The sequence below is a fragment of the Motacilla alba genome, chromosome 1 (assembly GCF_015832195.1).
Source record: "Motacilla alba alba isolate MOTALB_02 chromosome 1, Motacilla_alba_V1.0_pri, whole genome shotgun sequence".
Lineage (NCBI taxonomy): Eukaryota > Metazoa > Chordata > Aves > Passeriformes > Motacillidae > Motacilla > Motacilla alba.
The window spans coordinates 102,405,389-102,544,729 of NC_052016.1; the positions used below are offsets into that span (position 1 = coordinate 102,405,389).

General features: G+C 35.6%; 1 long non-coding RNA gene across 3 annotated transcripts; it reads right to left on the minus strand.

Annotated features, from left to right (window-relative positions):
• Nucleotides 1-27,924: 27,924 nt before the first annotated feature.
• On the minus strand, nucleotides 27,925-97,469 carry LOC119704513. 3 transcript variants are annotated; one of them, XR_005257984.1, is made up of 6 exons: nucleotides 97,377-97,469; nucleotides 55,988-56,067; nucleotides 41,764-41,827; nucleotides 40,391-40,483; nucleotides 37,958-38,120; nucleotides 27,925-30,909 (listed from the first exon to the last, which is right to left on the minus strand). It is a non-coding gene; the product is annotated as an uncharacterized LOC119704513 (long non-coding RNA). The 3 variants fall into 3 exon arrangements; XR_005257983.1 differs by lacking the exon at nucleotides 40,391-40,483 and adding an exon at nucleotides 58,943-59,044 and having other exon boundaries at nucleotides 97,377-97,464; XR_005257982.1 differs by lacking the exon at nucleotides 40,391-40,483.
• Nucleotides 97,470-139,341: the final 41,872 nt, after the last annotated feature.

The window sequence follows — 139,341 nt, forward strand, 5'->3', positions numbered from 1 at the left end:
CTATCCCATCTGAAATCAAGACATGCAGACACTCAGAAAACCTTTACTTTGTCTGCTTATAAAACCATCTTGGTAGATTACTATGGTAAACATCCGGAGATATGTTTACCTAGATATGACCTGTTGCATGATGTTTTATCAGAACTTTGCCTGCTTTCAAGCAGCACTTGTTACAAAACCTGTCAGCTATGAAATTATACTTTTTTTTTTGTCATGTGAGTGATAGCTTTGGAAGAGTTTCAGGTTGAAAACACCACCTGCTCATGAAGATATAATACAGACTTCTTGCAAATGTATAAAACCACTGATGTAGCAGTATGATGTATCTTGTTGTGACTGTCACATCATTCACTTTTTAAATGTCAAACCTGTCATATTTCTTGATTGAAGTGCTCTTAATGTAAAATACCTGATTTTTTTTTCCTGTTGTTCAATCAGGACAAGGCCATGCCAGTGAACATTCAGCTTTTTAAAATATCACCTAGAGAAAACAGTAACAGATACATCCTGTACCATGATCTCCATATTTTGTCTCTGTTTATAGTTGTATCCCTCAGAGGAGTCACATTCCTACTATGTATTTTAAATCTGCCTCCATGTGATGGATATGACAACACAGTGGTTTCTCAACTAGCTCCAAAACAGACTTGAATTGAGGACATTTTAGTCAAGATATAGAAAAGCATACTGCCTGTGAATTTGTGCTGGAATTCTACCAATATTTTTTACATTTCAACACAATTTGAACAGAAATACATTAAAAATTGAAAGTAAAAGTATGGGGGTCTCCCTTCACTTTCTGACTTTCTAAGGAAGATATTATTTTGTGTTCCCTGTTAGGTTGCCAAGTGGCAAAAAAGCAAAAGAAAGAAAAAAGAAAAAGAAACACAAAAGAAGGAAAGAAGGTAAAATTTTACTGAAGTACTGTAGCGACCACATAAGCCATAAGGTAAAGACAAGCACTGTAGAAGGGTGTGATAATTTCTGGGTGATATTTAAGGTAGAAAATAATCCGAGGAAATCTATGGATTCAAGGCAGTTATAAAGGGCCAAGAAGGTGATTAGAGGGATGGAGCGCCTCTACTAAAAGAGAGAGTTGGACTTTTCAGACAGGAGAAGAGAAGGCTCAAAGGTCACTTTGTTATGGCCTTTCACTGTCTAAAGGGGCCTACAAAAAAGCTGAAGAGTGGCTTTTTACTAGTCTGTGCAGTAATATAACAAGGTCTGGTGGCTTTAAATTGAAAGAGGGTAGGTTTAGATTAGATAGTAGGTAAAAATTCTCTATTCTTAGGGTGGTGAGGCACTGAAAGACGTTGCCCAGAGAAGCTGTGGATGCCTCATCCCTGTAAGTGTCAAAGACCATGTTGGATCAGTCGTTAAACAATCTGATCTAGCAGAAGATATCCCTGCCCATTGCAGAGGGATTGAAACTAGGTAATCTTTAAGGCCCCTTTCAGCAAATACCACACTCTGATTCTATAATTTGATGATGGTGGTATCTCTGAGACAGGTATATGTATAAAACCACTTTTTATACATTTATACATTTTATATATTTAAAGGAGGGGTAAAGGAAAGTTCCAAGAGTGAGGGTTTGGGGTTCATATTAATATTTATTAACTCATTCATTTATCAGATAATTTTTACATTTTTCTTGCTGAATTTCTTCAAAGAATGGAAAAATATAATTTTAACAGGTATCTTTTTTTCCCCTTTTATTTGTTCTAAATAAGTAACTGACACTGCCTCCAGTAACTCCAAGGCTGGGATTTCATCATGCCCAGGGAGCCAGGGTGTCTGCTTAGGCTGGGAGGTGTTTGCAAGATCAGTTGGTAGAAAAGCTGAGCGTGTATCCTAAGGACACACAGATATGTAACTCACAGACACACAGGTCTGATTGCACATACTGCTTCAGACAAGGCACTGCTGTCAGCAGTATCTGGATGTAGAGCTCATACTAACAAAAGTGCAGACAGCTAATGGTGTCTTGGTTGGGATTGAAGGTCATTAGTACATGTAAGGGCATATGCACACACACACACACACACACACACACACACACACAGACACACACACACACCCACTTCTGTCACTCTCCAGCCACAAGAACATGCACATTCATGGATACCTTGAGTACTGATGTTGCACCTCAGTCCACCTCGTACCTGTTCATGGACCCTGGGACCCCTTAGTTGCCCCACAGTTTCACATGCAGGTGCTCAGCCCTGCTGTCTGACTGGTGCCCCTGCCTAGTACCAAGGTTAGTGGAGATCCTTGTCTCCAATCCCAGCAGCCAGCACCAGGCACCTGGCCCACAGCCCTGGATCACCTGGCCTGCCTACAGTTGATTTTCCTAAAACACACCAGTAACAATGCATTTGGGGCCAAATCCCCCATCTACTTCTGGCTGGTGTCCCTGAGATTCGGTTGGCTCCAGCCACTGGCATCACCATCCCAGGAATCCTTCAAACACATCTCAGAGTAGTGTCTGGTCCCAGTCCACTCACACCCACAGCAACCAGCTTCTCATAGATTCACAGAGTGGGTACATTTGAAAGACACCATTGGAGCTCATCTGGTCCAACCTCCCCGCTGCAGCAGGGTCTCTCCTAGAGAGATTGTTCAGGGTTGTGTCCAGACAGCTTTTCAGTATCTCCAAAGAAGGAGACTTTACTACCTCTCTGGACAATCTGTTCCAGTGCTTGTCATTTGCACAGTAAAGTTCCTCAGCATCTTCAGGTGAAATTTTCTATGTTCTATTTCTGTCCATTGCTTCTCATCCTGCTGCTTAGCACCAGTGAGCGCACCCTGCCTCCATCCTCTTGACACCCTCTCTTCAGGTATTTCCATACCTGGATAAAATCACCAAAACCATTCAGTTCTTACATTTGTACAGGATAACAGATGAGCTGGCATGGGGAGATCTACCACAGGATTTAAGGAGAACTCAGCTACAGGGCTGGGAGATAAACCTGCTGATGGGTCATAGCCTGCACTCAGCTGGACCATTCTATGCACAGCCTTGTCTGTCCCTTACCCCATTTCTCCTTCCCACCTCCTTCCACCCGTGCTCCCTCCTAAGTCATGTGTGGTCCCATAGAGACAGGCCTTGAATATCACAGATCCCCATGTGCTTGTTTCCCACTTATGATGGAAAAAGCTCAGGCTGTTCCTCTCCAAAGCTACGCCTATAGATTCTTAATGGGCCTTTGGCTTATAACTGAAGGCTTTTTGTCCTTGGTAATGACTCTGCTGTCTCTTGTCTCTTGGCTTTGTGTCTCTGTGTCTTCTTATTTGCCACTTCCACCTTTATTTGTTATACTCTTTGCACTGAAGAGGTCCTTCATGGGATCACTTCCATGAAGCAGATGCTCTCACCTTGCACATATACTTACAGTCTGCCCTGATAAATTTCTTTTCTTCAGCAATAATGAAAGATAGAGATATCATTTCAAGTATTGTTCAGAAAAAAAAAACAACACATTTAATAATAGTAACAATAACAGCAACAATAAAAAAAAACACCAAAAACCAGGAAACTGAAGAAAAATATGATTCAGAAATTCTGGAGGGGCCACTAGTGAAACCCTGTTTCTTACAAAGCTGTTGACAGCTTTGCCATTGATTTTATTAGTGTTATGACTTCAAACAGTGTCTTTTGCACGAGGTATTAATTAAATGTTTATGGTCTTGGAGAAAACAGAAGAAAAATGTAATATAAACAGTTATGCCTAGATGGGATGGCAGGTTGTTTCAGTCTTCTTCAAATCTTCATATTCTTTCCTCACTCTTTTTCACATTCAAAGTATTCATACATGTTCAAACAGTATTGCACTTCGCTATGATTAGCTCAGTTTTATTTCTGAAGCATTTAAACAAAAGTTTTAATTTGCATATACCAATGATTTTCTAACATGGATATCCTATCAGAAGACTAATTGAAAAGATTAATGTGGAAGAGCATTCTTCCTTCCTTCCTTCCTTCCTTCCTTCCTTCCTTCCTTCCTTCCTTCCTTCCTTCCTTCCTTCCTTCCTTCCTTCCTTCCTTCCTTCCTTCCTTCCTTCCTTCCTTCCTTCCTTCCTTCCTTTCCTTTCCTTTCCTTTCCTTTCCTTTCCTTTCCTTTCCTTTCCCTTTCCCTTTCCCTTTCCTTTTTCATTTCCTTTCCCTTTTTCCTTTCCCTTCAGGAGCTACAGTGCATTTACACAGGAAGCTGGTCTCTCTCAGTGCTCATTCTTTAAGGTTGAAGAAACTGATCTTCATTGGGAGGGTGAATATCATGGTGTCCTACACTCCTACACTTCTGCTGAGCAAAATGAGACCAGTGGAATCATTTTCACACAATGTAAAAATATTGCTCTTTGGCCACAGGAAATGGAGGAGAAAGCATTGTTGATATCAAAAGGGATCCTTATTAGTTAGGTGATTAGTGTAACATACCCAAAGGATTCCCCGCTGCATTTAGGTTGTTAGACATAATAAGAGACAGTGCTGCTGTCTTTAGATTTTGGCCCACAAAGAATTCTTTTGTCTTTGTCACCATTTCTGAGTGAGGCTGTGATTTATGCTTTTGTCATTGTTAGACTGGGGCTTACTTTCCCACTGCATTACATCTTTTGTGTTCAGTTCTTCAATATGAAGAAATTAGAAGAGAAAGGAGACTCAGATCTTGACTCCTGTGGTGCAATTTACTTTCTCAGAAATAGATAAAAGAAGTGCATCTTTTTTTCTAAATGCATAATTTATCAGTAGTTTCTATTGCCAGAAGGTTGCAGTGAGGCAAGGAAATTAGTAGGATTTAAAGATATTTAAACTTTTTTAAAAACAAAAATAATATTTTATAGAGGTTTTAAGAAATTTGAAGCTGTTCTTTAAAGTACAAACCAGGCATTTGACCGGTCAAAGAGGAAGCTCTTTATGAGGTTAAATTACATCTTACCTGCCTGTTAAAGGGCTTTCTAAACTTGATATGGATTGTATCATACTGATTGAAACAGTTCTCTTCTTTTAAGATATGGTTTTAGACAGACATCTAGTCAAATATAGCATTTCCTTAGTTCTTAAGAAAGCCTTCCAGAAAATGGGTTTAAGACCAAATCAGTGGAGGCTGAATGTAAGCACTATTTAAATTTAAAAGAATTTAATAATAAAAGATATCATGCTCTTATGTTATAAAATATCTCTAATTCAGATACCAGTGGCTACTTAAAGGTCAAGTGGTTCCAATTAAATTCTAGCCCAAGCTTTTAAAATTAAAATTGTAAAGAGAAATTAAATTGTACAAAAGGGTAGTTCTGTCTTAGTTTTCTTTTTTATGAAAAGGCAAGTCACAGTGGATACTGGTATTCAACACACAGAGGTTTCCAAGTTTTTCTTTTTTTGAAGACATGTTGAGATGGAGTGGAAGATACATTTTCCTCTGATACTAGTTTTGCTGTGGAATCTGCAGTTTGTTCTTGCCTTGGCTATCTAACTCTGTGAAAGTGGAAGACAAGTATGGTTGTATATGTGCAGCCCAGAATGAATGAGGACTCTGTGGCTTATGTCCTAACATTTTATTTAGTTTTTGTCCACAGTACTGTGATCCTGTCCTCTCTGCCTTCAGTGGACAGAATAAGTCCTGTTTGAGTGAGAGATGAATAAGTGGGAATGAAGTTTGTGAAAGTATGAGGTCAGCAAAAATATAAAAATATTTTTCTTGTACTGTTAAATGCACAATATAGTTAGATCAGTGATGAAAATGAGACTGAGTGGTACTTAGGAAATTTTAATTAGCATTTCATTCCTCTTAATTAAAAGCAATATAAGCACATGAAATAAAGAGAGAACTCTCTGAAAAATGTTAAAGAGAGTAGTGATGTTATTATTTAAAATATGCAAAATCATAATTTATATTTTATATTCAAATTATATTATCCCCTGAATATTATATAGCATACATTTTATGTTATGAATTATGTTATTTTATGTTATGAATTACATATATGTTACATAATTTTTATGCTGTGTTGTATCTTTTACATATATTTCTGTCACTCCTCTGCTTTCAAAACACACAGTGACAGAAAAGATTATTCTGACTACACAAAATAAACACTTCTCCAACAAAGAGAAGCATCACAAAATTATCTGAGTTGAAAGGGACACAGAAGCATAACCACATCCAGCTCTTAAGAGAATGGCCCATAATAGAATTGAAGTCACAATATTATTAACACCATGCTCTAACTAACTGAGCTAATCTCAGGGTCATAGTTTTCCTTGTTTACTTTTGAATTATCTGATAGTTGTTGCATCCATGTAAAATCAGAGATAAAAGTAATAATATCATAGTGACACTGACTTGTGTCATTTGTGGTACAGTGAAAATGAGGTTGAGAGAGAGATGCTGAATTCAGTGATGCTGAAGAGGGTCTCTCAATACTGTTGTCTCATCCTCTTGGGTCCCACTTGCAGAAAGCAGCTCCTCACTGAAACTCTAACATACGTTTGGGTCACAAGAAAGTGAGTACCTGGCTTCAAAAAACAACAGTGTTTGAAAGATCTTCTTTTAGAAACTCAATATTATAGTGACACACAAGGCGACAAAATAGTTTTAAAAATGAAACAAACCTGTGGCCCATTTTCACAGGTGGATGCTTTTTTTGTCTTTTTTTTTTTTTCTCAGATTCTTCTGCTCCAAACATCTGTTCCCCTTAACTGGTATTGCCAGCCTTTGGAGCTTTAGCATAATGAGGCTGTTGCTTACAATTTTAATATGGTGTCATTTTAGTCTGCTCAGAGCAGATCTAATTAATGCCTAATTAAGAATCCATCCAAGGTCACTGATGTCAATAAAGCTGAACAAATGTTAGGAAGGATAAGAGTTTGGGGAATTAATCTGTCCAAGTACTAAGCCTGGTGTAAGGCTCTGAACTCTGTGTGTGTGTCTTAAGGAAGGTGCCAACTTCATTTTAGACACACAGCCTCAGCCATTTCCTGTTGACTGATTGCTTGCCTTTTGGATTAAAACTGTAGCACAAAAACTGCAGGAATTAGAGGAGATTCCAGTATCTGGTATACAAAATTATCTGTATCTTTTACATATAATTTATTTTGTAGTAGAGCATACCTTTTAGCAACAAAGATATTTGCAAAAGTTTCCCATTGTAGGAATCATCCTTGACTCACTAGATTATAAAGTGATAAAATGGCATTTGTTTCTTTATTACTTCCATTAATTCAGACTGGTAATTTGCTGCTGCTGCCAGGAGCTGCAGGAAGCAAGGAAAGCTTACTATTTGAAATTTAAATTGATCCCTTTTGACAGGTAAGGAAAGATTGAGCTCGACGTATAGGAAATGTATGTAGCTTTTTATTACTGCTTATAAGTATTTGCTCACACTTGCTCTTGAAAGTGTGCAAATTATGCAAAATTTAACTGCTTATTCCCATGCATAATACAAATCCTAAAGAAGTTCTTGTAGAAAGGATGACTACTACCTTATTTGGAAAAGTGTTTATTACACACTAGAAAAATTTGTATATCATATTTTGAGTTACTAAACAAATTTCCTGCTGGGAAAGACCACATATAGATATCCTAAATCAGGGGCAGTTTTTGTACTTTGTTCTGAAGCAGCAATTTTCAGCTGCCACACAAATATAAAGCAATAAATGATCTAGTTATCCTCTTGCAGAGTGGTGATTGCCCAGTAGTTTTACCTTTCTTAGATTTCTTTTCATCAAAAGAAACTTTTGAAGGAAATTCCTTTATCTTTGTAAGGGGTAGTTGCATTAAAAAAAAAAAAAAAAAACCAAAAAAAAACCCAAAACAAAACAATTTTGTCCAATTGTACTTATTCTGACACAAAAGACAGAAAAAGTTAGGTCACTAACCTTTCACATAAAACCTGTGGAACTCACTGTCAATTCACACGGAATATTTGGCTCTTGTGTAAATAAAACAGATAAACCTTAATTTCCTTTGGATTTTAATACTACTCTCAAATTGTTTTTGTTTTTTTTTTATATAGAGGGGATTTGGACATAATACTGGTTTTGATCATAAGTCATTTTATTGTTGAGGAAAACAGTGAGTTCCATGAGAGAATGAAAAAGGCACGGACTGAGAGATTAAGGGTCAGGATTAAAGGGAGGGCAGAATCACATGAGATTATACTGGGGGTCTGCTATAGGTCCCACGGACCAGGAAACTGATCATATGAGGCCCTCTATGAAAGATAGGAGTAGCCTCACATTCCTAAATGCTCTTGCTCATGGGGGACTTCAACCACCCAAGTATCTTGTTGGAGGGACAACACAGCAGGACACAAACAATCCAGGAGGTTCCGGGAACTTGTTCATGGTAAATTGCTTCTCCAAGAGATAAAGTGGCCAATGAGGAGAGGTGCTATGATGGACCTTGTTCTCACCACCAAGGTCATGAGGAATGATGAGGAATATGAAGATCAAGGGCAGCCTTGACTGCAGTGACCATGAAATGGTGGAGTTCAAGCACCTTAGGGCAGCAAGGAGGGCACAGAGCAAGCTCACTAACCTGGACTTCAGGAGAGCAGATTTCAGCCTCTTTAAAGATCTGCTTCATAGTTATTTGGCATAAAGCCATGAAGGGAAACTGATTAATATACAAGGATTAGGAGCAATAAATTGCAACAAAGAGGAAGTCAGGTGAAAATGCCAGGAGGCCTTCACAGTTGGGCAGGGAGTCCCCAGACAATACCATGCATCTGCATCATCTGGGCAACAACCTCTCAGTGATGGCCAGCTGTGCGCTGTGTTAGCTGCATTAGCAAGAGCATGGGTCAAGAGAAGTGATTATTTATCTCTGCTTAACACTTCTTAGACCACGTCTTGAATGCTGTATTCACTTCTGTACCCTAGATTGAAAGAGAAACATTGACAGACTAGAGACTTTGCAAGGGGTAAACTTGAAGTAAAGGAAACTGGACTATGTAAGAGTTGCAAAAAATTACAATCAAGTGACAGTATTAAGGTAACAAATGAAAAACAAGTAATAGATACGTGTTTCCACTGAGATAAGACACAGGTAAAACTGTAGGAAACCATAATGATCAATTCTGCTTACTCTGTCTTGAAGCAGCAAAGCCCAGACAGTTACTAATTTATGTTGCAATCTCATAAAAGCAATCTAAAGACAATTTCATCTATGTTATCACTTTTGGAAAATCAAAAGTTTATATAATCATAATAATATGTTTTATTTATTATGATTAATATGTCGTTTAATAAATAATATTTTAATTATTATTACTTATCTAATATTTATTATATACTTGATCTTGTTGAGAAATACCAATACAATCATAGAGAGATTTTCCCAAAATAGACTTCTGATCTGCACTCTTCAAGATATGGGTCTCTGGTATTATTTCTGTATATGTCTCCTTTAGCATTCAGGAAGATTTAATTCCTTGATAGCACATTAAAATTTCTCAAATGTGTCTTAACATTTCTTTTAAGATGCTTCATCTTGCTATCCCAGGATTGGCTTTTAGCTAGCCCCAGGGTATTCCAGTATCTTCTTCTTCAGTGATTGAACCATGCATACATTCTTGTTTTATGGTCATTGAAAATTCATTCTACAGAACAGTGATTCACCAGAAGTGTTTGTGCGTGTATGTACATTTGTGTGCATGCATGCATGCATAATGGATTAAAATTTTGTAAGTATTTTTCAATTCTCTGCATCCACCTATGGCAGTGATACTGTTTTGTATCTGTTTTGATATCAAAGGTAATTTCCTAAATTTTGTTGATTCTGTTTAAGATGCAAGAGCGCAGTGAGAGAATGAAGGAAATAAATTTGTATAGAGTGGGGAAGAGAAGGAAATCTTACTGTAGTTTTCGTTTACCTAATAGTTGGTTCTAAAAAACACCGTGCCAGATTCCACTCAAAGGTGCACAGCAAAGGACAGATGGCAATGGACCCAACTTGCACAAAGGAATATTTTGGTCGGATATTAGAAAATTCTTCAAGGTGGAAGTAGGTAAGGACAGGAGTTTCCCAGAGAGGGCAACAGTTGAACCTAACTTAGCAAAGTAATACAGTAAAGAGTGGATATGGGGATATATAGATATAGTAGATGGGACAGTATTCTAAAATATTAAAAGCAAAGGAATCCTTGAAAATGCTAAAAATTACCAAATACAGAACAAATTCTGTACCAAATACAGAATATGTTGTGTGAAAAACCATGTTACAGAATTCCATGGGAAGTACTAAGTCAAGAGTTTAGAATTCAGAAGGGTTCTTAATAAAGTTACAGCAAAAATCCTCTTTAAATCAAATGGAAAATAACAGACTTTGTAACACAAAGGTTTGAATCAAAGTCTGTCAGCAATGAAATAAGACCTATCAAGGGAAGACTATCTTTTCTTTTTATTATTCCCCACACACACTCCACCCTAAAATGACTATAGTTAAAAGGAAAAGGAGTGAATAATGAATAAAGAAAGACAGCACATTCATTTCAGGCTAATATCAGCAGTGGGCTGCTAATACTCCTCAAGAATGTGAGGAGTGTTTCTTGTGCTAAATCTTCCATCTCTGCAACTGAGCCACATGCTTTGTTGCAGAATGAATGGCTGCCACATTATCTGATGGCCTTGAATTGTTCTCAGAGAAGACAATGAATATTTAAAGGTCGGCAAATCACAACAGTTCAAGCATGCTTTGGCATGAAGAAACACAAATTGCATCAATTCAGCCTGGAAAGTGTGCATGTGAGTTAGCTGCACAATACTGAAGATTTCACTAACAAAAACATAATACTAAAAATCCTTTGAGTAGTATGCTTGTATCCATATTCAAAGACTAGACATGTTCAGGCTCAAGATAAAACTGTTTTAATTAAGCAGTACATTCCGTTAAAATTTGCATTAAAATAAATTAATCTGCTATATTATTCACATGGTTTTGTAGCAGAACGTAAACCTTACACAAAGAATGCTCTCCAACATCTGCAACATGTGAAGAATGAAGAGCATTACTAAAATAATCTTGCAGATAGAAAAGCTGTTATTCCAGATTTTGACAAGGAGCTGAGCAAGAGGGTAGATTCACTCGGGTCTGTACATCACTAACTTCCTCAAGTTCAGTCTCAGTGGGAACATAAATCTGTTGCAGAATAGAAGTGAATCTCAACCAAGCAGATTAAGTGACTTGATTTTGTAACAGAGGGAGGACTACAACATATTTCTTTTTCAGTCTAAATGTTATCAGAAGATTATTTTATCAGAAAGTCATATTACACCTCTTCAGGAGTTTTACTTTTTGTCACCTCTGTTCCAGAGACAGAAGGTCAAATTCTGAAGTGTAAATCAACACACCTGAACTGATTTTAAAAATATAGTGCTCTATACAACTAAGCACATCCAATGCTGTCCTTTATAATTTAAACTTTACAATGTTTATACTTTCAGGTCACAAGCAAACTATAATTTCTGATGAACAATGCAGTCCTTTTTGAGATTCTATAGACAGAAATAGCCCACCATTTATTAACAGAAGACACAGCTAGCGTGAAATATCTTTAGTTCTCCTTTCCATCCAAGAGGATGGTCCTTGTAATCTGTCCAAAGACAAAGAAACCCATACATCTTGTATGTACACATAATAATGATTTATGTCTCCCTGATATTTTGGTGCTTCTAAAAGTAAGTGTATGACCCTGGTGACGCACAAACAGCTTTCAACGCAGCTCTTTAATTTTCTGCTTTATAGGGATTCATTGTAATGAACTGAATCTGTTCTGTGCAAACTGCAGTAAGTGGTGATCTAGCAAACAAATATTCAAGTTTTCTATGTTTTTTGTGTAATAAAATTTTGTTTCAGAATTATAAGAATAGCTGTGTCCGTTTGTGTAATTCTGTTGCCAAATGGTTCATCCATTCCTCATGACTGATAAACGACAGATTTTTGAGTCAACAAAGATACTCAAGTGACAATGTTGTTTAACTCAGTGGTTGACTATATTGGATTTTTATTTTCTATGCAAAATTATGTCACCCAATTGCCGTGCTAGTTTTCTTCAAAAGTAAAACTCTGCTTTATAATTTCTAGCAGCATTCTCAGCTGCTATTATTTGTCATCATTTTCAGCCCCTGCCTAAACTATGAAGTTCATCACAGATGCTGGCACCAGAATGTGATCACCAGCTGAGCAAGGTGGAAAAGGGGAACATAGGACTTACAAATGCTTCAAGAAGTTATTATATTATACATGCCTAGCTGAAACTGGGAGAACACTTGTTATTGTGTCTCTACACGTGAATTATAGAATCTAGTAGTGTACTCTCAGTTCCTTCTGCTTCCTTTCCCAAATACACATCAGCTGTGTGAGACTGCTCATTTTCTTCCAAGGAGAATTGCAGAAGGTATGTAGGCAGTGTGCTGCAGCACTGTGGAAAATATTCTATTCATCTCCATATGAAAAACAGGAACAGTCAGTTCTTTAAGCTTGGAATTTATATGTTGACTGTTGAACTTACTCATTACTGAGCCTTCTTTTTCAAAAGTTTGTCTGAGGTAAATGGGACAAAAAATATCTATATTTCAAGAAGCTGAGCAATAGCTCAGGATTAACATAATGAATAAAATTTTTTCCACATATTTGAGCAATAGTAATGGATTAACATAATGAATAATTTTTTTCACTAATTTTAGAGGAAAAAAAGGAGTATTTTCATATTCCTCAGTATATTTTCCATAATTCTTTTCTTTTTTTTTTTTCTTTTTTATCCATACTCCAGGAGATAGTAAGGTCTTGTCATATACCTAGTATATCTATTTCTTTGTCTAATTAAATATTTTAATTCTCTGTCATTTTCTTTCCATGAAGACATTTCATAATGATGGTTTCAAAAGTTCTTTGGAATGTTAAGAATTTGCCTGAAAAAAAAATAATTCAACAAACCACCTTTAGTCCCTTTGAAGGTCTATATCAACACATACAAGTACTTTTATTTATATATCAATTGATAAATATACCAATGGACAAATCTAATCTCAAATTTTAGAAATCACGCAGCTATTCACAAATGCTGTCCAGGTTGTGCCTACCCCATTAAGCAAATAAATCTCATGCTTCTTAGTTCCTTGCAGTCAGCATAAAGAAAAATTAAACCCCTCTGGAAATTACCATTATTATTCATAAGATGTCTTTCATCTTTCTCTTTGCTCCAAACCAAAGAGCAGAAAAGGTCTGCATTTGCTGTGAACTCAGGAAATCTCAGCTGCTCTCATGCTCATGAAACTGAATTTATGAAACACTAAGCAACACATCTTAGGATGGAAAAAGTTAGTGTCCTTGGCTAGGTTTTCAAGTTCAGGGACCTGTGGTCTTCTATTTTTCTTCACAGGGTGCCTAAAATGTCTTAAACTGTGTAATGCTCAGGGTTTTCCATGTGTAGCTCTGTAGTCGGTCTTTCCTCCAAGCTTTGTAACCTTCCACACAAGTTGATGTAGCTTTTCCTTTTCTGTAATTTTCCAGTTTTTTCATGCTGTTGGTCTTGTGCTAATATTGCTATTGGCCTGATCTGCAAACCCTGATATTGTTATGTTACTTTGCGATTAGTGAAAAGATTGCCACAGGCTTGAGTATTGCGTCAACCTCCCCTTGACTCTTCCCTATCCCTTGTTTTTCAGTTTTATCAAAAAATATTCTGAAACAACATTGATTGACCATTCAGCATGACAAAACCTCATGAACTTAAACAAGACTAGTTGCAAGCCCTTGCACCTGGGTTGGGGCATACCAAGGCACAGGTACAGGCTGGTAAGAGAATGGATCAAGACTAACCCTGGGGACAAGCTAAGCATGACTCAGCAATGTGTGCTTGCAGTCCAAAAAGCCAACCATATCCTGGGCTGCATCAAAAGAGGCGCTGCCAGAAGGTAAAGAGAGGTGATTCTGCCCCTCTACTCTGCTCTTATGACACCCTTCTGGAGTGCTGTGTCCATCTCTGGGGCCACCAACCATAAGAAATATGTGGATCTGTTGGAATGAGTCCAGATGAGGACCACAAAAGTCATCAGAGGGCTGGAGCCTCTCTCCCATGAAGAGCAGCTGAGACAGCTGAGTTTATTCAGCCCGGGGAACAGAGGGCTCCAAGGAGACCTTCTATCAGCCTTCAAGTACCTAAAGAAGATCTAAAAGAAGGCTGGGGAAGGGCATTTCACAAGGACATGTAGTGATAGGACAAGGGGAGTGCCCTGAAACTGAAGGAGGCTGGATTTAGGTTAGATATTAGGATGAAATTCTTTACTGTGAGGTTGGTGAGACACTGGAACAGGTTGCCCAGGGAGGTTGTGGACTCCCCATCCCTGGAAGTGTTCAAGACTGGGCTTAACGAGGCTCAAAGTAACCTGGACTAATGGAAGGCGTCCTTGCCTACAGCAGGGGAGTTTGAGACAGATGTTTTTAAGCTCCCTTGCAACCCAAGCCATTCTACGAAACCTTGCCCCTTCCAGCTTGTGTCACAACCTGCTACAATCATCATTAATGATCAGAAACAATCATGAGGGACTTTAGACAGATCCTCAAAAAACCTTAAAGTTAATACAGAAAAAACTTTATAGGTAACCACTTTTTAGACTGTAGGGTGGTCCAATAAGGAGGCTTGCCAGTTGCATCTCTTCTTCATTGGCCACTGGGGTGAACTTTATTTTTCCCTTTGAATTTTTTCTAGTCTTTTCTTTAAAGTCATTTTTTTGAATTATCTCACTCTCTCTCTTTACCTAACTTGTATTTTTATTCTTCCTGTAAAGTAAGACTTACCTTTCCTATCAATTTATGCCAGAATCTACGGATCCAATGAAGAAATATTTGTGCACAAAAGCCTCTCTCAATATTTTCTGTGCAAAAACTTGCAAAAACTCTTCCATACCAAACCCTTTTTAGATCTCCTTGGACTTCTAATACCCTCACATATTCAAAGGGCATCTTGAGCACCTAACTGGGGACTGAGAACTCAATCAACAGCAGTATGCATAGGTCAACTTAACAATTTATAAGTTTTTAGACATTTTGCATAAGCTTATTACATAAAAATATACTGGACCTGTATCTTTACCATGTTTTAAGTGTTTCTTCATTAATTTTTCATTGAAGATTAAAGTAATCCAAATGTTTCAAGAAAATATATTATCATTTCAGGCTTTTAAAAAGTTGTTTCTACCTGCTCAAAATGAATGCCTTATGATAGCACATGAAGAACAATGTCTTGTTGTCCTTTTTTGGAAGAAAAAAGGCTTATGCAAGAAAAAAATTAGATGTTGAATTGGGTAGCAGTGATAGCATATCCCTTGCTATTTTGTACCTTCACACATGAAAAGTGAAGAAAGATAACTGACATGTCTTTAAATGTCTGTTTAAAGCAGTGAAGTTAAGGCAGGGCAAAGCAGGATCTGGAGTATCAATGAATTCCAAAGCATTTTTATGCCACTAGCTGCCTCTTCCGAAAAAAACCCAACAAAATACAAAATTAAAGTAGGAAATTCATCTAGTTTTGAGCTGTGAAAAAGGAACGAGTAAAAATTCTTAAAAAAACCCCTAACTTTATACTTTTCATTTCTCAATTAAAAACTGATTTTGTTAGGTTTTAACTGTTTCTCCTGTACTTTTTTTTTAATTTAATGTGCACAAGATTAATTATTTTAAAAAACAGCAGTTCAGTTGTATTCTATCAGAGTCTGGAGCTCGCTATGACCCCTTTATTTGGCTTGGCCAGAGGGAGCTGATGAAATGAGGGACAGGAATGATGGTTCTGCCCAGAAAACAAAAACTTTAATAACAAAAATTACAAGCGTGGAAACCGTGAGATACGGCAGGTAAGATCCAAAGATCTGTGGGCATGGAAACGCAGTCATGTATGGGGGCATCTGAGGGCAAAGGTCCAATCACGAACACGACTTTGGAACATGACCTTATTTGTGCTAGGTACTGAAACAACTGAGAACAAGAACCAGAAACTTGACCAAATATAGGATGGTTTTATTAGCATACTACTAATTCCCATGACCCCACTCTTCCCATCCTGGCCTGGCTGCCCTGGTGTCTCCCCTCAGTATACTCTCTCCCATGGCCTAAGGTTGGTGCTTTCTGTAAATGCTACTGAGGCCAAGTTCCAGCTGGATGCTATTCCATAGTGTTCCCTTGTCAAGGATTGTTGAACCACACAGTTTAAAAGAGAGATTGAAACAAGTACGATTAAGAAATTAAGGAGGAAGTGAGAAGTCAGCTCAATAAATAAAAAAAAAAAAGAAAATATGTGAAACATAGACAAGAGGAAGTAATACAGATTTCATCTAGTCTTATGTTCCTCCCTGGCATCTTTGTAATCCTCTTAGAGGTGGGATTTTCACTTAAACAAGCTTATGAAAACTCCCTGACGGTATTTTTATACTCCTTTCCTGCATGTTGCCATGCTAGTGGTTTGAGAAGATAATAAACAAACATTCTTTTTGTGGTTTCACTCCTCTCATAGAAACTGACAGAATGTGTAGCTTCATATTCTGAACTTTTTCAGTGGTATCACTTACTGTACCTATAACTAAAAGCTGGAGCAAGAGACCCTGTTAGAGAACAATCCACATCATCCTAAAATAGAACAATTCATATAATCTGTCCTAGATGCTCCCAGAGGTGTCTGCTTCTTTCTATCAGTAATGGGACAAGCTATCTCAAATTCTGCCTAAATTTAGACATTTGAAGCCAAGGAAAATAATAACAAAAATCACAAAATTGTTTAGGTTGGAAAAGATCTCTAAGATCACCCAGTCTAACTGCTAGCTCAACATTACCGAGTCCACAATAAACTCTAAATGCCACGGCTGCAAGTATTTTAAATGCCTTTAGGGATGGTGGTGAATCCATCTTTTTCCTAGGCAGTTTATTCTAATGCTTGATAACTCTTTCAGTGAAGAAACTTTTCCTAATATCCAATCAAAACACCTGGTGCAACCTGAGGCCATTTGCTCATGTCCTCTCAGTTGTTACCTGGGAGAAGGGGCCAATCTTCACCATTGCACAGCACAATAAGGTCTTCTCTGAGCCTCATTTTGTTCAGGCAAAACCATAACACCTCCCTCACCCTCTCCTCATAAGACTTCTGCTCCAGACTCTTCACCACCTCTGCTGCCCTTTTCTGGACACACTCCAGCCCTTCAATGTCTTTCTTGTACTGAGGGGCCCAAAACTGAACACAGATTTCAAGGTCTGGCCTCACCAGTGCTGAGTACAGAGGGGCAATTACTGCCCTGGTCAGCTGGCCATGCTATTTCTGATGCGAGTCAGGATGTCATTGGCCTTCTTGGTCTTCTGGGCACCCACTGGCTCATGTTCAATTGGCTGTTGGCCAGCATCTCCAGGTCCTTTTCAACTGGGCTGTTTTCCAGACGCTCTTCCTCCTGCTTGGAGCACTGCACGGAGTTGCTGTGACCCAAGTGCAGTACCTGGTACTTGACTTTGTAGAACCTCATATCATTGGCCTCAGGCCACCAATCCTTCTGCAGACTCTTCTACCCTCTAGCAGATCACTCCTGACTAACTTCATGTCATCTGACTGAGGGGGCACTTGGTCCCACTGAATCTGACTGTACTTGGTCCTCTTAACTACATCACTGATAAAGGAACAGTTATATCAAATAAGTCCATTGCAGTAAAAGACCTACTTTGCTTAAGCTGTCCAAAATGGAAATATTTTTTACCAGACTCTGGTAGAGTAGAATGAGTAAGGCTGGAAGGCATCTTTAGGATTGGTAAACCCAAACTCCTACTCAGAGCAGGGTCAGCTAGAGTACATTGCTCAGGACCTCATTCAGTTTTGTTCTGAAATCTCCACAATGGAGACTCCACAATCTCACTGGGAAATCTGTTCCTGTGTTTGACCACTCTCAAAATAAAAGAGAGACTTTTTATGTTCAACTAGAATTTCCTTCATTTCAGTTTGTGCCTATTGTTTCTGATCCTGTCACTAGACACTACTAAAAAAATTCTTTCTCTGTTGGAAATAATATAAGGGTAACAAATTGAATATTTACATGACACTGCAGACTTGGCCAAAAGTATCTGTGTAGTTCCCTCAAGAAATATATGAAGAAATTGTTAAAATAAGGAACTGTCAAATGCCTGACCAGCTTTTTTTCAATGTTACTAAAATGAGTTCTCTCTTCTCTCTGCTTTGGAATAAACATTGGTCTTCATGCAAAGCACTGTAAGAAACAGAAATAACTTTCTTGGCAATTTTATGCTAGAAAATAATATTTGTATTTTAGATGTAGTACTGAGGTATTATTTTTTTTATATCCAAGTTGTGAGAAGCTAGTGTTTTTTATAAAAACTTACAAACATATTAATTTTTAGCAGTCAGAAAGGAGCAATCAAAAATTATGCACTTCATGCTTTAAACCACAAAAATTATTCAATACTCTACAAGTTAAAAACTTTGAAGTCAGATAGCACATTATTTTTCCTCTTATTTATGCTAAGTTTATTTATGCATTTATTTGTGCTACTTATGCTGTTAAATACAGATGAAGACTTTCTGAAAATAAGCTCATTTTTTGAGCATATTTATTTTTGTGAGTATTTGCTTATATGAACAGTTCTAAAATTTAAAATAGGCAATATAAAAAACATTTCTTTTGGTATACATATGTATACACATAGGTTTGCCTTTTATCCATTATGCTTTCAAAGTTTAAAAATCTGTTCTTAAGAATTGTATATTTGTTTTAGCAGTGCATGGCCATTTGTGCAAAATGAAACAAGCAGAATTTAGAGACTAGTATATTTGTACATAATGTTCTGTGATCTAGTACACTGCCATGTGCAAAGTCTCCCGATATCATTCAAGTCTAAAAAAAGAAATTAGAAGTATAATTCATCTTGAGAAAAGAGAAGAAAAATTGAGAGAATATTCTGTCAAATCTCAGGAACAGCTTTAGTGAAGTGTCTCCTCATTTATTCCCAAGCAAATGAATAAAGAATTATCTCTGTGTGTACATGCATTAAATATTAGTGTGTAATTTCCACTATGTATCAAGGAAAGAGGGAACCAGTGGGTGAAGTGTCTAAGTCAATATCTGTCATATTTGAGATGTTTTGGCAGTCTAGTCAAGGTACCTCTGACTGAAAAAGGAAAATGTAATCCTCATTTCTAAAACAGAGTAAAAAGGAAGACTTGGGGAGCTACAGACCAGTCAGTCTCACCTTGGTGCATGGCGAGATGATGGAGAAGATTCTCCTAAGGCATATGGAAAAATAAGGAGGTGATGGGTGGCAGGCAGCATGGCATCACTAAGGACCTTCTACAATGCAGTTACAGCATTGGTGAATAGGGGAAGAGTAACTGACGCATCCTGCCTCAATTTTTGCAGTGCATTTCACACTGTCCCACATCATATCCTTGTTTCTGTACTGGACAAACATGGATTTGATGGATGGATCACTCCGTGGACAAGGGAATGGTTGAATGGTCACACTCAATGGGTTGTGGTCAATGGCTTGGCATCCAAGTGGAGACCTGTGACAAGTGGTGTTCCTCAGGAGTTGGCATTGGGACCAGCACTATTTAACACCTTAGTCAGAGACATGCAGAGTGGGATCATCTGCACCCTCAGCAGGTCTGCTGAGAACATCAATTTGTGTGGTGGGGCTCACACACTGGTGGGAAGAAGGACTTTGATGGGCTTGAGGGGTGGGCCCATGTGAACCTCATGAAGTTCAACAAAGCCAAGTGCAAGGCCCTGCATGTGGTCAGGGCAATCTCAAGCAAAAATACAGGCTGGAGAGAGAATGGACTGAGAACAGCACTGAGGAGAGAGACTTGGGGCTCTTGTTGGATAAGAAACTTGATACAATTCAACAATGTGAACTCTCAGCCAAGAAGGCAAACCATATCCTGGAATACATCAAAAGAAGCATGGCCTGCAGGTTGAGGAAGGTGATTTTTCCCCATTAATACATTCTCAGAAGACCCTGCCTAGGGGACTGCAGCTGACTCTTTGGCCTTCTGCATAAGAAGGACAAAGATCTGTTGGACTGAGTCCAGAGAAAGGCCACAAACATTATAAGGATGGAGCACATCTCCTATGAGAGAGTCGGAGTTGTTCATCTTGGAGAAAAGAACTATGGTGAGGACTTGTAGCATTTTCCAGTACCTGAAGGGGGCTACAAGAGCTGGAGAGGGATTTTTTTTACAAGGGCATGTAGTGATAGGACAAGGAGTAATGGCTCTAAACTGAAAGAGCGTAGGCTTGGATCAGATCTAAGCATACAACTCTTTACCGTGGTATTGGGGAGACATTGGAACAAGTCACCCAGAGAAGTTGTGGATGCCTCATCACTGGCAGTGTTGAAGGCCAGGCTGATGGGACTGACAAACTGGTCTAGGGGGTGTTATCTCTCCTTATGAAGGGGAGGGTTCTAACTACATTATGTTTAAGGTCCCTTCCAACCAAAGCTCTTCTATAATTCTGTGATTCTATTGTTTCTTAGTAGTCTTCAATAATTTGTTTTATTTGCTTTGTTCTGACATTGAAAACTATAATTTTGACTAATAATGATATTTTATTAGGATGAATTACTCTGGTTGTGAAAATTCATTGTTGTTAAATGAAGTAGCAAAAATAGGTTGGATATTTAACATTTTCATTCACAGTGTAAAAATGACCTATCTTTAGTTAGTCAAATCAGTATAAATAATACACATAATAAAACACATAATTGCCCCAATTTAGCAGCTATCTCATTTGAACTGGTACTTTGAAGGATGTCACTGACAAAAATTACTATTCTAAAGTATCTTGTAAAAAAAACCAACACACTACAAAAAATGTAGCAGACCTGTTAAGAGGGAGAGGAACAAACTATGCCATATCTATATTAAAAACAAACAGACAAACAAACCTCATACTATTGATTCAAGGCAATTCTTTTTTTTTTACTTTTAAAAGAATTATTATTTTGTAGTGTAAAACACTAGACCTGAATAAAAAATTTTACTTTACATTAAGGACCCTTCTTTAAGTATGTATTTAAGAGCAAAATTACAAAGACACAAAATTATAAAGATACAAAATTACAAAGGCTATGAGATCCTTAAGGCAGATAAATGTCTATGAGCACCTACAATCCCCATCTTTAGCAAAGAGAATTCGTCATCTAGCAGTCCTTTGTTTTTCATGTGGCTTCCACCCCAGGATTCTGCTTTGCCATTAGTAGCAGTGTTACACTGGCAGATGGATGGCTTTCCAAAAGTCACACAGAATGGTGTGTGACTAGAAGTCACACTAGAATTCACTTCTAAGATGGGAAAGTCCAGCCCATTTCCCAGAGCAGAAGCAGTTTATTGTGTTTGTGCAGCAAGCTTTTGGTAGTGAGGTGGCTACAAAGGTGTCTACTGTGAGAAGCTCATGGAACCTTCCCCTGTGTGCAACAGTTGACACCAGAATTTCAAAAACCATGCCTTAAAAAGGTAAATAGCTTACTCTTTTATTGTAGTCTTTGCCTTCTAAAATTATTGATGTTGAAGTCTATCCATTGACATGCATGTTCTATATACTGAAGATATGAGTCTTGATCCACTTATTTTTATTATTTTCTGAGTGGACTGTACTGTTAGCTAAACTGTGAGGGATGAGCTGAGATCATCTTTTCAGGCTGTTAATTCTGAGATGGCCTGTGTAGAGCAAATCCTAAATTACAAGTAAAACCAAAAGAGGACAGTTAAGCCTGTAGATTGATCATTGATGTCTTCCTAACTGATGGACCAGAGATCCCAACTTCTCAGAAATACCTCATCACACTGTCAAGATTTTGCATGTGAAAATGTCTCAATATTGAGTTATTTCACTACTGTGATATTTTATTCCTTACTTTCTTGTTTCATTCTCTCTTCTCTCTCCACTCCCACCATTATTAAGAAAGAAGTGCTAGGATAATTTATTATCTGATAACTTTATTTTTTTATGGACCCAATTAGGTTTGCAATCTAGACAAAACATAGACATTAATCTAGATTTAATGGTTAATGATTTAATGGTTTAATGGTCTTGTGGTATTTATGACACTTTTTCAAATGCATTGGAAGTTCTTCTAATCATCAATCATGATGTTTCACTGTTTGCTGTGAAGGTTCTATGGTGAAAACGTCAGAACTGTGTAATTTCTTCCATTTAGTTCCCCACAGAGAATTGTTAGATTAAAAGACATATGAAATCATACCTATTTCTTCATTTCACAGGTTTCCAAGAAATCTGCTTTCTACTTTTCTAACTGGTCTGTAAAGCAGTTTTTAAAACAGTAAGCAGGCGAGAGCTGATGTTTTCTCTTTTTGTATTTTAATGGATTGACCATCCTGCAACTATGCAGGGACATGGTACTTTGTTTGAGAACGCTTGCATTTTTCAGTAGTAAGTTCATTTTTTTCAGTTCATCCTGGCATAACAGTTACATATTTCTGCTAGGATGCAGGCTTTATTATATGGTGTCATCTGCCTGCTCAATCACTATAATTTGTTGAACATCAGCCAGTCTTGAAATGATCTTAAAAGGTGGTTCAGATATAAAAAGTAATGAAGGACAGCTAAGAAAATATATTGTATAAGTCATTCAAAACCTGAACTTGTTATTCAGAAAATCTCAATATAATTTGGAGAGATTGTGGAAACCATATTCATATTCCTCTCTTTTATGAAAATCAAAATCACTGTTAATGTTTTAATTAATGTGCCAGATGGCATTTACATTTTCTGGGATGATTTGATATATGAAGTTTTTGTAGAAAATTTCCAACTGGAATTTAACAATACAGTATTCAAACAATGAATGTACTTTATTTTTGTGAATGGAGTGGTATGGGAACATAATTTGAGTGTAGTCAGCTCCAAGCAATGCTAGGATTTACCTATTAAACATATAGTCTGTTAGCAGTCCTTTTATATTGTACTTAGCTTTTTTTTTTTTTTTTTGACATCTCTGTTTGTCAAGTCCTTTGTTTTCTAAATACCAGATGTCTTCATTCTGTTGTTAATCCGTCTTAAGGACTTCTTGGTGTCGTAGGACTTGGATAATTGTTGTCTTAAGGGATGGAATGAGAAAGTTATTGTCATTAGGAGAGTCAGAAAATCTTTACAGTATTTTGTTCAACACCAAATGCCAATACCTATGGAAAATGGGAATCTGGGTGCTGTAACATTAGGTGATCCTAATCAGCTCTTGGGGTGCATGTAAATTTTGTATAAAAGTTTGATGTTGTTACATTTTCCAAAGTATTTAAAAATAAACATATAGGTTTTTTCACACTTTTTATACTTAAATATTTAGCTTGTTCTGCTTCTGATATAGAGAAAATGTATGAAAAAATGTGTCAGGCATGTCAATAATACATGCAAATTTCACTCACGGTAATAAAATGTTCCCTTTTTACTTATGAATGTTTTATATCTAGCACTTTAAGTAACAAGCTCTTCTTTCTACTTTTGGCTGAACAGTAATATTACAGCATGAGTTGCTTTTTGCTAATACATTTGAAATAAAATTAAATAATTTTATAAATTTAAAAACATATTTAACTGTAGTTCAGAATGATTAATTATATAGTCAGATTGCTTTAACTGTTGTTCCAGCTTTTTATAAAATTTTGAAGGTGGGGATTTGAAAATAATATTTTCTAGAAGATTTTGTGGATTTCTTTGAATTTTTAAATTCCAGATATAGTTTCAAAATCCTTTTTTTATATTCAGAACTCTACCAGTTAAGTTAAAATTTAAACCCCCAAACCTTAGACATTGAGTACTATAAAAAATGTTATTTTAAATTCAAGATTTAAAGACTTTTAAGAATGAGAAAATTTAAATAACAATTTTAGCAATTTCCTACTCTTATGTATTAAAATTAGATTTTTGTCTTTTACAAAAATAAAACTTTGATGATTGTTTGTTTTACTCTTAACATTGACCCATCAGCTGCTTGCCAAATAGCAGCTAAAGTAGACAGGAGAGGAAATAAAAGAACCAATTATAGCTAATCACGCCTTTAACAAGATCCTGATCCTGCAATGAGAATAATGTGAAGACATTCCTGACTCCACATGCCTGGAGTGTTTCTCTGTAAATGAAGATTTCAGGCCTTGAAATTTTCAAAGCTGGACTGTGGTTCCTTCTCAGCATTAAGAGATGTCTAAGATTTTAGAGGCTGAATAAATATGATTAGGAGCAGTAATAAACACTTGATGTGTTGTAGATTAAATTGCTGTGATAAAGTAACATCTCTACAGACGTTTCATCTTGATTTTTAAGAGGTTTCTCACAGTATTGGCAGCAAACTATAGCAAAAAGGTCTCTGGGACAGGTACTTTTGCTTTTCATTATACAGAACTCACTGTATTACAGCTCAGATCTGAAACGAACCCAGAAATGCCAATGTAGTATAAAAAAATAGAATTAGCACCTCAAAATATTCATCTGTGGGTTTTTATGTTTAAACACTTTTCTCTGACAGGAAATTGTTGTGGGCTTGACTGTCTTAGTTAGGAGCAGCAAATAATATTTAACATTTAATCACTTCATATTTTTATAGATGTTATATATTTTATAGTAAGAACAGGGCTAAAAGTACAATTTCAGACCTTTATAGTATAAGTTAATCTACTTAAGTGTAGCCAAATAATGCTCTTAACTATTTTTCATTCTTCAGACAATTACTTGCTTTTTGTTAACTAAAGAATAACTGAGGATGTAAATTACTGGCTAATAAATCTCTATTTAATCTTTGTTCTTTAGTTCCATTGGATAAACTAGAAGAGTATCAGACAAATAACATCCTACTTTTAAACTGGAGGGTTTTTTGCTAACAGCTTAAATTTGATTGAGAATAGATTTATGACAATGAAGATTAAGTAAATGCAACAACATGTTCAGACACATGACACGTGGGAATAGACACGATTTAATAAATCAAGGCTAAAGCCAAAAAACTAGATGGTAGACAAGAGGTGAGTGCATGTACAACAGTCAGAACTGCCAGCTGCTTTTAAGAGTCTCTTTGAAGACATTTTCTGATTATTTTTATATTACTTTTACTTATGAAAGTGAAGAGAGCTTTTTGGCCTCTGGCGATTTTTCTGGGTTAAAACTGAAAAAGATTTGAACAACCTGTTATAGTGTCTGTGTGTAGTGACCAGTTATAATTGCCACACTTTTTGAAAGTATTTTCTTAAGAATTGATTGCAGTTTCTATAGAATAAGAACATCAAAAGAGAAAGTCTCCTGTGTTTTGGATTTGTGTCACGGTACATCACTACCATTGACTAGTCAGTGTTTTTTTCTCTATTAAGTTATGATGTGTATATTTAAGAGAACAATGACTGCAGAGTGGCAAGTACCATTAATACTAGCCAGACACAGATTTTGTCTTGACTAGGCATTTGGGCAGATAGTTAAGTGGCCTGTATGAACACCAAATTATTTGCTTAGAAATTGCCAAGCCTCTAAATTATTTTCCCTGAATGCACCTTGTTAGTAAAGAATATCATGTTTTACACTGCTTAGGAACTCATAACTCTCAGTAGAACAGGTAAAATACAAACAACAGTATACACAAAATCACCCAGTTGCTCATTCTCAAATACTAAAAGAAGCAGCTACAAGGATAAAGGAATAAATTTTAGTTTTCTTGTGCAGTCACTGTGTATCTTCCCTGAGAGCAGATTAGGAACGCTTCGCCAACTCCCTGAAAACCTATTTGCGTAAATCACATCTAAATGTAACGTTGTGATACAATTCAGACACTGTCTGAGAGCAGAGGAGCTCCAAATCTCTTCAAGGCTGCAGTTTGAAGTGTGGAGATAACAGTGGGAATACAAAATCCATAATTACGGAGAGAACAGTCACCTCAAGCAATTAGGTCTGGTTTGTTTCTTGAGTCACCTTTCATGTTGCCATATATTTCAGTTGTGAACATTCATTCCATAGATTCCTGGAGCTGTTTTCTGTACCCTTCCTGCATCTATCCAGTATGAATTCCCAGAGCTAGCCAAACACATCCATAAAATGTTTCATACAATATGCAACTGGTGGCTGCTTTCTTGTGACAGAATTGCTGCTCCATTTGACATAATTCATCATATTGATCTGTGCTGAACAGGCAGACAATTTAGATGACTAGCAGAAAAATGGTGAAGTCAAGATATTTGAAAGCATCTCACTGAAGATTGTGGGCATTGTTTGCACCTTTTTTACTTTGCTTTGAAGCCCACCACCCAATTCAGAAGGAAAATCTTTCTGATTTATTTTGACATATATAATCTGAACAAAGAGTCTAAATTAGCTGACTTCTTGCAATAAACTCAATGGGGATTTCTCTTTCATGTTTAGCATTTTTATTAATATTTCTGTAGCCCAAGTAACTCGGCCTCTTTCAAACAATTCCCAGGAATTGTTTGAAGGGCAGTACAGGCCAGCAGCTGGTCACAGTCAGCAGTATAGGTGAGACCATGCTATAGTATAAGAAGCAAGTTTAGCCTTGCAGACACAGGCCATAATGTGGCAGTTGGACTGAAGATCAGAGAATGTTTCAGGCTGATTTTATCTAAAAATGTGAGTTCAGACAAGCTGATTAATAGCTAAGTGTTTAGGTCAGCACTTCACTATCTACACTCTTATTCAGATTTGGAAGATTAAAATGTGACACCACCTATGGAATATAGCCCTCAGGTTAAGTCTTCTGAAAAATTAAGTGACTTTACCACTTGTGAATGTCTTTGTTCCCTTCCTATATAGCTACCAGCCTGTTTGTGTAGAAGCGTTTAATCTATTTATTAATTTCTTCAGAAATTGAACATAGTGTGTTAATGTATGCAGAGAAATCAACATCTTAAGACATCCAGTTTTTCAGCATAACTCTTTGATACTAAGTACCATAGAAATAACCTCTTGTTCAGTTTCTGATTTTACCTGTTGAGCTGAGCCTTCCATCTCAATATTTCCTATATGAGAACTTATCTTTACAAACATGAATTCCAATGCCTACATTCTGTCTAATGAAAATGTGATGGTCTTGAAGGGATTCAGTAGTGGCTACTAATGGTTCTGGAACATAGAATTCACTTCAGCTCTCAGGCTTCTTCAATTCAGAGGAGGCTGTGGACGCTTCAAGATAATTGAGATGACAATACATTAAAAGCAATATCACATCTGTGCAGTATTCCATGTATTCTGAAAAATTTTACAAACCCATTTTCTTAATCCTCAGTTGACACCAAATGTGATTTTCTTTTCAAAACCTGTCTTTAATTGAGAATAAAGCAGAAGTTGCTTTCCTTGCTTGCATCACTGCTCATCCATATATTAGGGATGAATATTCAAGTGTTGTCTTCCCATTTCTACTTCTAATGAAAACTGCATTAACAGCAATCCATTGCCCAAAAAAATATGTTGTTCACACTTCCAAAAAACTCCCCTAAATAATCTGAGACTATAGATTAAACCCTGCAGAATGTCTCACCCTTGCTCAAAACCTTTCAGCTTAAAGTCTTGCTCTTAGAATCTGCGGTTGCCAAAATCTAATTTCTGAATCCTTCCTTAGTCCTAGGTTTAACACCATACTAAAGGAAATTGTAAGCTTTTAATTGTGGCAAGAAAATTGTTCATTCAAACTAGTTAGGTCACTATATTGCCAGATATCTACTTACCATCTTGATTGCAGTTCTATCCAAACAATACATCATTTTCATTGAAGAGTTTTTATATGGCAAATACATGGCAAAAGATTGGTTCATTCCTATATTTTATTAAAAATTCCTTAAAAAACAAACAGAAAAAAAACCCTTGGGAAAAAAACCCTTAAAAATGTTAAGAACCTTTAAAAAACATAGTCTTTACTGTTAGAATTTAGTATTGCTATCAAGAAGTCAAATGATTCAGCCATGACAAATTTGAAGAAAGAATGGAACATCAAAACTGAGACTACCTATCATTTGAAAACTGTTCATTAGAGATCATCTGCAGGTATTGATTAGAGATTCACAGTCACAAGGGCAAACTTGCTGTCAGTTCTTCGGTAACTTTGTAACTCTGACATTTGATAATGATAACTAAAAGTTCCTGGACCACTACAGGAAATTAATATCCATAAGAAAGAAAATTTCACTTCTAGGAGCCCCCAATTAGTGCAGATTGAAGGCATATATCTCTACAGCTACAGCAAGAGACAGGCATATGTCCCTCTACATTCACTGATGGTTCATCTACCTCTAATTTCTGTCTTTGTCTTTCTGTAGTATTTAACATTAAATGTAGAAATATGGATCTTTGTTCAAAGTAACTTACTAAAGATAACTTACTAAATATAAAGAAATAAACATCTAATAAATTATATCCTAACATATAATGCACCTTAAGCCTTGAGCTCTTATTTGTCCTTAATTTGCCCCTCCATAGCATACAGAGGCTTGTTTACAGATTGCATACAATGCACTGGATTGAGTTTTTATGAGACATTACTTGAAAGAGATATAGAAAAGAATTTATATTATTATTAATAAATCCTTAGCTGGAAAAATTCCAATAAAATGCATACAGCTTCTAAGTATCTCATAGGATTTGTGGAGTTAGTTAGCAATTTCAGATGAGTTAATTCTCCTATAGTGATTTTTAAACTCCCTACAGTTTTCTTTTAAGGTTAGCAATTTCAGATGAGCTAATTCTCCCATAGTGATTTTTAAACTCTCTGAAGTTTTCTTTTAAGGTATACATTTTGCTTTCATTCTTCTGTGTTGTTAATCACACTACTATTCTTTTGATTATTATTCAATTTTTTCTATGTGAGTCATTTGCTTTGAGGAATGTCCAAGTTTTGACAGACATTTTTTTACCAGTCTTCAGGGAAATCTGACAGACAATTGGAGCATGAAAACAGGCACATTGGTGTTGTGGAGAGAAATTGCGTTACACTAATCTTACACCCACTGGGCATTTCAAAACTGTAGCTTTAATGAAATAGAAGCAACAAATCTTGGTAACATTCTCTGGAAAGTTGCATGTTTCTTGCATGAAGCACACTGACCTGTTTTTTAAACCAACAGAAACCAGTTTTGATCCTAGTTTTTGTTAATGGAGAAGGATTATGGTATTTTATTCAGAACCGTGATGGTGTTTTAAGGTGCTACCAATCTCTTCCTCCTTTCCATAGTCATTTATTGCAACTTCTTGGCAGGGGATCAATGACATGGAAAACTGAGTCAATAGAACAAAACAGACCATGTAAGCACATCTAGTCTTCTTCAGTATAAACTGAGTAAGTTTAATTTATAATTGTAAAATTGGTATGGAATTAACTAATTTTTAATCTGGTTTTTTTTAATATCAATCTTACACATCAGTTTATATGTAGATACATGACAAAGGGCAGGTCAATATGATCTAATAGTGTTCTAGTAAGCCCCATTTTACTCTTATTATGCTGCCTCAATCATATAGCTCCTTGTTCAAAACTCTTTTCAGGAAGCTTTACTCACTGAGGTATCTTCCATTGTACCCAGTCACATAGCCACTTCCTAAGGAATTATAGGACCAATGAAGTATACATAAAAAAAGTTCCATGTAACACTAAGTTTGTCAATTTATGTCACTAGTACCATATAGATTTAATCAAAATAATTTTTGTATATGTCTTTCTAATGAGATATGTTATAACATGAGCAAAAAGGGTCAGTGACCAGGCTTTTCATCCATGAAAAATTTGCAGTAGTTTGATATTTTCTTTGTTTCACATTTGCACAAAAATAATAAATATACATTATTTTTAAGCAACCAACATCTTAAAAGAAATCTAAATAAAGTTGTGATTTTGACATTTCATATCAAATGTTTATATGTGAACACTGTTATAGTAAAATTTCTGGTTAAGCAATGATGTTATTCCTTAGCAGTATCCAAACAATCTGCCTCACAACCCCCTCTGCAATTAAAGCTCTGTTGCCCTCAGCTGCCCTTCTTCTTTGGTGCCGATCTTGGACCTGCACTTCAAATGTATTGGCACAATGTCCTGATGACATATGGTTGCAAGATCCATATTCAGGTTTTCCTAGTCGGGAGAACAGATGTGTGTGTCTGGCTAGTCTTAAGAAAAACCAAAACTTGCCAACAGATGTGAAGTCTTCACTTGCTAAGTCAAGAAATGTTTATGAAAAGTTTTTATGAATTCTGCCACGCAATTGTCAAGTTGACTACAGCTTAGAAAATCTCATACTGGTTGGTGAATCCTGAATTATTTTTCTCACCCAATAAACAAAATATTATTTTTACTATGAATATGAAAGACTCACAGTCTCTTTTTTATTATTATTTTTTTATTATGAGAGTATTTTTATCTTTCATGAGCATTTAATTTATGCGATCCAAAGCATGAGAGAGAGAAGGCACTGAGAAACGTTGTTTTGGGCTGTGGAGTTTTGATACTGAATCTATTTTAGATCTTGCCTAACATTTTTGTTTTCAAGACTATAAGTGCTTTGCTTGCTGTTTTGGCAACACCTGACACATATCACAAGATGTTTTATTTCATGCTTTTCTCTGATGTAACAGGAAGAGAAAGGATCAAAGAGTAAGTTCTCATTATTAATGGATCAAATGGATTCTTTTCCCTTCAAGGATGGTTCTTTAAGGTCCAAATATTTGTCTGTTGCCATCTTGCACTGGACATTTATTTTATGCGCTGAACTATTTGTGAGGCATTTTCATGTAAATTAGCGCAACTAGAATGATTTGCCATAGAACAGAGGAAGAAATGCTCCACATCAAAGAAGTGTTAACATCTACCTCAGGTGCCAGCATCTGTTCATTTCAGAGTCCAGGATGACTGCCAGAAGTTTATTGGTCTTCAAGTGCTGATATTGACACAATAAATGAGAGGAAGAGACTTAGTGATGCCCAGAATTAGATGGTAAAAAGGCACTTACCAGACAGTCTCCCTCATTCATCATTTTAAAACCATTCTTAATGTTTAAACACATGCCTGTAAGACAAATCATTAGTTGCAAGGACCTCAGAAAGATCAGAGCTGTAAAAGATAATGCATCACCCAATAAAAAAAAAGCCAACAAAACCATAAAGTTCAGAATATAATTATGCTTTTACACTTACAGCTGAAATTCAGCCACATAGTCTCTATTTGAATATGAAATAGAAATTCACAATTTAAATTTCTAAATCAGTAAATAATTTTACAAATTATGGGTAGAAAGCTATCCAGCATAAGTTATCATGAGATTAAACTGCAAGGAAATTCTAGTGTGGATCAGATTGGTACTCCTTTCACACTTATTGCCATCTATTAAACATTTTGGATTTAAGAAGCAAATCTTTAGGTGAGGAAATCTTTCCAAATGCTACAGAAAAGTTATACTCTATTATCTCACAAAGTAGATTGGCAGTGTACAAATGAAATAAAATCTAGCACCTTTGAACTAACACCACTTTTTTACAAACCTTAATTTAATTTTGTTAACACTAATGCATGACACTGAAAAACAATTTGAGAGTGGCTACAAGGACAAATTAATCTTTTAGTGGATGGACATAAGTTTTCATTCCAATTGAAATTTCTCTCTGGAAATTTAACAGGGCTGGTATACACTGGATTTAAAATACTTTATTTTTCATTGATTTTATAAACTGTTTGTCTACAGAGTTGAATACACATTTTAAAATTTTAAAAAATCTGACTTTTGAAGTTTCTACAATCTATGAAGGCAGTCTGCTCTAATGCTTGATTATCCTTGAAGTAAAAAGGCTGTTTTTCTGTTATACTCAGTCTGGATCACCCTTGTTTCAACTTGAATCTGTTGATGGGTTCCCTCTCACTCTGCACCAATGTAATGAGCTTATATCCATGTCTTTGATGACCCTTCAAAGAGGCTGGGGAGGTGTTAGGCTCCCAAAGCCATGCCTTCTCCAGGCTGACCAAGCTCAGCTTCCTTACTGGGAAGTGCATTTCTCAGTACACCCTGGGAGCTGTTGGACACATTTTCTTCTAGCTCAAACATGGGCTCATGTCCATCAAGCTGCCCACGACCACCCCAGGGCCTTTCCCAGAGAGCTGCTGTCCAGCTCCTGTTCTGGTGCAGAGGCCCTACTTTCCCAGGCACTGAACTTTGGTTTTGACTTTTAAACAATTAAATAAAACCATTTTATTCATCCCTTTCTTCTTTTTAGGAGAAATGATGATATTGGGTAAATTTCTTCTTTCTTAGAAGAAATTAGGAGAGGCTAAATATGACACAAATTAAAATATGCACATGTCTTTTGAGGCTATTTACAAAATATTTGAATCTAATCAAACATATTTGGGTTATTTAGGTGAAGCTATTTTTCACTCCAGAGACATTTTATAGAACTTGAATGAAAAAGTTGTTGCTACTCCTCTCAATAATACCTGTGAATTTTAGCTGCCAGATGATAAGAATTGTTGGCTGGCGAGAAATGGAAATTTACACTGCTTCAATTTCAGGTCATGCATATCCTGTTTCCATACTAGAAATGAAAAGGAAAACAACAGGAAGGAGTATAGCCCTGTCTTCTTTGTCCTGTTGGCAGAACACTTCCATATGGAAGTGTAGGAAGAGTAGGAGAGTATGTGCAATCATAGATCTAGGAAAAAGTAAACTTTTATTAAAGCATCAAAGTCTATCAGTTTGAAAGAAATAAGGAGTTTTAATAATATTTAAAAATTATTTGATAAATGTTTGTAAACTTTCAGCTCTGTGTTGTGACAGTTTTGGGGTTTTTTTGAAATATGAAGCAGAGTCATGGCATATCCTGAATTGAAAGGAAGCCACAAATATCATTGAAGTCCAACTTCTGACCCTTCACAGGACAACCTCAAGAATGACAGCATGTCCCTGAAAGCATTTTCCAAACACTCCTTGAACTCTGTAATTCTTGGTATTGTGTCCAGTTCTCTGGAGAGCCCATTCCAGTGCTAAGCCAACTAGGTGAAGGTCTTTTTCCTAATATCTAACCTAAATTTTCCCTGACACAATTCAGGCCATTTACTCAGATCCTGTCATTGATCACCAGAGAGGACATCAGTGCCTGTTCCTGTGCTTCCCCTCAAGGGGAAGTTGTAACTCCAATGAGGTCTCCACTCAGTCTCCTCTTCTCCAGGCTGAACACACCAAGTGACCTCAGCCACTCCTCATACAGCTTCCCCTCAAGGCTCTTCACATCTTTGTTGCCCTCCTTTGGACAGTCTCTAATAGTTTAATATCTTTTTTATATTGTGGCACCCAAAACTGCCCCCAGCACTTGAGTGAGGCTGGCCCAGTACAGAGCAGAGCAGGACAATCCCCTCCCTTGCCCAGCTGGCCATGCTGTGCCTGATGCCCCCAGGACAGGGTTGGCCCTCCTGGCAGCCAGGGCACTGCTGACTCACGTTCAACTTGCCATAGCCTTGGACCCCCAGGTCCCTTTCCTGGCACTGCTTTCCAGCCTCTCATGCCCCAGTCTGTCTGTACATCCAGAATTGTTCCATCTCAGGTGAAGAACACAGCCCTGTCTCTGTTAAACTTTATACAGTTGGCGCACAGTAAACATCTTATAGCTGCTGATTGCCCAGGCCTCTAGTATGGCAATCACAATGGAAAATCGTCCAGCTTCCTCAGATACTATGCCTTCACATTCTTTTCTCTTTGAATTTTTTCTAATAGGTCTAACAAAAGGCACAAGCCAGATGAAGAAGTCTTCAGACACTTGTTAGAATACATTGTGGGGAGCTAAGAGGGTAGACAGAAACATTTTGAATACTCCCTGTTTGTATTAACAGTTTCTTGTTAATCCATTTTGAGGTGAGATATTTCAAGCTACTTTTCTAGTCCAGCCAAATTAATAAACAAATTGGAGTGCTCACATTTAAATTTTGAGTAATTAACAAGAAGTTTGTATTGTTTCTATTTTCTTAAAGATAATTGCTAAAAATGATTTTTTGTTTCAATTTTAGAATAGAAAAAGAAATAGGAAATAATCTAGTTTTTCTTTTAAAATTAGAGGGTTCATTGTATTTATTTCAGAGGACAATAATTCTTTGGTTAGAGCAGGGTCCAAAATGACTGATTTTAAAATAAAAATTTTATTTGTTTTGAAAAGGAACTCTGTGTTTTATTTGATAACAAAGGGTAACTTTGTGTGCCAATTTCTTTGAGATTAAATAGAGATTATATCATGTTTGCTTAACTGGATTTTACACAAATAGAATCCACTGATAACAAAGAACTAATAATCACTGTTTATGTTGCTCAAAAGTAGTACTGAAAGGTCAATTGTATTATATTTTTCTGACACTTAAGAAGCATGTATTTTTTTGAAAAAATCTGATCTATATCCATCTCAGAGAGATTTCTCAAGTCTGTGCTAAATGAAACAATTATTCATGATATAGCAAATAGAAGAAATTGTATGCAAGTAGATGTGTTAATATGCATCTTTATGTAGACTTATTAGAACACTATTATCAGCCTTATATTCCAAACACTTTAATTCCCTCAGCAAAAATGGAATATTGAAAACATTCATTACATTATCAACTGACCAGCAGGGAAGTTACAATGAAGTGATTGTATAATTGCTTTAATTGATCCTTTTGAAGTAATATTGTGTGCATCGTAATTTATACATATTAGTGAATTTTAGTACCACATTCTGATATGGAATTACTCATGATTATTACCAGGAGGAGTTTGGATTAGTGCCTTTTTAAAACTTAGTCAGTGAAATCTCTCTTTTGTAGCAACGCAATCAACAGAAGACATAAACTTCTATGCCTCATTTAAATGACTTTTTTCCCCTACCATTTGGCCTCCTGCCTAAAGGAGACAAATATTAAAAATGCTCTCTTTCCTCCCCACTCTGGCAGAAAAAAAGAAAACCAAAAAAGAAACCCCACATGAACTAAGTTCTTCATAGAATCATATTTGGTTGGAAAGGACCTTAAAGAACATCTGTGCAGGGACACCTATGGGCCTTTATAAAAGCCACTCAATCAGTTTGCTCAGGGCTGTAACCAACCTGGCCTGGAACATTTCCAGGGATGCGGCTTCTCTGGACAGCTAGTTCCAGTGCCTTCCTGTCCTCTCAGTAAAGAATCTCTTCCTAACAATTATTCTAAGTGTTCTTGTTGTTCTATTGTCGATTTTCACATGATGCCAGTCAGCTAAGTCATGGTGGTTGTGACCCTTCTGTTTATTTCCAGGTTAGGAGTTCTGATATTTCTGTCAACTATAAAGCTGCCTTTCCACTGACATGTTTTCTAAACACTTGTTTTATTCTACTGGAGTAGTTCCATGCTGATGTTGTGGGATTGTGTCTGTCTCAGGATCAATCCTAAAGCCTCCTAACATGCAGTAGCAGCATTAACCCTACTTGGTTGTTCTGCAATCTATTTCTCTTGCTAAGGAAGCAACTAATTTACTAGACAGTTACAAGCTCAATTTACAAGTTACCAAGTCAGGAAATAGTATTTTCCAAAAAAGTCATCATCTCTTTTGAATTACGGTAGGATTTCAGAAAAGGGAACAAAATATCTTGGCATCTATTAGACATTAGCAGATGATCCCTAAAAGAAAAGTTAACAAGTCTCATTACTACAGAGAAAAATATTCACAGAAAGCAGATATATAATAATATATTAAACATGAACTTATTATTAATATTGATGTTAGACTGAGGGTAGTTTAAAGGAAAAGCTGCATTGGTATTTTTCTGTGAGTAAATCTTATCTTCTGCATATGGCTGAAAGAAACCCATTTGGCTTTGATATGATTGAGGTATAATTTACTTTTCATTATTAGACATCTAGATACCTTCTGGAACCAAAGCCGTTAACTGATCTGTAGAATAGATGTAACTGATATTTGGAATAATACCATCTTTTTTTACTTTCCTGAATAATACCTCTTGTTTTCAGTTTTTCTGTCTGATTTCCTCTGATACTTTTATTACAATAATCAATGTACTTGATTATTGGATTTTCTTACTCTGAAGTCAGCTTAAAAACCTCCAGACCTCTGCTGATCTTTCAACACCACCCATCAGCTGAATTCACCATTTCAGGAAGACAGAGCTCTAATCTGATTCTGGAATAGCACAGTCTGTAGTCTGACTATTAAATGAAACATTACATCATACACAGAGGATTTGATACTTTCCATTTTTCTATGATTTGGTCAGATGGTCAGTCATCAGAGTTTCACTGTAGCTGCATAGTACCACTGTTTTGATTGGGTTTTTTGGGCTTTTTTTATTGGAAGGCTTATACAGGCTTCTTGATAAAGTTATTTTTGGTTTAGCAGGAGGAAAGCAGACTTTCTGGATTCTCTGAAGAGTCACTTCATCAGAGAAGAGGGAGTAATAAGGTTTCTTAAGGACTCTGTCTGACTAGTGAGTAAGCTATGAGCCTCTCTCTTGTTTTTGTTCAGTTAGGACCTCAAGCTCACCCATGCATCCGTTTAAACAAGGTTTCAGTGTAGAAGCTAATTAATTTCACAGAATAGTAGTCACAATTCCAACATCTAATTCCTCATTTAAAATAAGACAGTGACATTGTCTGTGAATGTCACAAAGAGACATATTTCAGACCCTGCTGATATTAATTTAAATTATAAACCAGCGATGAATATTCCACACAAAAGTATTTTAAAAATAATTTCTGTATACCAGATGTCTGTCTAATTTCAGTTTCTCCTCTGTTTCAGTCAAAATATGGGACCATAAAATTATGATATTGCATAATTATTTTTTTCAGGCATAGAAGAATCATTGATGACATCTCTAGTTTCCAATTAGCAGGCATTTGAACTGAATATTCTTCCGTTAATTGCTTTTCAGCAAATTTGAGCCCCTTCATTAAGTGTGCAATTCTGCCTCCCAGTAGCTGGTCTCTCATCCAGCTTCTCAGTAATACCTGACAGCTGTGTCTTTCTTCATCAAGATTACACCTTTCTCTCATTTCTTTGTCATATTATAAAATTGTGTGGATAAAATATGATGGAGTAATGTCAATGCTTTAGCCTATGTACCAGGAAAAAGCCTAAACCATACTCTGACTCAGTCTTTCTCAAAGAGTTTCTAGTGTTTAATGCTCTCCTCGTTGCTCTTCTAATGACAGGTCTATCTAAGCACAGTGAGCTTTCACAGACTGTAACAAAGTACTTCAATAGTATAATAAAGCTTCAAGAAACAATTACTTTATTACAATTACTGTGCATCATTTTCTGTCATAAAAAACACTAGCTAATGAATGAAATGATAAAAAGATGAAGATGATTTAAACATAGCAGCATGTATTTTAAAATTGAATTTTCAGTGTAGGCTTGAGAGACCCTCTATAGATGTGGCTTATGTTGTCTTTAAGGGTTTTTAAACAATATTCTTTATATTTTGCAAATGCAGTTATAGTGTAGTGAATGGGACTAAACAGAATGGCTCTGCCAAATGGGATTTCTGGCAGTCTAATGCAGAGGCTGAATAGTATTTTAGATATACAGTAGATCATAGGGAACTTTGTTGACATTCAAAGGAGTTGTTTTAGTGGGTTCCCAAAAGTCATAAATTTAAAACATTGAAGAAATAGTCTCTTCATCCCTTATTTTCTTTGGATTACAAATTAAAGCTGTTATTTTTCTGGGCCATGAAAGAGAGATGGCTTTCAAGGCATTGGAGACAATGCTTGAGGGATATAGATGTTACAAGTGTATGGATTCTGTACTGCTTGCCTAGACTGAAAAGACCTCTTAAGCTTCATTAAAACAAAACAGAAAAAAGAGTGTATTTGAGAAAAGATAAAAAAAGGGAAAAATCTATTCTAAGTTTCACTCTGAAATGTGGTTCTTAAAATTTCAAGACAAACAATTAGGCTATATGCTAACTTCATTCTATACAGACCTTTTAATGACAGGTGATTAAGTACATGCAGTTAGTTACATGACCTTAAGAATTCTGCTTCCTTGTTTCTACAGCTCCTTGTCAGTGTGTATAAACAGGCTTTGAAACATTTTTTCTTTGAGGATTCCATAATGTTTAACCTCAGGAATAGTAACAGCTGCACCTAAAAATAAAAGTAACACTGTAATGGTAAAAAATTGGCAAAAAGAGCTGTAGAGAACACTGAAACAACGACAACAAAAATATAATTACGGAGAACACTGCACGACAGTTTTGAACAGGAAGACAGCAGCATCTTTTAAAAATGCATTTTAAATAGCATTGTGAAAATTCTTGTTTTAATACTTCACTAAATATAGAAACAAAATAAATTAGTTTTTAAAATGCGTAGAAAGTATTAGCATTTGCTGTGATAATTATTACCCTTCTGTAGAGAGGATTCACTCTGAATCTCTTGGACTTCAGGATAACCCAAAAAAGTGCTTCCCTGTTTGTACAGATTGCATCAAATTCTCACATTGTAGAAGCATTTCTTAACTTCATGGACAATATGAGGGACTAGTCTGACACAGAATACTGAACAAAGCAGATTAATGATACCGTGCAGAATGGCTGTCTCTCTAATATATACACAGTGGCAGTGTGTATTTGATCTTACACTTGCTCTACAGCATTACATAAATCATTAAAAATCACTCTTAGTGAAGACTCACTAAAGGAATCACTCAGATAGTCCAGTGATCTCAAGGAAAGAAGATTTAAAGGTCAGTGATTAGCACCAGTGTTAACAATTGCCATTATTTGCTTCCTTGATGAAAAACTGCAATCCATATTTCAAAATCCCACCTTTTAAAAAATAAAACCTAAACTTTATAAAATGTATGAAATAATTATCTAATATAAAAAAATTGCAATTGCCATTAATCTATTCAAAACAGAAGTCAAGATGTCATTCCTGTTAATATAATAATTTTTGGGTTTGTTTCTTTTAAGACAAAAATACTGCTTCTTTTAATTAATCACAGAGGATATCACTTAAGAGCTCAGAAATCTCAGTCTCAAATAAAACTGCAATGTTCAGTCATTTTGTTCTGATAATAAGACCTACGTGCAAAGGATTGTTCTATAGTGAAAATTTGAAATAAAATCTGACTCCTAGAATTATATGGAATAATCTTTTTATTTGTTTATATATATTTAAAATAGCTCAAATTAATGACTGCTGATTTGTTCTGTGCTGAGAAACTGCTGTTCCTGTTTCATCCTGTAATTGTTATGGATCTTTTTTATATCTAACACACAACTTCCTGGATAATTTCCCTAAACATAACAGGCAAAAATCTGATCAGGGATAAAAGCAAAAAGCACAGTTTTGGTTAAGTAAAAAGATTGCTTAGTTTCCTAATCAATGACAATAGCATACATTACTCTCAATTGATAACGCAGCTGTCAGGGCCATCTTCATGTATAAATCAATGAAATTTTGTTCTGTACTCTTTTACTCTTTACTTTCAAATCTCTTCTGATCTCACTGAATTAGAATAGGTAGGCAGCTCACATGGTAGCCACTTCTGTAACGCAACACAGAGGATAAGAAAAATACTGTATACTTGCAAAAAAAAAAGCTTATATGGAATGAATACAGACCATATTTCATGACTATAATGTTTTTTTAAAAAACTTTAGGAAGTAATTGTCTTCCTTAATAAATATGTATGCCATAATAATATCTGAATTTTACAGGGTAAGGCAGTCTTTAATTTCAAAGTTATGTAGTTTCATTTTCTGTACCTCTGATATAGAATAAATTACAGTATCAGATTTGGGAAAAAAATAAATGTAGCTTTCAATTTATCTTCTGCATTTTCTTCACCTACCCTCTATTTCTCACATTCTACATTTCTCTTTTTTATCTTTATTCTTATTTTTATTAGCTTGAAAGGTGGAAGCTAAAGGATAAAAAAAAATTACATAATTCAAATTATCCCCATTTTGGCTAATAATATTTATTTTTCTTTCTTCTTAGTCATCTCAGTTTATTCCCAGGAACAATGAGCTAGGAATAGGAAACTCTCTTATCTGAACTTACTTGGTGGTCTCCTGAGAACAGTTCCTTCCAGAATCAGAGAAAAATTAGACCAAAGGACTGCTCAGATCACTAAAAGGGCATTGCATCTCTCTTGCTCACTCTTTATCAACAAAAGCAACAATCTTGAAGAAAGTCCATCCAACCACATTGTTCAAGGTGGGGTAGGAGAGATGGAGGTTGCTGGGTCTGGGCATTTGGTCTGAGTTGGAGAGGGAAGGAGGAGCAAGGCTCATACCCAAGGAATAGGGGGTGTTTATGGCCAGGGCAGAACTTGAAGGTCTGTGACACTTCCCCCACCCCAGGCCCTCCCCCTCCCACCATAGGAAACTGTTAAACATAATTACCTCCCTACACAGGATGAGCAGCTACCTGAACCATAGCTCTCAAAATCACTGGTAAGCTGAGAAATCTCTCCTGATTGTTTAGTTTTATGCTATCTGAAAAAAAATCAATAAAATAAATCATTCCATCTGAAAACTAATTTTAAAAATCACTTCCCTGGACCATCCCTAGATTACAGAAACTGACTCCAAGTTACCTCCTTTCAAAACAAGCTATTCTTTTGCTGACCTTTACTATATATTTTAAATTCTTTAAGTATAGAATACTTTGATTACAGAATATCTAGTTTGAATTTTTACAGTTTTTGACCTTGTTCCTTATTTGAGGAATTAGAGTGGGTTTCTCTTTTAGTATGAATTGAAGGCAGTTCTGTAGTGAAAGGACTGGGGTTTTTTTTCTGTTGTCTATATTAATTTCTATACTGTTATTGGATTTTCTTTTCTTCTCCTTTTTAGATTTGTAATAAGGGATATCAAAAGTATAAGTAAAAATTATGAGCTCTTGTGCTTTCATATAAAACTTAAGTTCTAAAAGAGAAATTAGAAAATTGTACCAATATATTCTAACTAAATTTTCACAATCTCAGTTATATTTCTTTAAGAGAGAGGGTCTAGGTTCAGTCTGTGGCAGATTTAAATTCATTAGTTTCTCAAATCTCTTATTTTAAGCAACTTTAATTATACTATCCAATAATTTTTGTCAAAAAAATTGGTTGTGATTTTTTTATTGGTCTCTTTAGTAAAAATAAATACTGATTAAGTTTTCTGTACTTCATATTCTTATTTTTCCATATTAGTCCTTCAAATATCTGTAGCAGAAGTATGTTATGTGGAATCCATCTCACTTACTATTGTCTTCTACATCTTAAAGGAGCACTTTCCATTTTCTTTTCACTTTGAGAAGATTTATCTTATTAGGAAAACCCAAAGTCCTTAATAATTGATTGAACAACAAAAATCCTACATATTTCAGTCCCATTTTCAAAAATATGGTGGCTACATGTTAAGATTTTACACTGCTTAACGTAAAAATCTTAATCTTTGGTCACCAGATTGTTACGTAAAATCACTGCTATTCCTCCCTCCTATATCTTTGCCAATATATCTCTGGCAATGTTATCACCAGCCCCAATACATCCTGTTTTCACAAACTTATCAATTTCATCTAAATCCTCACAAAAAGCTGTTCAGAGATTTTCCACACTGAGTTTGTTGGAGGCATAAAATTGCATGCACAGTGTGTGAGGATCACAGGATGGGAATCTCAAAAGCAGCACAGCAATCAAGGTAAAAGATCAAGACTGGGAAAATTACAAAATAACCACATGCAAGATAGAAAGACTGTGAAAGAATGTAATTCTCCTTATAATACTTACATATACTGTTACTGTAGTGATTTCCAGTTTATCAGAAACAAAGATATCTCATTACATTCACGGACTGTGAAAGAAGAGAGATATTATGGAGACTTCTTTTTTATATGAGAATTGTAAGGAAAAGATGTATTGAATTTGATAATTGCAGCATACTAGTAACTAGACTACTAATACTAGAAAACCTCCAAGCTGGCAAATTATCATTTCTACCTCACTCTACAGGTATTAGATTGCCTATTAAGAAAAGACTAAAAATTAGCCATTTTGTGTAACAACTTAGAAACTTTGAGATCAAGAATTTTTCTTTTTGTGCAATCCTTCCAAAGCAACACTTTCCTAAAAGTTATTTCTTGTAGTATTACTGCCATTAGGTATAATTAAACTTGAAATATCCAAACCTCTCAATAGTTAAGGTGTTAATCATCAAGAGAGATGTAAAAAATGAGGCTGAAATTTCTGAAAGGACATTAGCCCCTTAGCTACTATTTCCCTGTAACAGTAATTAAATATTTACATCTTTTCAGATACTTTGTGTATAATAATGAGACTACATAGTTCACTACTGAGAGACTGTTTATTTATTCTGAAGTTATTTTTCATCATTACCGTCAATTTTACCTAGGCAATAAGATCCTTTATTTTTAAAAGTGTAGATTCTATTAACTGAGATGAAAATATCTCCATAAGTAATTTTATCTGGAAAATTCTTAGATGCATATAAAAGACTTCAAATGTAAAACCATTAGCAATGTTTAAAGGAGTTCAAAATGTAGTCTCTAGAAATGTTTAAGTTCTTAAGAATTTTGTTGTTATTATTACTGGGTATTGATACAGTTTTTTCCTATAGCTGAATTATCTTCCCATGACTCCAAGAATAGTTGAGGTTATAAGGGACCCCTGAAGAGTATCTTGTCCAATCCTCTTCATGGCATAGAAAAATTTCCTCTGTTGTTGAGTGTTATGCTCTTTGGAGACTCAATGAATCCAATCCAATTTACTGGTTGCTTTGCAAATGGAATATGTATGAATAACGTGGCTAAGATAAACATGGAAGAAGGAAGACTAAAATGTGGAATTGAAATCTAACTATGAAACTCCACTATATAAGATAAGCACCTTGAGAAATACAGAATCACAGAATACCAGTGTCATTAATGAAGATATTAAGTAATAAGGTCCTGTGGGACTCCTGAGGGACAACACTTGTCAGTGATGTCCAGTGGGACAATGAGCCATTGAACACTATTCTCTGGATATGATTGTCCCACCAATTCCTAACCTACTAGATAATCCACCCATTAAATCCTTTTTTTTACAATTTTGAGAGAAGCATGTTGTGGAGAACTGTAAAGAGGCCTTACAGAAGTCCAGATAAAGGGGATCTATAGCCCATCATTTTTCCACTTAAAATAGACACTCCATTGTAGAAGGGCATTAGGTTGGTAAGACAGACCTTACCACTGCTGAAGCCATACTGGCTGTCTCAAATCACTTCCCTGTCCCCCATGTGTCTTAGCACAGCTTCTAGGAATTTCTGTTCCTTCTGTTCCTTCCCAGACACAGAGGTGAGTCTGGCGAGTTATTAGGGTTCTCCTTTTTTCCCTTTTATAGACAGGGTAATGTTAATCATCTGGTTATTGGGAACTTCACCTGAGTACCTTGACCTTTCAAATGTCATGGAGAATGGCTTGGCAAATATATCAGAGGGATATGTTTTGCCTGACCTTCCTCTTCTGGCTGACACACCTACAGAAGCCCTTGTTATTCTTTGCATCCCTTGCCAAGTTTAGCTCCAGCTTCTCCTTAGTCTTTCTTCCTTCCTTGAGAACACCTTGGGAACTAAAGAGAAGTAAGCCTCACCTCTGCCTGGGAAGATCATTGAGTAGATACTCCTAGAAGATATGCTAAGACACAAAAAAGACAAGGACGTGTTCTAAGGCAGTCAGCACAGCTCTGCTGAGGGCAAATTGTTTCTGACCAATCTGGTGGCCTTCCATGATGGAGTGACTGCAACAGTTGCCAAGGTAAGACTGACTGATGTCACCTAGCTCGATTTCTGTAAGGTGTTCAACACCGTCCTACATTGCATCCCTATCTCCAAATTGGAGAGACATGGATTTGAAGAGTGGGCGAGCTGTTCAAGAAGGAATTGGCTGGATGGATGCAGCCAGAGAGCAATGGTCAGTGACTCTTATGTCCAGGTGGAGACTGGTAAAAAGTGGTGTCCCCTCAGGGCTTTGTCTTGGGACTCTGCTCTTGAGTACCTTTTTCAATGACATAGAGAAGTCAAGTGCCACCTCAGTGAGTTTCCAGATAACATGGAGCTGAGTGGTGCAGTTGACACAACAAAAGGAAGAGATGCCATTGAGAGCTTCAGAGAAATCTGGGCAAGCTTGAGATTTGGGCCCAAAAGAACCACTGTGTTTTTTGGGGTTTTTTTTTGGTTTTCCATGTTTGATTGTCTGTTTTTCTTTAAGCCATATGCTAATTTTAATACATCTAAATAATACAAAATAAACATACTATACAAACGATGTTTTGGCTAATGATTAGCTTAAGTGCCATTTTTTACATCTTTTAATTTTCATTTATTTAAATTTTAACGCCAGCTGTATTTGTCATAATTAGATTGAATTTTGAAATGTCACTACCTCCACAGTCTATTTTCAATACACTTACTCCATAGATCAATTCACAAGAAACACAGAGGGTAGCACAAGAAAAACCCTAGTTTGCTTCAAAAGAAGCCAATTAACAAATCTCATTTAGTGTTAATTGCAACAGCAGTTCTCATCATGGTTTAATCAACACCTTGCTAAAGCAAGCTAGGAGAAAGCAAAAGATGGACATTGATTTCATGCACAGCCAGAACTGTACTGACACATTTCAAACACTGAACATCTCACAGATGGGAAGTCATTCCCAACAGACTGGAGTGGTTACTGTCCACAAAAATTGTTTTACAAAACTCAGAGGCTTTAGCCTTAGGAAAATAAAGACATATTTGATATATATTCTCTCAAGACACTAAGGAACAAAGCTGTATCTTGTATTGAATTCCTTCAAATGGCACATTTTTAGAACCTGTTCCACTGTCTTAGCTATAAATCTTGACCTTAGGTAGAGGTTCATTCTATGTCTCAAAGTAAAGTCAAGTGATCACATATTTCTGCATGTTAATATTGGCCTCTATAACCTGTAGACATGAAAAAAGCTAAACAAGAATTTCATGTGAGTGCATTCCTGTTTAAAAACAGTTGCCAGTTTGCAATTGTGGCTGCCATTCAGACTAAAAAAGCTGCAGTTGACAAGACATCAGAGTTGCTCCAAAGCAGAAGTTTTCTCATTTCACAAATGCATTAGTGATTCTATGAAGCTCTGAAATACTGCTTTGTGTGTTGGGCTTTAAATTGAAAAACTAATTTTTTTTTTTTTTGGTGCCCTTAAATGTTGGAAACATTGATGGTAAAACACATATGTGACAACAATGATGTGCACTAACAATCTGTAATGAAAGCTGATCTCAACAACTTTTCCACCTCTTAAAACACCTTACTTCGGAAGAGCAAGGCGATATTTTTCAAATAGCACCTGCATTAAATTCTTTAACAGTGTATGGTTAACTGAATTCAATTTTTGTCCCTCTGAAGTGTGTGAGTCTTTGTGACCATTGGAAAAGTCAAGAAAATTGAGAAAGACCTGATGTAATTTAGATATATAAACATCCATTTCAAAAGTTTTCAAGCAGAACAGCTGCATTTTATCCTATTCTCCATGCAATCCAATCCCATTTTAATTCTGATTGGACTTTAAACAAGAAAATGCAAAATTTGCCATTAAAATTAACTTCAGAATGGAAAAAAATCAAGATGTACAGTAATGAAAAGGTTGATATAACATTTACAATTTAAAGATCTTTCCATAAATTAAATCAAGATACAAAATGCTGGGTAGATCAAACCTAAAATCTAGTTTACTGATGCTGTTTACAACTGAGCCAGAACATATTTATAATCCTTTAAATTGCTTCAATGTTATTTCACCCCTGGGTCTCGAAGAGTTAGAGACACAGCCTCTTACTGTGTCTCTTTTAACTTCTCCAATCTGCTCTTTCTTAAAATTACCCAGTTTTTCTAAAGCAAGCAGTACAAAAATAACTTTCCACAGTTCAATGGCCATTTATGAACGTCTAAATTTTTGGAACTATCTGCAATTTTGATGGTTTGAATAGTATCTGAAGGGGGGGGAATTATTTGTTTGTTTGTTTGTTTCCTTGATGTTTGGTTGTTGGTTTGGTTTTGTTTCCTTCATATTCTGGATGTTTTAAATGCCTTTTCTTAGAACATTTGGATCTTTATTTTAGGTTGCCGGTTCTTGGCTTCTTTTTTCTGCCTCTGTCAAGGTCAGGATTGAAAGTACTCAAGATGATATTTCGTGTTGAGACTCAGATGTTTATTTTTTGTTATCTATATCACAATCTTACAAACCGTGAGTTCTGCAGTATTTCACTGACAAGCTACAAAATGGCCCCAAATATATCACTACAAGGTCTCTCAAGGAAAAACTATCCAATTATGAAATGACATCTAAATTATTTTCCCTTTTAACCCAATAACTAATCACTTGTATCTCACCATGTGGACTTTTCTGTCCAATTATGAAATACCACCCAAACCCATGAAGAAGAAGGTGAAGAAGAAGGACCAACCTCTGCCCTAAAACCTCCATCTTGCCTCATATATATCACTATATTTTTAAACCTTAAACCCAAAGTTTTCTACTGCATGATATTGCACACTTCTAATCAAACTGCACACCCATAATCTTAGTTCTATCATTCAATTTTGGAAGCCTTCTCCATGACCTCAGGTAAAATGCAGTGCTCTCCTGGGGGCCAGAGTCTGTCAGCGCAGAAAGCCTAAATTCTCAGCATCCAGGACTCTGGTATCAGATCACTTAGAGAAAACGAAAAGATCAATATAGTTTCTTGTGGAAGAATAATGTACCAGAAGAGGCAAATAAGTCTGTCATGTCCTAGTTAGCATGAGATGGATCAGAATGATGTAACAGATGAATCAAAAGCTGTATTTGTTTAAAAGAGCCAGTCACAGGAATACATAAATGTGACTCTAGTCTTTGCATTCAGTTTTAGAGTCAACCCCACACAGCCCTGCTTTTCTGCTGCTGAGAAATCTGAAACTACTGCAACATGCCTTTCCCTGCTTAATCTGCTCAGTTCAGCAACCCCTTATTTCATACAGAGAATCTTTATTATTATAGAGTGTTCCCATCCTCCTTTTATTCTGCTATACCAAGAAAATGTTGCCAGCACTTGTACTGAGGACTCCCTGTTGAGCCTCTCTAGGGAATACCTTGGTCTTTCAGAACCTGAAGCCAGCAAAATTTGAATACTTGAAACACTCTTTAGTAGTGGCCTTTTCCTTTATCTCTCTACCATCTCTACCTACCAGGTGTTGGGTTAGTTGGGCTTACACTTGGGACTTTTTTCAGCTATGAGCTCTACATAAAACCTTATGTACAACTATACAATATGGTATTTCTTTCTAGATCAAATCGGTGGCTAATTAATTCAAGCTCATTTCATTCTTCATGTCTGTGTATTTCTTTCCTAGTCATTTTATTACATATTGAAGCAGGCTGGAAGATCTTGTAGGATAAAGAGGATTTATTTCCCCTTTCTCTAGTGGTAACCATAGCTGTGTCCCCAAAATCTCAGCACCACAAACAGCACACAATACTAGGCCAACCTGCCCTTGTGATCATGATGTATCCACTTCCAGGTAGAATAGCACCTAGAAAATAGTGAAAATCTAGAGAATAAAAAATATGAATATTCTTTGTGAATAGGTACTAAATTCTTACGTGAACTTTTCTAAAAGGAAAGAGAAAGAAAAAAAAAACCAAACATTTGGCCAGTTTCTTGCTTTTCCTTGCCAATCGGAAATCTTTGAACGGATCTATGTTTGAACAGATCTGTGGAACTTACTCCTACAATTGTCTCTAGAAAGTTCATGCAAAACTGAATTTCAGAGGCTTAGCAATATTTTATGCTGATCAGCAGAATTATTTCCTGACATTGTGGAAAGTAACATGACATCTCAGCACTTTTAAAGAAATGCTGAAGACCCTATTTTTTATAAAACTGCATAATTAACAATTTGTGTCCATTGGTGCATCATTGTGAAGGAAATCTCAAATTACAAGAATTTGAGATTTTTGTGAATTGATATAAAAAGACTGTGATGAAAGTGTTTGTGGATTCTTTAAATAGACGTAGTCTAGAATAGGGATACAGGTAATTTGGAAAATATTAGCAAAGTATGGGGCTAAAGTATTTTCTGGTCATATGATATGTAAAATTACCTTGTTCATAAATTTCATCACAACAAAAACATTACATTGAAGAAATTTTCCAACAGATCAGTTAATATTGAAAGATGAAACTGATATCTTTATTTTAAAACAACTCAGACATGTTTTATAGTAGGCTGTAATATGAAAAACTAACAAGGTGTTTATCTTGTACTCCAAAGGGAAAATGATGCAGAGATTAAAATAGAGAAGTCAACAAAGCTTGAGGTTCTTAATTTAAATTTGGAAAAAACTTGGATTAATTTATATTTTTTTTTCTTAGGACACAACTTGTAAAAGCAGAGATAATTGCATTTATCAAGAGCTTGAGCTCTAATGATGCTTATACCAACATAATTGTAATCTAATTATTTTTCTGCATTCAGGACAAATGGTTATTGTTTAAATCAGTAAATTTATTCCATGGGGCGAGAGAGATCCTAGCAATTACTACCTTCCTGCTCTGTGTGACACTTATCTTGAAATGAAGTTTGTAGCTCATGGACTCATTGTCTAGTTCTTCTGGTCCCCTTTAGGTCTTTTCCTTATTGTTCCCATGCACATATTCTTCTGAAGCTGGCATTTTGTTCTAATTTTTCATTTTTGCAGACAAGTTTTCCTGTGTCTTGCAGACTCATACAAAGCCCAAAGTCTGCTCCAGTAATCCTGTCATCTTTTTGGGATGGCCTAGGGTAAAAGTGGGTCTCAGGTTGGCTCTCAGGGTTTGGCTCTGCTGGCTCTGCTTTGTACCAGACAAGATTTCTACTGAGGACCCCCTGTTGAGCCTCTCTGGGGAATACCTTTGCCTTTCAGAACCTGGGGCCAACAAAATTTGAATACTTGAAACACTCTTTAGTGGTGCCTTTTCCTTTATTTCTCTACCACCACTACCTACTGGGTGTTGCATTTGGTTTGCCGTCGGGGCTTTTCTCAGCTAAGAGCTATACATAAAATTTTAGTACAACTATGGATGAGTGTATAACTGAAAAAAACCCATCAATTTAAGAAATTTGTAAAACCACTTCAATAGAAAATAATTAGATAGGATTTGATGGCAATTTATAAGGTTGACTGAAAATATATTACTAAGAAGCCAATGAAGTGGAAAATTATACATACACTTGAAAAAATATTAAAATTATAGTCCATCTGTGTTATCAATGGTTTTTCAGTTGAAGGCAATGTGATAGCATATGAAAACAGAAGAATCCTGGTGATCCTTAGTCTATGAAAAATATATACACTTGAGTTCAATGTGTCATAGTATATTTTGTCTGTTATAGCAGTAAACAAAGGACCAGCTTTTGCTCTCACTGTGCTCTACATGTTGAGTAATCACTGGAAGCTACCATTCCACTCTCTGAAGGAACTGAGATAAACATTCAGATTTAAAAGTATTTAGAAATATTAAAATATTCTTGTGTTTGTCCTGAGCAATCCCATGAAGATGCAGGTATAGGCATAATAACTCATCTATAACTCAGCATCTAGACCAAAGCTGACAACTGTTCTGAAGCAAAATGTGTTACTATTCCTCTGTAGTGTTCTATCTTTATTATTTTTTCCTGAAAAATTATGCAGGATATGCTGAAAAGCTACTTAAGGTTGTTACCATGGTTAGAACCACAATTATAGAAATCAATGACTTTTACCCAATAAGGGTCTGTTATACTTTAAACTCATCTGGAATTTTGAGGCTTTTGTTTAAAATTCCATAGTCAATAATGCATACACAAAAACCCTTAATCCATTCTTTAATTTCTGAATTTAAACCACATTGTTTCACTTCAAAATTCTGTTGAATCTTGTAGGCTTCAAGAACTGAGCTTCAAGAAACCCAAATATAAATTTTTTAGTATATTAGAAGTTATGTTACATACTATATGAAGAGTGGGGAAACTTCGGCACAATTCCTCCAGTAAAAAATTTAGATGGACATCTCAAACCTTTTTTTTAATCAAGTGAAGGAAATAGGTAATTTTAGGGTATGAGTCAACTCATCCTCAGTTAGAAATTAAGTTCATCAGGTCTGATAAACTACATCTCCAAATGTCCATTGACTATAAAGTCATTTTAGAGGAAAAGTTTAACTATAGACAACTAAATCCAAGTTCTATCATTGAGGAAAATGACCTCAGCAAATGTGTACTTCTGCTTAGGGCACATGCTGAATACACTGACTGAGTTCTGGAGTAAAAATATTTGTGAGTGTTATTTTTTATTAAGATAAAGGTAGGTAAACTGGTTTTGGGTCCCACTTGTTTGGCAGTAGGTCAGTAGGGGAAGGTGATTCAATTCACTTTGCAGCTTATGGTCATACCCATTTCTTTCCTACTCACTGGGTGATGGAATAGTTAATTTATTCAGGAGCTAAGCATATTTCAGGCAAAAAAGAAAAACAGTTACAAGAAATATGATGCTGTAGTTTAAGTGGACATTTTTTTAGCAGACAGATGCTTAGCCAAATGTTCTAATAAATTTTTAGTATTAAAGAGTCAGCACTGTTGTGCTTTGTTTGGCTGTTTTGTAAAAGTAGAACTCAGAGAGCGCCAAAATCAAAAATTGAAATCAAAATCCAGGTGTGAGAAACAGACAATTAAGAAAAATGTATTTATTTTTTTAGGAAGGCACATACATATGTGAAAAAGAGTTATTCAACTCTGTTGAACTTAGGCTATTCTAAACCTTTCCTAAGCAAGTATTTAAAAAGACTTAAAGGTAAACACACTATCAGATATTTCCTAGGGACTGCAGGAACATTCAAGTAATACATAAGTTAAACAAATTTTAGAATTGACACCAAAAATTGGTCCCGTGTTGGTGCTAGTCAGATGAACATAGTAGAGGTGCATTGTTCACACTACCTGTTATATAACCCAGAAAGATAATGAAGATTTAAGCTAGAGGACTGCATTAGAAAGTGATGGTGGCTTTCTCATGTTTTTGGACTGACAGGTCAGATATCCAGGTATATACTCTTTAAATTTTTATTAATAGAAACCCAAGCAGATTTTTCGAAGTTAGACAGTTGTAGATAGACTGGAAGAAAAAGGAAGGAATCTAAGAAATGCTAATCTTCAAACACAAAGAAAATTATTATTTTATTTATATCATTTATTTAAATAGGCAATTGCAGGAATATTGATAAAATATCAGGGAATACTGATAAAATATTCTGGAGTATATGTGAAATGAAAATACTACTTCTGAAGTAAAATGGTGTTTATGAGAAGCAAACCATTCTGACTTGCTAGGAAGTATCTTTAAGTGAATATGCGGACTGTGCATTCCGCAGATCTAGTTTCTTAGATTTTTTAAAATGCTAAAGATTGATAAAATAGTTTTTCAATACATCTGTATGATGATATGAAATCAAATTTAAGAAATCCAAATCAGCTATTTTCTTAGGGGCGGCACATATCATAAGGTCTGCCTGCGAAGCACTAGTTCAACCAAACAGCAGATGGGTTTGTGGATCATGGTTAGTTAATGTACATTTTCAAACTGAGCATATCAAAGCTCAGACAGGGAGACAGATAACCCATAATCCTTTCTTTTATGACTTCATTGCAGAAAGATATGAGCATGATATCACCTGAAATAAATACCTTTGTTACTGAGGCACTCTCCAAGTTAGAGTTCTGTGACCATTCACTCTCAAAATGAGAACATAAAACTCAAGCTTTCAAAACCCAGAGTAAGACTTATAAGACTACTGCATAAAGATTTTCTATAGACCCATAACAGCAAGCAGGTTATTTATGGTCAGAGTTACTAAGTCTTGGAATAGTTTAGGCAGTCCTGTCAGTTGTTGGGATACAAAGTGAGAAGCAAGCCTGTCTGTCCAGGATATATTATTACATCTATGTGTGATGGAAAACTTTGGAGTTGGCACAAATACAGATCTGTAAGTGAAGGAAAGTGAGAGGTCTGGATTTTTGTCAGAAAAAAAGGTCTTTTTAGGAGGGATTTATGCAGAATGCACCTAACCTTTTTTAAAGAAACTTTTAGTCAAAAAAAAAAATTTAGAGAGGTACCAGTGCTGTAATTCTGTTTTAGGTTCCCAGGATTACAAGTACAAAAACTGTTGACTGAAGATACATCCTGCATTCTAACCAGGGAGTTTACACTTTTCAGTAGTATTAACCTTGTCATATAATTAAAATTTCAAAGGTCTGTGTGATGGCAGTTACATGTCTGATCATATTCACCAAAGGTGTCAGACTTCAGGCTTATTAAATAGTTAACTAATAGTAGACATACATACAAAAAGTACTTTAAGAAAATCAGTGGCATTAAAAAGCTTATTTATAAAAACTAGTTTAATCAACATATCATTCAGAGTTGAAGTCACAACATACATAGAGCTGTGCAAGACAAAAAAATAACCATATACACTACTTTTTACATTTATTGGTCCCTGTCCACTGTGGCAGGATTGGGGGTGGGGTCAGGGAAGAGCACAGCTTCTACACATTTTGTCTTAATCTAATTGCTGCTAGGATGGTCATTTCTCTATTGCAAAAGTGGCATCTGTCTGCCCCTTATGGTTATGCACCATACATCCCTCCTACTTGAGTTACATTTTGTCAGATTTTTCTGTGAAATCAAATTTTGGTGTTACACAAGCTGCATCAATTTCTGCTGTTCGTAACTCTTAATTTTGTACTTAGACCTGAAAAGCTTTCAGTTTAATGGGGTGAAAAAAAGTTCTGGATCCTTGATGCTGGCAAGATTTAGAAGTAAATAACACAGGTTCAAAAGTAAGCAATGAGCAGCATGGAAAAGTTACATGAAATTTATTCCTAGAGAATCAAATCCTGGTAGGTATCCTTATGTCTCATCTGCTTTTTACACCAAAGATTTCACAGAAATAAAGTGAGAAATATACTGTGATACATTTTGAGGAGAGAAAGGTCCATTTTATGAAATATTGCTGTAAACTTTCAGATTAAATCTTAACCTGCTGCTCTCCTCTATGAAGAAGTGACAGCCTAATGTAAGTAGTTGTTGAAGTATGTTTTTCCCATTTCTCTCTTCTATTTCCCATTGCAATTTCCATTTTTACAGCTCTTCAAAATAAGCACAGCATGTCATCCCTTCACAGAATAGAAGAGAATGCTGCATGTTTACGCTTTACAAGTTCTAACTCTTATGTTCTTCACTATTCTCCTTCTCTGAAAAAAAGCAAAGAGCCCCAAAAACTGTTATCAGTAAGGAAGGTTACCAATATTATCCGTGAGATTTCATTGCACTGGTGATTCTGATAACTTGACATCTAATCTCTAATTGGAAACCGCCATAGGAGATTCTGAATGTAATTCAGCAACAGAAAATCTTTCACTGACTTCAGCTATGTATTTTTAAGAGAGAATATAAAACCAAAAATTTAAGAGGATTTTTAGTGAATCTTAATTTTAAAAATAGCTAAAATTATTATAAGTTTTTTCAAATGTTTCTAAAATATGAACAAAAACTATAGAGACTATCTAACATACATGGTTTCTTTTTAAAATTTAAGTATTTACTATCAATGAAAAGAATTAATAAGCAGTTTATAAAATAGTACATGACTTCTTAAACAAAAATTAATAAAAAAGAAATTAAACTAGATTATTAACATTTGATAACCTAACACTATTGCTTCTAAGGTACATTTTATGTCTTCAATAATAGGTATTGAAAATGGTATGCCATATTTTGAGTATTTTAGTATATTTAATATATAGTATAAATTTGACAAATCCAATTGAGGGTAAATCTGTACATCTTAAATATATTATAGTTAAAATAATAATGTTATATCATAATACTATTATATATTATTATATATATACATCTCCAATAGACAATGAGCAAAATTTTGTACACAGATATTGCTTGATAAATAAAAATCTGGATTGCATTTATTCATTATGTAAATTACCACTTATTTGTATTTTTCTTTAAGAAAGGTGCACTTACCATGTGGTAAATTTTATAAGATGGGACCTTTAAATTTTGAAGATATTAAAAAAAAACTTCCTAAATTTCTTTTCTTTATTTTAATAAAATTAAACTTTCCATATTGAAATATCCTCATCATACCTTCCTTTAACTAATAAAGTAGAAGGATGGGAACAAATATAAGAACTGAAGAATTTAAGAAAAATAATGAGCACAAATCAGAGAACAAAGAGGGTCATGAGGATACGATTAGCAGAAAAAAGTTTGTTGAGGGAATAGAGGAACAGTACTGAAGAATAGAGAGAATTTGGGCAAGAAAGCTTCAAGTTTCAGAAAAATGCAAAGACATAAATAAAAACAGACAAAACCCTTTAAAATTAGGATATCTTATGATGGAATTAAAAGAAAAAGCATTTTTAAGTAAATGTAAGTACTATGAAATGCTGATACAAGATTAAAAAATGAAGCCCAAATAGAGTGCAATATTAATATATCAGTAAGAAGCAAGATTTAAGGAAGGCAAGCTAGTGATATGGTAATGATATGCAAAGGATACGATGACATCTTTCTGTGCTACAAGAGATCAGAAAGAGCTTATGGAGTTTTCACCCAGCATCTATTGGAGACTTTGGCATACACATTTAAAATTCTGTGTGAAACCTGAAATGTGAGTTCTGAAACTGTAACCATGCAAATTTCTTGTGTATTACAAGGAAAAAGATAAATTCAACATAACCTTTAGTTTATGAAACAGATATATATGTTTTTAATGTAAATCTTACTTTCCCCTCCCTCTTCAATCAGGTATTTTATTATTCAATCAGTGCTACTTTTACTATAGTCATCTTCAGTTGTTCAAGGCTGTAACTTTTCCCCAATATGCTTTTATTGCGCTTTCCTCTACCACACAGCACACATTTGCAAGGCAAAGACCTACATTTTCTTCAGATGGGAAAAAAAGGAAATTCACAAGTCCACTCTTCCAACATAGATCAAGAGGCACCAGGCGAGAGTATTCTCAGTGTAAGTGTTCTCCATCTCCTCACCCATTGGAACTGGGTTATGGTACACTCAGGATTGCAATGATTGGTGTCACCTCAGGGTAACTGGTACTGCAATTGCTGCCATCACACCATTTTAGCTTCTGGAGCCTTTTGGGACATACACTCTCATAATTTCTGCTTGGTTCAAATTACTTGATCTATACTACAACCAGTAACTTGGTTTCAAATAGCCAATGCACCAATAATGTCAGTATCTGGTCTTCTACCCAAGTATTTTTTTTTTTTGTCAGTATTATAAAGAATGGAGGAGGAGAGAAGCTTTATATAGTCTCACCAGGGAGAATGAGGTTAACATACCAAAGCTTCTGTACACCCAGGACATTCACAAGAGGGTGATCAACCAAGACAGAAGGCACTAGAGCATACATGCAAGACGGTAACGGAGTAAGCAGTAGACTGGGGACTAAAACGTGCCCAGACTTCAAAGATGCATTGCAAATATATCCAGTGCACAAGATTCAAGTCCAGCTCTGGATGAGAGTACATGAGACATTTTACTTTTTAGCCAGAAGTTTAGTAGTTTCATTTTTCTCCTTAAAAGAAACTGAATAACAGTAAAAAATAAGACAAAAACCCCATTCCCAAAATCCCTCCCAAATCTCCAAACAAACAGAAAACATAAATCCTTGCAGTCACTATGACTAATTTTTACTGTCTACGGAAAAGCATAGGATTTTTTTTAAATACTTTTTCTACCATCAGATCTGAATGCTATTTTTTCTGTAGAAATGTTGAATAGTAAATGTTAGAATGATAAAAATTATGTGTTTGTTGATTTTGCCAACATTGACAATAAATACCAGCAGTGAATATTATGTGTTCAGACACCAGTCCACACTTACCTGGGATAGACTGCTAATTTGTTTATCACAGATCATCACCTTCAGGCAGCAACAGTTTCTTGTTTGCAGCTGAGTTTAGTCTGTGCAGGTAGGAGAGGTAAGGGAGAATTATGGTAAAAATGTATTAGTAGCATCACTAATCAAAGACAGAAAATACAAACATTGTGGTTTTAGGGCTCTTGCCTGTCAGTTTTATGAGGCTAAATTACTTATCTTCGTTTATATGACCTAGATTATATTTTGCATCTCAACACTAACCCAATTTTTTGCATTTCAGCTACCATAATATGAGCGTTTCCAGCTGGGCTCTGTCAGCCTCTGTTCCACCATAAATCATATCTGCCTTCTCATTCAAAGATGCTGACTGATGAGGCAGAAATAACCCAATCTCAGCTGGCTTTGTGGCCTAGTTACATCACAGCTACAGCAGGAATGCAGATTGCCTCTCTGATCTTTTGGATAAAGCCATAAAAAAAGTTATATCTCTTTCAACTTACTGTTTTGGAACTCTTCCAACTCCTCTAACTCTTTTCACTGAGTACAGAAAAAGTGCTTATTCTGCAAAATGGTCAACAAGGTCTTACCAATACTAGAAATTGGAAAATGGTAATTGGTCCATTGCCATAGCCATGAAGCACAAATATACAGGTTAAAAAGAATTCAATTTTCAACTGAACGTCTTGTTATTAGGCTAATATTGAAAACAAGTTAGCAAGTTATGCAGTTAATGTCTCAATATTATACTTTAATATCGAACACCAGCATTCAGGGTTTAGGTTTTAACTATAAAGGATTGAAATGAAACATGAAAGGGATGAAAACATAAAATCACTACATCTGTGACTGCTGTAGGACTGATCAATACAATACTCGAGTTCCTGTGTTTTACGATTGCCTTTCCCTGGTAGTGAAGAAGGTAAAGCAAAAGCACGGAAGTTTCTTCCTACTTCTAAGCTTCAAGTTTGTACACATCTTGCCCTTAGTGTCTTACATTTTGAGCTAGTAAATGTTACTACATGTCCTACAATTATTAGTTTATCTTTCTTAGTGTATTTTTAGAGAGAAGGTATATAAAGGTATATATTTTTGGGTTTGGCTTTTTTTTTGGGTGGAAAAAAAGATATTTTAAAAGTAAAATAAAGGGTTGCTTAGATGTAAAGATGTGCATGAATACAAACAGTTATATACATAGACAAATATATAAGATGCATAGTACACTATTCATTTATATGATAATGAGGCTATGAATACAAAATATCTAGATATGATTTTTAAACCACAAAAATTCTTTACATCCTCCTGTTTATTCTTGAGGAAGAACAGACTCCTGGAACCTCCTTTTGTAGATACTTCCTGATATGACTTATTATCATGTATATATAGATTTATAACCCACAGCCTGTGATTCAACAGGGAAGAAAAAAGAATAAAAAGAAAGCTGGTGAAGTGGTAGGACTGTTGGATTCCTTTCTAAGATTTTATATCAAGTTTATAACTTTTCCTCAATTTTTCCTTTATCTTAGTAACTTAAAATTCAACTGATTAAGGGGTTGATCATCATAAAGTTAATTAGCAAAAGAAAATACTGTGTCTACTATGACTAGAAGATAACTGGTGTGATTATGGAAAAGGAACAAATGCCTATCAGATATGCAAGCCAAAAAAATATGTTCAGTATAAATGGTCAAAAACTACTATTATTGCATAAGGACTTAGGATGACCTCATCTGGAACACTACATACAGTTTTAATTGCCTCTGATAGGAAGATTAATGAAGACTTAAACAAATGTGGAGAAGGCTGCTGCCATGGTCAAAAGAATGGGCATCCTTTTGTTTAAGAGCATATGTTAAAAATTGGCTTGTTCATCCAGAGAAATTAAAAATCTGATAGGATATGACTGTTAAGTATTAAAAAGACATTTGGAATAATATCACAGAGGCAAAAATCTGTTTGAGGTAGAAGACAATGCTGACACAAGATAAGTGCCATAAATTATCCAGTAATACTTTTTTGCCCTTGATGAAACCATTCTTATTTCCTGTTTTGTTCTTGATTCATTTAACTCTCTTTATCACTCTGAGCTCTTCTTAAGCATTCCAAAGAGGAAGAAGCAGGACTTTTGCTTCCATTCATGTGTGATGATCTGTGGAGTGAAATTCTGCCAAGTATGAATTTTAAATAGAAATTATATGGAATTGTTTGTCGTATTCTTTTCAGAGCGCTTAAATTAGTATGTTAGAACTTAGTTTGTTAAACTGGGCCACATCTAAATCTCGTAATTCTTCTTTGTATTTTGTAGAGCTTCCCTTGATACCTGCATAAGAGCTAAGCATAAATTTTTGCTTACCATATAGTTGTTCTGTTACCAGCAAAATTCTAAGCTTATTATGAAACTGAAAAACTTACAGAGGATATGCCAAGCGTATCTCATTGAAAATACAGAATTTTCCCTGATTTCTCAGTGTAAATTTTCTACTGATTGCTTTTCAATTATTTTGGAATCCATAATTCCTAAAAGCAACGTGAAAAATATCACATTGTCTATTTTGATGAAAGGACGCATTTATAGAAAGCCTGGCCAGCAGGTTATGTATCATATTTAAACCCAAAAGAAAAGAGAATGTGTCCACTGGTGATATTTCTTATTCTCTATGGAGTTTCATTTGTACTTTATTTTGATTTGGATGACTACCGAGATGAGGACGCAAATATGATTTTAGGTTAACGCTGTTTATCATTCCCATCTTTAGTAAAGCTGCATTTATGCATAAATGCATAAAGTAATGCTTTTACACATGTTACTGGGGCTGACTGGGATGAGGCAGATTGTCTTCATAGCCATATGCATGGTCCTGTGTTTTGGATGTGTGGCTAAAACAAGGTACCAATATTTTGGCTGTTAATGAATCCTGCTTTTACAGCATCATGGCTTTGCTTCCATCCTTCTCTTACCCGGCAGGTGATGAGGCTGGGGGTGCATTAGAAACCAGGAGGAGACTCAGCCAGGGCAGATGACCCCAAGCGAACAACAGGATATTCCATGTCATATGGTGTCTTCCTTAGCAATAAAAGAGAAAGAAGAAAAAAAAGGAGACCTTTGTAGTTATGGTATTTGTCTTCACAAATAACCATTTCATGCACTGAGGCCCTGCAGTCTAGGGTTGGCTAATCTGTCTACTAATGGGAAGTAGTGAATTAATTGCATTTTACTTTGTTTCTGTGCTCAGTTTTAGCCTCACTTATTTAACCACTTTATCTCAATCCGTAAGACTTCTCAGCTGCTTTCTACTATCTCCTGACCCCGTGGGAGAGGGAAGTTAGGCTGACTGAGGATCTCTGTTGATGTATGGCCATGGTCAGCTACTGTACGTATGACAGTAAGATAAATTTAATCCTAAATGTCTAGGATAGGGTCTCAAAAAACCAAAGGGAAGTGAAAAGAAGTGGAGTGCAAACTACTGAGAGTACATATAAAAGACAAGAAGGAAGGCTTCTTTATACTCTTCACTCTTTTGTTTTTTTTCTTTTTTTCATGTAATAAAAGGTACAAGAATTTTCCTTACTTACAACTGTAAAACACTTGGACTTCAACATTATTTCAACAGAGGTAACAGTGACAATGATTTTGAGATTCCCCATGGATTAAATTGTACCAATGACAGAAATTTAAGAAAGGAGAATGCAGAAATGTACAAATCTATGGGACTTCTAATGTTTCCATACTGTAACTGATATTTCTTGGTCTTTTTGATAATATTTTTCTGTCTCCAAAATCGTCCTATTTTCACTTGTTTTTAGGGGTTCCCAAGAATAAACATCCTAGGCTTTTGCTCAAAAATTGCAATTAGCAATACTAACAATTAAGTGACATTTTTTTAAAAATTTTCTATGGAAGAAATAAAGATAGAAATCTTTACACATACACACACACACACACACACAGAAACAAACACCTAGGAAGTCAATACATAGTGAAATAAAATGCTGTACTTCTGAGAAGTTGTTGAAGAGAATGAGTAAATGATGTGTTATGTCTCCTTTTGTTATAAAGTGCAATTCAAAGTATAGGAAAAGAGAAATATCATTGTGAAAGGTAAAAAATTGAACTGGAACATCACCAAAACACACACTAAGGTCATAGAAATAAATATTTCATGTACCGTGACATGTGTACAACACAATATTGCTCAGGGGATAGATCATGATCCCATTTATAATTCCTGGGAAGAGAAGAAAGCCTATTCAATGTACACAAGGAAAAAATACCTGAAGAACAGAAGAATTAAAAAGTTTTCAGAAAATGGCTATGTAGAAAATGCAGATGTTTCCATTTGCTACTGAAATTTTATTTTAATTTTAATTGTTGTCTTCTATATTTAGTATCATAAATATCATTTGTCACCTAATTGCACTGTAGAAAGAAATAGGTACACTTTTGATAATTTTATTACAGGCTATATTTTATTTCAAGGGGGAAAAAAGAAGAAATAGATGACCTAATGTAGTAATGGATCTTACAGCAATGATAAGGAAAGAAGAGAGAGACTTTTGATTTAACTACTGTTTCAGTTGCAAAATTGTCCCATAAAGTCAAGAGAATAAAAAAATTAACATAAGTATATGGGATTATATCTGAGATTTAACCATAAATTCATGCATATTTAAATGTAACTATTTGATGATTTAAAAAACAAACAAAAATCAGACCAACAATGCACAGAGAAAACCACAGATCACCCACAATAATATAAGCTGCTTCGAGGAAAAATACAACAATAGTCAGCAGGAGATTATCCTGTATATCCAATTGGATTTTTCCATTAAATTTACTTTTTTTTCAATGCACTAAAGCTTAGAGCTTGGAGCATTTCCTTTTCTATGATGCATAGATACACAAAAAAGACCCATATTATTGTCATCCACATCTGTGATGCGAGGAACATCATGAAAGAAAGATTTGTGTTAGAAGCAAGTAATACTACGCCTGACAAATGACACAAAGCACTTTTTTATTTTTAAAGAATGCTGTAATATGAATGAGCTATTGGACAAAAATGAAATTATGTAGTTTAAATTATTTAGCTAGTCTGGGTGGTTTCAACTGAAATGAATTCAGGAGTAATTTTATGAGTAGGTCTGCTCTCTTCTGTAGAAAGATCACATTCTGAAGAATGTATATGCAGGTATATGCTTTAACCATTACTATAAAATCACCTTTCAACACTGTTAAGTGGTTTTTTGGCTTGTTAGTGGCTTGGGCTGGGGTCTTTTTTTTGTTGTTGTGGTTTTGGTTTCATTTTAATTAGAGCAGGCTTGCTAATACCTAGGGCTGCCTTTTTTACTTATCTTCTCTTTTTTACTTCATCTTCTCTTGTAGTTAAACACTCAATTTTCATGTGACACAGGGGTAGATCATATCAAACCTGAAAATGATTAGTTTAAGTAAGCAGAAACACATTAACATTTTCCAAACTGTGACACATGCATTGTTGGAAAGTTAAATGTGCATTAAATGTTCATTCAATTTTACATATCTCTGCAAGTTTTTATCTCATAAGTGTAGAGTTCTTCCTCTACTTTCCTTTTCCTGTTAGCCTCCATCCCACAAAAGAATAGATCATTATGGAGATGAAGAACACACTATTTTGTTAGTTTTTATCAGAATGTACCCAAGTTTTCCTCTGTTTCTGGCTTTTCTAAATGAAAAATTACTACTCCTGTCCTCAAATATGTTCTAAGGTGTGTATGCAATTGTCCTCTAATATATTTCAGTCAAAAAGAAATGGGCTAGCTTAAATAATTTAGACAGTAGCTACTCTGACTGATTCCAACTGAAATGAATTCAAGAACAATTGGATTAGTAACCCTACCATAAAATCCATGAAGGTGCTAATCTGCAACTCAGGGCCACATATACAGCACCAGTTTTTTTCTGGCATGCCTAGAACAAGAAGTAATCTTAAGTGGTGCACAACTGGTGCCCCCTCTTCCAGTTAGTGAAATGACCCAATTTCTGAATAAAGAAAATAAAATAAGAAATAAGAAAATGAAATAAGATTGAATAAATCAAAAATACTCCCACCTAGATGAAATTCTCTCAATTTGCTTTGTTAATGGGTATAAATCTGATCTTTTTCTGTGATCTTTCGTTCATTTCCCAGAAAACACAGGAAATTGTGATCTTTCAGTAATATGACACCAGGGAAAGTCCATTTCAAGGTGAAAAACTCCTCTGGGTGGAATGCTGTCCTTTGTGTTCATTTGTGATCTGCAGGTGCTTGACAGGAAATGAGCATGGTTGTGGCAGGACTTCTCTTTGAAAAATGTCTCAAAGCATTACTGATGGGAAATTTAAAAAGCTGGGATCATGTCTGAGCTGCAGTACAGTACTCAGCTCACCAGATCTGTTACTGTCTATCAAGCTCAAGAACAGAACATTATTTTCATTTCTTCTTCTCTATGCTCTCAGGACACCTTTGAACTTACTGCAGCATGAAAGCGGAGACTGAAAACTTTGCAAAAACTCCCAAAGTATGAAGAAACAACACAATAAACAATTAATATATTTTGTCTGTGAAGATGTTAACAAAAATTATGACAAAATTCTGTCATGTTTGCACCTGTTCAGTTCTTCTCTTGAAAAGTTATATTAATTTTTTGTATTGTTACTGTTTAATGTTGACATTGATTTCTGAGGAGTTTAATATATTTGAGACAAAAACCTGTTCTTTTAAGCAATAGTCCACTATTAAAAATACTATGAGAAATGATCCAAAACTGCTTGTAACTACAGCACAATTAAATTTCAAGTGCAATTTTTCTGTTGACTTCTAAAGTGTCAGTGATAGTGTAGTTAATAACAATAAAAAGATAAGTTGGGAGACTGAAGGGACATCTAGAAAATGCTTAGGAATATTAGATATTGTAGTAGTATTTTTTTTAATACATTCAAGGAAAGATGACCAATTCTGAACTAGCTATCACCACTACAGTTTATTTATTTTGGTTTTGTTTTGTCTTCTTTTATATTAAATACTCCATGCAGAAACCTTACAGAGAGAAAACTAATATTGAATGAAAATTTCTATTTTGCTGAAACCTTTTTCTTAATCAGAAGCAGTCACTGAAAAGTATTATCTCGGCCACAAAAAAGAAAATGCTAAAATTTCTTCCTTTCACATTTTTTAATCCTTACCTCATTCGCTCTGCAACTAAACCTATTTTTAATAAATATCTTAGACCTGGATCTACAGAAAAAGAAACAGAATTTCTGTCAATATACAAATTGATATATGAAGTGGACTATGTGTCTGTATATATAGGACTTGGAAAAAAAATAGATATGGAATAAGATAAAGGCTATAGAACTACATTTAGTAAGTACACAATTACTTTAAATAACATCAGTTTGCCTATAAATCTCCCCTTAAATGATGTATTGCTTTAGTGAGTCATTCTTTTGTTCTGACAGAACAAAAACCACCAGCATTCATATTTTTATATTAAGAGACTTAAATAGAAAAATCAAGTCAGTCCACAAAAGCAGTCTTTCAAAGTATTAAAATGGCACCTCAAGATCACACACGGGAGGTTGATGTTTTAAGTATGATGATCAAAGTAGTACTTCTAACATAAAAATTCATGGCCTTACAGAAATAAATTGTGAGCAACAGTGACTTGTTGAGGCCATATAGTTTGACCTTCTCTCGTTAAATATCAATGTCCTCCAATTCCCTTTTGCTTCTTTCTTCACATTTTGGGACAAAATATGCAGGTTAGCTTGATGTGCTAAAGGAAGAAAGTTTTTCCATGCTGATGGAAAAACTGCATAATTTAATTCTGCAATTTTGTTGTCACTGTGATGCAGAATTAGGAAATCAAATCAATATAAAAGCAAAGAAACTATTTCAATAATTCTCATCATAACTTCAAAATTATTAAATACAATTTTTAATATGAATATAATGCTTTGATTAAAACATTGCATTAAGATAGTTGCAAGATAAAAATGCAACTCTTTCAGAAAAAGTAAGTAACAATAGCAAAATGCTGAAAACTCTTCAAACTCATTGGTAACTTCTTAGCATTCATATAGAGTACAATGAAATTATAAAGCTGGTGACACATGTAGCTAGTCTCTGTAGCTTTGGGTGAAGGGTATATTATCTTGAGAGCAAGTTGCTGGGACAGTTACTTGCAAGTCACAATTGACTACACTCTCTGTTAATAAATAACGTTTCTGCTGGGAAGCTAATATAATCTTACAATAATCAAAAATAGTTCTCCAAAAGCCTATTCTATGCGTCTTTGCCTCCTACGGTTAAATGAAAGTCTGTTCTTTTGAAGATTTTTGATAAGAAAATGCTGAGGAGGAAGGATTGTGACATTTACTTAGTCCCTTAGTGAAGTAGCCAAGGGTATTATTTTTTGAGTATTGAAAAAAATTGCTTTGAATTCTAGTACCACTTCATGATAAAAATTTAAAAAAAATACAAATATTTGCAAAGCAGTGATTTAAAGAAATAAAAGTGCAGAATAGTTTTGTAAAATATGTTCACAACCCTTTTACAAAAATATCACATAGTAACTACTTGGATTGAACAAATGTTTTGTTCATTAATTAGTAAAGTAATTTTCAACATCTAAAATACAGGGTATTTCTTCTGGGTTTTTTCTTAAGATGATAAAGCAAAATGGTTAATGGAAGTTAGGGATGTAATCATTATGGCTTCACAGAGCCATATTCGGCTTCAGAGATAATGCAGAGATACAAGATTTGGAAGTTCTGTTCAAACTACTTTGCATTAAATAAATGCCCTAAATTACTCTCTACAGAAACCTATATTGCTCACAACTATCACGGATGCATGGGGAACCAAACCTTGCATATACAAAGTTAGCCTTTTAAAATACTGAACTCCTTTACACTCTCCCAAGGGAAATTCTCATTCACTGATGGGACACTTGAAAAAAAGAAAAAAAAAAAAGAAAAAAAAAGAAGTGTTTTACATGAGTTAAACAGTGGAGCTACAGCACACACTAATTTCACTTTAAGGCTGACCTTTGGGCTGTTGAAAACAGTGTGCTGTGTCAAATGTGATAAAATGTGTCACCTTCAGTTCCACAAGAAAAACAGATCTCAAAGTATATTGAGGTGCAGTGTCTAAAGCAGCATTATACCCACTAAGATTTGCTTCCTCATTACAAACATGCAAAGCCTCAAATCTAGGTATGCTTTTAGTTGTCAGATTTCCTAATAATCATGAAATATACTGTATTGCAGCATGTGAGAATTTTATTATTCACTACGCAAATATGAGACAGAACAAAGAAAAAAATCAGCCTTTTATCCCTAGTTGAATTTCACCTAAAAATAAAATATTCTTACAAAGAAATTATTAATTTTACTTCAGCGTGAACTAGAGAGTGGTAATCTGTAAACAAAGCCTGGAATTAAACTTCATTAAACAGAAGAGGCTTTCACAAGTTGAAAAATCCAAATATGTTTCAGTCAATTTGTGCAGGTGGTAATTTTTGGTTTGTTAAGTTTGGGGTATGTTACTAGGTCTTGGAATAGGGGGATGATTGCTTTGAAACCCCTGGAGAGAACCAGATGACAAGAGTTTCAGAAAAGCTAAGAACCTTTCTAAACAAACACACTCCCTGCAGAGAGAATCAGAGCTGTTGATCTTCTCAGCAAAAACACTACCTAAATGTAGCCACAGTTAATTATATCCTGTTGACAAGAGGCACCTAAAACACCATGCATTTTATCATCATGCAATAGCATACAAATGACAAGTTTTGACAAGTATCTATTTGTTGTTTTCAGAATTTGCATTGAATATGACAAGTGTATTTTAACTATTATGCCTCAGTGCTATTTAGTCAATCATCCTTTACTTTTGAAGTTAATTTTAGATCAGATAAACATGCCCAGATCTGCAGCTTGTGTGATATCAATAAAGGTTTCAGGTCTTAGGCAGAACATTAACAGAGTGGTTGTGCCCAAAGCCATCAAACACTTGATTAATGCTTTTACATCCCCAAGAATGATAGAAAGGGAAGACTTTTGTTTCATGCTGTAACTTCATTCATTGCAGGAGAACTATATAATTGTCCTTCCCTTTGGATATTGTACCTCTCTCCATTACTCCTGAAAGCTTTTTTTTTTTTTTTTTTCCCATTTGAAATGTTTATGGCCTTAGGTGCTATTAGAATTTGGTACGAATTCCAAAATATGCTTTTTTTATCATTGGACAAATATGATTCCTAGCTCAATGATCTACTTTCTAGGGGAAAAGAAAAGGAGTTCAAACCCAAATCCCTCTTCTCTGAACCAAGATCTATTTTAATACTCCTTAAAACATGGGTCTTTGGATCGAAATATCATGAAACAGTGTATTTACCTACTGAAAGTCAAACAAGAACAGGAAAGGTAAGCCCAGGTAATTTAACTTTTTGGCCTAAAGAATAAAGAAATATTCTTTCAGAAGAGGAACAGAGCTGGCTAACAGTGAAAAAAAGCACAAGGCTTCAAGAAGACTTCATGGACAATGCAAAGTTAACCTCCAGAACATTGTGGTCAATCCAGCACAATATTTTCATGTTCTTTCTGGATATGGAAGTTAAGATCTGAAATATATAGAGAAATTGTCCTTAAGAATGCAGAATTATTTCTGAAACATATGAAAATGAAAATATATCTAACTTTTTCAGACAGCTCTAAGCACCTTGGGGTTTTGCACCCAAAATATTTTTTGGAAATTTTTATTAAAAATCCCATTGTCAGAAGGATTTCTAAGATTTTCTGTCAACATTGACTTTCATATGGGTTCTTTTCTTTTTCTGCCTTCTGTATTCTGATGAAAGCAGAAACTGATGTTGATGGCAGAGATGACTAAAGGAATAATATTCATGATCAAAGGACCATTTTGAGACTAGAAAACTCAGGCTCACTTTTTTTTTTTAAGACATATACTCAGAAAAGCAGAGGAAGAAGGAAAATTATAAAGATGAAAGAAATCTCACAGTATTGCACTTTACTATATTGCATATAAGAAAAACAAAATAAAGCAAACAGTCAAAGTTGAGGAATGTAGCATAGTTTAGCAATTGTTTGCATACTTTCTTTAAAGAACGATGTTCAGCCCCTCATGAGGGCTTGAATTTTCTTAAGTAGTTGTGTTGGTATCATAGTGAGATGGGAAAGGACCAAAGGATAGTCAGATAAACTTCTTGACTTGCATTTCATGAACATATTGTTTTCTCATATATATGAGACTGTTTCACAGTCTCATATATCTCTACCATTGTCATGTATTTTAATGAAAGATCTGCTGTGTCACTTCTATCAACCAGAAGCCCCTCTAAAGCACTAAAGTCCTCTCACTCACTAAGGAACATTGAAATTGATAGATTAAGTTGATTTACTATGCAACTGGTGATTTTTAGCACTGTGAAATTATTGTAAAATAAGATAAAATCAAAATCAAAACCTAAACCTGAAAAAAACCAGTATGGACAATTGCATGTAAAAAAATTCCAAATGATACAACATAATAAAAGTCACCTAGAAACAACAGAAGCTCAGAAGTCAGAGGAGGAGATCTCCCTGTTTCCTATTATTGGTAACCTGAGCAATTCTCTCTGGAAGGTAAAGTGTACATGCTGTACATATAAGTAGCAGCAACTTATGCTGTGTGTAAAAATCAATAATTATCAGAGTTTACACTCTCCACTTACACAGCTTAAACAAGAAAGGCTGTCCTCCACTGTCAAGCATTGCCCTCGAAATTCCAACCTCACTTGCAGGTGATTCTCCTTTATGTCCTTCTAAAAAAATATTCTTTAATGAAAGGTCAATAAAATGGATATCTGTCAGCTTATAATTGGCACATACAAGTCTACAGTTCCAAAAATAAAATAAGATTCCTGAAGCATTAACATTTAACCTGTTCATGTTTTATGTAAGAAATATATTTAGTATGTTAATAGATTTAAACTAAATTTACCCCCTTTTTGTACAATATGGTTTCAGTTCCGGCCAGGACTTGAACTATTGTCAAAAATAGCCTTGTTTCAGTATTTCTGATGGGCATTGAAACAAAAAATGTTAAAAAAATTGTTTATTACAGGTTCTCCAGTTAGAGCTGGAGTTGAAGCAAGGTTCAGATAACTTTCTGATAATCATATATATTTCAATAACAGAACTGAAATACTAAGGCATTTATCATTCTCCAATCACATTGATCCCAGGTGAAAGAAATGTATATAATCATTTAAAGACCATATTTTAAGCATCTGTTTTCTTGTGTTACAGACAAATAAGTTTGGGGATTTCTGGCTTTGTTCCACTGTTTCTAGTAAAGATACAATTGAAATGTTGTTCAGTTCTGTGTTTCAGAAACTATCGCCTCCAACTGCCTGTGGGCAATTCTTCTACAGTGGCAATTGTGCTGCTCATACAGCAGCTGAATCTGATAGAGAGGTTTTGCACTCCAATATTGGCTTTGGCTATTTTCCTATGTGATTTTCATTCTCTCTTTTCAATAATACAGTCGTGGTTTAGAAAGATATAAGCTAACAAGGCTAAAGGATGCTCCAAAATCTCTCTGGTACCCATGCTGCAGTAGCGATAGGCATGTAAGCATACAATGGTGGTTTGCTACGTATTTCAATTCTTGTTCAATAGAGCAGGATCCAACAGAAACAGAATAGGCAGCAGATTTTAAAGTCAATATTTTAAAACCCTTACCTTGTTTTCGCTTGCCCAGTATCTGTTTCCAAGGAAACAGAAGGAGAAGCCGGAACCAGTGGCGAAGCAGCAATAAAAGCAAGCTCACCAGCCTTCAGTTGCTGGCTTCTTTCCTGTTTTTCCAGCTCCTGAACCCACATTTGACAAGGCCCCTGATAGTTTAGAATAGCATTAAAAATGAATATAGTTTTATTCAACACCTCTTTGCATATAAACAAAAGGGAGTTGGCAACACGGTTTTCAAGATGGAGGTTTTTAACTGGCCATGGACTGGGGAACAGTTTGAAACAGGAGCACGTATGGACCCAAGAAATATTATTTTGGTGTGTAAGTCAGAGAAAATTCAAGCAAAATAGTATTAAAGATCTTCCATGAAGTACAAAACAGCGAAACAGGAAGAGAATTGGAGACTTAATTATTTATTATTTTTGAACTGTTGTTTACTCTCCAGATGTCTCTAGGCTAACCAGGGGGATGTTGTTTCATTTCTTCACCTCTAGTGTATGCACAGTCTAAGATGAAATAAAGGGATTTATTAAAACTTGACTAGTTCAGAGTCTGCTGAATTTTCAAACAAAATATAAATTTAGGAATTCTGTTGCAAACTGAGCCGCTTGGTGTGCACAGGACAAGGTCAACAGCTACTCCTACAACACCTTTGCTTCCAGAACACACACTGAATATCAGAAAAACTGTTTAGACATTTTACTGAACAAATGGGTTTTATTTCAGACTTTTTTTTATGGATAATTAGTTTTATACAGAATAGCTATTTATTATTCCTCTCACTATTTTTGGCTAAGGAAATTTATCTTGCCTTATATAGTATACTGCACTGTACAAAGTTAAACAAAAGATAAAACAAAGTTTGTAAAAATTCAAATATTTATAGTTTGGAGAGTTTCATGGTAGTGAATGTAGTTATATATGATACCTAAATACATATATGAATACCAATATATAGAATATAGCAACAGGAACTTTACACTTCAACTAAATACAGAGATGTCTATTTGCTCCCAATCTGGACTCAAATTTTGATCTTCATTGATTACTACTGAGTCAGGTTTGCTCCTGGCTTCTGATAGCTGAGTTCTGCTTGACATAAAAAAAAGTTACAAAGACGGGATTACTCTTACACTCACACACAAAATGGAATGTAAGACAGCAATGTGGTCTCAACTGCAGTATAGCAATGTTAGAAATGATAGATAGATAGATAGATAGATAGATGCATAGATAGATACTCAAGCAGCAAAAGGGCTTAAAAATATCCTTTGAAACCCATCATAGTAATATAGCATCTATCATAATCTCTTCTGCAGTATGAAAATCCCTGGAGCCTCATGAATATTCCAGTCCTGTTATATCAGAACTGTTGCTTACCCAAATATCCTTTCTAGGAAAGTATTGATTCGCAAGTAGATAAGAAGCCTGATTCACACAACTGAGTTTCTAATTTATGTATGCCATCCTCTGTTGTTTGCATTTATGATTACAGGAATCAGCTGTGCTTTTTCCACCTATATTGTGCTTTACGAATTTCAAAATATTCATCAAGTATTCTTTTAAGCTCCAGTTTCAATTCACTAGTTCTGTCATAGGAGCTGGTTCGTAATGGATTCTGGAATACTTCAGCAGTTTGTCCAGATCAAAGACTTTTACAGATTTAGTTTTATTATATATGATATAGCTTCATATCAAGTCCAAAAAACATCAACTTGTCACTGTAACTAGTACACAGGAGAAGTATCAAGGACAATGGGCAAAACACCTTGTAATAACAAGCTTCTCCTGTTCCTAAGCTGGAAGACTCCTATGGAGGACTGTAAAATTTAAACTGCATCTCAGAAAGGTGGTAATTTATACTTTTGTGGTTAGAGATTGGCAGTATTTTTTGTTTGCTTTCATCCAGCTGATTTGCATCTTCCCTGACAGTGTTCAAGAAATTTGTAATTTACATGAACTGGAAGCCTAAAAACTTCTATAAATTCACTAGTATTTATCAGACTATGTTAACTTTGGGAAGTATATTGAATTTAAGTTATCAGCTGCTGATAGTGGAAGTCCACAGCCTAGTCTCTGAGTAAAGGCCAGGATTGCCCTGTTCTGGACATAGATGCTTCCAGATGGCTTGCAGGGTACAACTGAGCACTTCAGTCAAACAGGTGGCACCTCTGGGAAAATACATTTAAACAATGTCATCAGAAAGAACAAAAAGAGTGAGAAACCACAGAGGAAACACCAAAGTCATAGAAGGAGAAGGTTTTTCCTGCACTGGAGAAGACCATAGAGATGACTACAGTGGAGCAGGTTGTCCCCCTATACCTCTTGGGGGACCATGACAAAGCAGATGCCTACACTGCAGTCCACAGAGAATGCCACAGCAGAGCAGGTGGGTGGATATTCTTGAAGGAACTGTGGCCCATGGAAAACCATTGCCAGAGAAGGGGAAAAGGAGATAATGTTCTGGTTTTGCCGGGGGTAGAGTTAATTTTATTCACAGCAGCTAGTATGGGATTGGGCTGTTGCCCTGAAAACAGTGTTGATAATATTGAAATATTTTGAAATATTTGAAACATTGAAATATTGAAATATTTTTGTTATTGCTGAGCTATTTTTTCACAGCATCAGTGTATTTTCAGCCTCTCACCCCACCCCGTCAGCAAGGAGACTGAGAACGCAAAAAGAGTTGAGAGATTACATAGTTGAAACAGCTGACCCCAACTGACCCCTGGGATATCCCACACCATATCACATCATGTTCAGCATGTAAAGCTGGGGGAAAGAGGAAAAGGAGGAGTGTAGATGGATGTTCAGAGTGATGGTGTTTTCTTCCTAAGCCATTGTTACACAGGATAGAGCCAGGCTTTACTGAAGATGGCTAAAAACCTGCCTGGTGATGGGAAGTGGGAAATTAATTCTCGTTTTGCTTAGCTTACATGCATAGCTTTTTCTTTACCTATTAACCTGGCCTAATTTCAACCCACGAATTTTCTCACTTTTATGCTGCTGATTCTCTCCCCCATCCCACCAGCTGGAAGATTGAGCAAGTCTCTCTGTGTGTATTAGCTATGGTCTGGGTTTAAACCATGTCATCTAAAAAGAAACAGGGAGAAATTACTGTATTTTGACTGTAGTCCCCCAGGTTCCCCTGCACCTCTGGGTGGAGGCAGAGTCATGCAGAACAAAGAAGAGAAGTTGATTCTGGAAGAGGGGGGAGCATATTTGAAAAACTGTTATTTTGGTGTTCGTCTTTGTTTCTTGTGATCCAAATCTATTTTAGTCAGTACTAATTTAAATTATTTTCCTTCAAGTCAAATATGGTTTGCCTGCAATAATAATTTGTAAGCCATCTCCCTATCTTTATCTCAATGTATTTGTTTTCATATCTTACTTTTTCCTCTTCTACAACCAAGGAGGGAGAGTGAGCGAGCATCCGGGTGGGTGTTTGACTGCTGGCCAAAAATAACCCATGATAGGCGAAGTAAACTCAGCAATGATGCTAATAATAATAAAAAAAAAGATAATATTTGAAAAATATCTATTTTTCAATGGTGGTTTAGACTATACCTACAATAACATGAACTCAAAATATCAGTCAATCTACTTTCACTGACTTCAATAGGCCCATTCAATTTTAGAACACTCACACAAGGAACTTATACAAAAATCTGAATAATTGCATCTCAAGAGTGAAAAACAGAATAGAAAAAGAAAATATTGGACAATCAGGGTTTCAACATTCCATGCAGAATAAACCAGCATAGGTTAGTATCACAGTGCTCATTTCTGATTCCAGTGGAAAGTTACCCTCTGCATGATTTGGCTGTCAATGACTACAAAAGCTGTGAATACTGTAAATAAATCTGCTGAAATTCCTCCTGCTTTTATTAAGTTTCAGTTGGTACATAATCCAAATAATTTACAGTCCAATCAACTTTACATATCTAGTTTTATTAGTACATATAAACAATGTATTTTGTATTTATATATGTGTATATGTGTATATCTATGTGTCTGTATGTACTACATATATACAAAAAAGTTCTTTTCCGTGTTCTAAATGTTTATTATTGCTAAATACCCATGTGAATTAATATTAGTTGAGTTCAGTGTTACTTAGTTACAATTATCTTTAGAACTAAACCATGTTTAGAAGATAATTTTTATGCTAGTTACAACTCCCAAATATCTTTGATTAAATTATCTAAAATTCATTAACTCATTTCTTATCTTATTGATATCTTGTCCTTCAAATGAAAACGTGTGAAAACTCCAGTTTTTATACATTTTAAGCAAACCTAGTTTGACACAATATCCTGCCTTTTCTTTCCTCTTCAGTAAATTCATTTCATTTCTACGTATTTCCATGGAATAAGTATATTCTATGAAAGGTAAGAGCTTCAGGCATCCCCAAAGCTAAATGCATTGCAAAGCAGGTAGTGTGAGGACTTGAAGAGAGCCACAAACTGTCTCAAACACTGTCCACGAAGCAAGTACCCATAACAGGAATTTAAGATAAGCATATATGGCAAACAGGAAGGCATTAATTCCAGACCTAAGCAGAGATTAATGTTTGGAATTAGCACACTGGATAAGATTCCACTGTGCAGACTGGGAGAAGTGCTGATGCAACAACAGCAAGATTTCATGCCTGGTGAGGCAGGTCGGGGTGACCTATCTGGACAAAAAATCCCCCCACCAGCAAATTATGACAAAAGAAGCAGCTGCTTACACACATGTCATTCCAAGTTATGGGAATGGCACCTATGCCTCATGGATATCCAGGACTTGGGACTGTATAAATTGGTACTTCCTGAAGAACATTTGGGAGCCACCACCGCTGAATGAATCAGCATGGTGGACCAGCAGAATGTTGCAAGAATCCATGTGCTGGTGATACCTTTTGTTTAGTATCTGTTTTTCTCTCTCTCTTTCACTCTCTTTCACTCCTCCCCTGCACTCCCCCTTCCTATTCCTCTCTCTCTCTCTCCCTCTACCACCCCACTCACATTCATTGTTAGATAAAATCTGTACTATGTACTATTGACTTTGGCATGTGGTTTCATTTGTACCTTTGTTTGGCTAGAGACATGTCTTAATAAGCAGATCCTAACCAGCAGATCTAGATTCATTGTATAGCTCTCTTACTAAAAATCTGGGCTTACTTGGTTTTCCTCTCACCAGAGTATATACCTCAAGACTTTATTTTTTGGAATAAACTGATGTCTCAGTCCTGCACCTCTTTGGCTTGGTATTGTTTTCTTTGAAGGAAACCAGCCATTCTGCAGAAACCAAAGATTCAGAACTGCAATTAACAACAATGAATATTTCAAATTGTTAAAGACCCTCTTAGTATAGGAGCATACTGATACACATTACACAGGCTACTCCTGTACTCTCATAAAAAGTCATTGAAAAGTGGATGTGATTTCAAAGCCCCTAGGAGAAGTCATCCAAATGTCTTCATACAGAGATTAATCAAGTTACAAGAAAATACTCCAGACAGGCAATGTGAATACCTATAGAACAGGAAACATTTAAGTCTCTTGGAGCTGTGGTAGTAGCTACAGCAGTATCAAGCTGCCAGGGTACCAGTTGTCAGTTCTCTGGGTCTGGATTGAAGGCACTTGAGACGGTGGTTCATGTTTGGACTCAAGTGTTTATTATTTCTTATCAGTAAAACAGTCTCACTTCTGTGAGTTTGGCAGCTTTTCATTAGAAGGCACAAAATGGCTAACAATCTCTTGTTACAAGGTCTTTTTAAACTAAACAATCCAAGTAAGAACTGACACCTAGATTATTTTCCCTTTTAACCCAATAACTGATCCCAAAGAGCCTGCAATGCGAACCTTTCTGCCCAATTAAAAAAATGCCATCCAAACCCATGAAGAAGAAGGAAGAAGAAGCATGAAGAAGAAACCCAGGATGATGCTCTGTGCCCTCCATCTTGCTTCCATCACAACATACTAAAAATCCCAAAATCTAAATTTCTCACCAAGTGATACTCCTACACTACTCTCTATAATCTATTTCACACTTTTGTGGATTCTAGTCTATCTGGAAGTCTAGGAAATTTTCTCCAGGAATGAGCGTCAAATGCAGTGCTCCCCTGGGAGTCAGGGCACCCCAGAGCAGACAGAGAAATATTCCCAGTGCCCTGGGTTTCCACATCAAGCAATGAGGAAACATTTATTATGTACGTAGAAATTATCCAAGTAATAGGGAACCACCGTTTAGTAGTATCTGCTTAAAGATATTATTTTTTTAGTTCTTTTTGTTGTTGCAAACTTTTTTATAGTTTGAAAGGTGTACTAAGCACTATTTTGCAAGTAGTTCTGTAGCACATTTCTCACTTCATTTTACATTACTTCAGTTTTCTACCAAGGATATTCACCTCAAACAAATTAGGTAGAAAATTAGCATACCTGAAATTTAATGCTAGAAATTATTTTCCTCTTTTTGAAAACTACCAAGCATGTTATTTACATTGCTCAGACTTTAGCACTCCAGTGGGAAACTGTATTCTCCCAACTCTCCCAGTGCTTTTGAATCATGTAAACTGTAACAGTTAGCACTTAGGGAAATGGAGAACTTAGTGACCCATGGAGAGATCATTATCTTCTTGATTCTTCAGATGAAGCATCACCTGAGCATGGAACATATTCCATGTTTGCAGAGAAAAAGTTTTCCACTCATCAACACCACTGCCATTTGGGATGTTAGAGATTACCTTAGACATTTATGTCGAGCTGTCACCAGACACATGTGAACACCACCTTTATGTAAGACTACGTATCTGCTTTGGAGCAACTGAATTGAGACCACTTGAAAACTGAAAGTTAGAACTTTAAAATCCTCTTTAGTGTTCCTCTTGGTGTTCTCTAGCATTTGAGCAATGTCCTGGTTATAATGTTCATGAGGAGGACTTTCCAAAAAATATTAAGGAATTCCTTAACTCTATATCTTCCTCCAAAAGAAGGACCATTACATTCTGTCTTCTACTTTTAGCAGTTAAATCAATCCCAGATTCAGTTTTTTACAATAGAAAAGTGGAATTCAGCCCAATAATTATCAGTGATATTTTTGGGAGGAATGATGAGGAGGATTCCATCCTATCAGAAGGCTAATTAATTACTTCATAATACTATATTATTTTATATTATATTACATTACATCTAAACTGAATCTGCCAAGCACTCAACTGCACTCCACTGCACCAACCCTCATGACTGTCAGCCAACAGTCCCACACCCCACACACATGGATTCAATTGGCCAATTAATCAAAACACTCACACCGGAATACAATTATCAATTCCCTTCAGGTAAAGAATCTTCCACAATGCATTCCACTTGTGACCAACAGAGGAGCAGTAAATGAGGTAAGAGTTGTTTTTTTTTTTTTTTTCTTTCTCTGAGGTTCAAAGAATGTGAATCCCAGAAATATTCTTGGTAAGTTGTGTCTTGCTTTTCTCTGTGAAGAGAAATGTGGCTACAAATAATAAAGACATGTGAATATCTACAGGTAAGATGGTGTCTAAGCTATATTAATATCAGCATGGAATAGTTGGAGAACTTAGCAGAGCTAGTGAAAAGCTAAAGAACCACAAAAGCATCTCAGCTGAAAAGGTCTCTGAATTCCATGGACTCAGAACTTGGATTGCTATATCCTTAGTCTAGAAATGCAGACTACTATCTCATGTGGACATACCTGGGGGCATCCATGTCAGGGCACTGCAGGGGCCTGCTGCCCACCAGGGGAGTCACTAGGGGCAGCTGTGGCAGGTCCTCACTCCAGGACACCTATCCCACAGCATGCAGGAAGTGAACAGGGCTGGAACAGGACTGGAAGGGGGCTGGAGGCATCGACCATGGCCAGTGATTCCTTGATAAGACAGTCATGATAAGGCAGCGCCAAGGCTGAGGAACGAACCATTTTTGTGGACTGGAACCAGGCAGGGTCTACAGGACCCATAAAAAGACTTAGGTATGTAGTGATAACAGAGCTCATATGGGGATTAAGCATAAAAGACTTAAAAGCCTGATCAAATCCAAAGTAGTGGCCCACACTGGGAGTTCTTCAAGGGGAGCGACCACTGATGTGTCTTCCATCTCTTTCTTCAAAACAGCTTTTATCAACCATCTGCATTTGGGATTAAATGCTATCTCAGACAACTGGGGCACATTCTACCTCATTCCTGTTGTTCAGCTAACATTGCAATAGGAATGTAAAAGTCCTAGGAGCAAGGGAGTGCAGGATTACAAAATTCCAAACCTTGCCTAAGGATGGAATTATGTGATTCTGATTTAAATGTATTTAATGTATTTTACATTAAAAATGCTAAGCTTACATCTGCAATAGATGGAAACATTTCATTTTCTCACCAAGCCAGACAAAAAGTACAGAGACAAAATATGCAGTCAGATAAATATTCATATATAACATTTTTGGTTGCCTAGGATTTGGGCTTCTTTCTATTTACCACAGACAAGATTACATGTTTATCTGAGTTGACATGGGTTTTATTGCTGGGGCAAATGATTATATTTTAAATGATGTTACACCTGACTTTATCTGTACAACCAGAATTATGTATTCAAAGCAAAAAAGGAAAAAACAAGTAGTATATATTCATGTTTACCTGTAAGTATTTGCCTGAAAATCTTTAAAATAGCAAGCAGTGAGATAACAAGAATTGTTTTGTATTTTTAACAAACTGTATCTTCCTTTCATTTTTCTACATTTTTGTGAGCAGTCTTTTGATTTGGGAGTAATGCAATGTGACAAAATAGCCACCAGCCATGCCAAGCTAAGCTAGCAGTTTCAAATGATACAGTATTTTGTAAAACATGTAAAAATGCATGCAAAGGTTCACAAAAAATGTGCCACCTTTTACTACTTGCAATGAAACTGCAGTGAGTAGAGTAGAGCTGGCCTTATACTCCCATATGACACAAAGCCATATTCCTTGTTACACTACTTCATACATCTATGTATAAAACATGAATGTTTTGGAATGTCTTGTTCCCCAGCCATCAATAAGTACAAGATTGCCATTTTGGTTTTAAGATCTTCAAAATTTATGAACCTAATTTTTTTTTTTTTTTTTTTAATTCAGCAACTTTATGTGGATCCCATCTGGTGCTACGGTCACAGATGGCCTTGACAGCAGCAGGGGCATGGAACAACAATGTGTTGTTGTGGAAGACAGAAATGCAGGTACCCAACACAGACACAGACACTTTTCTTCTCAATATATCAGGCTCAGTGAGTCCTTTTGTTGTTGAGAGAAAATGATTAAGGTTCTCCTAATAATTTCTTATATTCCTCAAATACTGTTACTGTTAGTATAGGTGAAGAGTTGCACTTCATTACAGCATTGAAGTTCTCTAATCTGAGTCAGTCTAATAACACTATGTGATCAATACATTACAAAAGTGTTTAATAACCACCTTTTCCATTACTTCTACCTAAAGGAGCTTTTGCTTTGTTAAGGATTTATCTCTGAAAGCTATGAAATAGTCTTATATTTATATATATTCTATTCAATATCTGCTTGGAATTAAATGTAATAAAACTGCTGTTGATATCACTCTAAGAAAAGAATTAGCTTAAAGAAAAAGCAACAAAAAGACCAACACAGTTCACAATTTGGTGTTGCTGTATTTTTTCTTGATTGAAAACTTGTCAACATTAGGTACCAAAATTCTATTCTTTCTCGAAACAAGTCTCTTCTAATGAAAATATTTCACAGTTTATTATTAAGTTAAAAGCAGGCAAGCAAACACACAAACTAGAGTGATTTAGCTGATCAGGCCGTAACTCATTTCTTTGTCAAACCACAACAGTTCTGTCAAACCACAAAGTTCTGTTATATAACTAAGGAAAAAATTACACTTTACACATTAAGGAAAAAGTTATTTTGTTTTGCAAAATAACCAGTTATCCCCAAATATTTTTGTGGTGGAAAATACAGCATTTATTTACTACTTGTGAGAGGGAGTAGTTCATTTTCCATTTAGACAGTTAAAATATCTTTAGGCAAAATCTTGTGCAACCGAATCGGTCACACTCTGACGTCAGCATGATGGCAAATGCCCTTCTTCCCTGACATACTGTCACACTGCTCACTGCAATGGATTTAGTCAACTCTGCAAATGATTCTTCAGAGAACATCTCTTAGCCAGCTAAAATGAAGTGGGTTTGGGAATCAGAGGAAGGAAAAAATAAATATAAAAAATATTTTAATAGTTGAAAATCAACTACTTTAACTAGTTTCTTTTTCCTTTTCAGTCTTTCTTGACTGAAAAAAATTGCAGGAAAACAAAAGTGTTAGTTATTACTGCCAGTGCTTTCTGTAATATTACTCTTTCTGGGATAATAAAGCAATATCCAGGGAAAATAAAATTATCCAAAATTTCAGAAAGGAAGATACACAAAGCTTTTTGTAAGCAGATGCGGTATTGTGGACTGATTCTCCAAATCAATGACCACATAAAAAGTATCAGTAAAATAAGATAAAAAACAAACAAACCAACCAAACAAACCCAAAACCAAACCAAAAGAAAAAACTAACCACAAAATTTGTTGTGTCCTTTTAGTTACTTTGAAATGCTCTGCCTGTCAGCATGTAAAAAACTGTATTTTCTGTATTTTGATACAAACTGTATTTTGATAGCGTATATTCTTATAGTCTTATTACTACATGATTATTACTGATGTTTGAAAAATAGATATTTTTGTTTGTGCATGAGTCTGTGTTGGGGAGACCACCTTTAGACCTCAGTTTGTGGGAATCTGAGAATCATGACTGATGATTAAATAACAAGGTGGCCTTCTTATTGAGCTCAGAGATAAAGAGGTGTGTGTCTTCAGGCAAGAAGAATCAGTGGGAAAATCAAAATACAAAAGAAATTTAAGGGTTTTTTCCTACTTCAAGCAGTAAATAAAATAGACAATGCAAAACTGTGTCTAAAAAATTAGTTTTCTTTTTCTGCACAAGCTCATTTTTAAGGACCTTACTTTCTCAACAGCTCCCCAAAAAGAGATGTATTATACACATGTTGAAAGATTAACATTGCATAGCTGCAAATATTTCAGAATGTGTCCTCTAAGACATTTTACTAAGAAAATGCCAGTGTTTTCATGTAAAAAATAAGCCTTATTTTTGCATACAGTTAGATTGTGTGAGAGTCTGAATTTGATTACTTTATTCCTAAATTCTCACAGATGAAGTCATACAGCATTATGAGAAAGATGATCTAAGGTACAAATAAAAATTCACAGGCATGCTGAAGCTCATTTGATTCAGAAAATGTTAAAAGAAAAAGCTGAGGTGTCAAGCAGAGAGCTTAAAACCTCAAAATTTTAAAATGGGTTTCAGCAGGACAAGAAAAAAAGAAGGAAGATAAATTAAACCTTAGTTGATTGTTCAGAAGCATCAACCTGAATGTAGGTAGAAACACTCAGCAATTGTGAGAGCAAGAGTCTTGAAAAAACAAGTGTTCATGAATTCTGCTGAAAATGGTACACTGAGAATGTGCTATGCACAATTTATGAAAATTTGAATCAAACATAAATAATGCTTTTACATTTAATCCTTAATCCAAAGAATTGGGACAGAAGGAGACGGAGATGGATTTGCTACTTAAACTGCATATGAATGTACTCAAACCTGACTGTGGAAATAATTGACTAATCTGTCAAGAAAATCTATTTAAAACCCAACTGTGACATTTAGCTGCTCTTTCAGTGGTAAGTGGAAACACACTCTGGTTGATGTAAGACCATATCACTATTGCACACCTATAAATTCTACATAATTGGAGCCATAGTCTGTATGAGTATTGCTCTGAATTGCTATATCACTTTTCAGAAGTAACAATTGCTTGGGTCTTGAAAGGTCAAAAAAATTTAATATGAAATTCAAAACTCTGTTCAGAAGAAATCCAGGACATACCCATAATTTTGAAGGTTTCTGCTTAAATTTTCTCTTTCAGTCCAAATGCTTTTCAAGGGAAGCTTGACATGTTGGAAAGTGCCAGTCAGAAAGAGATATAATTATTTAGTGCTATGTTTAGATACTGAAAGACTCTCCCATTTGAGTTACAAACCAGTTGAGCGTGGAAAGCGTTGTTTGGAAAAAGAAATGCTAATTATTTTAAAAAAGCAGAAAATATATCAGAGACATGTAATGTAATTCCTTATATGTAAATCTCAAGTTGAATGCAATAAATTTGGCTATGAGGCTAAGTCTGCAATTTTTTTGCTGAAAAATGTCGCAACTTTTGGGTGGAGAATAGCAACAGGGACAGAGTGCCTAGGACATGGAAAAAACTTGGGGGGAGATTTGAAGTCTTACTTTATATATAAGGTAGAATTAACTCCAAATTCTTAAGAATACTTGGGTACTACAACATGCAGATTTGACTCATTAATACCCAATGCAGAGGTAACAAACCAAGAACCCAGATACTGTCTGTAGCCTGATGAATTATTATTATTATTATTATTATTATTTTCTCTTCCCTTAGGAGAAGTAAATTTTTGTAAAATCAAGTATTACATCTCTAGTTCTCTTGCATATGATCTCACCTGGAAAGTAAAAAAATAAAATATCCCAATGACATGACAGCCAGCAGCAATTTGCACTGTTCTAGAAACAGAATCTATTTCTGGGGAAGTGGCTGGGAGGACAGTGCCTGGGCTGATCAATTTGTCTGTTAGTAACAGTGACAATCAGATTTCCAGAGTGATTTTCTGCATATTAACAGGGATATCTTGCAGCAATCTAGAGTGGATTATTTTGGATTCTTTTGGATTTTGATCTCTCTTGATCTGATCTCTGTATTTTATGTTATGACCCCTCTTTTACGCCACAGGTTTTAACAAGTGAAAATAATGAAATTAATAATGGAATAATTTGATCTAATTGGAAATAACAGAAAGTTTAAATTTAAAAAAGGAAGGATTATGGATTATAGTGTCTATTCATTTTAGAAATAAAAAAATCCCAAATATTTCCTAAGAGTAAGACTTAAAATATGCAGCCTGTTCTATAAATATAGACATAGATTACCTGGGTAGCTAAAGGCATAAAAATTACCCCTGAATTACCTGAAATAGGTAAGAGTATTTTCAGTAGTCACTGCAGAAGCTATAAAGCATGTATTTGACCAACAGTATTATTGACTCAGCCTGCAAAAATAAAGCTAATGAATACACCAGTCTGTTCTGATCTAGCTTCATGTTTTGACTTACAAGAAAAGTATCTAACTTTAGATTGTATATCAACAAGCTGCTGAACTTAGATGGACCAAAAAACTACATTAGAGCAAGTTCGGTTTTTTACAAAAACACAACCTCACCAACCTACTTTATCTCTGGAGTAGATTTTAGGACAAAAAACTTCATTACTAAAACCAACAGAAGGAGTTGAGAAAACCAGAGGTAAATCTGCAGTATTTTTCTTTGAGACTGCCGGTGTTTGCACAGTGAAGAAGGCTGGGGACAGTTCTGTGCACTGGCAATTAGGCCTAATATCAATTTGTCAGAAAGTTTCTTGGTGCCTGGCTCCATTCAAGAGCTGTCTCCCACACAATGCAGGCTGAAGGCAGAGTGAGGGACAGCACATACCAGAGGCTACTCCCCTGTATAGATAAGGCCTCCCTGTTCTGTGACAGGACATTAACCCAAAGGATGTTCTGGTTGCCCTTTTGCCCACCACATAAAGGGTCCTTCATGTTGAAGAACGGCACAAACTGAACTACCATTCTTAATCCAGCACTGGAAGCATTTTTCTGTTTGGTTTTGAGGGTTTTCTGGAAGGAGTTTACAAAACAAAAGAAACTTACCAACAAAATACAACCCTCAAACCACCAAAATAAAGAATTGCTAAGTAAATCTAATTTCAAACTAATCTATTGAAGGGATTTGACTTCTGTTTCAGCTGGTGAATACTTTTCACTTCAGAATGCACGACAGGATTCAGTTACCTTACACACAGGCATTCACTTTCATTTCAGAAGAACCTGGGTCTCCCACGGGTGCTAAATCTTTTATTCGTGTTCCATGTGAGCACTTTGGATATTTAAGGTCTCCCAAGTGGCTCTGGAGCCTGTGTGGAGGCAATCAAATGTAGCCTGCTTGCCCAGCTATTTATGCAGCAGCATTTCTCAAAATAATGTGTTGCACATAATCAATCTTCACTTGTCTTCTCCCTACATCTAGTGCAATACAAGGCATTATACCTGCTTTTCACTGTTTTCTGCTTTAATATTCTTATATATGCTGTGCTGTTAGGTCATATCTTCAGGTTACAAGAATAGTTTACCTCTCCTGAACTGCCTCACCCACAGGCCTCAGAGATACCCACTTGTAAATTATTCAATAGTTGTTCAGTTGTTCTATTGTTCACTTTTATCTCACATTAAAAAGGATATGACTAAATGAAGGATTAAACTTTTGGACTGTTGTCCTTTCCTGTTGTTGACAATAGTTCACCTTATTCTTCCTTGTTAGATAAAATTTTCTTCTCCTTAACACCTGTCTCCACTTCCATCCCATTGAATATGAGTAGGAAAAGATGGATAATTCATATTTTCTCTTTCAGTGCCCACTGATTGTCTCCTTAGGTTCCTGGGACCACCTCCTAGACCCCTCACTGCTCCACAGCTGACACTTAAAGGTGCTGGTGCAATCTGACCTCCGCAGTACCTATGCTCAGGGATGCAGGGATGGGATAGAAATAAACTTTTCTTGGACATGCTGCTTCCATATCAGCAGCAACAGGGAGGTCACAAACTCTGTATGAAGTAATTTCTTTGGGTGCCTGAATCACAGGGAAAAAAAAGTGGCATACACTTCATTTTTAGAAGGAATCAGGAGTAATCTTCACTCTCTTCATCTGCATAGTACTGTGAGCAAAGGACTGGTCCCCAGGATAATTATAATCCCAGGAACATAAGGAGCCATTCAATGCCAGAAGTCAGTGAAGGCTCTGGACAAAGCAAAGCTGTTTCTCATTTTATCCCTAAACCATCTGAAATCAGGTATACAAGACAGCTCACTGCTGGGTATCAGTGAGCTGAGGCGAAGACTCACAGAACCCAGGTGAAACCTGGTGAGACCTCTCAGCTTTATTTTTCCACAAAAATATCCTTCTTTGTCTCTGTCCCCCTATATAAGTAGGCAATATGTGAGTACTACTGAAATCTGTCAGAAAAGAAACCATCAATTCTGTCCCATTGCATTAGTTTTCAAGTCAGGAGTGAGGGATATCACCCTAGACACTAACACAGCTGATCTAGATAGAAGAAACAAAATATATATTTCAACACATTTTTGCTTTAAAAGTTTCAGGTGTGAAAAATTTAGGAGAACTAATTAAAATTACATTTACACAGACCAAGCCAGGACATGTATTCAGAGCATTCAGAAGCTAAGCACAGAAGACGATTTTTCTTCTAATTCCTGGTTTTAATAGGAAATATTAGAAAGAAAAAAAGTCTACATTATTTCTTACACTTTTTGCAAAATCTAAGACCCTTAGTAATATTTACCAAAACATATAAATAAAGGATGTGGAAGGCTCTTGTGCCTTTTTTACTGGGAAATATATTCATCGTATCTGTTTATAATATTGGCAGCATCCTGAATTAACCAATGACTAAAATGTCTCTCTCTTACTTCTTAAACTGGTTGCATTGCTGAGGGTTGCATTCAAAATGTCAAAGAGAAAGGAAGACATATTTCTGTCCCTATTTCTTATTTTCTTCCAGGAAGAATCAAAATCTCAATTTCAGTTAGAATACAAACTTCTAATCAGAAGTCAGAAGGAGTGTCAAATGTGGAAGCCATCAAGAACATACATTAACATCACAATAAAGTTTCTTATTTTTAGTTTATACTAATAAAAAAAAAGTCTGTACATGAGCAGTTAGCAACCAAGCAAATGAAGCTTATTGACCATGTTTTAATTAAGAATAGATTGTGAAGAACTCTTCCCAAGGTTTAGAGAAGAAAATAAGAAATTTTTTAGTATTTTACTGCAAACAACTTCTGCTGATTGAAGTTTAATTGTTGCTTTCCTTTATTTTGTATGGTGAAAGAAGAGCTTCTTTAAAACACACTAGAATTCCTAAGACTTTTTGTATTTTTCTCTCTTATTTATGTTACCTCTTAACACTAAATAATTCAAAAAATAGTACTATTTTATCTTCTTTACCTATGTCATCCTACCTCCCCAATACAACTAACATAAAGTCTAAGCCCCAGTGAGATGCTACCTAAACTGTTGAACTAGGACTTAAAGGGCACTGATTTCCAGCTCTTATGCAGTCTCTCTTCACAGAGGGAGGGGAATCAAAGACAATTTTACTCTGTAAGGTAAGAATTTTACTCTACTAATTAATTATTTTGAGATTTATAGACTTTTACTGCTGGTGACTGATTGTCCAGCTGTGCAGTTTGCTTCTATACATTTGTTCTCCTAGCTGATGTTTATACAAATAAATAAGTCTTAACTAATAATAAAAATCTAAAATGCAGCAATACGTTTCCTACAGTATGTATATCTTATGTAAAGCCTATGCAGTCTTCTGTTTTATTCCAATGTTTTATATTGGTGTTGAAAATCATGCAATGGTCAAGGGAATGATAAATTAGTCAGGATGTCAGTCCACAAGGCACAGACACACAAATGATCCCAGTTTAGAGCCCTGTGGGGTTTTTCTTCAATGCTGTGTTAATTGTAATTCAGATGCATGCTGTAAAATATTAACATTTTCATCACTGATGTCAGTTTTTCAGCAGATAAACAGAAAAGCAAAGATATCGCTTGGCTATAAACACTTGCAAATTTCCTGAAAGTAGGGTGATTTATTTAAGTACAAGGATGCCTTACTGCTGTCTTTGCACTGTACTGCTCTAGACACTGAAATACTATCCACTGTACTGTGGTGCACTCAAAACCAAAATGAACGTAGCTAATTGTCAGCCAGGTTATAAGAGCTAAGAAGAGGCAGGCATATTTTCTTCCTCAGGGCACTAATGGGTACTCCTTTTATCTTTACATAACTTTTTTGAGATCTCAAAGATCTGTGTGTTCAAACACATTAAGAGAGGTGAGATAAGGAGAGAAGGAATATCGTAGTGGCCCATTGTGATTATACAGCCCAGAAATAGAATTATATATTTCTAATTCCTTTTTTTACTCACTACACTTTTGAAGAAAAAACTTAAGACAGGCATTCTTTAAAAAAAATAGGAATAAAGTATTAATTCTTCAACACAAAACATCTGAATTTAAAGTTTTAGATAAGACCTATTATTAAAGGTCACATTATTACTGACACACTGTTGCTTCTGAACCTTACTGACCTCCTGCTGACTTTTCCCTAAGACACATTCCTGTCAGGCTGGCAGCCTCTCTGAAAAGCTACCTGCAGGGGTCTTTAATCGGCCCAGTTTAAGGTGGAGAGTCAAAGTAGGAAGAGTGGAAAATACAACCAAGCTGTTATTAATTTTTTTCCCTTCAAAGGCTGTTGTGATGCTTGAACAAACTGCTAAATTAGTACGTGGCAGATCTCAGTCATTAAAATATGACATTTTTATGTCTCATGAGTTAGAGGAAACGTGGGAATCATGTGCATGCTTGGGTGGCTGGGCTTTCAAACATATTCCTTTCTTCTCGGTACTCATAAGATATAGGCAAGCCCATGGATTTTAAGGAGTCTGAACAGAGGTCTTTGCTCAGTTCCCTATCTCTCCCTGTTCTGTCTGCCAACCAGCCGGTGAGCACTGGGACTATTTGCACTATCAACTTCTTCCCTCACTTCATTTCAGTTCAGCCTATCCTTCCAATAAATTCAAACAATAACGAAAAGGGGTTTGTATAGTTTCCCACAGATTCATGTTTTGTTTCATTATGAGAAAAAAACATAATAGAGAGTTTTGGACTCTGTAAAGGCAGGACAGAAGATGGCCAAATGTTTTCCTTACTATATATCCACTGAATTTTTTTCTATCTATTAATTAATAAATTTTGGCCATGAGAAAGTAATTTCAGAATACTCAACAGCACAGCTCTGACTGAGAAGACCCAGTTTCTAAGCTACTTTCTACCTGACCTTTCTACCTCTTAAAATTTCAAAGTAATGGTTTAATTCCTAGATTTTTTTTTGCTTTAAACAAGATTGATTCTATTATAAGTAGTTAAATCCAACTATTTGTTTTACCTGTTGCTGTGCTTTTTACTGAAAATAGAGACAAAGGAAAAAATATCTTCAGGCAACAAAACAGAAAATTTTCAGATCAGATAGATTTTTATCAGAGTGAAAATATCATTATTCACATAGTTCCAATTATGGAAAAGAAGTGCCTCTAACTTTTGAACCTGGTTGTAATTTAAAGTTTTACTGTACTGCAGTACTGGAAGAGAACTTTAGATTTGTCTTATAGTTTTTTTTTTCCCTTGTGTGCTCAGTTTATAATTGAAATTGTCTAGTTTCATACTGCAGCCATTGGAATTTCTCACATTAAAGGTTCTTCAATTATGTGAATTTTCTCTTTACTGAAACAGTTATAATCTATGACCATGGCAACACATAACCTTGATCTACTGCCTTTTGTCAGTTCTCAAAAAGAATGTCAACTTGTTTAGCTCTATCAGTAAAGCTAACAGATGCAAATGATGTAGAGTATAACCAACAGTATTTGCAGTTTATCAATACTGAAAAACAAGCACATCTCAAAAGAAAATGTTTTAGCATTCTGTGCTTAATTGTTCTCCTAAAAAATGCAGGAAATTGTTTCTGTTATAATGTCATTCTATTTTTTTTTATTATCTTTTACACCAAGAGCTAAAAAAGCCATTAGCATGTGTTAAGAGGAGTTATCTTTTTGACATAATAACATGGAGATCACATTTGTCTGTAGAAATGCAGACTAGAATGGTGTAGAAATATCACCAAAGGGAAGGTCCTTTTTGCCTTTACTGGTTTTAAATGCATGTTGTCAGTGAAAATAAGTTCATTTTATCATTTGACTTCTATAATCTGATGACAGAATTGGTGATAATAAAAAAATTAAAAATAAAGCTTCTCTAAAAAATGAATTGTGAAAAATATGCATGGAAAGGTTTTGGGAAGACAAACCCATCATTAGAAAGACTGACTGTTAGTGAAGGCAAAATTTATATGCATCAGCGGCCTTCCTGAAATAAAAAGAGTTAATGAAATCATTCCAATTGATATTTTCCTATAGATAAAGAGTCATTGAAGAGAGACCACAAAGTTTCACTTTATGCGCATTGTAGGAGAAGATACAATATTTCAAGAAAGACCTCTTTCAGTCTCTTCTGTCATGGCAGCTTCACTTTTTTTTTTTGGAGTACTTAAGTGGTCCTTAAGAGCCAAGCCTGTTCTTTAATATAAGGCATAGGTCATATGAGGCATAACAAATAGGCTCTTTTTTGTTCTCTAGTACCTACTCATAAAATGTGGAGAATTTTGCAAAGCACTTTAGCATGCACCTCTGCTAGCTGCCAGAATATAGAATTAGAGACTTAGTCGTTAGGATACTTGCATCTGGATTTCAGTCCCTACTTAAAGACTACTTGCTAATCTACACAGAGTTAAGTTACTTCCAGATAGCCTAAAGTTTGGATATACTCTGACACTGGGAAATGCAGTATTGAGTCTCATGAGGCTGAATTAGATACTGAACTTTTTCCCCTTGTGTCTGTCCACTGCCTGAAAATGGAAAGCTTTTGATTTCAAATTTATGGTTTTCATGTCCTTTGGTTTTATTTCAAGTATTTTAGGTTCAATATTATTGCCAGAAAAAATGGAAAGAAATATACTGGATAAGATTTTGCTCAGACAAAAAGAAAGGGATGTAAGTCATCCTACATGAGTTTTCTTCTTAGCCTTATGATTTTACAATAAACTAAATAACAAGTTACTATCAAGTAGAATAACTACTTGAATCTCTTCTCTGTATTACAAAAACGTTTTTTCTGCCCCTGCTCACTTGAAAAAAAAACAAAATCGGAGAGAGTCTAATATCTATTTTATGCCATGAAGGTATCTCATCATAGCAGAACAAAATTCAGCTTTAGGAGTATGACAACTTTCTGCTCTCTGTAAACTAGTCTGGCACCACAATGAGAAAACAGAGCTAGAAAATTATGCATCCAGATGCATACTGTAATGTTCACAATACTCCTGGTGCTATATTTTGGATTGTGTTTTGAATATTTTTTGATGATATTCAGTACTTCCAAAGATTCAGATTTGAAATATCTAATATAAATTGTTTTTTATGTGGATGTTGTGATATGGTTTATGGAGCTAATAAGATTTTATTGGCAAGTGGATTTATTACAGATCTAAATACTTGTGTGTGGTATATTCGGGCCATGCTGTCTTTCTCTTCTGTCTATCAAATCTATAAATAACAAAGGGAATGATTACTATTCAAGCTTGAAAAATGTTTTTCCAATGGCTTGCCTTGGAATTTCAGCCAGATTGAAATGGATGTGTTAAGTAGGTGGGACAAAGGGCAAAAACATTAATCACCAGCCAACAAAATAATAACACCACCAACACTGAAGAAAAAAAAAAAGAGAGAGTGGGGATCTCATTTCAGGAGCTATATTCATAACAAAATCTGAGAAAGGAGACACTGGAGAATCTGGAGAATTATACCCATTCAATTTCTCTTTAGGGGTTTAAACACCCATGTGTTGAAAGACTCCTATCAACACAGAACTATTAAGATTATAAAGCTGCATTTTTATGAGAATTTTTTTTAACTTAATGTCTTTCCATCTTTATTTAGTTATGTTTGCAGATGAATCTCCTAATTCAGTATCATATTTTCAGTTTAAAGAAAATAATTTCTTCAGCAGCATGATTGAAAAGATAGAAAACTCATTGAATCTGTTATAGGTTATTGCTGGTCAGTGTCTTTGTTCACTTGGATCTTTCTTTTCGAATTCGTAACTTTAAAAAAATGCAAATGTTTTTTGGGGGTTTTATCATATTTAAAAATAGCACAGCGCAGACATAAAAGAACAAAGCAGCCTCACTTTCACAGACACAGTTTAGGATGTAATCAAACAGCAAGCTCTAAAGGAACACCTGCACTGAAACCTTGCCCACCTCCTCCTACTTATTCTTCACTGGCAGCTAGCCTGATCTGGCCTGCCAGCTCCCATCCGCAAGCAAGGACAGCTGCGAGAAAGAAAGCTCATCTTCATCAAAACACTCTTTGAAGCTCTTCTGAGGATAAACATTCTTCATTTATTAACAGCTTAATGCTTTGATAAAAGCTCACTTTGTTAAGTAGTTTGCCTTTCAAGAACTGCCCACATAGATATTTGCATGACATTCATAAGGACTTTAGGACAACGTGGGATTGCCGGAAATATTGTCGAGGACATAGAAATAAAAACAGACACCATATTCCTACTAGAAAAAGCGAGGAAAAATCAAAGGAAACTTATGTTCAGCAGGCTCTACCATTTTCTGATTTATCATAGTCCTGTATGAAAGTGCTGTTATGTATAATGCTAAAAAGCTGTTTGCTTGATTTTGAGGAAATAAATGCAAAGGAAAGTTTAACAGGGTGTATGCAGTTATACCTATAAGAAAGCAAAAATGCAATTAGGATTTCAAACCCAGCACTACTTATCATAACAGTCACTTGCACATACTGGGATAAAAATAAGCAAAACAAAAATCACTGCCTTGTCATAAGTCATGTAACTGGTTCAAGTACTAAGTTCCCCCAGCTGCAGCACCAAGTGACTAAAACTCAGCATGATATGAATTCACAAATAAAAAAATCTTAAATGTTATAAATCACTGTTATATCTTTACACAGTTGCCTTTAAAGTACTGCTGCATGACAGCCCAGTGAGACTATTCAACTGGATGAACTAAATCTTTTGCTTTCGCTTGTTAGATTATTATTCCTTTCTATTCCAAGCTGGTTAAAAAAGTGAAAGTACTAAGCACTGAGGAATATAATTGAAAGTCCACTATAAGAACAGAGAAAACGGTTAAAAAAAAATCTATTGAAATGATAACTTTAGCTTTTTTTTTTTTCAGGTTTTGTGCTGCTTTAGTGTGTAGTTCTGAGCTTCATATTAAGTATTTTCCTACAATTCCATAGGAAGTCAGTGAAATTAGGGACACAAAGATCACTAAGCACTGGAGCATCTTTCACATTAGGGAAGGCTGAGACAACTGAAACTCTTGCCTGGAGAAATAAAGTTTCAGTGGGTGGGATATGTCTTATTGACATACGTGAATTCCCAGAAGGGAGGTGAAGAAAAGGAAGCCAGATTGAAAACAATCTGGTGCACAGTTCAGGACCAGAGGCAATGGGCACACAATGAAACACAGGACATTTCCTCTGAACATCAGGCAACACTTATTTCTTCCTCTGAGGGTGACTGAGCACTGACACGGGTTACCCAGAGAGGTGGTGAAGCTTCCATCCTTGGATGCAAAATCCAAGTGAGCATGATCCAGAGAAACTTCCTCTTGTTGACTTTAACTTGAGTAGAGCCTTGGACTAAATGATCTTAATAAGTGACTTGCAGATTCAGCCATCCTGCAGTCCTGTGTTATGCCTCCTGGTTTGAGGACAGTGGATAAGGGCCAGAAAATGCTATTGATTCACCCATAATAAAAAATATTAATGGACTGAGTATGCAAAGAACTTGTTCCTGGGTGTTAGCATTTCTTGAGGATGAGCATAAATCACTTTATGGCATTCATATGTGTGATAAATAAGAACCTATTTTTAGCTATAGTTTATTTAATTAATGAAAACTGTCCTATATTTTAAAAGAAATAAGTTTATTTGAAGAGATTGCTACAGAAAACCTCATACAAAGAAAACAGTTTACGACATAAGATATTCAAGATGAGATATTTTAAAATTATGTTGATGACATTATTCTTATCCATCCTAATGAACATGTTGCTGACAATTTCTTGTTAAATCACATTTTTTAAAGTATGTTAGTAATGCTTATTTTCTTCTACTGAGTAAAATTAGATTGATAGGTAATAGACAATAAAATTAATATTTTACCCTCTATGCTTCCCTACCCAAACCTCCCATATTCAAGTTTTGTATATATGGAAAAATATGATCTACTTGGAAAAGTTTCACCAGATTTACTTAGTTCCATGGATAGTAAATATGGCTAATGTCTGAGATGCTAATACTCCTCATAATAAACATTGGGGTTGCAATAAACATGAATATGAATAAAGGTTAAGTTTAACAGACTGAATATTTTTTGAGGAAATAAACCCTAAACATTTATTTCAAGGAAGGATTTCTTTACTTTTTTCATTTCAAAATATAAATAATAATGAAACACTGATTTTCAATATTACTACTATTACTCACAAAAAAAAAAAAAAAAACCAAACCAACAAACACTTTGTTTTATCTCCTAAAAGATACCCTCCCTGGGAAAATATTATAGACTGTCTTTTCATTCCCAGAAGGAAACAACATAGTTAATTTATAGCTTTCACTCTCAAAATAAGAAATTCTGTTCATTCAGCATTTACACAGCTTTTATGTCTACTACAGATGGAACAGAACTCTACCAGTAATTTAGCACACTACTCATATTTTGTTAATGTTAGTTTTGGCAGGGGTTCAGGGTGTTTCATACACCTAGGAAGAAAAATAAAGCTACTGAAATCATTTACATGATAACAAAAATCAAATATCTCTTTCCAGTGTGAAAAAAATCTTGATAATGTCTCAGTCTTAATGCATTTTTCCCTAGAACTAGTCAACATTTCTCACTAAAACAATACTTTAACATTCTTTAAAATCATGTGGCCTTTTTTTGTCACATTTTTTTATATTACAAGAACTGTTGCAATTCAAAATTAACAATTCTGCTGTCAGTTGCTTTGGGGATGAGCTGGAAATATTTAGTTGTGTGGGTCAACAATTACACTGTCAGCTAGAACCATGTTCAAGGAGCGCACATTTACACAACTGCAGCAAGGCAATATGCTCCCTCTGTTTCAGTAGTGAACATTTAATGGAAGAGCAATGTGCACGTTTTCTTTTTAGGAGACAACAGAGTAAGTCAAATGGAAATCACCAATGAGGAAAAAGATCCAGAAGCATTTCAGCGATTTCCTTTGGCTTCTCAAAGCTTTCCAGAGGGATCTGGAAGTGTGGAGATAGTAGGAAGGATTGGAGTTCAATAATCTCTTCTTTCACCAAGTATTTCACAGAGTGTAAACTATATTTTCTGTGATAGGGCAGTAAACCGTAACAAGTTTGTGATACTAAAAGTACCTTCTATGAAATAAAATATAAAATTATTATAATAATTGCAATGATTATTACTTCTTTTTGGTTTTGTTTTGGTGTTTTTTTGTTTTTTTTTTTAACTGAATGACAGAATATAAGTAAATTTTGTGCTGGTACAGCTCAGGATTACAAGGCAATGCAAGGAGAGGAAAGGAGAAAACAAAAAAATACATAGCAACAGTAAATTCAGAGCAGGGAAACAAAGAATGTGTCCTTCAAATGAGAGTTTTTAGTGATTTTTAACACTTCATGGGGCTAATTATTAAGATAAAAATTGACAAATTCTATCATATTTAGCAGGCATATGAAGAGTAGTTTGAAGCAAGACTTGCAGATATATGTAATCACATGCTGATGATCCTCTCTGAGCCTTGACTTTAAAGAGACATTCTCTTTGAGTAAGGTTTCCTGCTAGTGATTGACGTGAAAGAATTTTGATTTTTAAGGCACAGAAAAGATACAAAAAATAAAAAATGAGTGATGGATGGATAACCAAAAAAGAATTATTCATGAAGCAGTTAGAGAGAATGTTCAGTACTCGGTAGCATTACATTTTCTTTTGACACATAACCTGAATCTACAGGGCAATGTGTTGGTTTTGCATCATGGAAGTGATGTCCTAGGAGAAGCTGCTAGCAGTTTCTTCTGTGTATGACAAAAAGCTCATCAGTAATTAGCTTTGAGAATTGACAATCTGTTAAACTACTGAGAAAGCTGATACGCTTTTGTGAACACACGTTAAAAATGAAAAATCTTGGGAATTCTGCCTCTTTTTTTTTTCTTTTTTTTTTTTTTTCCCCTAGCTCGAGAGTAGGTAGCCCAACCAGCCTGGCCCCCTGTCTCAGCCAGGCCGGGCCAGGTGGGCTCTGGCATGGGGGCAGGCCCCATCAGCTGCTGGGCAGGTGCAGGGGGGACCACAGGGCTGAGGCCAGGCTGGACTGTGCTGCAGCTGCTAACATCTGGCCGCTACTAAACCCTGCCCGCTGCCAGCCCAGGCTGAGCTGGAACCTGCTGGGTTCCATGAGCAGCTGGGACTGGGCCGGCTCAACTGAGATTCTGCCGCCATTAGGGTTTGCCCACAGCTACCAGGCAGGGAGAGGAGAAGCCATCGGCCTCCTCCTCGGTGCGCTGGCTGCTGAGCTCTAGCCTGGATGCTGAGATCTTATCCACCCTCCTCAGCCCAGCCACAGTTCTCACAGGTCTTGCCGCAAGCTACTGAGCCTGGCTAAAGTCACGTGGCTATCTGCAGGCCCGAGCGAGATATTGACTCTTAGTGTTTTAATCCTCCTTTGAGTGAGGGAAAAGGACAAAGTGCAGGTATAAAGAGGTGCAACGTAAGGATATCGAAGTCATTAAAGAGGAAGTCAAGTTCTAGATGGGAGGGATTAGTGGATGCCTTGATCTTGGGGCTGAAATCTTCTTGGTAAAGCTATGGAGAAGAATATAATTGATGCATCAAACTTTTTTCCCTATAACTCGTTTAAAGAATATAGGGGGAGGAATTTTTTAAACCTGTGCTGAAGCAGGCAAATGAAATAGCTGTATATTTATTAAGAAGTTTGAATAGAGAGAGAGAAGGGTAATGAAAACCCTGTGGACCCAGGGAGAGAAGACCTTTGTTCCCAGAGGTGAAGATGATCTCAAAGAAAAATAAAGAGAACCTCAGCTTTTGAACAGCTCATCCTTAAAACAGTACCCCATAACTTGACATGGCCCATAAACACAGCTGTGGGAAAAGCTGTGAAAAATGGGAGGGACTTCACAATTGCAGATTTTTCTGAGCAGCTGCTATTCATGAAAATTAGAAACCATGAGAGAACTGTTTTCTTGTGGAGAAGTCTCCATAAATTTACTAGAGGGGCTCCTCTCCCTAAGTAAACTGAAGAAAGACAATTCTATAGGTAATGAAGCAACTGAATTGTTTCTTTACGTTGTAAGAAAGAAAAGGTTGTAGGGGAAGGAGGGATGTCCTAAAGGTTTTATTCTGATTCCTATTATTCTTTCTTTTAGTTACTGGTAAAAAGCTTTCATTATATCATTTGAAAGATTTGAACCTGCTTTGCCTTCCTCCTAATCCTACCTCACAGCAAGAAATAAGTATATTCTAGTGGGTGCACTGACATTTGGCCAGCACTGAAACCTACCACATGAATTGGTGCATTAGCCAAGAAATCTCAAATTGGTGAACCTAAACCACTACAGCTAAGAATATTGCTTGAGTTGCCAATGCAACAACATAAACTAGTTGAAATGATTTCTTATTAGATTTGTCCCTGAATACAAAATTTTTCAAATCACAAAGTGTTATGAGAAAGAGCTTGCTTTCTCTCATTTCATTTTTTATTCTTATGGTAGGTTTCTTCAGTTCAAATTCAATAGAAAACCTGGTGATTTTGTAATTGATCAACAATTTTACTGGAAGTATACCAATTATTGCATAAACACACATACAAGTGATGGATTTAGTTTCTGAAACTGTTTATGCAAAGCCAGCTTTAGTTCAGGGACAGTTAACTTCAATCTACTGACAGCCTCTTTTTACATACCAGTTTCATCAATAGTCAGCTGCTTTCATCCACTTTTCTCTCTATTGCCTATACTTGCTCCTCTGTGATGCATCTTGATCCCTCTTTTTCCTTCCTTTTGACTTTTCCTCTAAGCACTCCACAATGTTACAAAAGTGACCACAATACCCTTAAACTGTTCCATAATAACATTTGCACAATTACCAGGTATTTTCCCCCTGCAACCAAAATAAACCCTGTCTCCTTATTTCAGTAGCACACTTCAGATTGCAAGGCTTTCTGGAGGCTGCAGGTTTGCTTGCCTCAGTGGGTATTGTACCAAGGCAAAAAGCTGCTCAGTTTTTTACAGACAAAGGAATTGCTGATTTGGGTGCCACAGGCCTCACCAGATTACAAGGTTTTTCTCTGCCCATCACTGCTCTTTTTGTCTCCCTGGGTCTCTCCGTGTGCTGTGACTAGCCCTTAGTGTAATCTTGCAGTATGACAGAAGAATCTGATTGTAGGAGATCAGCCTGAGGTGGAGGATTGTCAACACTGGAAAATGCCTATAATCCTGGTGCATGAAAGAACAGTTGTCAAACACGTTGTCAAAAATTTGGTATCAACCCATAAAAAATGCATGATCAAAGACCTTAAAGAGTCTATTTTCACAACATATTCCACCAAGTTAAGCTACAGTAAAGACCACATTCTCTCCACAACAAATTTCTTAAAGGGCAAGAAGTGTAAAAGATAGGTCACATTCCACTAAGGGGAGCTGTGGGAAGTTCTTTTTAAAAAGGTTGTTCTAGGACAGAATTAAGCCAAACCAGGCAAATATTATATCTGAGAACTATTTATCTGTAATGAAAAGTGTGTTGCCTACTAAAGAAGAACAGAAAAGGCAGAAAAGGGGAAAGGAAAAAGAAAGAGAGGGGAGACAGAGAGAAAAAGCAGGCCTTACCACCAGAAGGCCAGAGAGTGCTGTCAACATCCGTCTGGCAGGGGGTGTGTGCGCACTGACTGCTGGGGAGGGGTGGCTGCACAGGCACATTTCCTGTGGCGACAGCCAGGCAAACACCAGGTGGGTGACTGGGCATTGGGCAGGAGGTGCAGAACCTTGGACAAGGTCGCAGCAGAGATCACCGTGGTGGGTTGGATCAGGGAAGCAGGGCTGGAAGCAGGTGGCCTAGGCAGAACAGGGCAGGCAGGGATGAAGCAGGTAGGGGGTTTGGCAGGAACACAGGGACAAAGAACAGGTGGAGACTGGAAGAGCGGAGAGAGATGAAGTGGTACGGCAGGACACAGGCTAGGCAGGAGGCTCAGACATGGTCAGCAGGTATCCAGCCAAGTGTCCAGTATCATCCAGCAAGAGGATGAGCAAGTGAGGGCAAGCAAAAAGCTTCCAGTGAGGACAAAAGCCCAGCAGCTTGTTACACAGTTACTTTTATACCCCCCAACTCCTCCTCAGGTGTGCTCACTGTCAGAAGACTATTGGCCAGCCAAATGTTTGACTGCAGCTCATTGGTGGAGACCTCTTTGCCACCCAATCAGAGAAACTTTCTAGAGGGCAGAGTGTCCTCAGTGGTCTCCTACTTACTGCCTATTCCATGTGTGCAGGGTTGCTGTTTCGCCTTGGGCCGGTGCTGCCAGGCTACCTCTTGCTCCGGGAGCGTCTCCTCCACGGCGCCGTCTGGTACCACCCTCAGCCCACCTTCCACCCAAGCCCGGATGTAATATAAAAAAGCCTCACCTCAGAATGAAGAGCAGGAGGGCTTCTTGCATGCTTAATCCAGAGAGGTTCATTGAGAGAGGAAATGAAGAGTAGCAGGGACACAACCTTCTCTGAAGGGGAGCTGAGTAAAAAAGCCCTGGGGTCCGGGTATATAAACTCAGGGAGGTAGGCGGGGTTTGGGGAGGAGCTAGGGCGGGGTGACACAACATGAACCAATAGGGAAAGGAGGTAGGAGTGGTTCCAACCTTTGGACCAATGGGGAACAGGGAACCAAGGAACCTTCTAGAACAGGGGCGGGGGGAGTGGGTGACTGACACGGTGACTGACACGGTGATTGACATGGGAGCTTGCATAACACACATGTTGTCTCCCAAGGCCTTCCCAAGCTTTCTTCTTTCAGGCTGCCTCCCACACATGTGGGATGTGAAATGTCCATCAGGCAAAGTGTCCCTCAAGACAGGGCTTTCCTGCATCTTCTCCTACCTGCGTACTGCATGTGGCATGTGTGCAGCCCCTCCACTGCATACCTCTGGTCAAACAATGTTGAGACAAAAATAAAAATTAAATTGATTCCTCACAATACATCTTCCTGATCTTTTGGGCTCAGCTGACCACACAGATATGTCTTAATTTCTTCTTATTATCATGAGTCTTGATCCAGCATCAGACTGCTTCCAAAGGCAAATTTAGATGATAACCTTATCTTTGTCAGTAACAGAATTCTGTAAGAAAAATGTTTGAAAGCGGTGAGGTTTGGGTGATGGTAGCATGAAAAACTGTTCAATTGTACTTTATTTCATCAAAAATCTAAAGAGAAATTTTTAATCCCTCACATTCTCTGACATGAATACTTAGTTTGGATATAGTCATGCACAAAGGTGAAAGGTAAATTTTATGATTCATCGTTAGAATAGACGTTTTCTATAATAAGATTAATAAGCAAACAATTGATGGGAATATATTAAGCACATTATAGCAAGTCCATGAAATAAAAACAATTCCTCTACATGAAAAAACCAAACAAACCCAGCCCAAAAACAATCCCTGAATTAAGAAAAATCCCCTATACCAAAAAGAAAAACACCTCAACCCATTCCAAAACCAAAACCTTACAGTGTTTTCAAGATTTGCCAGCAGTATGAGGTTCAATAAGGCAAAATGTCAAGTCCCACACTTGGGTGACTGTGGGAAGAGATGGGATGGAGTTGAGCTGCGGGCTGTGGCATGTGCCCACAGAATGCCATGGCAGCACAAAGGAGCACACGTGGTGGCACAAAGGAGCACAGGGTGGCACAAAAGAGCGCATGGCAGCAGAGAGAGGCTGTCTCCACCTGACCTTCGGGGAGGAGGTGCCATGTGGCAGAGCCCTACAGAGAGGAGCCTGCCAGAAGCTGACAGAGGGGTGAGCAGCACATGATCACTTCATAAAAGGACATTTAGAAGATGTATCGCTGATGTGGCAACATGGGATAGGTCACGTAGTGAGAATTATCATGTAGGGAAATACTGTGCCTTGAAAAAGTGCGTAAAACCAGTTTGTTTCTTTGAGTAAAGGATTCAGATTCCCTCCCGGTCTGAGTCTGTGTCACGGTCACGCACAAGTGACAACAACCCTGGGCAGTGCTACAGGCTGGGACAGAGTGGGTGGAAAGCTGCCGTGGAAAAGGACCTGGGGGGAGCTGATCGCAACCTGCTGAATATCAGCCAGCATGTGGCCAAGAGGGCCAATGGCATCTTGGCTTCTATCAAGAATATTTTGGCCAGCAGGACTAGGGCAGTTTTCATCCCTCTCTACTTGGCACTGGTGAGGCCACACCTCGAGTCCTGTGTTCAGTTTTGAGCTTCTTACTACAACAAAGACATTGAGGTGGTGGATCATGTCCAGAGAAGAGCATTGGAGCTAGTAAAGGGTCTGGAACAACTGAGGTAGCCAGAGTTTTCTATTGTGGAGAAAAAGAGGCTGTGGACAGACCTTATCACACTTTCTGAAAGGAGTTTGTAGTGAGATAGGTGTCAGTGGAAAAGCGACAGTTTGAGAGGAAATGCCCTTGAGTTGCAGACCAGAGGCAGTTTAGATTAGATATTAGGAATTTTTTATATTTCATGCAAAGGGCTGTAAAACATTGGAACAGACTGCCCATGAAAGTGTGGGAGTCATCAGGCCCGGAAATATTCAGAAAGCATAGGGGTAAGACACCCGAGGACATGTTTTAATGAACATGATGGTGGTGCCTGGTTGATGCTTGGACTTGATGATCTCAGAGGTCTCTTTCAATCTTAACCAATCCATGATTCTATAAAAACTGAATCTTTTTGAGACTTAGATTTCCTTTATGCACACTCCTATTATGTGTGCATGCAGAGAGTAGCTTTCCTAAAGGAGAGAGATTTTAAACAAAAACAAGAGCTGCCAAGTATACTGCATTAAAGTATATAGTAAAAATGTAGATATCGAAATATTCAAAATTGTATTCATCATATTTATTATTGCCTTAAACCAGAGGTCAAAGCCTGGTATGTTTGCATTAATTGAATTTTTAGCTTAAAAATTTTCTTCCTTCATTATTTTTTAGCTCAATTTCTTTGATTTTTTTTAAACTTTCTTATATAACTGAAATTGCATTTGCCAAAAAATCTCTCATGAATATAGGAAAAAACCCTACACATTTTGTTATCTATGAAAAATACACTGTAAAACTAGAATTGGAATAAACGACAGAAAGAGCAAAAATAAAGAGGTCAGCATTATAATGATTGCAGTAGTATTTATGTTCTTTTCTCACTTCACTAAAGTATTGCAAAGACCATTCATTTATTTTCTTTCATAAAAAATTTAATGGTCAGCGTTTAAAATGAATTAGATTATGGCTTACAAACTGTCTAATCTTGATATTAAACAAAAAAATCAATTCATCCCTTTTCCTTCTTGCTGTTTATTTTTGTATACAAGGCAATGGGGAGAACTGACTAGACCAGACAAGAAAGTAAAATAGTGATAAAAAGATATCAATTTATAATTCATTTAAGAGGATTCTTTTTCACTCTTTTTCACTCTATTCTTTGGCATACATGATGAACGATTAGTTTGTGACCTTCATTCACATTAGACAGAGCACGTAGATGTTCAAGGAAGAGCAAAGAAGAAAAATCATAGCATGACCACCAATAAATTTTATTAATTTATTTCTTATATGATCTTGGAAATCTCTTCAAAATCACTGCAATATGTACTCAAATTGAAATATTTCCATTCCAAGTTTTTCAGGCTTTTGGATGCCCCAAGTCACTCTTGTCACTCTCGGAATTTCTTCATATTCTTCTATAACTCAAATGTTCTTTTTTCTAACAAATCAGGCCACCTAAAAATGTTATCTGTCAGGAAATTACAAAAAGTCAACTTCCATTTTCTAAATGCACATCTAATAACATATTTATGTGGGAAGATATTAAATTAATTAGACTTGCACTATTTCTCTATCATTCAATATGTGAAATAAAAAAATCTACAGTAACATCTGTTACTTGGGAACTGTGTTTGTATAGTGAAGTAGAAATGGAAAACTGTTGAAAAAATATTTAAAACATATTTTCTTCACAGACATGACTTGTAGCGTCTTAATAATTGTTTGAAAAGTCAAATAAAATGAAATTTTATTGCAATTGAAAAAAAAAGATGACAAAATATTCTTTATAGCGTTAAGAAATTATGAATATAAAAATAATAAAATACAGATTTTGATAATGTCACCACATTTGACTTATCTTGCATGAAAAGGTCAGAGTCAGAGTAATTTGTAAGATTCAAATGAAGTCTCAAGACATATAGGGCAGAAAATTCACTCGTTTTTTGGTTATATTAAAAGGTTACTCATTCATAGGCAGAAAATGTATCTTTAACTTTGACATGTTGAGTGCACTATCACAAGACGTGTTCATAACTGTAGTTGCTCTTTTAACCAGTAAATTTTCTGGATATAAAGGGTAGATCAATGATATAAAGAAGATTGTTAAATAGTTCCAATATTAAAGAAATAGTTTTATAAACAAAACAAATTAAACCAAACGCACACACACAAAAGCCAAAAACCCCACCAAATAAAACAACAACCCCCCCCAAAATAAAAACCAAACAAAAACAAAACAAAACAAACAAAAATCAAAAAAACAAACAAATAAAAACCAACAAAACAAAACCCAAACCAAAACACAGAATGATTTTTTTGGCCTTTAAAACTCCTATTTATGAAAGTGGTGAATTTATTCTTACCTACATCTAGTAAACTATATAAGAACTGGAAAGAAGGTGGAACTACTTATTCCATCATGCAATCCAACTATCACTAGTATAAAGGGCTTCAAATTAGTCATCCATTTACTGAGTTATGTGAAACAAGCAGACCAAATGCCATTCTTCATGTCAAAACCAAGTCACAAAAGCACAGTCCCACTAATAAAAATAGGCTTTTCTACCGGGGTCAAGAATTTGGGAAAGTAAATTAATAAGAAAATTCAAGTTGTGGAAAGCACAAATTATGCTTAATATAAATTATTTTAGAAATAAAGAATTTATAAATAATTGAATCACTTATAGTAAGGTTAATTTAGCAGGAAATGTTAAGCTGGACATTAAAAAATGGAAAAGAGAGGGTATTTTTACAACATTAATTTCCTGAAGTTGCAACAGAATGGACTATGTCAAAAGCCTATAACATGGTTTTCCTCATTCTGTTCCAGTGGAAATCAAACAGTTTCATCTTCATCATCCTTACATAGATCAGAGGAAACTGTCTGGAGCCAATGCAATTTCTCTGGGGTAAAACTAGGAACACAGTAAGTATTATTAAGATGTTAATTGTTCAGATAAAGTAGTATAGTGGAGTGAAAAGATATTCAAGGAAGGTAAGAAACATTAATTTTGAATTGTAGGGACTTGCATACAAAAATGATGCATCTCACAAAAAATTGAAAGCATTTTCTCATAGTATTTCCTTTCCCCTTGTGTCATTATTCCCTGGTCTTGTCTTTCTCACTAGGCTGTTTCTCCTTGATGGAGATCTATATCCACAGATAAGAATTTCTACTCTACACCACACAGACCACAGATGGCCTCTTTCCCTTTCCTACCACACGGGCCCTTGACAACAGGGAGCTCACTCCCACCCCTGGAGGTGCCTGGCACAGCTGGGGTCCAGCATCTTTTCATGATATCCCCACTACAGACTCTGCTAGCTGCACTGTCAACATACAGGGACATGTTTCTGCCCCCCACAAAGGACTGGTTTTTAAAAATATTTTGCACTTTCTATATTAGACTTATGGCCTAAGCCTGAAAAGACTTTTCTAGTCAAGTAGCCTCTAGACAATCTCTTTGACTTTCTCTGTATCTAAAGCCAAAGAGCAGTTGTCAACTGCTTTTTTGTCATCCTCCTATTTTCCTTCTCAGATTTATTACCAAAGTGTGAGGTTATGTATTACACATTTTTTCTGATGTGTCTTTGTTTTCCAGATCATCTACATTAATCTAGTCAGTTAGAGCTGGTCAGATGTAGTCAAGGTCTTCTTTGTCAGGGAAGTGCTTTAGGGTAAGCTTCACCCCGTGACTCTGTGACATTTTAATTGGACCTTATGTCCAGAGATGAATTTGTTTTTGAAACCTGCTGAAAAATAAAGAGTACACAAATGCATGTCTTTTGCTATTTATACATATAATTTATCCAGAATACTTTTTCATAATATTTTCTCTTTTTCACTATTCAAAAAATATTTAAAACCAGGAAGTTCTGTTCTGTTTGTGTCATCTGTTAAGAATTCTCTGAAGTATTTTTAATGTGAATTACTTAGGGTTTATGTGAATAAATATTTAGGGAATAGGGGTGCAATGTTAAATGTGGATAAATTTCCTCTAAAATTAAGTTTCTATACTTCATTTTCTGCATTTGTTTTAAACAAGTCTCCCATCTTATTCTCACAAACACCCTGCCCCCATCCCCCATTTTTTCAAGTAGAAGAACCACATTTTGGTTAGGACATACAGCACCCACTGATCATGCAGTACTAGCAGTGAAAATAGGCTACTTCCTACTATTCATTATTAAGTCTTTAAAATCCTATGGTTAATTTGAAAATCACAAATGTAAGTATGATGATATTATAAACCACAACAGGAATTTTAAAAAGGTGTGCTATCTGTCAAATTTTGTCCATGGTGAAGTGTGCATTTTGTGTGCATTGAAAGTTTATTTGCTACAATTATTTCTTGAAATGAAAATATTTTATGACATTATAGCTATATATCTATATAGATGTGTATGTGATAGATAAAATAACAGGGGCTTATTCTCCTAATATATGTGTGTATATATATATATATATGTGTGTGTGTGTGTATGGGTAGGTGTGGGTGTGTTTTTAAATATTTATCTGATATTAAATTGTAATTAACTGGTAATATTAAAATAGCAAGAAATTTTTCTGAGAAGAACTGAAAGACAAAATAAAAACAAGTACTATTTTATTGCAGAAAAAATCTAAATTCTACATTCTGCCTGTTCTGCCTGTTCTGTATTACATCATTCTGAACAGAGAAGAAATAGTAGCAGAAGCTACCCTCATTAATCTACAAATATATTTATGCTATGGCTTTCTGTACTTAAAGTGAATAACTGCTCCAGAGTACATTCATAAATACAGATGGTCCTATATTAAGGAAGGAAAGGGGAAGCAACTGTCAAGAACATGACTTGTTTTCTACAAACAAATCTTAATAACTTAAAATAGACATCAAGGACTCAGTTAATGTAGAGGTGTCAGCAAGTGGCCTAGGATAACTAGATTGAAATATGCAGTTAGGCAAATCGCTACAGCAAGCACTGATATTTGAAGCCACAGAGAGAGAATGTGTCTCTTTAACAAATGACAGGTAGGACCATACATATATGCTTTGTCTCACTTGTTTCACTGATCTCGTTTGCAGCAAAGGGTTTCCAGAACTGATTCCCAAGTCATGGTAGCGTGACCAGATGATGTGATGACATATTCTCAAATTGGAACTCTTAGGGTGCAGTGATGTGATCTATGTGATAAGGTTAGCTTCTGAAGAGATAAAAAATATGCTAAAACCATGGGAGCTGGGAAATCTGTCCTGGAGGAGAATTTTAGAGTGCCAACAATACTGGTGTCTCAATTCTTTATAAACAGGGATGTTTATACTTATCAAATAAACTTTATGATATATCATCACTTGTGTTCTTTTAGGTTCACTATATGTAATATATTATTGCTTGAGTTCTTTTGTCAAAATTATTGCCAATTTACACACAGATCTCCTTCAAAAGGACTTTTGCCATTAAAAGGAGCTGAAAGAAGACCTTGTTTCACCCCTATTATTACAAGGAAGATTAATGGGCAAACAATACAGACAGTGGTGAATTATAACTTTTCATTTTATTCAGAATTATTACCCTTGAACTTCTAAAGAGGTATTTACTGAAATTGCTAGAAAACTAAATGCCAGAGAATTAAAATGTATGCTATTATATGGAGACTTCTGAAAGTGCTAGAAATGAACTTCTGCCACGGAAACAATGCAGAAAAGTTCATCAGTAAAGTGGCTGAATAATTTGTTCGTCAGTTTAGAGGAACTGGCTGCTTTAAATATTGCATCTTTTTGGGGCACATAGTCTTTCATAGGTCCAGGTTCTTCAGGTGGCTTTAAATCTGATCTTCCTCAATGAAAAGGTCTTTGTTACCCCAGTCCCTGCCTTGAGGATAAAGCACTTAAGAGAAGACAGATTACCAGGAAAAAAAGTCTCCACCATGCCTCTTTTCATTATTCTCTTGTCTTAATTATTATGAAAAATACATCTTCCTTTACTGAGAAATATATTTGCATAAGCCCATCTTATAAATCTTCACACTTTCTGCCAAATTCCACTCCAACTTATGCTTAGCTTTGCTCATCCCATCCCTACATAATTTCAGAGTCCCAGTATTTGTCCTAGAATGCATATCTCTGGTTTCCCTGCCTGTGCATTTCCTTCTTATACTTTATTTCTGTTCGAGGGGCCAACCATGCTGGTCTCCTGCCCTTCCTACCTGATTTCTTACATGGGGTAATCAAAGGTCTTAAAATATATACTTAAAATAACCTGCCAGCTCTATTCTGCTCCTTTATCCTTGAGGGCAGCTTCCCAGGGAGGTTCCAGTCAGTATATATTACATATTCACTAGTGTCTTGGTGAAGGAGAGGCAGCCAGCTATCCACACAGAACAAAAGCTGGGTCATAATAATTAGATCAGCAGTAAGGGAAATTCAGTGTATCCGTAGTTCTGTATTTGTTGTTGAATCAGTGAACACACCCTTCTAAAATGTGGACATTGTCTCTTCCCTAATTCCTTCCAACTCTGAAAGTCATCTTAGACACAGGTTTTAATGCCAATCCCTTTTGATCACGCTTTGTAGCAGTACTGCTGTCACTACAAACATTACAACATACTCTGACTTTGAGTTCAAGTGTGTATGGGAGATAATGGATTATATGGTGAACATCTAAAGGCCTCTAGGCATGTTCTAGCTTGTAAATTTTAAACTATATTTGAAGAGCACTGATCTACACAAGTTCTTTATCTTCACTATATTTAATAGGTATATAGCTAGTAGATAATGGGAATCTAACTGTATTTATCTCTGTATTACACTTGTTAAGGCTCTGTGGTAAAAGGCTGTGTAACTCTTTGTAAGAGATCAATGGATACCTTGTACAAGTCTTGTGAGTTTCACACTGTTGAAGTTTTTTACCTAATCCTATAAAATACAAAGATCAAATGCCACATTTAATAACTTTACCACACACAAACCTTAATCCAATCCGCTCAGATGGCAGTGCTGCAAGGAAAGGAATATTTCTTTATTTTTGACATTTCTAATGTACTGTGATACAATATTCAGATACAAAATTAAGAGAGAAATAGAATAACATTTCTTAATTTTTAATTGTCAATTTCTTCACATAAGTTTTTTTTCTTTTATGACTGGCCTTTTTTTTTAAATAATATTCTATGTATTTTGCATTTTTCTTGCTCAACATTATTTTTGAATGGAAGAAGGACAGCTAAAGGGATTTCTGAAGTGTCTGTGATGACAAATTCTAGTTTTATAAGACTTGTTTAGGGTCTAAGAATTTCCAAAGTCTCCTAAGTGTAAGAAATCTTCCAGGACTGCAGAATAGATGTCCAGTTTGCTCACACCTTGCTGGTGAAATATCTTCTACATGGAAGTGGAACTATATGGGTAAAATTCATCTTCAGATGATTAAAAACAAGGACTTGATCTTCCCATGAATTGGTTTGAAAACATTAATGAAAAAAGAAGCAAAACACTAACATAATAATACATATGCTAATATTAGTGTTTATAAGAATAATAATTGCAGTTACAGAGGCAAAGAGAGTAACAGAACCCAAGAGGAACAAGTGATGCATAATAGCTGCTGCTCACCAATTCCCAGATCACTCCCAAGCAGCAGTCAGCCCCTCACAGTCAACTCCCCCAGTTTATATGCTGAGCATGACATTCTGTGGTATTGAATGTCCCTTTGGACAGTTCATGTCACCTGTACTGACCATGGTCCCTCCCACCTTTACGTGCCACTCCTCACTCGCAGAGCATGGCAAACTCAAAAGTCCTTGATTTAGGACAAGGAGTCTCTAGGAACAGACAAAATATCAGTTTCTCATATTATTCTCATACTAAATAAAAAAAAATACAGCACTGTAACAGCTACTAAGAAGAAAATTAATTCTATCCCAGTTGAAATCAGGACAGGAAATTTCCCTGACCTGGGTGCAGCACATGGGTGCAGCACATTGCACTCAGCCATTTTGAACTTCCAGCTCCTCAAGGATGGGCACAGGTCATTCAAAGACCACTTCTCTGGCTGCTTTTTCATGAGTCTATTCTCCAAATAAGGATGTCTAAGTCACTATGCATATTGCGTTTGGTGGTACTTAGTAAATTACACAAAATACCACAGAAAAATATTCACTTTTCACTGAGAAGTTTCACTTTTTAGGAAAGTGACAGGAATATTCTTGTATTGAACAGCAGAATAGACTGATGTTTTTATCATTATTGTTTTAGCTAGAAGAACTATTATTTGTAATTTCACAAAGGAATTTGGATTAAGAAGATAAACAAGAAGAATTTGGAGCTGAATATGTTTGGAGTCTTTCTCCGAGCCATACTTGACCTTTTCCTGTTTACTGATGTGTAAAGGATAAAGACTTCTGTTATTAGAATTGATTTCAGTACATATCTCAAATATCAACTGTCCATGATATATTCTTTTGGTTCAGGAATTTATAGCCTGTGTCACCATAATTTCTTTTAATAACTTCTTCAATAAATGAGAAATTCCCCAAATATCATACCTGAACTATGTAGTAAACTGTTCAAATTCTACTTCAGCTTCCATCACCCAGAGTAAATGGAGGGTTGGAGTGGGCTTCCACATAGCATTAGGCTAATGAGCTGTATTTTTCTTTGAAACAGAGGAAAAAATATTGTACTCTAAGAGACAGTTATCTAAATCTCAAGTGGAAGAAGAAAACACATAAGTAGTTGTTGCTGTATTTTGGATAACATGCAGTGTTTTCAAGACAGGGTTTATCTTCTATTCATGCATATATGCATGCTTGCTTCTATCTCCAGGAGCATACAAAAACCTATTAAAAGTAATTCGGTTTTGTTTTTAAATATGTCTAAAATACAAACCATAAAACTTGGTATTTATATTCATGAACATGTAGATCTGTATTCTGGTATATACACAGATGCCCTTAACTTTACACATGGGTATATATCCTATATGCAAATGCATTTGGTATATGTACATTATATTCATAGGTGCATTACGGAAAAGTGAACGAGCTCCTTAAAAACTCATGCTTCTCTCTGAGCAGTGCTGTTGTCCTAGAATGACCTTGAAAATAGACCAAAAGATTTTCCATGTAAGACATGAAGTAAGAGATAAAAGCATATTCAAAAGAAAATCCAAAGACTTTTGAGGGGAGAGGGAAATAGTACTCCAAGCATTTGAAAAGAAAACTGATTCTGAATAAAATATGGATGAAATGTATGCATTTGGATCTTTCAGAATAACATAAATAGCTCAGGAAGAGATGAAAAGCTTAAACTTTATTCTGACCTGATAAGGATCAGATTGGGAAATTCAGCCCGAATGCTACTCTTAATGCTAGAATCTCATTACTTATTTGTTTTGTTTCACCAAAATGCTCAGAGAAGGGACATTGGGAAGAATAAATACTTTGGAAGTAGCCATTTCACATCTGTGCCTATACAGTGAAGGTATGAGATTTAACAGCATAAGCAGCAGAAGTTAGCTCAGATAAAAAAGATATTGTTCCAAGAGTAAGAGCAAGTAAATTATGATGGGTAGAAACAAAACTTTACTTGAGAGACACATCTGGAAAAAAAGGAAGCTCTTCTCAGCCTAAATTTACTTATGAGGTCAGGCCTGCACAGATAAAAGCAGAAAGATAAGCACTGTATGCCATTTCATTTCTTAATACGTCTTTGGTCTAGGGGCAGCTCCAAATGAACTTAAGAAAGAGAAACCACAGGCTTCTGGATGCAATATTAGCAAGGATTGAAGAAAACAAAGGTAAAAACACCTTCAGAAACCAAACTAGGTATTTTTTAATGTCTTGGACTGCTAATCACTGTCATTATTTTAGGTCCTATAAATATTTTAGTACTTAAAAAAATATAGTTTTTCTTTGTCTCAATTGTCCAGCACCAGCACAGTAATTCACTGGTTTGTATTTATAGATGTGTCCATCAAATTTAATTTAATTACAAGGAAGATGCAATAAAAATAAACAAAGTAAATTCACATAACAAAACCACACCATCAGCAGTGGTCATGCTTCATGCTTCAAGCTAATTGCATTCTGATTATGTGGAGAACACTGACTAGTACAGTATGGTGTGAAATAGCTGTTCTATAACTATCTTATTTCAGCCTGCATAGCAGAAATGTTTCACAAAGAGCAACAAAGAGTTGCTTTCTAGCAACTAACTAGAAAGTTAGTCTCCCCTCACTAGTCCATCAATTACTTTTTAAATAATTACTGAATTAGATTAGAAAAAAAGAAAAAGTAAAAGGTGAATGAAAGATAAAAATGAAAGAGATAAGACAACACATTTTCTCTCCAAGCAACCATATAAACAGAGATATATGTGATAGCAGATGCAGAACAGTGTGTCTTTTTGAGAGTTCCTGGCAAAAACTTTCTTCAAAGCTGAGTGTACATTATTATTTTTATTAAATGTTAAGGATAATGTTATAATAATCCCTAAATTAATCACTACCAAACTAGAAAAGTCTCCAAATTACATTTCAGTTTAGATCCAACTGTGGTGAGATGGTAAGTGTTAATTTTCTCTGCTATTTTCTGTCTTTGCTTCTTCTAATAATATAATCTAAAGATATCAAAGTTTTTAACATAGACATTAAAATTTGAAGTGTTGCTTAATTTTTAAAACATGCATAGAATTCTTGTTTCCTCTCTTTTCAATACATTAAAAGTTTTGTATTAAGATTCTTTTTAGTAACTAGAAAGAGGTAGAACATGATGCCTAAAATAAAATGCTCCTGTCTTGATAGCAGTTCCTTCCTTATCAAATAATAAACAAGAGGAGAAGGTTTTTGTGCTTTTTCAGGAGCTCTTTGGAATGGTCACTGACAACTCAGCTAAAAGAGTTAACTTGTGTAAATTCTATTCTAGCAGTGATGAAATGTTCTTAGCTGCTGAAATACACAAGGAGCCAACCACAACTCCTTCTTTTTTTTTTTTTTTTCAATTTGGATGCTTTCCTGAATAGCAGGTAGATGGCCTCAATCTGCCACACCTGAAATCAGAGGGAACTATCTAATACAAAGGGAATTATCTGACGATAATTTAATTCCAGTTTCCTATCTCTCTCTACTCTAGAGAAATACATGTGTATCTTACCGAATTAGTGATTCTGATCCTGACTGTTTAACATTTTGCTGCTTTGTATATGTTCTCATGTGACATAAGCTTTCCCTAATGAGACACCCCACAAAATAATGTCAGGTTATAATGAGATTCATTCTCTGATGTTAGAGATTGAAACAGCCTTCCAATATTTTAAACATATTTTTTTCATTCTCCTGCTGAGGAAGAATATCTTTTTCATATCTATTTACTTCATACCTGATCTTCAAAAGATGGAGTTTTAGCAGTATTTCTGTCACCCTCTGTATGAATTAGAGGACAACAAACTTGACCTTTAGTGGATTTCAGGGCTCAGAGGAAGATTTCTGTAGAATAGTTAGGAGTCAGAAAAAAATCAGCTATCTGACGGACAGCTGTAACAAAATGTGAAAAGAAAAATAAGTTTATAAAAGAATGACAGCAAGTGGAGTATTAAATATATCAAAGATATATTTATAAAGAGATAAGATATATTTATATAAAATAAGATATATTTATAAGATATATAAATATATCTCTTTCTTTCTACTTTTTCTTCATGCATCTCTAGAGCTGTTTTCATATAGGTTTTCAAAAACACTTTGACTACTAATGCTTCTTGATGTTTTCATGGTTTAATCATTTTACCTCCTCTGATCAAAACTGTCTGGGCTCCATGTTTTGTGAGGAATTAATTTCTAATAATTTTTTTTAATTTGTGCATATTCCTTTGCAAACTTCATGTGCACTAGAGGAAAAAGATAATTTTCTAGTATATTTGCAAGAGTAAGCAAAGATTTACAAAGGTAAAAAAGAAAACATGTCAGAGCAGGATCTCCTGGGATGTAACCTGGATAATATAGGTGTAATTTCAGTCTGGTTTTAACTGGAGGAACATTCACATTGGCCATTCACATTGGTCTAATTTTTTTTTCCTTTTTCCCACATTCTACAAAAGAGCTTCTTTTTAATCTCTTGCTGTAGCAAATAAATTAGAAATTTCCAGTAAAAATATTTGCACTTTAAGGAATAATAAACGAAGATTTACCCATAGTGGTAATTAGTGCCTAGAGCTGTTTTCATGGACAGGGTTGAGTTTGTCAACAGCAAGTACCGAAACCACTTCTAGTAAAAAGGAGTGATTCTGCTTGAGAGTCATGAAAAGCAGTTTTGTGCAAGGAAAGAGCAGAAGTTGGACTGGAATCCCTATCAGATCCATGGGAATGCAGTGTTCTCAATGCAATAGAGTACTTCCTACCAAATTGTTCAGAAGTATTTGGTAGAGTTAATGCATGAAATCTAGCAGCAGTGTGACATATTGACTGGCTGTGCCCTCTAGAGAGGGTATATCAGAAGTATGTAGAGAAAACACATTTCAGAATGAAAACAGAGTGTCTCAGAAGAATGCTTCAATGGATTATTTGTGTGCTTTAATGCATGGTTAAGACTGTGGCTGAATAATGATCTTTACAAATGTAAAGAGAAACTGAATATAGCTGAGTTTATGAATAAGAAAAAACCCTTGGCACCACTGTAAGCTGGGTGGTCCACTCAGAAGAAGGAAGAAATTTATTAATACACATTTCACTTTCATAAAAGCAATATCAATCCTCTCACATATTCTCATACTTAGAGTCCAATGTCATACACAGTTTTTCAGTTGATATTTTATGTTAACTTAGGACCTTGAGAAATTACTGTTGTGTTAGAGAGATTGAGTAAAATGAAGTTTAGCCTTTCACTTTATTGTACAATCTATCTTACATGGGCCACTGAACTCAAACAAAGGAAAATTATTTTCATTTATATTACCAGACTTAGTGACACTCTGAACAGCTTTACAAAATCCTAACATTTTTAAATTGTCTTTACAAAGTGGCTCAGATCACCTCTTGATATTTCTATTTTCTCACAGTTCTGAAAGCTTTCTCAGTGTTGTTAAACCTAAATTAATAGCTCAGAGCAGAGCAATTCAAGTAAGGGAGAACACAGTTCAGGTGTGTAAGGTTAAATGCAGTCTACATGTAAAAATAATTGGCTATATCCTATAGAAAGTTTTGAATATCTCATACAGTGAGTTCTAAAATAAATATAAATTCTTGTCAGGTGAAACAAAGGTGAAACAAAGGCAAAACAAAGGCAAAAAACTGAACCAAGATCTGAATACTTGGGTAACTTTTGTCTGTTCTCATTACCTCAAACATGAGCAATAGACAAGTTTATCCCTTTTGGAATTGATTGCTTAGCTCTTTGGCTTTTTTTTCCTCTTTTTTTCTTTTCCTCCAAGGGACTGACAAAAAGAAATAATTTATTCATTTCCATGTAGGAAGTTTATTTTTATGCACAGAACCAGTTAAGAAGACAAATTTATATTAAATCTTTCAATTTGGAATAATATGAGACATCAAGAGGGGACAGTACATAGATTGGTTTCCTATATTTGTAGGAATTCCTGTACTCTTAAATTAAATTGGAGACCAACCTGAGAATAAATCCTAACGTGGAGAGCCAGAGAATTTTTTTTTCAGATAAACTTGGGATCTACATCTTTTGTTGTTTAACAATATTATATAGCTTATGCTGTCTCTTGAAGATACTCAGTGGTTCATAAATTTCCTTCAGGGAATCTTTGCCCTCATCTTCTTCAAAGACATATCTGTCTGTGCAGAATAGTAAATCCCCTTGGTGAAATAAATTGTTAAATTTTATGTTTTAGCATAAAATGACATAAGTTCTAATTACCCAATCACCTTCTGAAAATATGACATCCTATATTTTCAGGCTATATTGATACATTGAACATAAAACATTCGCAAAATCTGGTTCTTCATAGATAATTTAAAAATTTCAACAAAGGTAAAAAAGAAAACATGTCAGAGCAGGATCTCCTGGGATGTAACCTGGATAATATAGGTGTAATTTCAGTCTGGTTTTAACTGGAGAAACATTCACATTGGCCATTCACATTGGTCTAATTTTTTTCCTTTTTTCCACATTCTACAAAAGAGCTTCTTTTTAATCTCTTGCTGTAGCGAATAAATTGGAAATTTCCTGTAAAAAAATATTTGCACTTTAAGGAATAATAAATGAAGATCTATCCATAGTGGTAATTAGTGCCTAGAGCTGTTTTCATGGACAGTTTTCTTTTCAAAGAAGGGGTCTAATTAGCTCAATATAGATAGGAATTGTTTATGAAGATGCTAAACGAAAACAGACATTTCACAGTTTCTAAAGGTGTTTAGAGCAAAATTTAAAAAAAATAGTGACTGGAATGTAACATTAAATGGATGGCCAAGTAATATTTACTCCTATATTTCTATGATTCTTCTTCTCTTTCATGAGGAAACTATGAGTGTAAGAGCCAAATGATCATCACTCCACAGCTTTGTGGTCCCATCCATCTCCTTCTTTTGGAGCATAGCAGTTTGGCCAAGATAATGTAATATGATTCCAATAGGATAAATGAATGTTGCTACAAAGCAAAGTTGAGCGATGAATGACAATCCCATTTCTCTTAAAAGGAAGGATGTGACTTTAGAAGAAATTAGTGACAGTTTTGTTTTGATCCTGCAAAAAAATTACCCGGGCTGGTGTTGCAGACTAAGAAGTCATACTAAGAATAAGATTCCAGGTAGAAAAATACCTCCCAAACTGCTTCTAAAAGCAGTCTTACAGCAAAGAGATAAATTGTAGCACATTGTTTTCATTTGCAGTTGGCTGTCATGTCCAGATGCCTGGTGTGATTGGAGAAAACCAGATATTTATCTAGATGGAAAAAGGTGTTCTTACTATGCAGTGAGTTCATAACAAACCACCTAAGCAACTTTTTCCTTCATAGGAAACTCTTTCCTTCATAAGTAGCCTTTTTTCTTCATAGGAAACCTAAAGTTAATTTTTCCTTTTTTTTTTTTTTTAACATCTAGAAGGAACGTATTGTCCTCAATAGGACACAATGAGGCAAGCTTTGCTGGAGCAGTTTCAGAAATAAATTTAGTCCTCAAAATGTCATGATGATATGTTCTTGACACAGAAATGCAAATAACACCTTAAGGGAAAAATGAAATGTTGCCTCTGAAATAAAGCTAGGTAGTTATTTGGTGCACTAATATGCAGGCATCTTAACCACTCACAAAGGAAAAAATCCTTTGGAATGAAATCTTCACATGAGTAATGGAATAGCTAAATGACTAAATAAACAAATAGAAGTATACAGCTTTGGTAACTTTCTGTTCAGTGGAGAGTAAACCATACTCTTTCTAAATTGCAATCTATAAAAAGACTAATTTCAAACTACTAAAAAATGTTATTAAATTAGATGCAGCATGTGTATTGATGTCTGCAAATTTCTTTAGAGGGCACCTTGCAAACATGAAGCACACTTAATGGTCATTTCCAATGCAGAGCTAGTCCTTCGACTTTGTGTATCGGCTGGTGAAAATAGGTGAAAACAGCTACAAAATTTAGTGAAGTGGATAGGAAAAGTGTTCAGCTAGAAAACAAGTCACCAACCATCTATTCTGCAGGTACTAATATCCCCACAGTTGAAACCAAATCCAAATGAAGATGACAGTGCTTTCATGATTATAGAAGAAGCACATATTTTATAGGAGTACAGTAGAAGTCTAAAATATAAAAGCACAAAGAAAACAAATTTACTTTGATAAAAGTTAAGAAATATTAATTTTCTTAAGCTTTTCCTCTACAGCATCTGCTGAGGAATGATCAAAGGGCACAGCTCATGATCTTCTAAAGGTAAGTTCTAAGGTTACGTATCCTTCTTCAGCAGCCCAGTATTTGCCATCTCTGGGTCAGCTGCTGGAGCCTAGACTGGTACCCAGGGACCCAATATCTCTGCCCAGGCTGGAGACATGGCTGCCACTTCCTTTGCAGTTTCAACCAGTATCAAAGCTGAATACATATCCCAGCAAGAGGGACACAATTACAGTTACACACAGACCCAGATTCACCAAGGACATTGACATGGTTAGTCACACAGACTGACAGACAAGACCTTCAGCCTCCCCTGTGGACAGGGGACAGGGCTCACATCAGACACAAGTGCAGCCAGCCACCTCCCATCTCCTCTTCTATGCTGTTAGAGACAACAGTTCACAAGTGCAGGCACATGTGCATGCATCCATGCCCTCTCTGCTTATAGACACAAATGCTTGTGGAGGTCACAAGTTATCATGGTCAGGTTTTATGGTTTTTTGTGTTTGCTGCCCTTGTTTACCACATTGTACTAAACTGAAAAGATAATAAATCTGTGTAAGTAAGATAATACTGAAAAAAAAAAAAAATTCCTCACTCTACATATCATTACCAATTAATGCATCTAACCAGATTTGTTCTCATCCCTAACTCTCTTTCCATCTCCTGGTCAGTTTTGTGCTTCTGTATGGTTGTGCTTCTTGCTTATTGTTTTCTCCATTCCTTTTTCCACTGAAAATGCCCTTGCCCATTAAGAAAGTCTTTGACTGGATATGCTCAAAGGAACAGCCAGTGTCCTCTCACACACCCTTATGGCATACATTGTTAACAGTGTACAAAATCCATCAGTATGAAATTACAACTAAATACCTGAATGCATGTGCTTTCCTGTATAGTAGACACTACGGAGCTTATCTAGTCACTGAGACCTAGTGGAGAGGAGGCAGGCTACTGTAAATTTATACTAAATTACATTACTCTCCTGGTTTAAGAAATGAAGCCAATTTCATTACATTTTTAATAGATGGATTTATTTTAAACAAAAACTACTGCTATTTCAACACATGAAAAAATTACACATGGAATATATCAAAATGGAATACATGTGCTCACCAGCCCACAACCTTGAGGTACTTCAAATTGGGTAATCTGGAGTTCACTCTTGCATTCATCATCAATGAAGCAAATCTAGTAGATGTCATATTTCATGAGGCTTCCTTCAGTAAATATTGGAAGAAGAAAAATATTCAATAAATTGGTTTTATTTCTTGTGATACAACACTTTCAATTGCTCTTATTCTTATGGAAAAGGTTTCATAGATAAGAAAAGGAAGAACCAAGGTCAGTTAGCAGTGTGGCTGAGTGTGACTGATCTTTAATTTAAGTGGGAGGGCATTTTCTCAAATCTTTACCTGATTTTGCATTAGCTGACATGAGAGGAGGAATTTGTCATGAGGTTTCTTGGTTTACTAGTATTCATTTCTTACAAAATAATAGAAATAGAAATTACATCGATCATCACTTCTTTCTGTGTAACTGTCTATGCTGACAAGAATCCAGTCAAGATAAATGTTAATTCTCATTCCTTTTTATGTACATTCATACATTCTTTTTCTACAGAATGTCAAACATAGATTTTATTTTTCACCATTCAGTGCTGTAAATGTTCTATGAATCACTATTGAAAACTAACAAAGTATTATTAAGTTAGCATCAGATAAAGAGATTTGACACAATTGATCCTGCAGTTCTATTAGCCTTACTCTACTGTTGTACTATCACATTTAATCTCCATCCTTCCTTCTCCAAATCAAATAATCTAAACCTTTCCATCATTTCACGGAATAAAATCCTTTACTCCATCCTCCTCAAGAATGAAAATTTGATTATCTAAATTTTGCCGTGTTCTGCAATACCACTTTAAAATGTTACTTGCAGTATTTAATGTATGGATAAATTACTGAAATAATAATGAAACTGTAACATTTTCTATATTACAGTATGACATTTGTCTCTTTTTTAACAGTGTCAACATCCTGTTCATGCTTTCAATCAATGTTGTTTGCTCAATAGGGTTTTTCAATGGCCTATTGTGGTGCCTCCATTTTCTCCCTGAAGGATACAATCCCATCATTATGTCTGAATGATTTAACTTGTTCGTGCCAATGTGCAAAGACTGCTGGCTCCTGTTATTATAAGTGACCTCCTTCAGTGCAGAGCAATTAATGTGTTTGTAAAGCATATTTTATTCAATTTCACCATGTTTTTTGAATGGTCGCTCTATGCACCTAAAAAGAATTTACAACATTGATGCTTAGCTGTTCTAATATCTCAATTTAGAATTTAAAAAAAATATATTCATATTAGTTGATACTCAGATTTTTTTAACATAAAATTACAGTCTTAGAGAGGCAATTGTAATTCTGCTCTAATTTAGTTTTCTCACCAGGCCAAAAAACAAAATTGAGCCAAACAACTGCTGAACAAATAAAAGTACATATAAGAATACGCATATTTTTAATTCTGTCATGAATGTTTATGCATTTATTTGCATTTATGAAATTAATTTCTCTACATACAAATGAAAGTGAGATAATCCATTGATTAAGGCAGTAACAGGAAATAAAAACAGTCTTTTTTGACTGTCCTCCTTTACAACTGATGAAATGTAAAGTGTAATATGTTCTCTCTTGCTTAACAAAAATCTTATCTATATTTTAAAAATAAACATTAAAGAATCATTCAAAACCTTTCTGGTTTATGTCAGGGCATTAAAATAGAAATTTTTCTGATGTATTAACTTGAGAAAACAGGTAACTAAGATTGTAATAATTTTAATATTTACCAACTACTTTCTATTCTTTTCTGCAAGTCCTCCTTAAATGCATTAAGGTGTGTTCAATTCAGCTACAATCAAGAATGAGAATAAAGTAAAAGTTCCTAAAGAATTTTTTTAGAAGTGGATGATAAATAACTTTTTTTTTTGAAATTCAAAACAGAGAATATAATAATCACTTATGATATCAAAATAACCTGCATGAAAGGCTCTTTTTCACTAAGTATCATGTTTGCAGTATTTCAAAAAGCTATACCTAAAGTTAAATTAATGATTTCTTGGATTAATTTAGTAAATTCCATCCCAGTTAAGCTGTATTTGAAACATAAAGCTGCCAAAAGCTTTTTTGAATAGCTATAGGAATAGAGAATCCCATTTAGACGAAGATTCTGCTACATGCTAAACAAAGAATTTAAATGAATTCATTTTGATTCATGCTTTAGGTTTATGCGAGAAAGAAAAACCCTGTTTAAATGTATCAACACTTATTCAAGAATTTATTGTATTTTATTGAAGTAAATTGGTATTTTTTAAAGATTCTCAATTTAAATTATGATTGATGAAATATTTGGACACAGAAACACAAAATCATCAAGTCTGCAAGAGACCTTCAAGATCAACTAGTCCAATCAATTCAGCACCACCATAATCACCCCTAAGCAATATCCCCATGTGCCACATCCAGACATCTCACGATCACTTCCAGTGGTTCCACCACCTCCCAGGGCAATTTATTGCAATGCCTGACCATTTTTTCAGTGATTTTTTTTTTCTAATATCTAATGTAAACCTTCTCTGGTGCATCTTAGGACCATTTACTCTCATTCTTTCACTAAAGACATGGCAGAAGAGACCAACTTTCTGTAACTACCTCCTTCAGGTAGTTGTAGAGAGCATGAGGCCTCCTCCGAGTCTCTTCCACACCAGACAGCCCCATGTCCCTCAATCCCTCCTCATAAGACATGCTTTCTGGACTCTTCACCAGCTCTGTTGCCCTTCTCTGGACGTGCTCCAGCACCTTAATGTCCTTGTAATGAGGGCCCAAAATGGAACATGCATTTCAGTGAGGCCTCACTGATGCTAAGTCCAGGGGGATAATCACTTCCCTAAACCTGCTGGCCATGTTATTCTTGATATAGGCCAGGATGCCATTGGCCTTCTTGGCCACCTGGGAGCACTGCTGGCTCTTGTTCAGAAAGTAGTCAATAAGCACCCCCAAGTCTCTTTTCAGCTGAGCTGCTCTCAAGCCACTCTTCTCCAAGCCTGTAGCTCTGCCTGGAGTTGGTGTGACCCATGTGAAGGACCCAGCACTTCGCCATGATCCTCATGCAGTTATCTCAGCCCATTGATCCAGCCTGTCCAGATCCCTCTGAAGAGCCTTGCTGTCCAGCAGATTAACTCTCCCACCAAAGCTGGTGTCACCTGCAAACTTATTAGGATCTTGCTGTTTGACTTTTTTTCAATGATTTGAGCTTACTCATTTAAATTATCAATAAAGGTGTCAAACAGGACCAGCCCCAGTACTGAGCCCTGTGGAGCACTACCAGTGACTGGCTGCTTATTGGATTCAGTTCCATCCACCACCACTCTCTTGGCTCAGACAGACAGACACGTTTTCATGCAGCAAAGGGTTCACCCATCTAAGCATGAGCCGACAGTTACTCCATAATAATGCTATGGCAGACACTTGTCAGACTGTTTACTGACATCTGGACAGACACCATCCACTGCCTTTCCCTCATGGCATAATCCTTACCTTGCAGGGAAAGCTACCATCTCTCATAACCTTAGATCCCTAGCTGTTCCTAACGGCATTGGCATGTAAAATGTCGAGAAAAAATTTGCCTTACAAGGCCTCCTTCCATTCTCTTGCTGGAAAAAAATGTACTTAACCAGGCTCCAAAATTTACTTTTCTTTTGAAACTCAGAAACAAAACACTAAATACATGTTATATATTTTTTCTCTTTACATGAGCAAAATTGGATATTCAAGTTTCAAAGCAATGATATCTTTCTCTGTCCAACCCAGATGTCTCAGAATCCTTTTCAATTCTTCTTTTCTTTTTTTCTTAGTTTTATGCTAAAAAAACCCCAACTATTCATAGGCTATGCTTCCTGAATTTGATCAGTTTCTGGCCATTATCTATACAGGACCTATAAGGACCTAAATACCTACAGACAAATTCAAATTTGTTCCATCTGATTAATCATGTCTGGCCATCTATAAATGATACTGGCAAATCTTACAAAATTAACACAAGGGAACACATCTTTTGCTACAACTTTCAAGACAAATTGTCCCAGTTTTTATATAGTCCCCAAACTATATGGGTAGTTGGTTATGGTTCCTGTACAGCCTTCAGTCTTCAGCGCCATCTGTGCTGTGACTTTCCAGTCTGGTTTGTGCTTTTAGCCTGTCAGCCTCAGAGGAGAGGAGAGTCAGTGCATAAAGAACAGTATAAGACCTTAGACATAATTAACTTGTGGAGTACCAAAGCCTGGAAGGCTAGTGAAGACTGTGCTTACAGATTTAACTTTCTTTCAAGACAGAAGTATCTTCTTTGCAGAAATAATAATTACACAGAATTTTCATTAACAATTGCTGTCTCTGTGAGATTCTTGCTCAGAGACTGGACTGTGGCAAAGTAGCAGAAGTATCCAGATTTCAGTGCTATGTTATCAGACTTATTTGCCATTATGGCAACTCTGAAACAGGACTGCTATTTCTTTAATGCAGTTAGAAATGACATTGTCATACACATTAAATTAAGTCATTTTCCCTCAAAATGACCTTGTGTGAATACAATATTGGAAGATGTCCATATTTCAATAGCAATACTGTTTAATGGCACTATGGATGAGCAAAAGACTATATGGGAGATGGCAGAACAGATACAGAAGGACAGAACAAATACAGCAGGTATTGAACTTGTCTCTGAAGGTAGCAAAAAGATAACTAATTATTTGAGATATTTAAAAGTACATAGACTGAGAATGGCCTCATGTCAAGTAGGAAACAATTTGGCATGTGGTAGAGAGACAAGATAAAAGTCCTAACAGATTTATTTCATTTTTTAATTTTAAGATTGGATATGAGTATTTTTCAAGATACTGACAAATATACAGCATTCAAAAATACATTAAAAAAAACCCTGAAGAAAGCAAAGCTCTAATTTCAGCAGTGTTGTGTTAGCAGAAAATAACCCCCCCTGGGTTCCAGCTGATCCTCTAAGATAAGAGAGGCTGGGTGTGGCTGAGGTTAATTTTTGATTATAGCCAATTAAGCACTATAAGTCTGGTTGAGTTCAAACTGACCCAGTACTGTGGGTGTGCTTGTTTCAATGAGGACTTACATGATTCACACACAGTAGACTTCATTGAAACAACAGAAAACCAGGTTCAGGATTGCCCATGATAAATGCACTAACTGAGAGCATTAGTATATATTGGTATGTGCAGGGACAGAAAGCATAATAAGAGCAATCTAGTGAGAAAATAGATAGGTAGATAGATAGACAGATAGATAGATATGTGTGTTTATAAATATATAAATAAATGAATATTGCCAAGTATTCCTGTGGGGATTTTGAAGGAATTTTGAATGAGTTAGAGATGGGACTTCTGAGTTGCTTTAGATGATATGATTTATTTTTCTTATCGTCTGCATAGGCAGGAAGGGTGAGTTTGGCTCACATCTTCACCGCATGGCTCAGAAGGTCACAAGACCTCTAGTTACAAGACTTTTTAAGGATTTGTTAACTAATAAAACACTGCCAACAAGGATATCTATGCTTTTGACCCAATCCTTCAATATTTTGTCTTACGGACTTATGCTACAGTGTAAGCTTGTTTAGCTAATCATGTTATAACACACAAACCTACAGTACTACACTTTAAAACTAAACTTTCTTCTTCTTAGCTTAATGTATCTCTGCTTTAAACTAGAAATCCACATATTTGCTTCCAGCACTTAAATTTAAAAGCCTTTTCCAATGTCTCAGATTAAATCCTGTGTTTAATTCTAAGTTTTGGTTTACAGGCCCAAAGTTCTGAGAATTCCGTGCCTTTCAGGTTCCAATATGTTCTAACACAATTGGAGGTGCAGTGCTCACCTAACAGCAACCCTTCAAGGAAAAGAGAAGAGACACAGTCCACTGACTGTTGCCAGAGGGCAGAGGTGCTCTCCTCCAACTTTTTCTGAAGCTGGTCCAGGAAGAGAGAACAATCACATGTTGGTGTCACTAGGTCAGTTTGGTCATACATGCATTATAGGTCCCACGTACTCCTTCATTTTTATCCCAATGGGTCTGTAATTTAGTATGTTACTAGGGCTTAATGAAAGTCTCAGTCAAAATTTATACTTGACAAATGAGGTCAAATAAACACTTTGGTCTTTCTCCTAGTACTGAGAAGGCAGTAAAGGCTCTCTGGCCTTCATCAAAGGCCCAAAGTGGGCCCTTGTACACATTAAGGCTTGTTTTTCATGGTGAAGGGAGTGGGGCTGTTGGCTGGTACAGAAGCACAGGGTTCTTCTGTGCCTCATTTGAACACCAGGCTGCGAGACCTCTGCTTCTCTTCAGACATATTCCATTGTTAGACCTTGCTTGAGCCAAGTCCAAGATAAGCAAGGGGCCCAGTTCATGTTTTTCTCAACCAGTCCCATCATTATTTCACTGTCTTAAAACAACACTGTACAATTCTGACCATTTAAAGAGGGGGTAATACTTTGCAACGCTAGAACCAAACATAAACATACCTGGTGTTACTGTTTTGCTTGAGATGGCTTTTTAGATGTAATAAAGTCACTTTTGGAGAAAAATACAAAGATTCATCTAATGTAATGTGAACATCTAAGATAAGAGAAACTGCTTTTAAAAAGTCTTTCTTCAGAGATACAGTTTCACTGTAGTTGTCTGAAATAAAGAGGGAGATGAAACCTTCCAACAATGATTATAAAAGTTTTTGCGAGACATTTTTATGTGAAGATAGATATAAGCCGGTTTATAATAATTAATAAATACTTCCATTACTTTTTTTACAAGTACAGTTCCTGGGGTTTTTCTTTAAGGGTCACTGAATTTAGACTGGTTCATACAAGGGTGAGAGAACAGATTAGACTGGAATTTTCTGTGCCATCACAAGGCTGGAAAGTACCAACTCAGTTGTTTTAGTTGCAAAAGCACAAGTGGAAAAGACTCACATTTTGCATTCTGTCCAGTTGTAAGAGACTGAAGAGTTGGAAGATTTTTCTGAAATTCTCACTAATTATGGGCAATACAGGTATTTCTTTCATGAATTCCATAATATAATTTCAAAATGCAGTGGTTTAAATGTGGCCATACATTGTCCCTTTATTCACAAGCCCCTTCACACTAAATAGCTAAAAATTAAAATGAAAATATTTTTCACTTTCTTCCCTAAGCTTCTGTGAAATTGAGCTTTGTTTTAGATAATACATATTGAAAGTACTCTTCCCAATTTTACACAGTTGATTTTCAAAACCCTCAAAAAAAAAATTAGTTATCGGCTTTTGGATATGGAATAAGAGAGAAAAAATGTTGTGGCTTTTTCAGTATTTTTCAACATTTACATTCTTGACACATCTTACCATGCAATGGAAATTCAAGAATAATTCCATGATCCCCATGCTTTTGAAATAGAATGTACTTACTCAAGATTAGATCCTGTACTTTTGGAGAGCATTTATCTTATCTGAATCTGAAGAGGTTAGATTTGTTGTGAAGACTGAATAATTCATCTATTTCATGGATCATTGAAAACCAATTAAGTTGATTATTCAGATTATTTTAGAATACTTTAACTCCTTTTTTTTCCTAATGCTTTGCTCACTAAAAAGTTGTAAATAGCTTTCATCTAAAAATGGGCATGTGGCATTATTTGAAGGGAAAAACTCAAAAAGGTTACCATAAAAATTATTTTTTAATCCAAAAGAGATTCTATATAATTTTTAAAGTACAAAAATATGAAGGACTAGGGATGAAAGAGTTGTTTGTCAGAAGTTGTTTGTCTGTCTTTGAACAGTTAGAAAAAAATCATATTGGAGAACATGCAACAAAAAAAAATAATGTTATTAGCAGAATGATTTTTTTCCCCCTGAATATCACTATAAAAGCAATCTGTTGTTTTTTTAGAAAAAACATATACAGATGGAAGAAGTCACATGGAACATCTATTTTCTAAGCACCCACTCAAAAAATAACAAGGCTGTACCATGAAAATAAGTCACTAAAATTCCAAAATAGTAGTGAGAGGATAAAAGGGCTAATGAGGAATAGACAAATACATGAAAATTCAAGGATACAAAACTGTTCCTAAGAAAATCACATACTATCCTGTGCATTTCATTGAATATGAGAACACCACCATCTAGTACCACCTTACTTCAATTGAGCAAAACCAGCAGAATTATATCAAGGGCAACTTTCTGAACTTGGAGATACCATGCCTTGACACTACCCCACCACAATGCAGGGCATATGAGGGGCTTTTGGGTCTAAAGGTGTTTCATTTGGGTCTAAAGTCAACTCTTCTTCCTTATCTGTGCTTTATCCTCAAGTACCTCCATCTGCTCTTTCCAGATTCCAGTCCTCACTCAAGGTTGTAATTAAGGCTATTTCACTTTGTGCTTTAGCCTCTCAGTGTGTTCAGTCATTTGTGGAAACATCATCACTTGCAGGTCCATGAAGACTGTTGATTATCTCCTGGGATAGATTCTCAGCACCAGTAGGTTTTCTTCCTGTTGAAAACCTACTAAACTATGGGAGCAGTGGGAACAAAAATTGTTGCTACTTCTGCAATGACTAGCAAATTATGCTATTTTTGTTAAAAAAAAATCCATTTCTGATACATGATGAATGATTTGACATTATGATATCAATAAATAGCTTTACTATGTACAATCTACTGATTAAGAATACATTTTGTCAGAGAAGTGAAATGTCAATTAGAGCTAAATAACGTTAAAATATCTCATACTTAGTAAAAGGTTTATACAGTCAATTTTTATTCATACAGGTCAATCTGGAAGAGAACACAAAGTAGTATAGTATGGACTTCTTTGACAAGAAGTGAAAATCTTGTGACTAAAGCTCTATGATTAAAGCTTTTTCTGACCAAGGACCAAAGCAAACTACAAAACAATTAAGTTTGTAAAGATAAATATTAAAAGGAACTTGAGAATTTCAGCTTAAATAAATATCCAATAAATTTGAGAAGATAACATACTTTAAAATGATGAAAGGACATATTTATTGTATACTGCAAAACCAGTTTGTAGAACTCTGATTGCTTTTAGATGTCATTCAGGAAGTCACTTGGCATAAATTAACAAGGAATTAACTCAGTCAGCTTTCTAGGCATGAGGGATGATATAGTCATCAGCTTTCCAGACACAAGAGTTTTTCTGTAAGGAAGGAGGGAATTTGGGGGAAGAGTTGCTTAGTTACCTTGGGAGGATGAGGCTAGTGTTGGGCTTGGGGCTTTTTTTTTATTTTCTTTTTTTCTTAGCATAGAAAACATCTAGCCAATATAATTTAGGACAGTTAAGAAATTCCTATAATATGCTTTGGAGCTCTAGGCAAGAACTGCCAAGTTAGATCCATCCCAAAATCTTTCATTTGTACATTTTACTGCAACACTATTCACAGGCTGGATCCCAAAATTTGTGTAGGCTAAGCTCAAAATCTTGGTTTTGAGCAAAGAAACAATCTCTGCATTTATGTAAAGCCACAAATTTACTGTTACTATAATTGAAATAGTCTAATTCAAAAATCATTAGTAGATATATAATTGTTTTTTAAAAACTTCAATGAAGTTAAAATTCTTATACATGAATTTAGCCTCTACATCTTTTGCTGATGTTAGTTTTCTTGCTTTTTTTGCTAAAACTGCTGGTTTCATTTGGCTGATGGTGGGAGGTATTGCAGTGGAAGTTCTCCCAAAACTCAAGGCAAGATGGAAAGAGAGATTGAACTACAGATTGTACAGTGACACAGGTGACATGAAAAAATCTTACAAAACTCAGGATATGTCATGTAATTGTGAATGGGAGGTTTAAATGTGACTTTTACTGTCAGAACTTCATTTGTTAACAATCTTCTGTGCACAAGTCCAAGCAGACATATTAAACAAACTCAGAATTGAATAAAAAACAGAGTTCACTGAAACAAATGCCAGATGAAGAAGTTTTCGTAGGAGAAATCCTATCTTATGAACTTCACTTACACAGGCAGGCTAATGGACAATAGGCTTCCATGGCAGAATATTTTGCTTTGCCACACGAATGAATTAAAACTTTCATGTTCAAGACAACTATCTTAGTTGTTAATTGATTCTTTCTTTGCTTTGTCTTGTTTTAGTTTTTTCTGTCCCAGATGAAGTCATGGGCCTTGTTGTCAGGAGGCAAATTGTACTCTGAAAAATATGACAGGTCTTGACTGTCTGTTGATCTTAAGAAAATGATGCTGTGCCTTTGAGAGTTATGAAGGATGTTTTCAAATAGTGTCTGCAAACCTGCATTGTTGTAGTATCTCTGTGATTCTATCTGCACTGTCCCCTCAAAGTCTCATTAACATAACTAAAACTACAATTTATTCAGTTCTTCTCAAGTTGTTTCAAAGGGGCTTATTATGTGCCTTTCCACTTGGAGCCCTAATTCACACATTCGGTTCATCAGAGAGGCAACACTGAGAAGGAGCACGATTACATACCACCACAAATTGCTTAAGTACTTCTAGAAAAGAGGATGTCCTTTGAATTTGTTTAAAATTACATGGATTGATTACTGTCTCAGAGAATTTCTCAAATATTTATGCCAACTTTTTTTTTTCTATCACTAGAATATAAATAATGGGTTCATTAGGAGATACTGTGGTTTACTTGCAGGCATGTGGATAATAATCAGATACAGTGTTTTGTTGTTCATTTTTTGGTTCAAAGCTGCACAAAGTAACCTCAAGCAACATATTGGTCTCACAATTAAGCAGCCTTATGCCAGTTGTGTGTGTTAAATAACAGCTTTATACTTAGAAGAGTGTTTTTTACTCATAAAAGGCTCTGTTGCCCTTTTGACTAATATGAATCACTTTTCTTGATATTGGTATAATTTTATGAACAGGGATCAATTCATTCACCTTTACGAAGGATTATGCTTTACTTACACCCTCAAAGCTGTGCTCAGGTGCCCCTGAAGGGATGCCCAGCCTTTCCAGTGCAGTAGGAACACGTGTGATGCAAAACTTCAGAGAACCAAACACTAATCTTGAGTGCCAAGCTGACCACAAGCTGTTCAGGTGTTGGGGGACTCCTCAGGTTTGCTATGAAAATTAGTTTCTCTAAAACCAGTCTGGTATGGAAGTAAAAGCTCAATACAGTGTCAGCATGAATTTGTTTGTCCTACTTGGTGTCAGAGCTGGGCATCTTTTACACCCTTTTTTTAGCAAAAGGAATATGAATATTAGGGTTTGTAGATATGCTTGTGTTACAGTGGAGAAGGAAGGAAGGAAGGAAGGAAGGAAGGAAGGAAGGAAGGAAGGAAGGAAGGAAGGAAGGAAGGAAGGAAGGAAGGAAGGAAGGAAGGAAGGAAGGAAGGAAGGAAGGAAGGAAGGAAGGAAGGAAGGAAGGAAGGAAAAGATTTTTGTAGGTGTGTTTAACCTGTGATCCTCCAGGAAGAGAAAGGAATTGAAACTTTTAACTATTAATAGAGACTCAAGTATTCCCTTTAGATCTGTAAAATAATACATGAAACTTTGCTTGTCTACCAGCTTTCAATAAACTGGGAGTGGTGTTTCTTTATGCCAGTTGGCTACCTATCAGCCATTATTACTCCACTGCAAATACTTCAAATTGGAGACATTATACACACATATGGGCTGCCTGAAAAAACAGCTTTATATGAAGGGTTTTTTTGGATTTTTTTCCATGTTTCCTAACACAGATTGAGATCAGATAAAGGAAAACATACTGTATTCTTTCTTTTCAGCTCAGAGAGAGGACCACACTCTTGCTACAATCTTTGTCTTAGAGTTTAATTTTTTTCTAATGTATTTTTTCCTACTGGTTACTGATTTTAGGTACATAATGCTTTTCCTTTTTATGATAGAAGTTTGCTAAATTATGTACAACAAGGATTTTTATCCATTAAGATTTCTTTCCAAGGTTAATGTATTGTTATTATTTTGGGTTTTTTTCTTTTCTATTTCTTCTGTTTATACCTAGGCATGCTGCAAACGTGCTAAGCAGTTAATATTTCTCTTTTATTTTATGGTTCTTGCAAAATATGTTGTACAATAGCCTAAAGTTAATCTAATTTTCTCAAAAACTTATTTTTAAAATGTGTCAAGTTTGATTAAAATTCTCAAAACTTCTTGTGTTTTTTTAAATTATTATTTTCTTTCTTTCTTTCCTTTCTACTGTCTTTAGTGTTTCCTTTCTGAATAGGGTCATTTGTGATACACAACGTTGTTGAGTTTCTTTCAAAGTTTTACAGAAATACTGTGGACAAGGTCGATAAGACCAGGTGAATTCCATCACCACTTTCAGACTCCTGGTCTCTATGTATGCTTCATTATCTGGTTTCTGGGTTTGTTTCTGGAATTCACAAATTTAACTAGGAGGACTACAAAGGTACCAACCAGGATCCCAATCTAGGGAATCAGTACAACAAGGACTCTCATAATACAACATGCTTTCCATTCAGTTCAGTTTATGCATACTGTAAAGAAAGTGAGACCATCTTCCATTGCTCTACCTCTATAAAGAAGGAAGGTTTACCAAGTTGTTACTACAAAAAAACTTCCTCGTGCATGATATTTACTGATTAGACACATATGGAATTTTCAAGCTCGGCTTTCATCTTAGAATTTTGATAGTGAAAGCAGTAGAATTCTCTGCCTGTTCTCCTTCCTCCTATGTGCCCACTTTTTTATTCGTAAGCTGTAATTAATACCTTTACTTCAGTTTTAAAATAGGTATTTCATTAGAAAGACAGATAGATCTGATTTTTTATATATTTTATGTTTGTACTTGTTCTCTGGAAATAAAACAGAAATCATAAAATCAAACAAATAAGCAAAACAAAAATATCCCCAAACAACAAAACTCCAAATCCACATTTCAAGGGCAGATTTAGAAAATACTTTTCTAGTGCATTGGTCTATCAATTAATGTTTATATTTTGTACAAATAATTTTACTTCCAACACAGACTTCAGCATTTATTGGTGTATTTTTTTCAGTCTCTGATACAGCTGGAAATCAAAAAATGAATACCAATCATTTAAGTTCCAGTTCCTTTCTTCTTTATTTTGTTGGAGTTTTACTTACAGTTTTAAAATTACACTGGACTAAAGTGAACCAGGAATTTAAGTGTTTAGAAAAAATACTGTGCACTTTACAATGTGTGTTATGGCAAGCAAGCAATTTAAGTGTTAACATAACTCAGCTTTTGGTCCAAGATTTTTTTTTTTTTTGCTGTTGTGAGGAAATCCTAATGAAAGAGCAGTAGAAAAAAAAAATCTTTGTCTTGGAATTTGTAGTGCAGACAAGACAATGCACCGAACTCTCCTCTATCTGAACCAAGTAATTTATTACTATGGTGCCAAGAAGGGCTAAAGAAATCACACTGGCTGGGGATGCTTTCCATTATTGCTTCTTTCTATCAGACAGCTTCTATTAGATTTAATAGAATCTTCTCTAACAGCAATTTGCCAACCAGAAAATTGTGTTACAATTTAGTAAATGTTGCTCTTCCTCCATTAATTCATTTTGTAACCTTCTTTATGCATTATTTTAAATATCTTAATCACACTTGCATGAATCCTAGAAGGGTGAATAAGAGAAATTGAAAATTTTTCCTTTAATCCTATCTTTCACTGAAGCCAAATCAATAGCAAGATAGAACTCTATGTAAAAACTACTATTTAACACTGGTGTGGTCTTTTAGTCAATAATAAATGTTTCTCTATATTTTTCCAGGCTGGCTTTCACACTAACATACAGAATCTGTAATTTTGGCACTACCCCACTTGTCAAAATATCCCCATAACACAAAGAATCGCCTACGCTGCCAGAGGGGTTCATGATGAAATGGCATTGACTATTTCAGAGCCTGCGTATGGCTGTTTTCACTCACAGTCTCTCAAGTGGTGACCACGCTGTCAAAAGCACTTTGAAAACTGTTTTTCTACATGTCTCTTATTCAAAAAGAAGTTTTCTAATAACAAGGGGAAATGAATTTAAAGAAGCACTGACAATATTAATGTACCGACCTCAAGGGATAGTTGTTATGCAGCGTCTTTAGCTGTCTCCCTAGTGTCAGGCACGGTGATACTTCTCTCAGTCCCCTGGGGAGTCAGTGGTCTAAGAGAAGGTGAGATATGGTAAAGAATGAAGGACTGTCTTTGCCAATGTGCAAGTCAGAATTAATCAAATTCTACTTTCTTTATTCTATTAAGAAAGAGCAGAAGACTGGCACTTAGAAAGTAAAGTCCTCATGGCAATAGCCCTGTCTTCTGTAAAGTGCTGAGCATGTGTTCTAGTATGTGCAGCTATACAAATTATTAAATTGAATTGAAAATGTAGGAAAAAAATGAACTTCCTCAATCTCTTTATTTACTTGTCATTTAATTATATATCTTTAATTGGCTTAAAGGGATTGATGAAGTATTTGATTACAGGAGTTTGTGATTCAGCAGCTTTAGAAAGCTGGAAGAAATAAATAATTAGCTTTGAGGAGCAGGCAATTCCAAATGCAGGAGCAAGATGTCAATGTAACCTCATCATTATTTGGCACTCATGACTATTGCAAGGAACTTGCTATCTTGCCAGCAGGCTTTGTTGTTCATAAGTGTGAAGGGACAAGAGAATATATCTGGACTGGAAATAATTTCAGAAAGTTCCATTATACACATTGTCATCTGCACTCTGGTGGTCTGCCCAAATAATCTGCGGACCAGTTAATCCAGTTCAGAGCTGGAATAATTCTAAACACTGAATACAGTGCTCCTCTGTAAATAAAAGGCTCATTTTTGATCCAACAGAGTCAAGGAAAATGCTCCATGGCAATGGAGATGCTCATTATGGGGAAATGTCCCTGACTTGTTGATTGGGAAATCAAACCTTGTACAATAAGGCCGTGTACTTCTTTAATTATCATTTTCATTACACAAGTTTGATCTCATAATTTCTACTGCTAGGGTTTTTTTAATTGGTAAACACATCTTTAGCTGCACTGTCTGCATCAGTATAATTTTTAAGGGCAAGTTTTTTGGTTTTCAAATGTCCTCTGCATATTTTGACTGTACATGGAGAGGAAGAAAGTATCTTGAAAGATATGAGCAGTAATATGATTGCACTTGTTTTCAGTAATACTTTCATAAGCACAGTAATAGCATCTGTCAGTATAACTAGGTTTTGTCAAGTACTATCATAAATTTTAAGCCTAATACATTCATAGATTTTTGTTTTATTTTAGTTAGTTTGTTTGGGTGGTTGGGGTGTTTTTTGTATATATGTTTTATTTATCAAGAATTATTAAATATGATTTCTAAACTAATGGAGAACCAATGAAAGCTTTATATAAATTTATATAAATCAAAGCTGCCATATATAAAAAATCGATTTTTTTTAGCTGCTAAAAATGCTAGTAAAAACAAAGCAGTACTGTTACTGAAGTGATTTTGCAGTTGTTATAAAACATAGTCTGGGAAATTAGAATGTAGCAGCATTTTTGGGTAGTTTTTCTGGAATTGAGGCATCTAGAAATATTAAGTAGTGCTTTTCATTTAGGCAAAGGGCAAGGACTAATTTGCATTCTTCAATGGCTCTTCCTACGAGCAGATCAACAAAGCAGTGTTGGCTTCAGTCCTGAGGATTCTGGCTGATGGCCTCACTTCCCTGGCTGCATGGAGTGTGACTCATGCATTTGCAAAGTGTATGAGGCATAAAGGGATTCATCCTGCACCCATTGACTTCAGTGGGACAGTATCAAACACAAAGACCCATTGAAACTCAATGGGACTTAGAATCCTAAGTAGGGCTGTACAAGAAACTGATTCTTTGGTTGTGCCATTGAATTTTTTAGTTAGGAATAAAAGAGGAAAAAGTGGGATAATCAGAAACATATCTGTGCTAATTTTCACAGAAATATCAAAGATTAAACAAAGCACTGCATATTCCCTGAATACAATTCTCATTGTACAAGGGGAAAGAAAACCATTATTTTTTAGTAATTTAAAGTTTCAAACAGAAAAATATGTTAAAAAAAGATAGACATTTGACTTTGAGATTGTCAATATGAAACCCTCAATTATTTTTTTACTGAATATGTTGATGAATTGTTTCAATCTCTCCAGATTTTTTATTTTGAAAATAAATAGTTTACAGAAGAATGTATTATAAACTCTTCATACTAAATTACATTATTATATTGGGATATACAGGTTTGTTTCCTTAGTGGGGATAACTTGATTAGAGGTGTTTGTCCTTCTTTCACTGTAGTCTCTTCCCTTAGAGATTCCTATTCTTATCACTACTGACTTCCAAAGATGTTTTTAGCATGCATAGACGTTTTTCTTAACTAAAACCTCAGGCTGTCAACTGTGTTCATTCAGAATCTTTTCAGATAAAATGGATCAGTCCAGTCGATGCAACAAACCAGGTGAAAGAACCCAGGAGAAGAGAGGATAGATAATTGGAGACACAGTGACTTGTACTCCAGCTGGATTTTCAACAGCACATTTTTTTGTGAGTCAGAGCCATTGAACAGGCATTTCAAAGATTTTTATTTAAATATTCCCAAGGATTACAGTGAGATGTATTACAGACATCCACAGTCTGGTCTTCAGACCACTGAAGTCTGCATACCTTGGAATTTAAATACCTTTAACATTGGACTCTAGTTGAAATAAGTATTCTTTTCTAGCTTAGAACTCTCTCACTCCCTCTGTTCTTGTCTAGGAAAACATCAGGGCTTGTAACTGTTCACTGGACTGGGTGGGTTAATTTACAGGAGTAGAGGCTTTTTATGACTTAAAGTCACCTCTGCCACTTTTTTGCTTGGTAACTGCACTCATACATTACCCCTTTGAAAGATGTAAGAACAGAGAGTTAGTATCTGGATGCCTAGGACCTTACCACTATCTCCCTGTAAAATTAAAATCAGTCAACTACGAAGTAAAAACTCTAAAAGAAGACAAAAGACTGTCTGTCGTTTGTTATCCAGATTTAGGTTAGACATTTGACAAGGCATTTGCCAAGGGATATAAAAAAGATACTGCCAAGTTTATGAACTGACTTAGAACATCCTTATATAGATTGTCTCTTTTCAAGCTAAAACTCTGATAAATAGCTCTGATTTCAGAGTGTATCAGATGAAGAGATAAAGTGCTAAGAGACCTGTGGCAGACTACTGGTTTTAGAAAATCTTTAATAAAAGCAAGCAAAAAAATGCATTATTTAACTCCTTCTTATAAATAATTTCAGAACAGTGTAAGAATAATTACCAAAAAGAAAACAAAAATCTTTCATACTGTAATCTTCATATGAAATTTTTAAAAGTGAAAGACCACTTACTATGTATGAATTTCTACATAATGACAAATTACCTACTCACATAATTAAGCAATCTGCTCGAAGTTCTCACTCTGATTTTTGAAGTGTTTATAAAATTAAATTGCTCAAACCCAGGAAAGAAATTAATAAATGTGAGATGTTAATTAGGTGAAGAAACAGAATTAAAAGGAGAAGCAATGGGACACAGGGATTAAGCAAGAATAAATAAATAATTCAGTTGGGAATTAAAAATAATAGACAATAAAATGGCAATGAACTAACAACACATACATTTATTGTCCCCAGGTTCCTTTAAAATATAAGATCTCACCTGTTTTAAGACACGTTGCTGAGATAGCACTATGACTTGCGATTTATTAAAAGATGTTGGAAATAATGGGGGTGTTCTTATATGGTGGCTCCATATCATCGGAGACGACAGGGATGAGACTCAGAGCCAGGCTTTTGGAGCATAAATTTACAAGTAAAATGGTTGTGTAAATTTTATATTCAAAGGCATATGCAATACTTAGTGAATACTAAGGGAAGGCTTAAAAAGCCCCTCAGGTGACCAGTGGGCTTATTTAGGATAAATACACTGGTTTTGTAAATTCAGCTGACTACATCTTAGACAATAGCCCAGACATGCATTCTACAGTGTACTGTGGAGCCCAATACTACAAGCATCAACATTTAAGTTTCTGAATCCCAAGGAGGACTTCCCTCCCTTTTGACACTTGGTCTCAGAGGATGTTTGCAGGACATACAACCCTGTCAAAATGAGCTTTGCATAGCAGATCATAGAAATACATTATTGGATTCTATTTCTGAATATTTCTGCTAAATGCCTCTTGATACTTAATATATCTCTGTGCCCAGGAGGCTGGAGTATGTAGGACAAGATACATTGGAAACCTTCACACTTCCAGAATGAGCATGCCACGTGGTTGGAAAATACACTGTCTTTTTTCTGAAATCCCTTTTGGTAAGTGAAAAGGAGGTACAGCTGTTTGCCTGCTGCTGAGATGCACATAACTCAGCTTTCAAGGGCTCTTTACTGGGATATGGAGGAAACACATTCTGCTCTAGTGATAATTTTCACCATGTTTGACTTTAAGACATTCCTATCATCTTTAACCAGCCCAGCTGATGCTGTTTCCATTTTCTCCTCTAAAATTCACTTTCCTTCCCTCATGAAAACTTTATTTTTTTTTTCACCTTGTCCTTATTACAGCTAAAGGTTTATGATCCACAATGGTCACAAAGCAACCTAGAAAATCTAGAAGCTTAGTCTGGTTTCTGTGTGAAAAAAAAATAAATTAAGAGGAACATATTTGTGGAAATGGGGACATGAAAGAGAAGAAATCAATGTAAGAAAAGAACAAAAAGACTTTGTCAGAAAAGTATGCTTTCAAATAGCTTCATTTTGGCAAAAACACATTCAAAAAGTCACAGCTCCCTTCCTTCTAAGGCTCCATTCCCTGAATTTATAAAAATAAGTGCTTCAAAACAGTTTGTTATCATCCTTGCCTACAGTATATCTGAATGCTCATCTTAGCCACACAGCACATCTATGCATGTTGGTTGGAAGTTTTATTGAAAACATGGAACATTGACTTTCAGATGATGAACTCATTATACCACCTGTCTGCTGAGGGATAAACAATATTACACAGAAAATAGTGTTCCTGCAAGCATGACTAGCCAAATGGAGTGGGAAGGGCTTGCTGGAATGGAAACAGGTTGGAAAGATTGGCAGTCTTTCCATAAAAAGCTCATTAAATGCCTGATCATCGTGAAAAACAAAAGTGCATGTATGAATCAGGACAAAGTGAGCCTGATTTTGGGCATATTTTGGAGATACATGACCTACTGATCCCAAAACCAAATGACAGTATGAAAAATTAATATCTGCTAATTAGATTTAGAAGTATTAATACATTAGAAGAAGTTGCATGTTTTCAACTGCTTATTTCCCAGCAATATGTTTTTACACAAAGATTTGAAACAAGAATGACTCACAACATGGTTTATTATTAAATTAAAAACAAGCTGCTGTGTTAGGAAATTTACTATGAAAATATATATTTAACAGGGGGAAAAAAAGCAGCTAAAACATACAATATTGTGGTGTTGCAAGTATGCTACATATAACTAAAACAATGCTGAATGAACATTTAATGGTTTTTGGTTCTTCTGCTGAAGAAATATTTAAAAATAATTTTTATTTACCTAGAAATAGTAGTAAAGCCCTATTGAACGCTCTTTCTAAAGGAGAAATAGTGTAAATTACTAGATGTCATATTTTTGATATATGTTAGATTTTTTAAAATCAGAAATATTTTTTTTTCACAATTGCTACATGTTGATTCCAAAAAAGCAGACAAAAAAACCCCTATAAAATCCTGTACTTTGAAACTGATTTTTTTAACTTATCTTGCCATCACAACACTTGAGGAAAAAATCATTCAGTCTGGAATGAGATGAGGGATATGATGAGGATCCAAGTGTTTATCCATTTAATTCAGAACACTTTTAAAAATTTCAATTTTTTGCAGTCCCAAATATATGTCTTTATAGAAAGCAATAACTTGAGTGCTTTGTATCTTAATTCAGCAGAAGGTAATTTATTTGTTTCATTGACCTGTTTTCTGTTTTCTTTACCCTGAGCAGCAGTAGTGGAGTTTATATTACATGATATTAGTAGCTCGCAATGTAAACTAGCACAATTAAACAGCAGAAACCCAACACAAGTCTGGATTGTTTTGCAGGAGCACATTAATATTTTAACACAGACATCTCCAGAGAAGTATTCATCATCATGTAAGACCAAATTATGAGAAACTGCAGTGACGAGTAAAATGGTAAATGTAATTATGTGCAAGGAAAATGACAATGCAAGACATCCTACTGATATGATCTATTGTTAATCTTTGAATTCCCAAGGGAATGAGACTAAAGTTTCATTGATCAAGGCACATGATATTCAATTTGACAATATGTTAGTAAATACAGTATGAGAAATACTGCAGGGTGGATTCCCTAGGGGATTTACATTATTTTTTTTTATTTTATACTTCAATGTTTCACAAATGGAACAGTTATTACAAATTTTTTGTTTAACAGAAAAATACAACTTTTTTTCCTTACAATGTGTAAGGCTTCCTTTATTTTTAAAATTGTTCTTCCTCATAAAAAAGACAGGAACAGAAATTACAAGTTTGACAGTATCAATGAGAATGTTCCTTATTTTTGTGTTTCCTTTGCCTAACAGCATTTTTAATATAAAAAACAGAGTGAGAAACAGCCAGAATATTTTTACTTTCTTCAACAGCTGAAACATTGCAATTTCTTTATTCATTTCTTTTGATTTGAAGAATACAATAGAAAGCAAGAGAGGAAAACCCTTCTATTTTTTTAATTTCTTCATGATTTTTTAATAGTATCTTGTAGGGCTGGATAGCTGAAGGATATCTCTGAATGTATGTTAGAATTATGGGGCTATTGCTACATAGTTCCACAGAAGCAAGGTCCGTGTTCAGTCTACTGAAATGCAAACCTTTAATTCAGATTATATGGAGTGTCTTGTATGACTGTAAAACTAAGGTACAGATTGTATTTTCAAATAATGGAATCTATTTGTTTTAATGTTGGACAATATACCAGAGAACAACAATATCATGAAAAGAACGGATTTCTGAGATAAATGCATAGATGAGTCTATGATGTTTAGAATATGCATCAAATGTTTCAGTGCCAGACCTGTAAAATTAGTATACTCCAAAAGTGCTACTTACTTTTTACATATTTTAAGTTTTCAACAATACTGACAAGTTGAAGATTAGAGATCTGCTTGATACTATTCAGGCTTTACTTTCAGCAAAGTAAATCAACATCACTTGCAGATATGTAAGTCTGATATAAAAAGGGTGGTTTAAGATTGGCTTTAGAGAGAGTTAAGGAGCTGAGAGGCATGGAGATGAAAATAGGTTTCACATTATCTAAAATGACTGCTTCTCATCCATGGGTAAATGATGACATTAGGTTGTGAAGACATTTTGACTTGTTCAAATATGGGGAATGATGGGTCACAGGATGAATAGCATTCATCAGTCGAGAGAATGAAGCTCTTGTTGCTGTTCTTATTTTACCATCACAACTGGTCTGCCCAGCTATTATTGTCAGGGCACTACAACATTTCAGCAAATTTCAAAATGTAACACAGCACATGAGACCGAAACTTGTAGTTGGTGTGGCTAATTTGAATTATTTGAGGGGAAGAAAATGAGTAGCATGCAGTAGACACAGAAATCCATTTATTTGTTTCTTTCACAATTATCATAACTTTATCTAAGTCCTTTAATAAAGACAATGGGCTATTTGGGGATTAAAAAATTATAGAGTTTAATAACAAGGTTAGATTGCATAGCTTTGCTTCATTACTGGCCTTATCTTAAAAATACAAGTTTTAATGGTCCAAGAAAACTGAATTCCATGCTAGAAATTACAGCTAATAGATCTCTGACTTGTAGGAGAATCTAGGAGTAACATAAGAAATAGTCACTGTAAATTCTTAAGGAAAAAGCACAGTAGAAAATTTGAGAACTACGGGTCAAGGCACTGCTTTCCCAAATTCTCTCTGCTAATGAACCTGGCCTTAGTAAAAATTAGCAGCAGAGTAACATAGTGTAGAATTTATTTGCTCAGGTAATTGAAAAACTCTTTGAGAGAAAAAGGGTCATCTGTTTCCTTCACAGACTCTAAAACAAGCTTCGGAGAGGAAAGAGAGAGATCCTTTGCAGATAATGGAGCGAATCCTGAATCCTGAAATATCTGTAGTACACGACTGAGAGAGATGATGAATCCAAATCAAGAGAAATAGACTGAAATTCATGGTTTTTTCACTCCTATCGCTTTTTTTTTTTTTCCATTCAGCTATCAGATGGTATCTGTCTCAAAGTACAATGTAGAAATGCCATTATTTTGCACCTACAAGTAAAGTACCTTGATATCCTTCCTCTTGGGGAAGATGAAGTAAAAGCCTGCGTGAAGAAAACTAAAAGAGATATGTACAGAAACAAATTTTTCTACCTGCTTTTCATGCCTATGCTTCTCTGTATTCTACTACAAAGCATATGACCCTGACGGCAAGCCAGGCAGTCTTTCTTCTTTCTCCTTTCCAAAGTTTAATAAATCCAGAGTGTCTGATATTTTAAAACATCTTTTAGGCCCCAAATGAAAATTAATTCTGATTTGTTTCCAAAGGAAAACCTTCTCAATGGGATGGAAAAGGGGAAATACTAACATGAAGCTTTTGTTTTTTCTTTAAAGAATGGAGGTGCCAGGTTAATCAAGCCAAATTAACTTCAACCTTTCTATGACCCTGTGATTCTGTGAAGTCTGCAGGAGCAGTCTGTAGCAAAGAGTCAAGTAAAATGTGTATGTCCCTAAAAAGCAGAGTATGAGTATTTTATTAGGAAAGACTCTGCTATGAGGCAACACTGTAAGACCTGAAACCTAGATAGAGAGAAGGACTGAAGAACAAACAGCAATTATTTCCATTGAGATACAAATATTTATCTCCTACTCTCAAAGCAGGTTGCTTGGAGAATGGATGGGCATTTGATGTTATAAAAGCCATGATCTTTTTTTGTTTCCTGATGTGGTTTTATATTTTGCTGGAAACCTAATTTGAAGCCAAATACCAAGGCAATTGAAGGGCTTGGAGAAGACATGATGTGTTTTGCTCCTGAAACAAAATTATTCTAAAGAGTGAAAATTCACTGAAAAGTTGCTGAAATAGCACTAAAATAACAACTTGTGAAACAGCCCTCCTAAGAAAGAAACA